The 128,433-nt window shown below is 50.8% G+C and overlaps 4 protein-coding genes and 1 long non-coding RNA gene across 22 annotated transcripts; 3 read left to right on the forward strand and 2 right to left on the reverse strand.

Annotated features, from left to right (window-relative positions):
• Positions 1 to 2,997: 2,997 nt before the first annotated feature.
• LOC106147397 lies at positions 2,998 to 6,328 on the reverse strand. Its single transcript, XR_001232290.1, has 3 exons — positions 6,162 to 6,328; positions 5,800 to 5,856; positions 2,998 to 3,205 (listed from the first exon to the last, which is right to left on the reverse strand). It is a non-coding gene; the product is annotated as an uncharacterized LOC106147397 (long non-coding RNA).
• Positions 6,329 to 10,851: 4,523 nt separating this feature from the next.
• Positions 10,852 to 59,023, forward strand: Kiaa0195 (KIAA0195 ortholog). Of its 11 annotated transcripts, XM_013508622.1 has the most exons (34): positions 10,852 to 10,981; positions 15,287 to 15,382; positions 30,595 to 30,721; positions 35,316 to 35,433; positions 44,808 to 44,927; positions 45,449 to 45,576; positions 45,854 to 45,990; positions 47,393 to 47,595; positions 47,891 to 48,042; positions 48,344 to 48,446; positions 48,631 to 48,717; positions 48,946 to 49,062; positions 49,389 to 49,445; positions 49,757 to 49,861; positions 49,987 to 50,151; positions 50,373 to 50,582; positions 51,491 to 51,806; positions 52,143 to 52,316; positions 52,710 to 52,812; positions 52,906 to 53,123; positions 54,072 to 54,253; positions 54,336 to 54,486; positions 54,715 to 54,830; positions 54,977 to 55,076; positions 55,391 to 55,499; positions 55,717 to 55,906; positions 56,161 to 56,238; positions 56,525 to 56,610; positions 56,852 to 56,933; positions 57,225 to 57,373; positions 57,461 to 57,555; positions 57,653 to 57,746; positions 57,927 to 58,097; positions 58,253 to 59,023. In XM_013508622.1, the coding sequence occupies exons 4-34, from the start codon at positions 35,422 to 35,424 to the stop codon at positions 58,323 to 58,325; spliced, it is 4,083 nt and encodes a 1,360-aa protein (XP_013364076.1). In that variant the 5' UTR covers positions 10,852 to 10,981; positions 15,287 to 15,382; positions 30,595 to 30,721; positions 35,316 to 35,421; the 3' UTR covers positions 58,326 to 59,023. The 11 variants fall into 11 exon arrangements, with proteins under 11 accessions (XP_013364076.1, XP_013364077.1, XP_005412362.1 ...); XM_013508623.1 differs by lacking the exon at positions 15,287 to 15,382; XM_005412305.2 differs by lacking the exons at positions 15,287 to 15,382; positions 30,595 to 30,721.
• Positions 59,024 to 59,193: 170 nt separating this feature from the next.
• Positions 59,194 to 72,784, reverse strand: Caskin2 (CASK interacting protein 2). Of its 3 annotated transcripts, none has more exons than XM_013508626.1 (20): positions 72,686 to 72,784; positions 70,961 to 71,510; positions 67,021 to 67,072; positions 66,395 to 66,492; positions 65,906 to 66,051; positions 65,719 to 65,814; positions 65,497 to 65,627; positions 65,260 to 65,368; positions 64,838 to 64,946; positions 64,589 to 64,683; positions 63,609 to 63,870; positions 63,345 to 63,466; positions 63,197 to 63,257; positions 63,009 to 63,097; positions 62,766 to 62,876; positions 62,590 to 62,691; positions 62,339 to 62,477; positions 60,769 to 62,235; positions 60,464 to 60,686; positions 59,194 to 60,102 (listed from the first exon to the last, which is right to left on the reverse strand). In XM_013508626.1, the coding sequence occupies exons 2-20, from the start codon at positions 71,052 to 71,054 to the stop codon at positions 60,012 to 60,014; spliced, it is 3,597 nt and encodes a 1,198-aa protein (XP_013364080.1). In that variant the 5' UTR covers positions 71,055 to 71,510; positions 72,686 to 72,784; the 3' UTR covers positions 59,194 to 60,011. The 3 variants fall into 3 exon arrangements, with proteins under 3 accessions (XP_013364080.1, XP_005412356.1, XP_005412355.1); XM_005412299.2 differs by having other exon boundaries at positions 63,039 to 63,097; positions 72,601 to 72,782; XM_005412298.2 differs by having other exon boundaries at positions 72,601 to 72,779.
• A 118-nt stretch (positions 72,785 to 72,902) lies between these two features.
• Positions 72,903 to 82,131, forward strand: Tsen54 (TSEN54 tRNA splicing endonuclease subunit). 3 transcript variants are annotated; one of them, XM_013508627.1, is made up of 11 exons: positions 72,905 to 73,837; positions 73,934 to 74,098; positions 74,189 to 74,252; positions 74,335 to 74,418; positions 74,947 to 75,045; positions 76,020 to 76,072; positions 77,724 to 77,822; positions 77,978 to 78,645; positions 80,610 to 80,670; positions 80,990 to 81,106; positions 81,622 to 82,131. In XM_013508627.1, exons 1-11 carry the CDS (start codon positions 73,641 to 73,643, stop codon positions 81,770 to 81,772), a joined length of 1,758 nt encoding a protein of 585 aa, XP_013364081.1. In that variant the 5' UTR covers positions 72,905 to 73,640; the 3' UTR covers positions 81,773 to 82,131. The 3 variants fall into 3 exon arrangements, with proteins under 3 accessions (XP_013364082.1, XP_013364081.1, XP_005412354.1); XM_005412297.2 differs by having other exon boundaries at positions 72,907 to 73,837; positions 78,017 to 78,645; XM_013508628.1 differs by lacking the exon at positions 80,990 to 81,106 and having other exon boundaries at positions 72,903 to 73,837.
• Positions 82,132 to 83,066: 935 nt separating this feature from the next.
• Positions 83,067 to 120,579, forward strand: Llgl2 (lethal giant larvae homolog 2 (Drosophila)). 4 transcript variants are annotated; one of them, XM_005412308.2, is made up of 26 exons: positions 83,069 to 83,210; positions 94,583 to 94,688; positions 104,366 to 104,463; positions 105,749 to 105,830; positions 106,031 to 106,146; positions 106,501 to 106,659; positions 109,506 to 109,668; positions 109,796 to 109,928; positions 110,156 to 110,210; positions 110,739 to 110,893; positions 114,826 to 115,043; positions 115,125 to 115,192; positions 115,329 to 115,482; positions 115,576 to 115,680; positions 116,013 to 116,305; positions 116,396 to 116,546; positions 116,980 to 117,130; positions 117,781 to 117,897; positions 118,005 to 118,171; positions 118,561 to 118,825; positions 119,006 to 119,165; positions 119,401 to 119,429; positions 119,584 to 119,631; positions 119,826 to 119,868; positions 119,956 to 120,017; positions 120,202 to 120,579. In XM_005412308.2, exons 2-26 carry the CDS (start codon positions 94,614 to 94,616, stop codon positions 120,210 to 120,212), a joined length of 3,078 nt encoding a protein of 1,025 aa, XP_005412365.1. In that variant the 5' UTR covers positions 83,069 to 83,210; positions 94,583 to 94,613; the 3' UTR covers positions 120,213 to 120,579. The 4 variants fall into 4 exon arrangements, with proteins under 4 accessions (XP_013364116.1, XP_013364115.1, XP_005412365.1 ...); XM_013508660.1 differs by lacking the exon at positions 83,069 to 83,210 and adding an exon at positions 83,528 to 83,773; XM_013508661.1 differs by lacking the exon at positions 119,584 to 119,631 and having other exon boundaries at positions 83,068 to 83,210.
• Positions 120,580 to 128,433: the final 7,854 nt, after the last annotated feature.

The raw sequence follows: 128,433 nt of genomic DNA on the forward strand, positions 1-128,433 counted from the left end.
GGACAGAGTCAGAGAAGAAGCAGCGGTCTAGGTAGAAACTTCTGCAATAGCATAGTAGGTGTTGATAGTGACCCGGATGGGGGGTTGGGGGGTAGACGGAGAAATAACAGAAGGAGGCAGAATTGGGTTGTAATTTGGAGTTAATGCATGCTGCTATTTGGATATGGAAGGTGAGGAAAGCAAAGGAATCGAAGATGACAGGCTTTGCTGGAGCAGCTGGGTCTTGGGCAGTGCCATTTACCGCAAAGGGGAAAACTGGAAGAAGGAAGCTCTTACAGGGAAGAGACTGTGAGTGTGGTCTGGGCGTAAGGTGCGAGCTGCTTAATTAGACACTTAAGAGAAAGCGGCAAGTAAGCAATTGGCTAAGTGAAAACCTGAGGTTGAGGCGAGGTCAAGATTCATGTGGATACTGCACTCTTCAGGATGTCTATGGCATTTAGAACTGTTATGGTTTAGAACCAAAATGTCCCTCAAAGGGCTCGTGTGTTTGGAAGGTGCTTGGATCGTGGGGCGCTATACTCCTCAGTGGATTATTCCATTCAGGAGTTTCTGGCGGCGGGGCTGTGAGGAGGCGGGGCCTGGCTGCAGGTGGGTCACTGGGGGCGTGGCCTGAAAGGGTGTGTTCTCCTCCCGGGCTCCTTGCCTGTCTGTCTGCTTCCTGTGTGCCCGGGGGGGGGCGCAGTGTTCCTTCACCATACTCTTGAAACATGCCGTTTTGCCCTAGAGCCAAACAACTTCTGATGGAATCCTCTGAAAGCCGCTAGCCAGAATAAACTTCTCTTCCTTTAAGGTATTTTGTTTCCATGATGCTAACGCTGACAAATGCGAAGAACCCAGGACTGGATTAGGCCAACTAGAGAGATAACACCAGAGGAGGAAGAGAGCCTGCCTACTGCCCTGTCTAGGACTGACGGGAGTAAAAATTAACCATGGGGGTTGAGAAGGAATAATCAGAGGTGGGTGCCAGCAAGAGCCAGCAGGAGAAAGTCTTTCTAAGAGGCTAAGAACAATGGTTTATGTTCGAGGGAGCCTGGCTGTCGCCCTACACAGTCCCGGCCAGTCACAGATATGGAGTCCTCCAGTGCATGATGTTCTGCTGTCCCTTTAATGATGGCCATCCAGTTCTGACTGACACGTCTCCCCCTGTGGATGAACCAATGTTCTATTGGACTAGGAAGATACTAGCTGCCTCCTCCAGTGAGCATACTGCCCAAGTTAGACCAACTTGCTTTTACAGGACACCTTATGATAGCCATGAAAATATAGTTTAGATAGGGTAGCGGGCCTCCTTTGCTTTTTTGGTTTGTTTTTATAGATAGAGTAGTCCAGGCTGACCTTGAACTCACTACGTAGCCCAGGCTGGCCTTAAACTTGAGGCAACTGTCTCAGCCTTTTTTTTTTTTTGAAATTGGATTCGAACTCAGGACCTTGCACTTGCCAGGCAGGCACTATGCTGCTGAGCTATATCCCCAGCCCTGTCTCAGTCTTCTGAGAGCTGGGAATATAAGTGGGTACCACCATACCCTGGCTCTTCTTTGGCTTTTTCAGGTGCAGATACAGGTGACTTCAATCCAATTCAAAGGGTTTCAGGCTCTTATGTCTCTTGGTAGTTATTGGTTCCCACCTGAACTGGTTACCTCTGGAACTGTCCCATAATACCACTGGTGCCATTCCTGATCCAACAGCACTAACCAAGTGTAAAGCAAGGCTCTATCCCCTACTTTTCAGTAAACCAATGTCTCGCACAAGGTATCTGTCTATGTAGATATTTCTGTAGAAGGCCTGGGAGATATAGGCATTTACATAGCAGAAATATGAGTAGCTTTAAACTTAGTGCCAGGGTTTTTCCCCTAAAAGTCTGCCACCATTTCTATGGTTGAAGGTCCAATTTTCCCACACATTGCTTAGGCTTCATCTCTGTTCTTTTCTCTCTTTCTCTTCCAACTTTTAGATTTATTTTTTTAGTGGAGAGTATTTGAGTTCATTCTCTTACTTCTTTGATTCATGCAGACCTAGGTCCTGAGTCTCACCTTCCCTGAAAGCATTTCCGTTAGTTCTTAAACAAAGAGAGTTTCTTCCCCAGGGAGATTGTTGGTGCCACTGTTAGGTCACAATTGTACAGGTAAGTAATTGCTCTGGTGAGGCATTTAAAAGAAAGCCAGACCTCATGGTGTACACCCTGGGAGGCTGAGGCAGGAATATTGCAAGTTCAGTCCCAGTCTGGGCAACTTAGCAACTTAGTGAGACCCTGTCTTAAAATTAAAAAATAAAGGCCTGGGGATGTAGCTCAGGGTGAAGGTCCTGGGTTCAATCCCCAGGACCAAACAACCAACCAACCAAAAAGTAGTAGTAGTAAGGTATTATCCATGTTCTGAGCTCACTTAAGATTTAGCTAATATAAAAAAAAAAGATTTAGCTAATATAGTGATATTTAAATCTCAAATACAAGAAATGGTGCAAAAAAAATGAGTCCAGAATGCTAGGCAGAGAAGCCTGGGATTGGGTCTGATATTCTCCGAAGTGCTGGAGAAGGTTCTTGGGGTTGGGGCGAGGAGTAGGGATGGTGGCTGCCCCATCAGCTTGCCTCTGAAGCACCATAGCTAGATCATGCTTTTGTTTTGTTTTTTTTTTCCGGTACCGGGAATCGAACTCACGACCTTGCGCTTGCCAGGCAGGCGCTGTGCCGATGAGCTAAATCCCTAGCCCTAGATCCTGTTTTTACTGGATCCTCTTTCCAGTTCTTCTATGAAACTATCTTTCTTCCTCCCAGGCCTGATTGTCTCATTTCTCTGCTTTATCATTCTGAGGGAGGGCCATTCTCCTCCAACACTTTTTTTTAAATCTTTTTGAGACAGGGTCTCACTGTGCAGTTCAGGCTGGTCTTGAACTTACTTTGTAGCCCAGGTTGGCCTCAAACTCGCAAATGATCCTCCTGCCTCAGCCTCCCAAGGGCTGGGATTACAGATGTGCGCCATCTCCTCCAACACTTACCTTTGGAATATTCAGAGTTTTCCTGACTCCTTAGGAATGGTTGCCAGGTCCTTTGGCATTGCCTTCTGCTGCGCTCCTTCCATCCATACACAAGCCATCCAGACAAGCAGGGAAATATGGCTTCCATTCTGGAAATGTCAAATGGCAGCTTTGGGTCATACTGGAGATCTTGGTGTCTGCTAATGGTACACCACAGTTACTGTTTTCTTTATCTCTGAGGAGGAAACAGAAGAGAGGATCCTGCTGCTTGGAATCCAAAGATCAGTATGATGATAACTGGTGGTGTTTATGGTATGGTAGGCAGGGTTTCTCAACCTCTGCTCCAGTGACATTTTGGATCAGATAACTCTTTGTTGTAGGGGCAGTTCTGCAAGCTGTAGGATGTTTAGCAATGTTTGTAGCCTCTATACATATTCAAGAAGATATCTAAGAGTGGCCCCCACAAAACTCCCCTCAGTTGAGACAACCAGTAATGTTCAGACCTGCCAAATGTCCTTAGGAGGCAACATTACCTTGAGTTGAGAGAAATTGTGCATATACTGAGGTATTAGTTTAAATATACTAAAAAATTTCCAGATCTTAAATAGATAGTGGGATGAGTCTTTTTTTTTTTTTTCTTTTTGAAACAGGGCTTCACTATGCATTTTAGGCTGGACTTGAACTCACTTTGTAGCCAAGGCTGACCTCAAACTCACAGCAATCCTCCTGCCTCAGCCTCCTGAATGCTGGGATTACAGGAGTGAACCACCATGCCTGACATGGGATGAATCTTGATCAATATATAAACCTATACAGCTCTCACCTAGTTAAAATATGGAACCTTTCCCTTACCCTTCCCTGTCAAAGTTCCCCCAAGCCCTTTTGCACTTAATCCTTTCCCAGCCCCAATTCCTTTTAGAAGCTGATATAAATGAAATCATGTGGTACATTATCTTTCATGTTTGGCTTAGCTTTGGAGTAATGTCTATGTAGTTCACTCATTCTGTGATGTGAACTGGTGGGGTTTTTTGTAGGGGGGGCAGTACTGTGGATTAAACTCAGGAAGCACTACAACCTCAGCCCTCTTTATTTTATTTTATTTTATTTTATTTTTATTTTGAGATGGCCTTGGCTAAGTTGCCCAGGCTGGCCTTGCACTCAGAACTCTCCTGCATCAGCCTCCTGAGTAGTACAGATTACAGGTGTATACCACCATGCCCAGCTATTTATTTTTACTGCTGAGTAGTATCCCTTTGTATGGATATACTACCATTTGTTTATTCTTTCTCTTTTTTTTTTCTTTCTCTTCCTCCTTTTGATGGATGTTTGAGTTGTTTCCTATACAGGGCTATTGTGAACAAAGTCTTTGGATGGCTGTTCATTGTACCCAGAGATTTAGACTAGGCAGACTGTGAATGCAGTTTGGAATTGCAGACTGTGGTATGGCCTGATGCTTGTATTGTGTGGTGGAGTTGTGGATCCTGCTTCCAAACCAAGTATCAGAATTGCTTCGTGGGCAGAGTTTACAGTGGGACCCAGTAGAACTGCTAGGCTGAATCACAGGGCCCAAAGGAGGCCCTCATCATAGAGACTTCACTGCTATGTATGTGTTGCAGATGCTAGAGGAGCAGCTTCTCTGCTGACATCACCTGAAACTTAGAGGCAAAAGCTCTTGAAAGCCAGGGTATAGCTCAGTGGTACAGCACTTCCCTAACTTGAGCAAGCCCCGGGTTCAGTTCCCAGTACTGCCCTCCTAAAAAGAATGAGCCGAACACAGGAACTGCCCACTCAGGAACCGGCAGCTCAGATAACTTCAGCAGGCCTCACATTCCGATTCTCCCCGGTCACCATCCCAAACGCCAGCGCCTGTCATCAGCTCCTCTTTCACAGCCCCTGAGCTATTTCCTAGCAACATCTTCATCCACTGTCATCTCCCTCAGAACTTCGCCCAGCCTTATCTGAAGTGCCTGGCTTCTCTGTGGAGAAAATCTTTAACTATCTCCAGATCTGAATTCAGAGGAACCTCTGGCTTCCTCCTCCTGTTTCCTGAGAGATGTCTTTCCTGAAAAGAAGCCATTTCCTGTCTAGTGGAAGGAGCACGTATTCCAAATCCAAATAAATCCAAATAACTTGGGCACTTGTTCCAAGGCCAGTATCTTGTTCTAAACTTAGTACCTTGGGCCTAGGCCTAACGGTAACCTTTTCCTTGTTTTTGTGGCTACTTCTAGACTATTCTGCTTTTTTCTCTTTGTAAAACTTCCACTTTTTTTTCAGCACTGAGGATCAAACCCATGGTCTCTCATACGCTGGGCAAGCGCTCAACCACTGAGCTACGACTCCCAGCCCCAAACTGGTTCTTCTTTTGAGGACCATTCCTTCTGGGATTGCACATCTTCTACCCTATGCAAGTCCTGCCAGGACCCTCTGTGGAGAAGATATCCAAACGGCTCACATACTATGATTTGAGGCAGGGTCTTGCTAAGGCTGGACTTGGAACCCCCCTGCCTCAGCTTCTCAGAGTGCTGGGATTATATCATGCCTGGCTAAGAGTCTTTGCTGGGGTTTGTTTTATTGTTGTTTCAGATAGGGTCTTGCAGTGTTGTTGAGGCTAGTCTCTAATCCCTGTGTTCAAGCAATCTGCCTGCCTCAGCTTCCTGAGTGCTGTGACTACACACATGTACCACTGACAAAATTCTTTACCTTTTTAATGCAAAAGGTCCCAGGTGATCATATTATTTTAGTCTTACACTTCCATGGCCTCACCCTGGACTTTGTCCTCACTTGAATAAATACATACAGTGAATAATATATTTATGAATTGGGACATACCAAGCTCCTGCTCAAATGTATATACTCTGTTGCAGATTCAAGGTATCCACATGGATCCTGCAAGAGGAGAAGCTCTGTTGAAAAGACACTTGGCTCAAAATGACTTCTAATAACGTTCAGAAGGGTTGTAAGAACAGCCCAGAGAATTCACAGGTATTATATTCACAAAACCCAGAGCAAAATCATTCAGAGCCTAATACATACATACATACACACACATTCACTCCTTTAATACTCATACACAGCAGTTGGGGCAGCATGCACTTAATCAGATGTTCTCTCAAATACATATTCCTAGCTCACACTCAACCCTTGGCACCCCCTGTCCCACTCCCCTGCTTTACTTCCTGCATACCACTCACCTTTGTTTTGGTTACTTTTTGTTGTGTGTTAGCAAGTCTTCCCACGCCAACTCAAATGTGAACTCCAGGAAGGGAAGGATTTCTGCTTCTGTTTCTATTTCTATTTACTTATCCTTTTCTGTATTGAACTCTTCTCCCAACACACACAGAGCTTTGGAATTCTTTCCTAAAGTTGTGTCACCGCCAGGCGTGGTGGCAAACACCTGTAATCCCAGCACTTGGGAGACTGAGGCAGGAGGATCGCTGAGAGTTCAAGGCCAGCCTGGACTACATAACAAGACCTTATCTCAAAAAAAGAAAAAAAAAAAGTCATGTCACCACAAAGAAATAACCAAGATGAAAGCTGATCATTTCAGGGTTTTTACTACCTGCTGTCAGATGGTCTAGCAAAGATATTCTAATAGTATGCAATAAGTAATATATAAATGTGCCTGCTTCATCAAGGCCTCCACTGTGTGTGTGTGTGTGTGTGTGTGTAAGGGGGGGGGGAGTTTGTACTGGGGATTGAACCCAGGGCCTTTGCACTGAGTCACATCCCCAACCCTTTAAACTCACTAAGTCTCACTAAATCTCACTAAGTTGGTAAGGCAAAGCTCAAACCTGAGAAACTTCCTGTTTCAGCCTCCTAGAGTGCTGGGATTACAGGCATGTTCCTCTATGCCCAGCTAAGTTTTATTATTTTATCTTACTGAATAGGAGGAAATGGTATCCCTGTGTTCTTTTCATTTTAACATTCTTCGTTTATTATTAAAATCAAATCTCCTCCCCCCCCAAAAAACCCACTAAACTCCTTATGTTTGCTTTCTTCTTGTATCAACTGCTCACATCCCTTGATCCTTTCAAAGAGCCTGGAAGTGTCTGAACTTTGACTGCAACAATAGATAATATGTCAGCCATTGGCAGTGTGTGGATTCTGATCCTGTTATTTCTGGCAAGGGACATTCATTGTGTTTGTGGTATTTAGCTTAATAGAGTTAAAAGAATTTTAGCCCAGAGATCTTAAATTGACAGCATTTTCTCTTGTCACCTACAAGCAAATGATCAGGTAGAAAAGATGGAGCAAGATGGAAGAATGCTCCAGGGGGCAGTAGGAGGAGCTTAGTCTAGCCTGCAGGTGGTTCCAAGAGGCACTGCTTATTCAAAAGCCAGAATCAGGTCTGAATCACTCAGATCTTCATCTAGATGAACTCTTATAAACAAGAATATTCCCTAGATCATATGTTTTCCAGGTTTTTTGAGATTGGGGTTTATGTTACCGAGACTCACCTGAAACTCATGGGCTCAGATGATCTTTCTGCCTCAGCCTCCTGAATAGCTGGGATTATGGTGTGTGCCCTTGGATCCAACTTGTCCAGTACTTTGCTGTAAGTTAGCTTTTTTTTAAGTACCTTGGAGCAGGATAGAGGTAGTTTCTGTTATTATAACTGAGATGATATGATATGATATATGATATGATATTTTTCCTTTTTTCTCCCTAAACTTAGGTCTAGTCATCTGCTAGATTTTGCCTGTTTTACCTACCCATAGCTCTTGGACACATCAACTTTTTTTTTTTTTTTTTTTTTGAGACAGGTCTCCCTGTGTAGTTCAGGCTGGCCTTAAACTCACTATGTAGCCCAGGCTGGCCTCAAACTCATGGCGATCCTCCTGCCTCAACCTCCCAGCACATCAACTTCTTGACACCCATGTTGCTACCACTTTAGCACAGGGTTGCACTCACTAAGTTGCTATATTGCCCAGGCTGGGTTCAAACTTGTGATCCTCCTGCCTCAGCTTCCTAGAGTGCTGAGATTACAGGTGTGTGCCACTACATCTGGCTACAAGAAACTTTCTTATAATTCACTGGGCGTGGTGGTGCGCGCCTGTAATCCCAATACTTGGGAGGCTGAGGCAGGAGGATCATTGCAAGTTCGAGATCAGCCTGGGCTACAAAGTGAGCTCAAGGCCAGCCTGAACTGCATAGTGAGACCCTGTCTCAAAAAGACAAAAAAAAAAAAAATCTATACAGCATTTCTCTTTCCCTCCTCCTGTCTGCTAAGACTACCCTGTCCTTACCTGTTAGCTTCTCAAATTGTTTTATAGCAGCAGAGTAACAGATGAAAGGTATTTCACCTAATCAGCCAAAGCAATGCTCACTCTCCACCCTAAAACTGTCTTTTCCCTCCCTCCAAGCTTCCCCTAACTATTTTCTGCTCCCCACAACCCTGGCTCTTCTCTTCACACTTCCTTTTTCTTATCTACTGGTAAGCAAATCCTCTCCAAGGTAAGTCAAATGACTCAAGGCTTGGTTGTTCTCTGTCTAGACTTGCGCTTCCTGTTCTGATCCTGAGCAGTAGTCTGGGAGCCTCTCAGGGACCTAGAGAATTCTCCTTGGCAGGTGGGAAGAGGGAAAGAGATGGTGCATGCTTGTGCATTATGTATTATTTTCCTGTCAGAGGTGCAAATAAAGTGAAAGCCAAAGCGATACCATTGTCTGTAGGGAATTATGAAAAAAAAAAAAAAAAAAACAAAAAACAAACCAACAAAAAAACAGAACAGGGAAAAGTCCATCTGATCTTAAAAGTTAATAAGGAGCAGACCCGGAAACAAGGAAGGTAAGAGGGCACTTGAGGCCATGGAACACTCCCAGCTAAGATTTCAAGATGGGAAATCACATGTCAGACTAGAGGGAAAGGGGTTGAGAACAGATGGGGGAAAGAAGTAGAGAGCTCTTTCTGCAGAAATGTTGAGAGGGAAAGAGACATCTATGAAAGAGATGAGAAATCACTACTAGAAGGCCTTAATCTCATTAGGGTCATCTTGGAATGGAGAGCCAGGAGGAAAAAAGATTTTACAGCTGTTGGAGTTGCTAGACAACCAACAAGACGTGGTTAAGAGGCCTTCAGAACCTCAGAACGGCAACTTATGGTGCATTTAGAGTGGGTACATGGATACCTTCTGGCCTAAAAATTCTGATTTAGTCTTTCAGCAGAGTTTGGGTTGAGAGGACAGACAGGTCAGGGGTGATAAGAACATTGCACAGTTCCCGAAGGTCGGCACTCAGCTCAAGTGTATTGAATGATATAAAGTACAAAGGAGAAGAAAAGTAAGCGTGGCTAGAGGAGCCTACGTACAATGTGGAGCAGGAGAGGAGCAGAATGACTATTCAATAGTTGTTAATTTCCCAAAGGTATCATGCAGCTCTTGTGGCATGAAATGGAAGGACCTAAGACTAGGTAGGCAATTGACTAGTTCAGTCCAACTAACATTTAATGGGTACAGGACTAAGAAAGGCTCTGTGGAATCTTTCAGAAAAAGTCAGCTGCCTTCAGGGAGCTTAGGGTCTTCCACGAACCATGATACTGTTAAAAGCATACTTTTTTTTTTTTGGTTTTTCTCCGGTACCGGGAACCAAACTCACGACTTTGCGCTTGCCAGGCAGGAGCTTTGCCGCTGAGCTAAACCCCCAGCCCCTAAAAGCATACTTTCATAAAGGAGGTAATGGAGACATAAAGGAGGAGGCACAATACTATATGCGGAAAGTCAATGAGTAAGTCAGGGAAAGTGTTTATAGAGGTAGCATTTAGGGAGCACCTTTTGATAGGCATGTATTTGAATGCTGCCTGTATTGTTTGATAAGAACTTTGAAAGCACAGAGAAATGTTGGGCAAAGAAGCAGAGGTGAGAAGGTATCAGACATATTTAAAGGATGGTCGTTAATTTATGTAGTGGCAGTAGTGTGGCTTGTGGGCAGTTATGCCTAGAAATGTATGTGAGTCAATTTATAAAGAGTTTTGAAGATCAAGTGGAGAGATTTAGATCTGTTTGCAAAGATAAACTGAAGACTTACACGCAGGAAAATGACATGATTCTATGGGGATTTTAGGTAACAGTTGAACTAATTTAAACACATGATTAGGTAGTAAAATTGCTTTTTTCTGGTCAGAAAAGAGGAATTTTAATTACATGATTAAATTCATTAATAGGGGGAAGGGGCTTTTCCTTCCCAGGGCCAGCCATGGCCCTTTTCTGATTTTATAAACAGATTTATTTATTAAAAACAAGTCTTCCAGACTTAGATCTCTGGGAAAACAGAAGTAAATAGAGACACAGGCTTGCTTTGTTTTCCCAAGAGAGGTTTCCCAGGCGATTTCTCTAATTATCTAGAAACCATTTTTTAAAACTTGTTTTTCCTTTTAGTTTTCAGCTGAGGAGGAAACTGCAGTATTGCCTTAGACTCTGCAGCTTTGGTTTGGACGCAATATTAGTCCCTAGAGACTCTTTCTAAAGTCTCTGAGCAATTTGTCTCTAGGCATTTGTTCCCAGCAACAAGGAAATAGCTTAGAAAAAGTAGGAGAGACCTGGTGCTCTGCAAAGGGGTTATTGTAAAAAAAAAAAAAAAGAAAGAAAAAAGGATAGCTCTTCAAGATAATGCCAAAGGAAAACAAATCAGAGCGACAGCCTTGCCCTTGCCTCGGGTCAGGGCCTTGGGAGATGAAAGCGCCTGGCCATTACGCCTAAGGAACAGCGGCTAGGATCCTGCGGGTATCACTTGGCACAAAATTCCGCCAGGCTCCCAGACAGGCGGTTAAAGCTACAACCTCGCGTGCCACACAACCAATAAGAAGCCAGAGATCTCCACTTGTCTCGGACTTCCACCAATAGGCGCTCGGAACTTTAGATTATTGGGCGGAGCCTTGTTGTCCGGGAAGGGAGGCAAACCCCCTTACAATTTTGCCAGTAATGGACATGGCTGCAACCCGTGGAGGAGGGGACGTGAAGTGAGGAGGGGGCTGGGAGGGGAGAGGATGCGGGCGAGGAAGACGCGCCCCGGGGCCTGGGTAAGTACGAGAAGGCCCGTGGCTCGAAAGTGGGGAGCACGGGGGCGTGGGGCTCCTCCTTCCGCGTCCTCTGGATTCTTGGCTAAGGCGAGGGGAGTCTGGCGTCTGCACCCAGAGAATGGCCTCACCGGACCCCTTCTTTAGGGGAGTCAAAGGTCTGGTTGTAACCTTTAGCTCTTGGCCGTTTCCTTCCCTTACATCCGCAGGTTCTCGCCCACAGACCTGGCTTGTCTCCTTTCGGGGTCCCTCATCAGAAATAAAGCGTCTTTCCAACAAAGAATTCCTACCCTAGCTTTGCCGTGGATGGGCCCAGGGCCAGAGGCCCTCGACGCTGATGCCAGGGGCATTTATAGTCGCCTGGGAGTCCCCATCCTCAACCCAGATAAAGACCCTCGTTTTCCCCTCGTGCCTTCCTCTGCTGCCTGGGGCCCTCGTGCTGACCGCGTCCCCTGTCCCCTGTCGATGGAGTTGCGAGAGGCTGGTCACAGCTCTGAGCTGTGATGTTGCAGTTGGAAGCGTGTTTTTTCTTCTTTCCCTTTTTCTTCTTCTCTTTCCCTTTCCAGGCCCGTTTTAAAATTCCTCAGAGGCAGCCATAGGATCACCGTATTTGCCACCCTACAAAGCGATTTCTGTATAAAGTAAGCCTGCGTTCCTGCACCGCACGCCCTAAAGCCCAGCTCTCACAATAGCGTGCTTGCCACGGTGTGAGTGAGCCCGTGCCCGGTGCCCAGTGCCAGCCACGAGCAAAGCCCAGCTCTCCATTCATTGGTGTGTTACCGTGGGCTGCACTTTGGCGTGCTCATTGATTTGGTCACGTGCTGCTCCCTCCCACCCTTTCCTCTGAGTTTTCTATGGTTCTTGAGGAAAAAGAGAAGGGAATTGAATACTGAGTTGGTTTCCTTCTGGTGTGTGGTTTTGTGCATTGGATGGGGTGCTGTTTTCCTGTGCTTTATCCAACATGCTCAGTTTTAGTGACGTAGTTAAATTAGTTCCTAGGAGTATTCTTGAGAGATGAAAGTGTTACCGTGGAATGGACGGGTAGAGTAAAAGTGGGGAGGGGAGAGCCTTAACGTTTTCATTTTACAAAGGTAAAAACTAGCTGGAGAGGCAAAGGGGCAGGGCCACCTGGAGCCAGACTAGCATTGTAAACTCCAGATTCTTGAGTTCCTCACCCACCAAAGCCAATTGTTTCCTTGTGTGATCTGAGGAAATTAAATAGAACCTCCAGGGTTGTTGTGAGCCTTAAATGAGATGGTATGGGATGGTGTGGGGATAGTATGGTTATGGGTAGGATCCCTAGCACAATGTTGAGCACTCACTAGGTTCTTAATGCATTTTTAAAAATTTATTAATTTTAAATAACTACCAGCTGATTTCTTCCTTCCTTCTATCCTTCCTTCCTTCCTTCCTTCACCTCACACATGCTAGGCAAGCTCTGCCATTGAGTCACTTTTCCAGATCTTTTAAAATTTTCTTTTTAGGGGGCTGGGGATTTAGCTCAGTGGCACAGCGCCTGCCTGGCAAATGTGAGGTCGAGAGTTCGATTCCCGGTACCGGGAAAAACAAAAACAAAAACTAACAAACAAACAAAATTTCTTTTTAGACAGGGTGTCACTGAGTTGTCCAGACTGGCCCCAGGACTTGTGATCCTCCTGCCTCAGCCACCTGAGTAGCTGGGATTGGCATCCAGCCCCACACCCAGTTGATTTCTTACATTAATATTTATTGTGGTCTCTCTATATTTTGGGGTATAAATTATTTCAGTGGTTTTGCACTCAGGAGCAAGGTGAGCCTTGTCCTTGGTTTTTGGCAACGATAGTGTCATTAGCTATGTCACTAATGGGAATGTGTTGGGTACAAGAACAGCACTGAGGCAGAAAAAAATTCAGACCCACTGAAGGAAGAAGAAATACCACTGTGGTATTTTTGTTGATACTCTTGGTGAAAGACGAGCTGATCTTAGTATCCTACGGAGGTAATTTAAACTGGGCATGGTGGTGCACACCTATAATACCAGCTACTAATTGCCTTCTCTGTCTCCTGTGGATGGCATTGTCGTAGCAGGAGGATCAAAAGTTTGAGCTTAGTTTGGACAGCTTTGCAACTTAATGAGACCCTATCTCAAACGAAAAGATAAAGGGCTGAGGATGTAGCTTAATGTGAAGGTACTGGATTCAAACTCCACTAGTCAGGGGGGAAGGTAAAAAGAGGTGGGGATGTAGCTGAATGGTAGAGTACTTGCGTAGCATCTTCAATCCCTACTTGCACACACACACACACACACACACACACACACACACACAAAGTAGTTTAAAAAGAAGTTTGAGGGCTGGGGATATAGCAGCACAACAAGCACCTGCCTGACAAGCTCAAGGTCCTGAGTTTGATTCCCGGTACCAAAAAAATAAAATAAAATAAAAAGAAGTTTGAAATGATTGTAAAGATTGGAGCATAGACTCTTGTTACTCCAGAGCAGGAGACAGCGTGTTTAGATAAGGGTCACAAACACTCTGTAGTGTTGTTTCAGCTGCCCTGTGAGCTCTAGCTTCCTTGCTCACTGGTTCTATGTCAGAGGAACTGATGGGTACCCTGGAGTAGCGTATGGACCAGGGAAGTTAAACACAAAGCATCTGCTTGAGAACCAGCCTCCAAATATTTGAGAGTTAACGGCCCTGAACCCTCTCTCCCACTCACCCCTACCATGCCCCTTGGTTTGAACTTCAGGAGATTAGAGCAGGAGAGACTGGGCTGGGCAGTGAGATGGAAGAAAACAGAAAGCACTTCACATTTCTATTTTGAGAAGTTGCTAGGGAGTGCCAGCTCCCAGTGTGGAGAATCAGCCTTTTGGAAATCTTAACTCCTGTAGAATTAATGAGCAATGAAGGTCACAGTCCTTTGGTTCCTTCCTGTAACTTTTTCCCTAAACTGGGCTCCAGAAACAGATTCTATATGGAGAGGAAGGAGCAGTAATAAAACGCTGCCTCTACCCAAGGCTTTATTTAACCCAACCTGGTATGAGCTCTTACCATAGTGGTGCGGGCTGGCAAGACACACGGCCTCGGAGGCCATTCCTGGTGTCCAAGTGTCTGTTTTTCATCTTGTTATTGTGTCAGTGTTGCTTTCAATGTTATTGAAAAGATAGGTTCCTTTAAAAATACTGTTTAAGGTGAATGTAAACATGATGTCCTGCAAACTCATTTTAATAAAATAAAAAGTTAAAAATCTATTGTTTAAACTGTAGTTTCTAGGGCTAGGGATTTAGCTCAGCGGCACAGCGCCTGCCTGGCAAGCACAAGGTCGTGAGTTCGATTCCCGGTACTGGAACCGCCCCCCCCAATAAATAAATAAATGAACTGTAGTTTCCAAGCAGACCTGGGTTTGTTTGCAGCAGCACAGGTGAACTAAAGGTTAGTCTGGCGGCTGAAACAGGAATGTTTTTCTTCCCAAAGGAGCCGCCAGACAGAATGTGTGGTTTGGTGATCAGAGTCTGTATAATAATCAGCTTGGCCTGTGGCTGCTGAGACAGTAGTAAACAGTTTGGTCACATGGCCAGCAAGTAGGGGAAGGGCCAGATTTCAACCCAACCCAGATGGCTGCCTAAGGCTGGCAAATCCCACACTGATTGCTTTGGAATTTGTTAGCTCAGAGGCCAGAAGTAGTGGGATGATGGAGCGAGCCCAAGGGAAGAGAAGCTTCCAGGGCTCAGAATGGCATTTGAGAAACCAGAAATGTTAGTGTAATTGTGCGATCCAGGTTTTCATAATTTCAGGATCCTCTTGAAAAAGATATTTGTGATGCTAGGGGAACGAAAACCCCCCGGGGAACGCTGGAAAGATGGGTACTGGAGAGACTGCAAAGTGGGCTCTGAGTGCATAACCCACCCTTAGGCTGACAGAGTACCCAAGGGGAGACCATTGCTGGGTAACTTAGGCAGAGCTGTTGCAAAAATGAGACCAGTGGTCTGTGCGATAAAGTATGCATACCATAAAATTTACCATTTTAACCAGTTTGGTAGCATTAAGAACTCTTCATCATTATGCAATCTTGCTGCCATCGGTCTCCAGAACTTTCTCTTTTTCTCAAACTGAAACTCTGTACCTGTTAAGCAGTATGTTCCCATTTCCTTGCTTCCCCTCCCTTGGCCCACGACCACTCAACTTTCCATGTCTTTGATTTTGTTTTTTTGTTTGTTTGTTTTATTTTTTGTCTTTTTGAGACAGGGTCTCGCTGTACAGTTCAGGCTGGCCTCGAGCTCACTTTGTCACCCAGGCTGGCCTCGAACTCACAATGATCCTCCTTCCTCAGCCTCCCGAGTGCTGGGACTACAGGCGTGTGGCATCACACTCGGCTTCATGGCTATGACTTTGAATCCCCTGGAAACCTCACAGGAGGCACCGTATAGTATGTGTCCCTTTATGACTGGCTTATTTTGCTTAGCATAATGTCTTCAAGATTAATCCATGTTACAGCACGTGTGAAAATTTCCTTTCTAAAACAAAATTATATTCCATTGTAGAGATGTATTTCGTTTATCCTTTGTATCTATTAGCACTTCAGCTTTTCAGCTATTGTGAATGAGTGAATAATGCCTCTGTGAACATGGCTGAATAAATACGATTTTGAGTCCCTGTTTCATTCTTTTGCGTATATATATCAGGAAGTAAGAAGTTGCCTTTTTTTTTTTTTTTTTTTGATACTGGGGATTTAATGCAGGGCCTTCCCACTGAGCTACATCCCCAACCCTTTTAAAATTTTTTATTTTGAGACAGAGTCTTGTTAATTTATCAAGTTGCTCAGCCTAGGCTTGAATTTGTGATCTTCATTGCCTCAGTCTCCCAAAGTATGGAGATTACAGGCCTGGGTCCCCATGGCCAAGTGAGTCTAAGAAATGTAACCCAAGGTCACAAAGATTTTTATCCTGTGTCTTCTAAAAGTTTTATAGGCCTATGATCCATTTTGAGTACACACACACACACACACACACACACACACACACACATCTGCCAAAAATATATACATCAGGAAAAGAAAAACTGGTATAAATATTTTAATCCTAAATTTATTGAGACATCATGAGATTAATGCAAGTTATCTTTGGCCTTTACAATTACAAGGGGTGCTCAAAGTGGTGGCTGTTAACTTCTAGACATTTATTAGTGTGGCTGACTGCTGAAATGTGTATACTTTTGGTGGACTGTGTGTGTGTATGTGTATATATCTATGTATATCTCTCTATATATATCTATATCTCCAAGATATATTGGAATATATATTCCTATATATATATATATATAGGAGATATATATATATATGAGATATATATATAGAGAGAGAGGTTTGAGATTTATTTCCAAGTTGTTTTTCTTCCTCTCCTTTTTTTTGAAGTGGAGTCTTGCATTGATCCTTCTGCTTCAGCCTCCTGAGTGCTGAGATTATAGGCAAGCACCACCACCCCCAGCTTTTTTTTTTTTTTTTTTTGCATCTAAATATTTAATTGTTCTGGCACCATTTGTTGAAAAGATTTTCCTTTCTCTGCTGAGTTATCTTTGCACTTTTCTCAAAAATCAATTGTCCAAATGTCTGGATCTATTTCTGGACTCTCAGATATCAAGTCAATACCACACTGATTTGATTATTGTAGCTTTATAGGCCTAGAAATCCGGTGGTAAACATCTTCCAGTTTTGTCCTCTTAGGGTAATATAATTTAAGTGTCTTTTATAAGTGAACTTGAGTTTTTTGTTTTTTTGACACAGAGTTTTGCTATGTAGTTCAGGCTGGCCTTGAACTCCCTATGTAACCCAGTCTGGCCTCAAACTCACAATAATTATCCTGCCTCAACTTCCTAAGCACTGAGGTTACAGGTGTGTGCTGCCACACCCACCTCAGGCATTTTTTTTTATATACAGAAGCTACTGTATTGCTTGTTTTTGTAGTCTCATAGGGTTAGAAGACACCATATAAAGTCATGTCTTCCCTGTCGTCTACCTAATGTTTTAATTTTCTTCCTTATTTCTCAGCCTCTGCTTGGTTGCCTGCAGCGGTAGGGAACTTACTGCCTCACAGGCCAGCATGTTCTACTTTTTTCATACAGTTCTAATTATGTAGAAAAATATCACTCATATTTAGTCCTACTCTTATAAGCCTCCACCCCCTGATTCTAGTCCCTTTAGTCCCTGTTTTGGGGAGACTGGCCCTTTTTCTTTTTTTCCTCTTTTTCTCCCTCTCCTTCTTTTCCCCTCCTGTTCTCCCTCTTCTTCTGTTTCTTTTTTGTAGCACTGAATATTGAACCCAGGGCCTTCACAATGAGCAACATCTCTAGACCTTTTATTTTTTAATTTAATTTAATTTTCTTTTTATAAGACAGTCTCACTATGTAGTTTTTTTTTTTTTTTAGGTACTGGGAATCGAACTGAGGACCTTGTGCTTGCCAGGCGGGCACTTGTGACACTGAGCTGTATCCCCAGTCCCAAAAATTTATTTTTTTATTTATTTGGGTACCGAGAATCGAACTCAAGACCTTGTGCTTGCCAGGCAGGCACTTAGGCCACTGAGCTATATCCCCCAGTCCTTAGTTATGTAGTTCTGATGGGCCTTGAATTTAGTATGTAGCCCACGCAGGCCTCGAACTTGTGATCCTTCTGGCTCAATCTCCGGAGTGTTGGGATTACAGACATGCGCCACCATGCCTGTCTTATTTTTGTTTATTTTATTTTTTTAGATGCTAAGTTGCCTAGACTGGGCTTGAATTTGCCATCCTCCTGCCTCAGCTACCACAAGCCTGTCCCTTCTTACCTTTAGTAGCCATTATGCCTCTATAGCCCCCTCGTGTGCTGTTGTGGTAATGGCTAAGCATGTTAAGTTTTTTCAACCATTTCCCATGTCATAGCTTTTTGGTTTTTTTTTATACTGGGAATTGAACTCAGGACCTTGCGCATGCCAAGCAGGCACTTGTGCTGCTGAGCTGTATCCCCCGCCTCCATGTTGTAGTTTCTGTAGCATGGTTGCTGCTCTCTGGAAGCCTTTCAGCTTTGCTTGTGACCTTTAAATGTGTGATGCACAAATGGCCAGAGCATTCCAGGTATATTCTGCTAGGTGTAGAAATCAGACTTACCCCTCTTGTCTGTTAGTTCAGCCTAAGTGCGAATGTACTTTGGATGGCTGTGCTCGCTTATATTGAAATTGCGTTTAACTGAGCCATTTATGGTAATTTTGTGCAGTAGTTCTTGAGTGTGGGCTCAGGGCCCAATATTTTTCCCTGTTAAATCAAACCTATTAGATTTGGCTCCTCATTTCAGCATTTTAGTCTGCTGAGATCAGCTTGAATCTTGGCTTTGATCTCCTTTCCTAGTTTATGCTAGCCAGGACTGTGCTTAGCATTACCATCTGTTTTCTCACCCAAGTCATTGATAAAAATACTGACTAGAATACCCCAAAGGATAGCACCCTGTGGCTTGCTATGGAAAACCTCCCTTCAGTTTAGCAATGATATATCTATTAATTTGCTTTGGGCATAGCCATTCAACTGAATACAAATCCACCAAATTGTGTTTCCAGGGTTTGGGCCAGGTTAGTGTGCAAGTCCTAATGCAGATTCTGTTAGCAGGGCACAGAAGGACAGCCAACTCCCCACCTCACCCTTAGGTGGAGTCTTGGACCCCCACCTAGCTCTTTCTTACTTCATTTCTGGGCTTGGGAGTAGGAAGCATTCATCCTTTGATTTCATAACTATTGTTGCTGCCTTTTCTTTTTTTTTCTTTCTGGTACCAGGAATCGAACTCACGACCTTGCACTTGCCAGGCAGGTGCTGTGCCACTGAGCTAAATCCCCAGCCCCTATTGCTGCCTTTTCCAGCTGGAAACCAGGATTATTGTAATTTTCTTCTATCATTTCTTTCCCTTTTCTCTTTGATCCAGTCTCTGCTCTCTGAAAATCCTGGGACCTAGTCAGAAAACTTGAGGGCATTTTTGTGTCGCTTTCACCTTTGACCTTGCTTAGAGATCTGCTTGCACCAAACAGATCATGATTTTTCAGAAAGGTTACATACCTTTCTTCCTTGGTGCCTTTATTGAGACTTGCAGTTCTTACTTGGATTGCGCTCCCTCATCTCCCGCAGAAGCTCAGTTGTGCCTCACTTCTTCCAGGCCTTCCCTGGCCCGACAGCTCCCAGTGAGCGCTCCTGAAGCACCTGTTGTTTGTCATTCCTGCTTACTGTTACAATGCCAGTTTGAACTGTAGTTATCTTTTTTTCATAACAGTTCTAAACTGGCTATATTAGAAATCCCTCTGGGGAAGAGACTCTATCTTATACTTTGAAAACAGAACCATTCCTTATACTCCTTTATTAAGTTTACACAATTGTCTAGTGTGTTAGATAGCTTTCTGTAGCTATAACAAATTCCTGAGGTAATCAATTTAAAAGGTGGAAAGGTTTATTTTGGCTCACAGTTTTAGAAGTTTCAGTGCATGGTTGCTTAGCTACAAGCTTTAGGCTTGTGGTGGCATAGTACATCAATTGCAGAAGAACATGATGGGTCACTCCCCTCATAGTAGTTGAGAAGCAGAAAGACAGGCCGGGACTAGGGTCCCAATTTCCCCATCAAGGCCACAGTCTCAGTGACCTAACTTCTGCCCTTTAGGCCTCACCTCTTCAAGGTTCCAGCACCTCCCAGTAGTACCACAGGCTGGTGGCCAAGCCTTGAACAGATGGGTGTTTGGGAGACATGTCAAGCCCAAACTATACCTAGCAGTGTTACCAATAGTAGGTACTTGATAAATGTTTTCTTCATCATCCCTTTTCTTTTTATCCACCTCCCCATCTCTGAATTGTTTTTATCTACCCATCTCTACATTTCCTTCCCATTTGTAAAAGATCTACCTCCCTGCTTCTGCTTCTTATTATCTTCCTTTTATTTTTTATTTTTTTATTTTTGGTCTTTTTGAGACAGTGTCTCACTATGCAGTTCAGGCTGGCCTTGAGCTCACTTTGTAGCCCAGGCTGGTCTCAAACTCACAACGATCCTCTTGCCTCAGCCTCCCAAGTGCTGGGATTACAGGCATGCACCACCATTCCCGGCCTGCCTTTTATTTTGTTTTCTTAAAATTACTTATACTTTGAATTTCTCATATAAGAGAAATTATGTGATCTTTAAGCTTGTGTGTCTGTTTTTTTTCACTAAACATTGTGGTATCAAGGTACCTCAATTTTCCTACAGATGACTCAAGTTTATCTTTCTTCACGGTAGAATAGTACTCTGCTATGTATACACAGTTCCATTATGCACTCCATTGTGTATAAATACCACATTTTAAAATCCATTAATCTGTTGGTGGATATATAGGCTGCTTTCAAGATTTAGCTATTATGAGTTAGTTGTACTGCTATAAATATGGGTACGCATGTATATTGTAATATGAAGTCTTTAATTCTTTTTGGCAGATACCTACAAGGTGAATAGCTGGGTCAAATGGAATTTCCAGTTTTAGTTTTTGTTTTTGAGACAGGATCTTGCTGCATGGTTCAGGCTGGCTTTGAATTCACTATGTAGCTGTCTTGGTTACCTTTCTCTTGTTGCTGAGACAGAATACCTGATGCCCAAAATTAAGGAAGGAAAGTTTTATTTCGCTTACAGTTTGTGGAGGTCTCAGTCCATACTTGGCAGATTACAAGGCAGACTGGCATATGGCAGAGAGCTACAGCTCATGGCGACAGAACACAGCAAAGCAACAAGCACCCACACAAGGGAGGAAATGGCCAGAAGCACCCTCTTTCTCTCCCTTACATATGCAAACTATCCACCCCAGGGCGGGTGGAGCTCTCACGCCCATAATCAATCAAACTCTAAAAGCCTGCCCCATGGCCACATGAGGCTTTGGGGGGACACCCAGACACAAACCATAACAGTAGCCCAGGCTGGCCTCAAACTCACAGTGATCCTCCTGCCTCAGCCTCCTGAGTGTGGGCATGTGCCACCAGGCCCAGCTAAGATTTAGTTTTTTGAGAAATCTCCAATACTGATTTCCATAATAGTTGTACTAGTTTTTATTGCCACCCACAAAGTAGAAGGGTTTCTTTTTTCTAGCAGCCTCTCCGGCTTTTGTTAGTTTTTGATCTTTCTTTTTTTTTAATATTTGTTTTTTATTAGTACATGTTTATAGTATATAATGATTATATTCCTTGTGGGAAGTTGAAATGTATATATTATATAATACATTCTAGTTCTTTTTTCATACCCTTTCATTCCTTTCCCTCCCCTTTCCCCCGTCACTTTGTCCCCTACACAGTTGCAAAAAAATCTATCTTCCTATTTCCTTTTATTGATTGATTGATTGATTGATTGATTGTCTTTTTGAGACAAGGTCTCACTCTGCAGTTCAGGCTGGCCTAGAGCTCACTTTGTAGCTCAGGCTGGTCTCGAACTTGCAATGATCCTCCTGCCTCAGCCTCCCAAGTGCTGGGATTACAGGCCTGTGCCACCATGCCTGGCTCCTATTATATATATTTTAAGGGTGCTCTTTATACTTTGAGTTTCTCATATAAGAGAAACTATGGAATATTTGAGCTTGTGTGTCTGATTATTTCCCGTAAGGTTATGCTCTTGAAGTGGATCCATTTTCCTACAAATGACTCAAGTTTATATATTTTTTCTTTTTGTTCTCTGATTCCAAATTTATTTTATTTTTTATTATTAAGTTTATTGGTACAGTTTAGATATACATATTGATTACATTCCTCATAGGGAATTTGTACCTAAATGACTCAATTTTATCGTTATGGGAGGATAGTACTCCATTGTGTATAAATGCCACATTTTCTTTATCCATTCATCTGTTGATGGACATAGAAACCACTTACAAGATTTAGCTATTGTGAACTGTGGTGTTATAAATGCGGGTATGTGTGTATCACTGTGATATGATGTCTTTATCTCTTTTCAGAAGATACCTAGAAGGGGAATAGCTGGATCAAATGGAATTTCTAGCTTTAGTTTTGTTGAGGAATCTCTGTACTGATTTCCATAGTAGTTGTACTAGTTGGCATTCCTACCAACAATGTTCCCTTCTCCCTGAAGTCTTACCGGCATTTGTTATTATTTGATTTCTTCATGAAGGCCATTCTTTCTGGAATAAGGTGGAATCTATGTTGCTTTAATTTGCATTTCTCTAATGGCCAGAGATGTTAAATATTTATTCATGTGTTTATTGGCCACTTGTCTATTTTGTTTATTCTTTCAATAGACTAGCTCTTCAACTCTTTGATTCTTTGTATTTTTTTTTAGTCTCAATTTTATTAATTTCTTCTATGATCTTTATACTTTTTTTCACTGTACTAGCTTTGGATTTAGATTATTCTTTTTTTTTTAGGACTTTGAGATGCATCATTAGGTTACTTATTTGGACTCACTTTTCCTGAGGTAGGGATTCACAGCTATAGGACTGCTTTCATTGTGTCTCATAGGTTCTGGTATGTTGTACTGGCATTGTCATTTGATTTGAGGAACTATTTCTTCTGGGACTCATTGGTTATTCAAGACTGTAGGGCCAGGCATGGTGGCACATCCCTGTAATCCCAACAGTCAGGAGGCTGAGGCAAGAGGATCACTGTGAGGTTGAGGCCGGCCTGGGTTACAAAGTGAGTTCAAGGCCAGCCTGAACTGCATAGTGAGGCCCTGTCTCAAAAAGACAAAAAAAAAAAAAAGACCAAAGAAAAAGACCAAAAGAAAAAGAAAGATTTCTTTTGCCATTGATTTCTAGTTTCATTGCATTGTGATTTGATAATATGCATGGAATAATTCTGATTCTTTTGCACTTACTTAAGAATACTTTATGGGCTAGTATGTGATCTGTTTTGGAGAAAGTTCCACGTACTGCTGAGGAGAATTTATATTCTTTTGTTCTTGGGTGGAACACTGTAGGTATCTATTAAGTCCATTTTGAGGGTTTAGTTCAATTCTTACATGTTGAGTTTTTGTCTAATTGCTCTGTCTAATTGTGATAGTGTAATAATAAGATTTCCTACTATAATTGTGTTGATGTTAATCTGATATTTTATGTCCAGTAATGTTTGTTTTATGGAGTTGGGTGCATTGGGGGTTGGTGCATGTATGTTTATAGTTGTTACTTTTTCCTATTGCATTGTTCCATTGATAATATGTAATGACCTTTGCCTCTTTGGGTCAGTTTTGGCTTGAAGCCCACTCTGTCTGAAAATAAGATAGGTACTTCTGCTTGTTTTGGGGTTCCTAGTGCTTGGAATATTGTTTTCCATCCCTTGATTTTTTTTAGTCTATGAATTTCTTTTTGGATTAAATGTGTTTCTGTATATAGCAGCCCATTCAATTTTGTTTCTTGATCCATTCTGCCAACCTGTATCTGTGATACAGGAAATTGATTGGAAAATTGAGACCATTCACACTGAGAGTGATTATGAAAGGTATTGACTTATTCTTGTGATTGCATTATTTTTCTGTTATTTCCTTTTTTTCCCCTTATGCCTATCTGCTCATACTGCATGGTGCATTTATTCTGTTTGACCTTTTGGTATTATTGGCTTTGTTGTCTCTAGGATATACTTAAGTAATTTTTTTTTTTTTTTGCATTTCTTTTTATTTTAAAGAGAAAAAACAACAAAAGTGATACAGAATTTCAAAACAAGATGATAAGAAATTAACAATGGTTGTTATATTGCATATTACTTCAGTAATTTTTGAATTGCTGATTTGGTGGTCATAAATTTCTTAAAATGGTGTTTTTGTCATGGAATGACTATTTCTCTGTCAGTTTTTAAAGGTAGTTTTGCAGGATATATCAGTCTGTGTTGGAAGTTGTTTTCTTTTAGAGGTTGAAATACTTCAAGCTCTTCTGGCCCTTTAAATTTTGTGTTGAAAAGTGCTGTTATTCTAATGAGCTTACCTTTATCAGTAATTTATTGCTTTTCTCTAATAGCTTTTTTTTTTTTTTTTTTTTTTTTTTTTTCTGGTACTGGGAACTAAACTCACAACCTTGCGCTTGCCAGGCAGGCGCTTTTGCCGCTGAGCTAAGCCCCAGCCCCTCTCTAATAGCTTTTAAGATTCTGTCTTTGCATTGGACTTCTGGGATTTTGCCTATGGTGTGTTGTGGAACAGTTCTTTTCTGATTGTGGCTCTTTGAGGTTCTATATGCTGTCTATTAAATTTTTTCCTCATAACTGGAAAATTTTCTGCTATTATTTCTGTTTTTGTTTGTTTTTTGTTTTTTGAGACAGGGTCTTACTATGCAGTTCAGGCAGTTTTTTGGACTCACTGTGTAACTAGGCTGGGTTTGAACTTGCAACGATCCTCTTGCTTCAGCCTCTTGAGTGCTGCGGTTACAGGTGTGAGTCACCACAATTGACTGTCAACAGGTTTTTTTATGTCATTTGTGCTGTTTTCTGATTTTTCACTAATTTCAATTACAGTGGTACCTCTGTTCACAAACTTAATCTGTTCCCTAGTTCTGGGAAAGATAACCATGTTTGTGTTCATGTGGGAAAGATGGCCATGGTCATTACCTAATGCAGAGTTCACAAACAAAAACAAAATTTTATGAAATGCTTGTTTGCAAACAAAAGCATTCTTGAACTGAGGTGCCACTGTAACTTAGATTAGTCTTTGCACCATCTAGCAGCTGTTGGAACTATTTTTCATATTCTCTTATTGTTTCTAAGGTGTCTCAGAGAAATTGGTTTCTGACATCAGTCCCGTCTTCTAGTTCTGACACTTTGTCTTCACCCTGGTCCCTTCTGCTGCCCATACTTTCTTTTTTTTGTTTTTTTTCCAGTACCAGGAATGGAACTCATGACCTTGTGCTTGCCAGGCAGGCGCTGTGCTGCTGAGCTAAATCCCTAGCCCCTGCCCATACTTTCAATAGAATTTTTAATTTCCTGTATTCCTGTTTGATACCTTTTCATGGACTTGTACTTTGCTAAACTGGTCATTCTTTTTTTTTTTTTTTTTATCACTTTGTGTAGCTTAGCTAGCTTTTTATTAGTGTCTTCTGTAAACTTGCTGATTATTTTGTTTATTAAGTCCACTATCTGTTTAGTTACATCTGTTTGCCAGCACCTTATTGATCTTTTTTTTCTTTTTTTTTTTTAAACAGGATTTCACTGTGCAGTTCAGGTTGGCCTTGAACTCACTTTGTAGCCCAGGCTGGCAGTAGCCCAGGCTGGCAGTAGCCCAGGCTGGCAGTGATACTCCTGCTTCAGCCTCCCAAGTGTTGGGATTACAGGCACGTGCCACCACATCCCTCCTGAGCTGCTTTTTTTTTTTTTTTTTTTTTTGGGGTTTTCTCCGGTACCAGGAACCGAACTCACGACCTTGCGCTTGCCAGGCAGGCGCTTTTGCTGCTGAGCTAAATCCCCAGCCCCCTGATCTGCTTTTAAAATCTCTTTTATCATTTTGAATTATTCCACTGTGTGGCTTTTGACTTTATCACAGTGCCCCATGGATCAACACTGGGAGACTTGAAAATTTTTGGAGATATTTTATTGCCTTATTGTCTCATTTCTACTCTGTGTGTGTGTGTGTGTGTGTGTACATGTGAATGCACTGAGATTTATGGGCTGATTATACTACAAAGGTTTGCTGCTAGTATGGAGACTTCTTTAGTTAGTGTCTACTTTTCGGTGATGCATTCTGGACATGGCTAGCTATAGGCCTTTGCTTTGTCTCATGATCCAGCCACCTCAATTAATTTGGGAGGGGAGAATGCAGTGTAATTGGCCCAGCACCCAGTTTTCTGGGAATGGACCACACAGTATTGTTAATGACACAAAGTCAGTGCAGGTATTGGCGTACAGAGAAAAACCAATTCATAGCAGCAACTATGCCATTCAGGCAACAGCAACAAAGTCAGGAACAATAATAGAGTAAAAAACAAACTAGGTTTTGAAATACTATAAGAACCAATAATGTACCACCTTTAATCATAGAAAACAGATCTGTAATATAAACTGTACGGTAAATATCTACTAAATGTAGCAACTATACCTCCACCAACAATAGGAAAGAATTCAATGGTAATGGCATGGAGTTAACTATCTGAACACTAAGAAGCTTAATTGGTTATACTACTAAAGATAGATGCGGTGGATGAACAGGAGAATTTAAAAAGTAAAATTTGAAAAGTTAAGCAATGGAAGATGAGAAGGAGGAAAAAAAGAGAAATGATCCTATTAAGGAGTAAAAGAAAATTAATAGAATTATATGAAAGTTACAGCAAAGAACAAAGAAGAAAAAGAAAAAAAAAATAAAAAAGAAACAATAAGAAAACTAAATATTTAAAAGGAAAAGAAAGTCCCAAATTTTCAAAAACCAATGGGAGGGGGCTGGGGATTTAGCTCTGCGGCACAGTGCTTTCCTAGCAAGCGCAAGGTCGTGAGTTTGATTCCTGGTACCGGGGAAAAACAAAACAAAACAAAACAAAACAAAACATTAAAAACAATGGGAAAAAAATGAGTTAAAAAAATTCCTCCAGCCAGGCATGATACTACATGCCTGTAATCCCAACACTTGGAAGGATGAGGCAGGAGAATCACTGTGAGTTTGAGGCCAGCCTGTGCTACATAGTGAGTTTGAGGCCAACCTGTACTACATAGTGAGTTTGAAGCCAGTGTGGGCTACATACCAAGACCCTTTTCCAAACAAAGCAAAGCAAAACAAAACAAAACAAAACAAAACAAAAATTCCTCTATATTTTGAATCAATGATTTCTTTCCAGGATCTGCAGTCTTGGAATCCAGCAAGTCATGGTTCTCTCCACCTAGGTTTATGGCCTGTGGGTTGTGAGGTGCAGCCCGCCCCCCGCCCCCCGCCCCCTTGCCGCTGGCCTCAGCTTCTCCAGGCAGTGACAGCCATCCAAGTCAAGGCGAGTCCTTGCTCATGTTGATAGACAAAGAAAGCAATCAGACTGCTGGTCTCTGTCTTGGATGAAGGCAGCAGCGTGGACTTAATGCCAGCTCATTCAGATCCATCCGCTTCTGAAAGCCAAACATGCTGGACTTAGCTTCTCATCACAGAGGGCCGGCCCCCATGTCCTTCCCTGCCTGAGCTTAAATTGCTCCGGGGGTCTGCCCTCCCTGTCTCTATGGTTGTCTTTTAGGGTTGTCTCTCACCCAGTGACTGTAATAGGGTTAATACCGGAAACCCTGAAGTGAAATTGTTCTGTATCTCAGTGTTAAACAATTAACCTCTTCCCAAAAGGGCTCCTAATTAAACTCTCTCAAATATGACAGGTACAGCGCTGGATTTCTTCTCCAGTGCTAGCCTTCTGTATGAAATGAGTCACTTTCAGAGTAAAACCCCATACTGTTTTTGCAATTTACTATAGCCAGGGGCTTTTCTTGGCACTGCTGCCCTGGTCCATTGTTTCGCCCTGGAGCTGCTGACACCCTGGGCTTACATTCTCTCCCTAGGCCTAAAATCATGCCTTGTTAGTCGATTGGTTGGTGCCTCTGCTGCCCCTTGCCAAGGGAAAACAAAATACAGAGTGGGCTTGGTGTTGGCTGGTGGCTGTGGCCAAAGCACAGAATCCTGTGAGTGGACATTTGGACTGTTTGTGGCTATTTTTAATGAAATACCTAGCAATATTTGCATATAATATAAATATTACATGAAAGTAATACCAACAAAGTTCATTGCTGGGTTGCCTGAAGTGTGTACAGCACTTAGCTTTGTAAGAAGCTGTCTAGTTCGCACTAACTCTAGATACTGTATCTTTTTTATTTTAGTCATTCTAATGGATGTATGTTGCTATCTTATTGTTTTTTTTGGTACTGGGGATTGAACCCAGGAAGTGCTGAGCTATAACCCCATTGCTTTTTATTCTTTTGACACAGGTCTTGCTAAATTGCCCAGGCTGGCCTCAAATTTGCATGGCCTCCTTTTGCCTCAGCCTCCTAAACAGCTGGGATTATAGGCAAATGCATAAATCTCTTTTGAATTAAAAGTGTTTTTTCTTCTTCTTCTTTTTTTTTTTTTTTTGTACTGGGAATTGAACTCAGGACATTGTGCTTGCCAGGGAGGCACTTATGCTGCTGACCTAAATCCCCAGCTAAATGTGTTTCTTGAATGCAGCATATTGTTGGATCTTGCTTCTTGATCCATTCTGCCAGCGTGTTTCTTTTAGTTGGTGAATTGGGACCATTAACATTAATGGTTATACCTAATATGTATTGACGTATCTTTGTCATATTATTTTCCTGTTGTTTATCCTCCTCCCACTCCTGTTTAATTGCTTGCCTTACCTGTTGGGTCCTTCCTTTGGGGTTTACAGAGTTATATTTCTTGTTATCTCTTTTTAGAATGCCCTTGAGAACATTTTGGAGTGCTGGCTGGTGGTCATGAATTTCTTCAGGTGTTCTTTGTCATGGAAGTATCTTATTTCCCCATCAATTTTGAAACATAGTTCTGTAGGGTACATCAATATGGGTTGGATGTTGTTTTCCTTTAGGGCTCAAAATACTTCATGCTCTCCTTGACTTGAGGGTTTGTTTTGAGAAGTCTGCTTTGATTCTGATGGGCTGTCCTTTATATGTGATTTGTTGAATTTCTGGACTCTTGACTATTATATGCCTCAGTGTAGATTTTTTTTTATTACGACTAGTTGGAGTTCTATATGCCTCACTTCTTGTATGTCAAATTCTTTTTGCCTGCTTGGGAAGTTTTCTGCCATTACTTCTGTGAACTGGTTTTTTATGTCTTTTGTGCTATCTCCTGCTTTTTCACTGACTCCTGTCAGTCTTATGTTATTCTTCTTTGTATCACCTAGCAGCTGTCAGATTGATTTTTTTTTTTTTTTGTGATCCCTGGCTATTTTTAAGAAATCTTTCTTTTCATGATTGCTAAACACAATCCTGTCTTCTAGATCTGATATTCTGTCCTCAGATTCGTGCATTCTATTTTGTATTTTCAATGAAGTTTTTAATCTCCTGGATATTTGCCTGAACCTGTTTCATGGATTCCATTTCTTTCCTATGCTAGGTGTTCATGGTTTTCATCATTTTCATAAGCTCCTCTACTTTTATATCTGTATCTGCTCTAGTGTCACTAGCCATGCCTTTCATTGTGTTCATCATCTCTGTAGTTATCTGAGAAATTGTTTCTAATTTGATATTTCACTAGATCCTCATTCATCTGCTTTGTTCCTTCTGCTATTACCACTTCAGAGAGTCCTGGTTGGGTGGCTTTCAAATTGTTCCACCTCATTACCCTAGGTTTGCCTTTGGTGAGCTAGAAGTCTGGGGTTTCATCTTGCTTAAATGTCTTCTCATTGTCTGTTTTTTTAGTTTAATTCCTAGGTTGATGGTTGTAAATTGCTTATGGCAGGAAGCTTTATTACTAGTATAAATACTACTTCTCAGAGAAATGACTACTTCTCAGAGATGTCTTCCAGTTGTAACTGGTATTTGGGTTTTGAGTCTATTTCAAGATCCTACCACTCCAGTTTATTGGGGATGAGAAGTTGTTGCCTATTTGGCCTAGTCCCTGGTTCCTTTGCACTGGCCTATAGTATTTTTTATGTCCCTTAGGCAATCTCAGTCTTGGCATAGCAGGAAGAATAACTGACTGGAAGAATTTTGTCCCCTTGGGTAAAGTAGTACAGTCCATAATAACAGTAGCATCAAACACAGCCTAGAAAATGACAAACTGTGGTAGTTATTAATTTGTCATCTTTAACCATATTAACTAGATTTGTAGTTACATAACAAAGAGTAAAACATGCCAGAAAATTGTATACAGTAAATTTGCCCTCAGAGTGGAGATTTACCCTCAGGGGATAAAATTTATTTATTTATTTATTTTTGGTACTGGGAATCGAATTCATGACCTTGCGCTTGCCAGGCAGGCGCTGTGCTGCTGAATTAAATCCTCAGCCCCAGGGGGTAAAGTTTAAAAGGGGCTGGGGGAAAAATAGAGAAATAGAAGGGAAAGAGAGTAGAAGCTAGCCTGAAAGTCAAGGGAAGATTAAGCAAACTTTGGGAAGCTAGTGAAGAAGACAAGAGGGAAAAAGAGAAGGAAGAAATAAAAACAAGAACAGAATAGAGCAGAACAGAACAACAACAAAACTAGAAACAATGTTGACACTCATAATAGCAAGAACAGGACCAGGGATATAGCTCAGTGGCACAAGTGCCTGCCTGGCAAGTGCAAGGTCCTGAGATTGATTCCTGGTACAAAAAAAAAAAAAAAAAAAAAAAAAAAAAAATCATAATAGTAAGAACAAACAAGAAAAAAGAAAGGAGAAAAAAATGTCCACTTCACGGGATGTCTCTTCTGTTCCTGGTAGACAGTGTGGGCAGACAGAGACCAGGTCCATGTTGATTAATCCCAAAAAGCCAGCCCTAGGGGCTGGGGATTTAGCTCAGTGGCAAAAGCGCCTGCCTGGCAAGCGCAAGGTCGTGAGTTCGGTTCCCCGTACCGGAGAAAAGCCCAAAAAAAAAAAACAAACCCAAAAAGCCAGCCCTAGATTTATGGTGGGGTAGTGGATAATCCTAGCAAGCGTGTACCTTTAGTTACACTGAAGTTCACGTTGGTTTCTGGCTGTGAGGCTGGAACCTGATTTGTTCAGTCTGCAGCACTCTGAGTGCCTCCTGCAGGTTTGAATTTGGTTCCCTGCTGTTTGCACTTGACTCCTTGACCTCCAGCGGACTTGAATTTGGCAGCCTCACCCTGAGACTGGGAGCCACTAGATGTAGCCAGCCTGCAGCTGCTCCACCTTACAAGGTCAGTTGACCCCCCTGCAAGATGGGTATTGGCCAAGCTCCCTTCATCATCCATACGGGATGTCTGAACCCAAATAACTCACTGACCACTGCAGTCCAGTGTGTCCACTGTTCTGGTCCATTGGTATGTTTCTTTGTGGATGTCTCTGGGGTTGCCAGTAGTCACCATGCATGCAGGTTTGATTTGCCTCTCCCATGCAGTGAATCAGGGCTCAGGGAGAAAATGTGATTGCCACCTCCTTCTTTGCTGAGGTCTCTCTTCACTCCCTGTGTGGGCTTCAGTTCTTACTTCAGATCCTTCCTATGTCCTGGGGATCTACTTCCCTCCTTGTTCTCTTCCGCACATTGCTGTATTCCAGTGTCTGGATACCAAATCTTGGAGAGGCCGTTTTTCTGCTGTTCACCACTCTACCATCTTCCTCTTTATGACATCTTTTGAAGAGTAGAATTTCTTCCTTTCTTTCTGTTTTTATGGTACTGGGGATTGAACTCAAGTACTTTGAACTGAGCTATACCCTAGCCCTTTTTAAAAATTTATTTTGATTCAGGGTCTAAGTAAGTTGCTAAGTTGCCCAGGCTGGGCTAGAACTTGCAGTCTTCTGCCTTAGCCTCCCAGAATGCTGGAATTAGAGAACTATGCCACTGTATCTAGCTTGGTATTTGTCTTCCTGTGTATTGCTTAACATGATGATTTCCCATTCCACCCATTCCCCTGCAAATGATAAAATTTTCTTCTTTTTTAAAAAAATATTTTAAAATTTTTCATTTGTACATATTTGGAGTACACAATGATTACGTTCATTGGGAGGGTCATTCTTTTTTATGCCTGAACAATATTCTATTGTTTATATATACCATATTTTCTTTATCCACTCATCTGTTGATGGACACCTTTTCTGGTTTTGTATGTTGACTGTTGTGAATCATGCTGCAGTAAACATGGGTATGAAGATATCCCTATAGTATACTGTCCTTAATTCCTGTGGTTTTATACGTAGGGGTGGGATAGCTGGATTAAATGCAACTCTATTTCTAACTTTTTTTGAGAAGTTCCATACTGATTTCCATAATGGCTGTACTAATTCATGTTCCCACCAGCAGTAGAGAAGGGTTCCTTTTCCCTTTTGCATCCTTTCTAGCATTTATTGTTTTCTGCTTTTTTTCTTTTGTACTGGGGATCAGGGCTTTCATAATGAGCTACGTCATGAGCCCTTTATTTTTAAATGTTGAGACAAGTTCTGATTAAGTTGCTTATTTGGCCAAGGTGGGCTTGAATTTGTAATCCTCCTGCCTTAGACTTGTAGAGTGCTGAGACTAGAGTGTACACCTCCATACCCAACTTGTTTTCTGTATTCTTGGTGATAGCCATTCTGCCTGGGGTGGGATGGAATCTCAGTGTAATTTTTATTTGCATTTCCCTAATGGCTACAATTTTTGAAAATGTTTTCCTGTTTTTTTTTTTTGGCCACATGTACTTCTTCTTTGAGAAGGGTCTGTTCACTTCATTTACCCATCTATTTATTGGGCTATTTGAGGTTTTAGTGTTAGGTGTTTTGAGTTTTTTGTATTCTAGATATTAATTGTATGGTGGAAGAGCAACTGGGAAAGATTTTCTCCCATTGTATTGGCTGTCTTTACATTATTTTAGTTGTTTCCCTGGCTGTGCAGAAACTTTTAAATTTGAGTAGTCTCATATGTTTATTCTTGTTATTTTTTCTCTGTACTATTGGAGTCCTATTTCAGGTTATCTTTGTCTGAGCCTGTGACTTCAAGTGTTTTCTCTATTTTTTCTTCTAGCAGTTTCAGAGGGTTGAGTCTTATACCTAGGTCTTTGATCCATATTGAATTGATTTTTATACAGGGTGAGAGATAGGGATCTGGTTTCAATCTGCTACATATGGATATCCAGTTTTCCCAGCAACATTTGTGAAAGAGGCTGTCTTAGTCCCTTTGTTGGTGCTGACACACTTTAACTTACCTGACACACGTAAGTTAAAGAGGAGAGGTTTATCTTGGCTCACAATTTGTAGAGGATTTTTTCCATAGCCAGCTCCAATCCAGAAAGGACATGGGGAAGGGCCTGGGGAAGGAAGCTGCTCACCTAATGGTAATCATGGAGCAGAGAGTGAAGGGAGGAGCTGGGAAGGAGATATACCTTTCCAGGACATCCCCATAGTGACTTGCCTCTTTTGACCAGACCCCACCTCCTAATAGCAAGTCAGCTATAAAACCCCCATAATCCACCCACCTTCCATACACATGCGCTTTAGGGGGCCATTTTAATTTCCTGTATTTGGTTTTTTTTTGTGTGTGTGTTTTTGAGGCAGGGTCTTGCTATGCAGTTCAGGCTGGCCTTAAGCTCACTTTGTAGCTCAGACTGGTCTCGAACTTGTAACAATCCTCCTGCCTCAGCCTCCCATGTGCTGGGATTACAGGAGTGTGCCACCACACCTGGCATATATTTGTTTTTTTGTTTGTTTGTTTTGAGACAGAGCCTCATTGTGTAGTCCAGGATGGCCTTAAACTCATTATGTAGCACAGGCTGGCCTTGAACTCACATTGATCCTCCTGCCTTAGCCTCTTGAGTGCTAGGATTACAGTTGTGTACCACCATGCCCCACTATTTTGTATAATTTTTATAATATCTATATAAAATAGCAGTTGCCGATATAAGGGACCCAGAAGGGACACATGATTTGTGAAGATTGTTTAGTGTTTGGTGTATGTTGGACCTGGGATTTGCAGCCAGGGTTATTTGGCTTTGAATCCTATGCTTTTATCTACAGTGGACGACAGGCAGAACTGGCTCTTTAAGGAGACTCTGCTGGTATCAGGTCAGACTGATGAGAATAGCTCTCTCCCAGAATCCCTTGTATGGAAAGATGGGAAAACAGAGACTGTTAGAAAAATGTCATGTTCCTGGCTGCCCTCTGCACTGCTGCGGTTCCAGCTGGCTGTGGAGTTATTTCACTGCTGTCGTGTTGGCGGAAGAAGTTAACAGGCACAATACCCATCTGGCTCCTGGTGCCTTTCCCTGAGTGGTGACTACCTCATCGAGGCCCTGCTGGGAAGGGGTATCATGGGACCTCAGCTGTAAATGGCCTGGGCAGCCTGAGTCAGTGTGGCCTTGGGGGGATTTGATTTGGCTTCTCAGAATCTTGTTTCAGTTTGCTGCCAAAGACTGACTGTCACTGTCTTGCGAGGTCACTTCTAGCGTCACTGTCTGTCTCTGACCCTGTGGGGCTGGCTCAGCTTTGCAAGCCCTGGCTGAAAGGCAGGGGCAGGAAGAAACTTGGCAGCACAGCCAGTGACATCAGGACTGGTGCTGTCTGGGGGAGTTGGATGGGATTTTGGAGAGGAATTGGTGGCTGCAGATCTCAGCCTCCTGTATGGTCCTCTGGACACAGCTGCTTCGATTATTTCTCGATAGCTCTTTTATGAGTCACTTTTCCAGGGTTTCAGGCTGTCCTCTGGGGCCCAGAAAGAACTGCCCTTGTCAGCAGGTTAGTGCTTTTGCCCAAAGGAGTCACCTGGCACCAGGTCAGATTACTCAGTGGCACTCTTTACCCAAACATGCCCTGATCTGAGACCAGGAAAGTTGTGCTGGGTGTCAGGATGGAAGGGTGAAGGTTGGGGCTTGTGTGGGGTGGGGTGGATGGGAAGGTTGGCAAATCTTTTTTTTTTTTCCGGTGCTGGGAATTGAACCCTGGGCCTTGTGCTTGCTAAGCACAAGCTGTATCCCTGAGCCCCTGGGCTAATTTTCATTTTCCAGGTAACTAGCCAACTTCTGTTAGACTGTTCACTGTCACATTGTTTTGCCCATCCTTGGGGACCTCTGCCCAGGTCCCTCAAGACTACTGCCATCGCATGCACGAAAGGCGTGGGGGCCGTGGGCATGTGTGTGCTGGCAAGTGTGGCACACAGTGCCCAGCAAATGGAGAGAGAGCGCGTGCATCCATTCCCGATGGCAGCCATGCTGAGTGCATGTCTCCTGAAATCTCTATTGTCGTACCTGCTGCTCTGTGGTTCTTCCAGTTGCACCTGGATTCTAGATGATGTTCTTGCAAACCTTACCCCTAATTATATTTATTTTATTTTATTGTTCATTTGTTTATTTTTCGAGACAGGGTCTCACTGTGTAGTGCAGGCTGAACTTTAACTCACTATGTAGCCCAGGTTGGCCTTGAACTCAAGGTGATTCTTCTGCCTCAGCCTCCCGAGTGCTGGGATTATAGACATACACCACCATGCCTGGCCCTTACCCTCAGTTTTAAAAAATGCCAATAAACTAAGGCTTTTCCTGGCTGCCAGAAACCCAAAATGAGCACAGCATGTAGAACCAAACACAATGTGCCTCTAAAAGTTAAGGGTGAAAGACAAAGTGTGCAACTCCAGAATCCCCTCAGGGCCCTGTCCCTCCAGGTCTCAGAGAGCGTAAGTCAGCAAAGCTGGCTGCTTGGTGAGTCCAGTGGTAGAACAGGGTGGCAGGGCACTAAGTCCCTGTCCCACGCTGTGGCTTACGTGAAACTATGGCGTTACACAGTAGTTGCCCAGTCCTGCAGTGTGACTAACATGACTTTCTCTTCTTTTCCTAGGTGCCGTGACTGTGATAGACTTGCTGGGGTTTGTCCATGTTGGGGAGGAACCTTCCTTTTGGGGGTGACCACGTTCATCTGGGCATGCCTGCACTAGCTCGGGCCCATGGACCTGAAGGTAAGGAAGCATCTTGTGGGCCCTGCTTTGGTGCCACATGGCTGTCACTGGGGTGTCTCTGTTGGGCTGTCCTCTTGGGTCTGCTGGGAAGTCCTCATCGGGGTTTTATGTCCAAGATGAGAGTGGATGTGGCTCTGAGGCTTGGGGATCTGACTGTGAGTCCTGTGAAGGTCCCAGTGCTTGTTTGGGAAGGACAAAGGATGAAGGGCAGATCTGTTAACACAACTACATGGCAGTAGGATTTCAGATTAGCGTGGGCCCCAAGCCAGTTTTCCACTTCTTGCCCAGAGGTGTGCAATTTAGTTTGTTTACTCTGTGTTAAGGCTGTGACCCAACTTGCTGAGCCGTGTGGAGGGCTCCTGGGCACCCTGCCTCTGGTTAGGGACGAGCTTGCTGTCAGGCTCCAAAGACAGCTGCCTCCTCAGCTGGAGGGAGCTGTCTGGAGGTCCAGGCTATCTGTGAGATTGGCCTGGCCTCCAGGTGTGCCATCTTTGGGTGGAGGTAGATTTGTCAATCAGAATATTCCTTTGCCTTGACAAAGACTGCCCCAGAGAAAGTCCCTGTGTCTCTAGTCTGGTTTCTGCAACTCCCCGAGACAGGCCTGCTCACCAGCCTCCACCCACAAGGCTGCGGACAATGGGTCAGTGGCTCTGGGATACCTGCTAAAACCTGGAGTGTATATGAGGCCTTATACTGTGCTCCTGCCCAAGGGCCCAGCATCACTGCCTGCCTTGCCTTTTACCTCTGACGATTCTGCATGCTTCTGGGTTGGGTCACATGCACCATATTGAGGTTGTTCCCTCTAAAAATGCCCTATTCTTTTCTTTTTTTTTTTTTATTACTTTAAAGAGTAAAAGAAGGATAAAATAGCAATAGGGGGGCTTACCGAATTACAGACAAAGTGGTAGGAAATTATCAGTGGTTGTTGTTTTGCATATTGTTATCTACAAAAAGTCCTTCTGCCATTTCTTTAAGACCCAGTTTAGGCATTATCTTTGTCAGATAAGTCCTCCGACCTCTAGAGGTCCCTGCTTTCAGTATTATGATACCTCCAACCTTCATGGCTGCTACACTCTGATGAAGCAGTGTGCCTCTTTCATTATATCTCAGTACCTCTGGTGCCCAGCACAATGCCTGGTGTATACCAAGGGCTTAGTAAATACTTATCAGCTTGAACTTCTGGGCAGTGATTTACCTGCCAAAGGGAACTGTGGGCTTCTGATGGTACCTGACTGACTACTGCCTATGCCTCTGAACCAGCTATGCAACAGGCTTGTGGACTTGAACTTGAAATAGGTGTGTTCATCCTCCTGTTCATAACCACCTCTGGCTTCTCTGCAGGTATCTGTCCTAGCCGTGATTGACACCAAGGGAAAGCTATAATTGTCTCTCTCCTAGCCTGGGTGTGAGGCTGTTCTATACAGTGATAAATGCTACGCACTGCACAATTCAGGGAACACCTCCAGAAGCTCTGATGTGCAATGCAGTGGTCTGCCCAGGTGGGGATGACTGCCCTAAACAGAGAACAATGTTATCCTGATTCCAGCCTGTTGCAAAAGCACCAGTGCCTAGTACCGTATATTAGGGAAACAAAGTTCTGTGATTGCGGGGGACGGCTTTGCTCCAGAGCCTGAGGGAGAAGCTGTGGCATCCTGCTAGGTACTTCTCAGGGCCACTTTTCTTGGAGGATTTATCTGTGCCCTCACCTTTTTGGATAGATGAGTCCTGAACCAGAAAGCCTCATCAGCATCAGCCGCAGCCACATTCATGCAATATTGACTTTGAGCTGGTAGAGCCGGGGAGGTGGCCCCTGGCTCAGAGAGGTTTATGATTTAGTTGAGGAATGGATAGCACAAGCAATTCAGGAATAGGCTCTGATGGAATTTCTACCTGTGTGTGTCCCTTTCTAGTTGTATCTGGGGCTTGTACAGATTATCCTGTGGTCCAGGGCAGAGGCCCAGTCACAGGCCTGCCATGGTGACAATTGATGGTCAGGTGGTCTCTGGCTCCCTGGCTTGGCCCAGGATTGATTTTGCTATTGCTTAATGATTTTCAGCACCCAGCTTCCCTCTCTTTCACACCTGCTGGCCCTCAGGCTCCCTTCCAGCACAGGGCGGATGTACTGTAGTGATGGGGCCTTGGGCTCCCGCTCTAGGATGTTCTTCTTTCCCATCACTGCAGTGAGCCCTATGGGAAGGGGCAGGAGAGGGAAAGGAATAGCCTTCCATGCTGTCCGCTCCAAGGCCTGCCACAGGGAAGGGGCGCGGAACAGGAGTCCTCCTGGGCCATAGCCTGTGATCCTCACAGTGGCTGGCACAGAAACAGACCCCGCCCATCTCCCTTTCCTGCTCCCCACAGAAGCTTCCTGCCCTTAACCTCTGGACCGCCCCACCCCTCCTTTCTGTCCCCATTCAGCTCTGTTTGGCAGAGGCCCCACAGGGAGCTGCCAGAGCAGCTGAGGGGGAGGGGAGAGGCAGGCTTGCTCTGTGGAGACTCACTCTTCCGCTGCAGCTAGAGATGTTGTCGAGGAGACTGCGGGCCCTGGAGAAATGCGCTCAGCTTCTGGCCTGCTTTTCAGTGAGGGGATCATTAGGCCATCTCCTGTCCTTGGGGTGTTGTAGCCCCATTCTTCAGATGACCTGGTCGTCACCAGAGAAGTCCTGTCCCCTCCCAGTGCCTTGGCCCTTCCTTGCCCCGGGAAACCTGTTTGGAAAGCTTTCATTAGGTCAGACTGGCCCCAGAGCCACCCCGTTTGGTGCCCTGGGAAGTGTGAGGTAGGAGCCCCATGTACTGGCTGCCCCTTTCTGCCTAGGAAACGAGGGCCCAGGTGTACCTAGGCAGCTCCTGGTCCCAGCAGCTCTTGGGCAGGTATGTCTAGGTGTAGCTGCTCTCTTTGTCCCTCAGCATAGTGGCTGGTGGGATCCCTGGCTGGGAGCCACTAGAATCTTCAAAGACCCCTCCTTTTGGCTCTGCCCACTGTCACTGAATTCTTCCTTCCTCCAGCTTCCTGGCCCTCTGCTTGGCCTCCTAGAAGTCATTGCTGGAGTCTTCTCAATGGCCAGTCCACCCCCTTCATGCAGGATGAGTTACTATTAATAACACACTACTGTAGTCTCCATCCCTCCTTCCTGCAGCTTTAAGTGTGGAAAGAGCTGCTTTTGGCTTGGCTCCATGCTGGGAGCCTCTGAGGGATTTGGGGAGCTCTCACAGATGGCGGGTTCACCCACAGTGCGGCTGCTAACCTTGACCTGGGGGAAATAGACAGGTAGTCTCGGAAGAGAACTGGTATTTGTGTACCCCAGAGGATGCCTGGATACCAGTAGTTGTGCTCAGGGCCCCAGGGTTTTTGCAGCTTCTGCCATCTTTCCATCTGTCTGTGCTCGAGCTGCACATCGTCCGTCTCCTCACCCTACAGTGGCCTCTTCTGAACAGTGAGCCAAGCTCCTGGCAGAGCATTGGGCAAACTTTCTCCTCTCAATCTTCCTTTCTCCTCTCTCCTCCTCCTTCCCCTCCCTCCCTCCCTCTCTCCCTCCCAGGGCTGCTGTTGCAGCCTGCCTCTACTGCCGCTGCTGCCGCTGCCTCCTCCCTCCCTGAATCTGCAGCGTGACTGGAAATAGGCTGAGTTAATCAGCAGATTGAAGCTCTGCTCTGCTGCGCCTTCTCTGCAGCTCCTCCTCGCTCACACGCGTTCCAGCCCGCTTTCCCCTCTTCTCGCGCCCTCTCTCTCTGTTCTGCCTCTCCCCCTCTTATTGAGGGTGACATTGGAAGTTACAGTAGCTGATCGCTCGTGGCTCAGGCTCTGCCCCATGCTCTTTAAGCAGGCAGAGCTATGGATGCCTCACCAGGGCAAGCCCAGCACAGTGAGTATGCCAGTTGGTTTTCCATTTCTCTTCATGCCTCCTTCCCTGCTTCGTGAGGGCGTCTTTGGGTTCATGGTTGCCAAAGGAGTCCTAGCGATGAGCAGAATGGGTGGCAGCTAGAATGAGCGTGATGTTACCAGGATCTTGGAAGGAGATTGGGAATGAGAGCCAGAAAGCATGTCTTGGAGCTGCCAGCTGGGTGCCCGAGTTGCCTAGGAGAGGCACCAAGCCTCCCAGAGAAGCATTCTACCAAGGGATGCTAGGACCCAGGTCCCCAGACACAGGTAACAGGAGCTTGGGGCCTGGAAGCCAACCCTTCTCAGGGCCAGCGAAGGGGTTTTTCCTCTCTAGACCACCTAGATCTTGTGCCCGGAGCCATCAGGGCTGGAATGATTCCATCCTAGGTGTTGGTGGCTGCAGGAGGTGAGGAAGAAGGTGAGTGAGGGTACTAAGATCGCCTTGAGCCTGGAAGTGAGGTAGAAGCAGCAGCAGGTCTGCTTTGCCTTTGATTCACCTGGCTGTGGAGGTGTGCCATGTGCGTGGTCAGACTCCGAAGCATAGACAGTGGCTGAATCTGCCTTAGTGACTTGGGTATTGAGTTCAGCTTTGAGCCCCCACTCTGCTTGCACACCTAAGAGGGTTCTGATGGGGGAACTAGAGGAGGAGCCAGTTCTAACTGGTAGCTGTCTGTTGTTGTCAGGCCTTAGGTCAAGGTCTAAATTTATAACAGCCTAGGAGCCTTGATTCTGTTGTCCCTGATACAAAGAAAACAGTTGCTACGTGAGAGAACCTCAGAGGGGATCTGTAAGGATGGGGTCTGCGGCTGGGGGCTTTTGCTCTGTGTCGCCTGCGAAGCCTGGCTGAGGTGGGTGTAGGAGAGCTCAGGTATCAGCTCTCCAAGGGCTCGTTAGATATTCCGGTGCTCAGCTCTGTACCTTGACAGTGGCTCCTGCAGATTTCTGTGAATGTGACTTGAAGGACAGAGTTCTTTCACTCCCCTGTTGTATCCCCAGATTCCCAACCCTACCAGTACCCCCTCCCTCCAGATGACACAACAGAGAGAACAAGCCCAGCTTGTGCGGTGTCAGTCTCGCCCTAATCAAGACTTCCGCCCAGCCTTCTCTCTCTCGTCTGCTTGAGCCCAAGTGCTTACAACATTAGGTTGGAGCTGGTTCTACCTGGAAAGCTTCAGTATCCTCCCTCCCTGGCCTCTCTGGGATGCAGACCTCATTTCTGGCCCTAGGAATGTCTCTGGAAGTGCCTGGCAGTGGAGTAGGGTGGGAGGTTTTAGAATGTGAGTAGCATCAGCACCTCTTGTTACCTTTAGGTATTTAAGGCCAGCTCCAATCTTTCCTCACCCTTTCCCCAACCTCTAGTAGACATGAAGAGCAGACCTCAGACTGTGTCTCCTCAGGTTCTTATCTCTCAGATAACAGGAACTTGCTATAGTCTCACTGAGGATGCCCAAGCACACAGGGTGCCCCGCCTAGCTCTTTGCTGAGAAGTACTGGCAGAGGCTGCTTCTCACCCACCTACTCTGAGTCTTCTTCAGAAAGTAGACTGTCTTCCACCAAGCTGCTTAGCTCTGGCTCCTCTGTCACACGGGGAAAACTGAGGTAGGGCAACGAAAACTGCATTTTGACTCCTGACTGGGGGTCTTTCTGGTGCAGAGGGGTGAGCTTAATAGGCTTGGCAGTTGGGTCAGCTCTGTTGAAGGCCGAGTCCTCACCACAGGCCAGCCTGTGCGGACAGGCACTTCCTTTGGGCAGCATGTAATTACAGAATGGCTTATTTTCTTTCTGTTGTGCTGTCTTTAATCCCCTGTCTGGATTTGGTGCCCCTGGCCAGACATAACATGCGGGGGCAGATGCATACAGACAGCTCTGCAGGTCCTCTGCCCTGAGAGCATCTGCCACCCCCTGGCCTGTGCCTCACTCATCTGGAGAGGAGCAGGGTACCTGGTGTGGGGAGAGCAAGACAGCGGTGATGACTGGACAGCCAACGAGGTCCTGGGTGTGGTGTTGTCCAAAAGGAGGCAGCAGATGTCAGCAGGACAGCCTCTGTGCAGCGCAAGGGAGTCCCTGAGTGTCCCAGGTCTGCAGGCCTGGCTAGACAAGGAGTATCTCCTTGTCCCTTTTAGCCTTTGCCTTGCTGGAAGCTGTTCTTTCCTAGATGTGGGGAACTCACACCATGCTGAGCAGCTTCCCAGGTAGTCCTGCAGCCCTGTGCAACTTGCCCAACCCTTCCATTCTTTCTCCTGTTCAGACTCCTGTTGTTGGGTGTGCGGCTCTCCAGCTCAGCTGGCCAGCCCTTTCTGCCTCCAGCATGTTTTCTCCCTGGTCATTTCTGGAGGCGTGGCCCAGGAACAGCCATCTATCCATCCCAGGAACTCTTAAGTCCCTCTATGGAAAGGAAGCCAGGCAGGCTGGGATGGAGGGGAGGGGGGCCAGTTGTGGAGGTGCCCATCCCAGACAGCCAGGGAAGAAGCGCTTATGGAAATAGGCAGGGACGAGGAGGTGCAGAACGTCAGCAGGCAAAGCCAGCACAGGCCCCTGCAGAGAGCAGATCTGTGGATCATCTGAGTGAGGAGTGGAGGGGAGGACAGGGAACCAGGTGGCATTTGGCGGCCCAGCTCCAAGGCTGGGGCCTGGAGACCTCAGTAGATAGCCCCAGTTCCTTTCTGGTGCCTCAGGTCTGGGAATTGGCTGCTCTTACTCAGGAACTTTTCCTGTTGGAAGTGCACGTCGAGGCAGAAAGACCGCTTCTTCAGACACTACCTCTTGCGGGGGAAGAGGAGGGAGTTTGTCTTTGCACTTCATGGCCGGGCATTTGTGCATCATTTTCAGCCTGGCTTCGGCCAAATCCAAGGATGTTTTGACTCAGTAGGCCTAGGGTGGAGCCTGGACATGTAGGGTTTTAAAAACTCCAGGTCATTTTATTGCCAATTTGGGGCTGACAGCCCCTGACCAACTTGTTCTTGGGGTTGGTGAAGCTACCTGCAGGTTCATTTATTCCCTCATTCATTCAGCAGGCATTCACTAAGCCCACATGTGCCGGGTGCCGTCTTCCGTGGTTTGGTAGAGAGGGCATGTGAAGATGGAAGAACTCAGTACCTATTTTCAAGGAATTTGCAGTCTAGTGGGAGAGCCAGACATGTAACTCTGTAATTGCAAAGCCCTAAGATGCAGGCTAAGAGCCAGGGTGCTGAGCAGTCATCGGAATACAAGCCTCTCCCTGAAGTGCAGCCCTGGGTTTTCGGAAAATGTCCCAGAAGAGATGACATTTGAGTTGTCTTGAAGGAGCAAGAGTTGTCTGGGATGGCGAGTGTTTCCTGGTCAGGTGTTAGTATGTGAGTTGGAGTAGCAAGGCCTGGGGAAGGAATAGCAGGGGCCTGGGGGGGTCACACGTTTCCAAGGGCCTCACAGAACTGGCAAGTGGATCTGGACTGGACTTTAAAGTAAAGGGTGTCAGCTGATGTGGCACACTTACCCTGGCTGGGGCATTTGCATGGGTGTTACCCTGGGGGAGGTCGAAGCTGGGAGTGGTAAGGGCAGCATAGAATGGGAGAAAGCCAGAGGCTGGGGCATTGCAGAGGCCACTGGCTAGTGGTAGTGTGGGAGGAGCAGTGACTCTGGCAGAGTGTTGGGGCAAATTGGGGTTTTGACATCCTGACTTCCATTTCCTGCAGAAACAGCTGAGAGCCAGGTCAGGAGCCAGGTCTACACATGAGCCGAGGTCAGAGTGGGGGTGAAATGTAAGAGTTGTAAGTGTCTTGGTGGTAGGTGCGCCCACGACTATGGCTGAGATCACTCCGGAAATGCACAACAGTTGGCAGATTGCCTCAGGAGGGGCTGTGGGTACAGAGGGAAATGAAGGGCCAGAGTCCAAGAAGGGGAAGCTAGGAGTGGGAGAGTCTCAACAAGGAGCAGCCTGGCTCTGAGGTCCCCCAAGGCAACATGTCTGGTTCCCATGTCACCTGGGACCAGCCCTGTCCATGCTAGCTGGCTGTGATAACAGGAATAAGGAGGCACTGAGGCACTGTCCTTTCCTGGTGACAACTACCTTTTTGCTGAGATTAAGTCCTTCCTAATGTTTGAGGGTTATGAGACCTCTTATAAAATGGTGGTAGGTTTATTCTTAATGTCTTAGGAGCAATGAAAGGCTAGTATCTCTAAGTTAGTTGTCTCTCTGTTAAATATATAACCCAAGTGTGGTGATGCGTGCCTATAATCTCAGCTATTTTGGAAGCTGAGGCAGAAGGATCACACATTTGAGTCCAATCCTGGGTAACTTAGGGACTTAGGGTGACTCTGTCTCAAAACACAAAATAAATGCCAGGCATGATAGTGAACACCTGTGATCCTAGTAGTCAAGAGGTTGAGGCAAGAGGATCACCCTGAGTTTACGGCCAGCTTGTGCTACATAGTGAGTTCAAGGTCAGCCTGGGCTACACAAAGAGACCCTGTCTCAAAGAAAAAACAAAACCAAACAGAAAATAAAACAAAATAAGAAAAGGACTAGGAAGGTAGTTCAATCCCTGTCCATGGGGTGCAAAGACAAACAGCGGTCCCCCAAGAGGCAGCGCTTGAAGGGGCAGTCAGTCTTTCCACCTCAGTGTACATTTCCATCAGGAAAAGTTGAGCTGAACAAGAGCAGTAAGTCTTTAGACCTGTAGCACAAGAAGGGGACTCAAGCCTGTCTGCTGAGGACTCCTGGCCAAAGCTATGGGTTCAATCCCCTGTACTGCTAGACAGACGGATGGATGGATGGATGGATGGGTGAGTGGGTGGGTGGATGAATGGATGGAAGGATAGATAGATAGATAGATAGATAGATAGATAGATAGATGGATGGATGGATGTTGGATGGGACTGAGAATATAGTTCAGTGGTAGTTCAGCATGTGTGAGGTCCTGGGTTCTATGCCCAGTACTGCAAACAGGAAAGAAAAGAAATAAAAAGAAAAGAACACATATGAGTTCCAAAGGATTGGCACCTTTCAGGTCAACAGAAAGAGAGGTGATGAGAACAGGCTGAGTGGCAGCAGGGTGAGAGGTGAGTGAAAGGCGAGTAAGAAAACACTGAGTAGAGAAAGTGTTCTTTGTTTTTTCAAGTTGGCTTTAAAGAGTACGGGACTAGCCAGGTGTGCTGGTGGATGTCTGCAATCCCAGCACTTGGGAGGCTGAGGCAGGAGGATCGCTGAGAGTTCAAGACCAGGTTAGGTTACATAGTGAGTTCAAGGTCAGTCTGAACTACATAGTGAGGCCCTGTCTCAAAAAACCTCAAAACAACGGCAACAACGCAAAAGAGTGCAGGACTGTACCCTTGCATGTGTTTAAATTTGGTGGCGATTTCACTATACTTATACCCTGAGGGTAAAGAGCTTAGGGAAGGAGGGAGGTGAGGGCAGGAAGGGCCTTGGGTGGAGAGATGGGAGGGATCCAGCCCTCAATGAATGCCCCACCTGGGCAAGGACCCAGGGCTGGCGACTGGCTGATCACCTGTTTCCCTGTAGGGCGAGCCCCCTTTGGCCCTGGGCCTGTCCACTTGGAAGGCTCTGAGTGTCCTGAAGGAGCAGTTGGAGGCCGCATTAGAAGGACACCTCAAAGAGCGGAAGAAACGACTTACGTGGAAGGTGAAGCTTCTTCACAGGCATCCAGAGCCTGGGTGGGACTGTGAAGAAGCTGGGGAGGCCCCTCCTTGGGGCTGCTATGGGCCCTGTCCTCCTGGGCAGTGGGAGACCCAGCCAAGGCACATGAAAAATCAGAAGGAGCTGGGGGAGGTGGTGCATACCTGGACTTGCACAGCTCTGGGAGGCTAAAGTGGAAGGATCACAAGTTCAAGACCAGTCTGGTCAACTAAGTGACTTAGTGAGATGCTATCTCAAAAAAATTGAAAAAAGGGCTGGTGACGTGGCTCAGTGAATGCCCTGGGTTTATTTCCCTATACTGCAAAAAGGGAAAGGGAGCCAAGTTTCCTTCTCAGAGTGATGTCCTGACCCTAGCTGCTGCAGGAGCCCAGCATACTGGACCGCAGCCAAGGTCAGAGGGATTGGATGGAGCAAGATAGCCATGGGGACTGACTGAGGGGTGCCGAGAGGCAGGGGAACCCAGATTAGAGCTGAACAGGCCACCGGCTGCCTTTCTGCCACCCCAGGAGGTGTGGAGAAGCAGCTTCCTGCACCACAGTAACCGCTGCTCCTGTTTCCACTGGCCCGGGGCCTCGCTGATGCTGCTGGTTGTGCTGCTGCTGCTGGGCTGCTGCGGGGGCCAGCCAGCCGGGAGGTAAACAGGGCCCCACAGACTTCTGCAAGTGCCCCGCTCTGTCCCCCTTGGACACTCCAAGGCTCTGAAGAGGCTGCTGCACCTGAGCTGTTGCTGCAGTGGGCTACTGGGTGTGTGAGACTCTCCGTCTCTTCAGTCCCCTGAGTCAGGAACCAGATAAGACACTCTTCTCAGAAGGGACTGGGTGGAAAGGGGGGTGTGTTGGACCTGGGGACCGGCTGGGGGAAGGGTCTTTACCCCCTGGAATTACACCCTACACCCTGCATCCCAACACCAGCCATGGGGTGGAGCTGGTCAATGCTTCCGCGCTCTTCCTGCTGCTGCTGCTCAACCTCATCCTCATTGGGCGGCAAGATCGGCTGAAGCGCCACGAGGTGGAGCGCAGGCTCCGGGGGATCATTGACCAAATCCAAGGTGAGGCAAGAGCCAGGTGTGTCAGTGGGAAAGGTACCCGTGATGTGTCAGAATCCTGAGACTCCCACTGGTGCCCAGCACCTGGGGGTGCCTTACGGCAGCATTCTAGGGGCTGTCTTCTTGACAGAGTTAGAAGGATACTTGGCCCTCTCTTGAGCAGGGCACTGAGGCCTGTGGGACAGCTGTAGGCACCCAGGCTGTGGCCTGGGCAGACAGGAAGCTGATGGTGGCCCTTGTGCATAGGAGCTTGCAAATGTTGAGAGGCGGACAGAAAAGATCCTGTCTCTTGACAGAAGGGCAGTTGAGATGTCCTCTTCCGTGTCTGTCCTGTCTGGTGTTACTGGGCTAGGGAAGAGGTGGGAAGGTAGACCAGGGAAGCTGAGATGCCTGCAGGAATCAGAGTTGGAGCAGGGAGTTGGCAGCTGAAGATTAATGTCCCAGTTCCTAAAGGAGAGAGCCTTTGCTCTACCCTCTGTCTAGCTGGCATTTATTAAACTTCAGCTACAGATCATTAGGTTGGGTCTTTGGAGAGACTGTTGTTCCTACTTTCTGAGAGCACACGGAGGCCTTTCTTTGACAGTGCTAGGCAGTGGATCTTTAAGGGCTAAGTGAGAGTCATTCATTTATCCCAAAATGATTAATTGCAATCATAAGCTAAGGTCTGGGAGTACAATGATAGTGGAGAAAGATGTGCCTTGCTCTCCAGGAGCTTAGTCCCTTGCTCAGGAACCGCCAGTGGCTCCCTCTTGCTTCTCCACGCCATCCCAGATGTCATTGGTGGGTTACAGTACCTCTGCCACAGGCTCTCACCTTATTATTCATCCTCCCACTCTACCTGCTGTCCCCCCAGACCCTCTGTGTACCAGTCTACTCTGTGCCTCTGTCCTACGCTTCTCTCCCTGGTGAGCTTCTCCCTCATTCACCTCTAGTTGACAAAATCTTTGCTAGTCATCCTGGGCATTCCCAGATGCTCCCTTTTCCCAGAAGCCATGGCAGAAAGGTTTGCTCCCCTTTCCATGCCCGCATGGTGCTGAGATCTTTGTTCACACGCTTAGCTCATGTTTGCCTACTTGGCAGTTGTCCGGCCGTGCATCTCCTCTCCCCAGCTATGCTGTAGCTCCTCAAGCTCCTGTTTACCTTGTACCTCTTACAGCCCCTCAGCAAAATTTATCAAGTAAATCTGAATGGAAAGGGGGTACAAAGAGTAAAATGTTCAGAGGACGAGAGCAGGTGGGAGTGCTTGGGCTGGAGTGGTTAGGGACGGCTTTGTGGGAGAGGCATCACTGAAATGGGAAGCATTCGAATGATTGGGGTGGGAAAAAGAAAGATCAGGCTGTGTCCCTTGGTGTGTCCTGGGTTGGCTGGAGGGTGAGAAGGTTGTTTCTATTTTCTTTCTCATCAGATGCCCTCAGGAATGGCAAGGAGATCAGATGGCCGAATGCCATGTATCCAGACCTCCACATGCCCTTTGCTCCATCCTGGTCCCTGCACTGGGCCTACAGAGATGGCCACCTGGTCAACCTGCCAGTTAGCCTGTTGGTAGAAGGGGACATCATAGCCCTGAGACCTGGCCAGGAATCCTTTGCCTCCCTGAGAGGGATCAAGGTAACTGGAGCCTGCTCTCCTTCCTGGAAACTGCTGGGGGAACATCTTTAGGCGGGTGGGGGCTCCCAGGGCTCCATCTTGAAGCTTTCTGGCGAGCTCATGGGCTTTGCCATTCCCTTTTCCTCATGCTGTTCCTTTTGCTCTTGAACCCCAGCTCCACAGGGCCTGCCCTGTTGGGCTCTGTGGTAGTGGTGGTCCCTGACCCCTGGAGCTGTGTCCACTCAGCTGGCACTGTCCAAGATGAGTGGCCTCAACAGCCCTTTCCTTCCCCCTCGCCTCTCTGCACTGCCGACAGGACGATGAGCACATCGTGCTAGAGCCAGGAGACCTGTTTCCCCCTTTCTCTCCACCACCCTCACCCCGTGGAGAGGTGAAGAAAGGGCCACAGAACCCTCAGCAGCACCGGCTCTTCCGAGTCCTGGAGACCCCCGTGATAGACAACATCAGGTAGGGTGCCTCCCGCCTCACCCATCCCAAGGCTGTCTGAGAGCAGGCCCCACTTCTCAGTCTGGTGCAGGAGTTAGGCTGAGTCGCAGCCCCCACCCAGTTTGCTCTGTGACGCTGGCTGTGGAGATGGCTGCAGGCCCCTCCCCAGGGGCCCCTTGAGCAAGGGCCAGGGCAGGCCAGGGAGTTTCAGGACTTCACAGTACTCGGTGAAGCCCTGGCTGGCTGAGGCCCAGAGACTTTCCAAAGCATGGGGATTGTGACCATTTCCTCCGTCGGGGCTGGGGGTCGCCTCTTTCCACAGATGGTGCCTGGACATGTCCCTGTCCCGCCCCGTCACTGCGCTGGACAACGAGAGATTCACAGTGCAGTCTGTGATGCTGCACTATGCTGTGCCTGTGGTCCTGGTGCGTGAGCGGGCCGCGGGGCAGGGGAGAGGGCCAGGCGTGGGGGAGCCTCGGGGCCCGAGCCAGGTGAGCTGAGAGCAAGCAGAGGGCCCAGCGTGAGCCTGCCAGGTTTGAAAGGCGGGAAGCCTAGAGGCCAGTCCCTCCCCAGGGAGGGGGCTAAGGCTGTACCCTGCTGTCCCTGCAGGCTGGCTTCCTCATCACCAACGCCCTGCGCTTCATGCTCCGTGCCCCCGGGGTCACTTCCTGGCAGTACACCCTCCTCCAGCTCCAGGCAAGTCCAGCTCTTTCTTCTCTGTGGTGCTTCTGTCTGACCATGGGCCTCTCACTGCTCCTCTGCACAGCCCAGAGTCTCCCCAGGCTTCAGCTTCAGAATGCCTCCGTCTCCCTCCTTTCTGTCCTGCCCCTGGACAGCTGTCCTTCCCATGCTGGGGAGCCACACAGCAGGGCAGCTCTGCCCTTCCTGCTCCTTGGGAGCCTCCTGTGGTCCTCTTCTTCCCAGGTGAATGGCATGCTGCCCATCCTCCCCCTGCTCTTCCCTGTCCTCTGGGTCCTGGCCACTGCCTGTGGAGAAGCCCGTGTCCTGGCGCAGATGAGCAAGGCCTCGCCCAGCTCCCTGGTAGGTGGTTCCAAGGCGTATGGGGGACAGTGGCAGGAACAAAAAGAGGGAACTAGCTGAGCTGGAGGTGGAGGGGGCAGAAGCTGGGACCCATGTGTTTGAGGGCCTGGTCCCAATCCAAGGCTCTGGCCCTTTCCATTACAGACCTCTAGGCCAGGCCAGGACGAGGGTGGCATCTTCTGGGCTCCCACCAGTGGGGAGTCAGGACTGCCAGATGCCTTTTCCCTAAGGGGCTGGGGGCTTCTCAGTATGCGTCTCCACCCTGCCAGAGTGGAAGCCCTGCGGAGGAAGGCTTTCCTCACCCAGGGCTCTCCCTCTTTGTGCAGCTGGCCAAGTTCTCAGAGGATACTCTCAGCAGCTACACAGAGGCTGTCTCTTCCAAGGTACACTGACGGTGATGGGTCCTACCCCAGGCTTCTACAACCACAGACTCCCATACCCTCAGGCTCTGTCCTGGAACCCTGTGACCCTATTTATGGCCTTGAGTGTCCAGCCAGGCACTTGTGCTCCATTCTCCGCCACCCACTGAATGTGAATATTATCCAGGCCTGATCCCATAACACCTGACAGCATGCCTCAGAACCCCGGCTTTGTGGCAGTCCCCTGAACTTTTCCCAATTTGAGTATCAGAGGCGGTCTCCAGGGAATTGGTTGTGCCCCAGATGGCTTCCCAAGACTTCCTGTCTCCTACCAGGAAATGCTGCGCTGCACTTGGGGCCACTTCCTGAGGGTGATCCAGGGGACATCGCCGACGCTGAGCCACAGTGCCAGCCTGCTGCACAGCTTGGGCTCCGTCACGGTAAGAGTGGCCCTGCAAGGAAGAGGCACCTGTCCCTCCAGGCTGTGGGGCTGAACTGTCCCATCTACCACTTGAGTGGCCCCTGGGTGGATGGGCCACTGCTAAGCCCTTTCCACTCCTTGCAGGTCCTATGCTGTGTAGACAAACAAGGGATCCTGTCATGGCCAAATCCCAGCCCAGAGACTGTGCTGTTCTTCAGCGGGAAGGTGGAGCCCCCTCACAGCAGCCATGAGGACCTCACGGATGATCTGTCCACCCGCTCCTTCTGCCATCCCGAGGTAGAGGAGGAGGTATGGCCGGCTCCCATGGGCCGACTAGGCCAGGCCTCTTAGCCGTGGAGCCTGGCCTATGGCCGTGGGAGGGGGTTCAGCACCTCCGGGAGCTGCCTCTGAGCAGTTGAGGTGAAGCCACAGGACTAGGTGGTGAGGGGCCCCGAACTATCCCCGCCCCCCACTGCACCTTTGGGAGCTCTGGGAACCTGGTCCTAGGTTTGCACTCCTATTCTCTTCAGCCCCATGAAAGAGATGCCCTCCTGACTGGCTCCTTGAGCAATACCCTGCACCTTTCCAACGAGCAGGAGCGTGGTGACTGGCCTGGTGATGGCTCCAAGCCTCCCGATCCCTACTCTCACCACAAAGTGCAAGGCCGCAGCAAACATGCGTCTGGCTCCAACGTGAGCTTCAGCAGGGACACTGAAGGCGGTGAGGAAGAGCCCAGCAAGGTGAGAAGAGGGAGACAGGTTAGAGAGGCCCCTTGTCTACCACAGGCTGTTCTGTCCTGTCCTACTAAAGGGGTGCAACCCACCTAGCCCGAACCAGCCGGATCTAAGAGTGTAGAAATTGCTTGGTGCAATGCTACGTACCTATGATCACAACTACTCAGGAAGCTGAGGCAGGAAGGTTGAAAGTTTGGGGCCAGCCTAGACACCTTAGTAAGACCCTGTTTGGGGGAAAAAAAGGCTGGTGATGTAGTTCAGTAGAAGAGTGCTTGCCTGCATGAAGCCCTGATTTCAATTCCCAGTACTGGTTTTTTTTTTTTTTTGTCTTTTATGAGACAGGGTCTTGCTCGAGTTCAGTCTGGCCTGGACCTCACTTTGTAGCCCAGGCTGGTCTCAAACTTGCAGTGATTCTTCTGCCTCAGCCTCCTGAGTGCTGGGATTACAGACGTGCACTACCATGCCCAGCCCCCCAGTACTGTTTAAAAAAACAAAAAAAAAAAAAGGAAAAGAAAAGAATTCAGAAGTCACATGCAGAGCCCTCTCCCCTCCCCTAGCCTGGCAGCCTCCCGAGCCCATCCTGAGCCTTCTATAAAGTGGGCACCACCCCCCCTCCAGTTCTCACTGATAGCCGCTGGCCTCCTAATTCGACTAAACACACAAAGCAGTGGCTCCCTCTCTGGTGTTGTCCTCTGGCTAAAAAAGACCCCTTATTGTTCTCTCCCTGTGTGCTTGTCTCTCTTTATCAGTATTGCCAGTATTGCCCTTATCATTGGGTGCAGGTCCTCGAGACAGGAGCCTGAGGACACCTCCCAGGGTTGTGCCCCTTATTGTAGGGCCAGCCTTGGGCAGCAGCCAAGGGGGGAGGTGAAAGCAGGGCCTGACTTCTCCCACTGCCCCGCTGTTTCCCCCAGGCCCAGCCTGGGACTGAGGGCGAGCCCTATGAGGCAGAGGACTTCGTGTGTGACTACCACCTGGAGATGCTGAGCCTGTCGCAGGACCAGCAGAACCCCTCCTCCATCCAGTTTGATGATTCCAACTGGCAGCTCCATCTCACCTCCCTCAAGCCCCTGGGCCTCAACGTGCTACTGAACCTGTGCAATGCCAGTGTCACCGAGCGCCTGTGCCGCTTCTCAGACCACCTGTGCAACATCGCGCTGCAGGAGAGCCACAGCGCGGTGCTCCCGGTGCACGTGCCCTGGGGCCTCTGTGAGCTGGCCCGCCTCATCGGTACGGCTGTGGCAGTGGTGGTTGTGGCAGTGGGGCAGGGTTGGCTTGGTGGCAGCTGACCTCTTAGAACTGTGCAGCACTGACTCCAAGCAGACTGGACCCTGGCACTGCACTTGCTTGTCAGGAGCACCAGCATTCTTTCAGTTTGGGGCAGCCTGCAGCTAGCCGGACGCTGGTGTGTGACAGATCTCCCAGGCTGGGAAGAGAACTGAGTGTTGGGATGGAAACATTGGAAGGAGCTGGCCCGATGGAGTGGATTCTGTCTGTGCCAGGGGACGGAGGTGGCCTGTGGTGCAAGCCCTCTCCCAGGGCCCTGAGTCCTGTGTTCATCTGCAGGCTTCACGCCGGGGGCCAAGGAGCTCTTCAAGCAGGAGAACCACCTGGCACTCTACCGCCTACCCAGTGCTGAGACCATGAAGGAGACTTCACTGGGGCGGCCGTCCTGTGTCACCAAGCGGCGGCCTCCCCTCAGCCACATGATCAGCCTCTTCATCAAGGACACTGCCACCAGTGAGCTTTGTGCCCGCTCAGCTGGTCCAGCCAAGCCTGCCAGAGCCTGTTAGGCGGGAGGCTCTGTTCTGCCCCATTCGTTTCAGGGAGGACTGGGCAGATGAACAGTAGACCACTTCTGAGTCCTTCAGTGTAGGGGCTGGGCTTGGGGACAGGGGCCACAGGGGCAGGATTGTCCAAAGGACACGAAATATAGCATCTGCATGACCAGCTCAGTAGAGATCCACAGTAGCTCATTCACTGTCTGGCCTAGGCCTTGCTTACTGTGTGGCCCTCTGTCAGGGCCTTCTTGGCACCTTTCTTAGGGTTGGCGACATGCCACTTATTAGTCAGAGGCAGGGGTGGGGGCTTTTTTAGGGCCCTCATGGTTGGGCTTCTGTATCTCATCCCCAGGCACAGAGCAGATGCTGTCCCATGGCACAGCTGACGTGGTCCTAGAGGCCTGCACAGACTTCTGGGATGGTGCCGACATCTACCCTCTTTCAGGTTCTGACAGGTGGGTGACGAGTTTGCCCTTTTACCTGCCTGTCTCGCAGCCACGGGGCATCGCAGGTCCACTCACCTCACTTCCACCCTGTTTCCCTGGCAGAAAGAAAGTGCTGGATTTCTACCAGCGAGCCTGCCTGTCTGGTTATTGCTCTGCCTTCGCCTACAAGCCTATGAACTGTGCCCTGTCCTCTCAGCTCAATGGCAAGTGTATCGAGCTGGTGCAGATGCCTGGCCAAAGCAGCATCTTCACCATGTGCGAGCTGCCCAGCACTGTCCCTATCAAGCAGAACGCCCGCCGCAACAGCTGGAGCTCTGATGGTATCGTGTGCTTCCCACTGGCTGGGGCTGTGGCTCCCAGGGGCTGGGATCTAGGAATCGGAGGGCTTTCAGACGGCTATCGCATCACTTGCAGCAGGAGGTGCCCCAGGCCCCATGCAGGAGCTGGGATGCCAGCCCGATCCTTCCTAGCTGGTGATGTGGGGAGTCTCTAGGTTTCTCATATATAAATTGGTGTTTACTCTGTCTGCTTTACAGGTTTGTTGTGATGTTCGAAGGGGTTAAAGTACATAAAAATGCTTTCCTTTCCAGTACTCTGGCAGGCTGAGGCAAGAGGATTACAAGTTTGAGTTCAGCCTGGACAACTTAGTGAGACCCTGTCTTAAAAAAATATAAAAAAGGGTTAGGGATATAATTCAGTGTGAATGCCCTGGGTTCAATCTCTAGTACTAGCAAAAAAAAAAAAAAGCTTTCTTGGAAAGTTATAAAATTGCATGTATTTACAGGGTGTTAGCCTTATTAGAATCAGACAAAAGCCTAGGTCACAAGCCCTGCTGGGACTGAGGGACTCAGAGCCTACCCCTCAGACCCCGAAACACACATACATAGTGGGGTGGAGGGCGGCGTGTCTCAGGAACTCCAGAGGCCATGCACTGAAACTGGCTGAGGGTGGGGCTGGTCCTCTAGCTTGGAGCAGGGCTGGGCAGGAGCTGAGCCACGCTCTGCCTGGCTCTCCAGGATGGCCACCTGACTGATGACTACCTTTCATTGTCTTTTTTCCTATGTCTTCTGGCTCTCTTGTGTCTCCTGGCTGTGTGTGTGGGGTGGCTGTGTGTGGTCCCTGGGGCCTGTGTGCTCATTGATTTGGGTGTGGCATCTGTGTGTGTGGCCCTGGACTGCCTCCTGGAATCTGCTGGTTCCTGGGTGTCCTGACGGGGCCATGTCCTGGCATCCTGCGGCACGTTGGCCGGCTGTGTCTTATGCCTGAAGAAGGGATCGGGGAGGTGCTGGAGAAGGAGGAGTGCATGCAGGCCCTGAGCGGCCAGATCTTCATGGGCATGGTGTCCTCCCAGTACCAGGCCCGGCTGGACATTGTGCGCCTCATTGATGGGCTGGTCAATGCCTGCATCCGCTTTGTCTACTTCTCTTTGGAGGATGAGCTCAAAAGCAAGGTAGGGAGAACCCTCCTCCTGTCCCACCCCTGAGCTTTTTCCCTCAGGGCATATGGGGCCCATGGTTGCCTACTTTTTATAGGTGTTTGCAGAAAAGATGGGTCTAGAAACTGGCTGGAACTGCCACATCTCCCTCACGCCCAATGGTGACATGCCCGGCTCCGAGATCCCGCCCTCCAGCCCCAGCCATGCGGGTTCCCTGCATGATGACCTGAACCAGGGTGAGGGCAGAGGTATGGTAGGGATGGCGTGGGCGGGGAGGTTTTCCCTCCTGGGAGCCACAGCTAGGGAGAGCCTCTGAAGATCCCTCCCAATATGTACACTCTCTGGAAAGTGGTCCTGACATCCCTGCGGGGAACAACAGTGGACAGGGGAAGAGTATAAACCTACAGGCAGGACAAGCAAGGAAAGCCCTCCAAGAAGGGTGGCCCCAGATGAGGGACAGGCTTTTGTTCCCACAGTGTCCCGAGATGATGCAGAAGGACTGCTCCTCCTGGAGGAGGAGGGTCACTCGGATCTCATCAGCTTCCAGCCTACAGACAGTGACATCCCCAGCTTCTTGGAGGACTGCAACCGGGTACGATGGTAGAGTCTGTCCCCCATACCCCTTGAAGTGGCCCCATAACTGGTCCACGAGAGGGGGCTGCTGAGGGAAATGCAGGCAGATGAAGCACAGGATCCTGTTCCCCATCTTGAGGCTACTGGCCTCTCTGCTTCCTCCAGGCCAAGCTGCCCCGGGGCATCCATCAGGTGCGGCCCCATCTGCAGAACATTGACAATGTGCCCTTGCTCGTGCCTCTCTTCACGGACTGCACCCCTGAGAGTGAGTGCTGTGGCCCTCTTGCTGAGCTCCGCCAGGCGGGGAACCCTGTGGGCTCCACAGGGGATGTGTGGGTTTCCCGTGCAGTGAGTGGAAGAACCTGAGTCTGGCTAAGAAATCTAGTAGGTTGGCACGTGGGTGTGCCTATTTCAGGGAATCAAAAGTGACAGTGTTCACATGATCATGCTGCTGGGGAGGCAGTGTTCCAAAGAGGAGCCCACTTTCTGTTGCTTCTTGCCCTCGTGGCCCATGGCTGTTTGCTGGTGCCCACAGGGGGCTCCACCTGCCTGACTGTTGTGCTTCCTGCCTGCCCCCAGCCATGTGTGAGATGATAAAGATCATGCAGGAGTACGGGGAAGTGACCTGCTGCCTGGGCAGCTCTGCCAACCTGAGGAACAGCTGCCTCTTCCTCCAGAGCGACGTAAGGTCAGGGCAAGACCCCAGGGCTACCAAGTCAGCCTCTGCTTCTCCTGTCCAGGACAGGCCTGTGCTGTGGGCATATCCTATGGTTGATCTTCCCTAGCGGGGACCCTGGCACCTGGGTGTGGTAGGAGAAGAGGAATAGGATACTTGGTCTGGTGGGAGATGGGGTAGGGTCTTCACAGGGTACAGCTCACATGCGGGCTTTTCGTACACTGAGCAGCATAGCCCTGGATCCCCTGTATCCATCCCGCTGTTCCTGGGAGACTTTTGGCTACGCCACCAGCACCAGCATGGCCCAGGCCACAGATGGCCTTTCTCCCCTGCAGCTGTCAGGGCAGCTGAACAGCCTGCCCTGCTCCTTGACCTTTCGCCAGGAGGAGACCATCAGCATCATCCGGCTCATAGAGCAGGTGAGGGAGCCAGACAGGTGGTGGGGGAAGGGACTGTCTGAGGGTGGAATTGCAGTGCAGGACTCCTCAGGGTCTTATGGACCTCGTACTTAGTCCCTCAAGCAAGTGAAAGCTGCCCCGCACAGTTGAATTTGTCTGTGCTCCTTCCTCAGAGCATCAGGGGCACCTGGGTGTTGGCTGAAGCTTGTCAGCTGTAGGGCCTGAGAGAGATCAGGCAGCCCATGGCCATAATCTGTCCCCCTTTTGGCCCCTAGGCTCGACATGCTACCTATGGCATCCGCAAGTGCTTCCTCTTCCTACTGCAGTGCCAGCTGACCCTCGTGGTCATCCAGGTGAGCTAGAGGCGGCACAGGAATTGCCCTCCTGCCACCCAATCCTTTGTCCACAGACCAGTTGAGAATCTGAGGGAGACTGGGGGTGCAGCACAGCCAGAGGGTCCCCAAAGCCTTTGTAAAACCCATAGGGTCTTGAAGATGTGTCACTGCCAACAGTGTGCCCCATAGCTCCTCTAAGGGCTTGAGTGTGTGTCTGGGCAAGGGCCAGGCAACTCTGGGGCCCTCAGGGTCTTATTAACTTGTCAGAATCTAATTGTGGTTCCTGGGTTCTTTCTTGGTCCAGTTCCTTTCTTGCTTGGTCCAGCTCCCACCACTCCTGAGTACCACAGACATCCTGTGGCTGTCCTGCTTTTGCTACCCTCTGCTGAGGTGAGAGGCCGTGCCCAGGCAGGTGGGGCTGGGATATCAGTGTGTGTCCCCAAAAGCCAGGGTTCTGGAAGGACAGCTCAGGGCTCATGTCCTCTGGTGCAGGAGGCACTGGGGGAAGATTCCTTTGCTGTCTTTCTCCCCTGCAGTCTTGACCTCACTAAGATGCCCTGAAGGATTCCCCTGTGAGAATTAGGGGACAGAGGTGACAGTTACCATCCCTTTACCTACACTTGCTTTGCAGCATCTCTCTCCTGGGGAAACCACCCCATAGCTCCATCATGTCTATGGCAACAGGGAAAAATCTTCAGTCCATTCCTAAGAAGGTAAGTGAGAGACCCCAAGGCTGGAACCTCTTGCAGAAGAATGCAGGCAGTCGTGGAGGGGGCTGAATGTAAGGTCCTGACCTGGAAGGCTGCAGAGATTGGTAGACACAGAGAGCCAGCACCTGCCCAGTAGTTGTTGCTGAGAAAGAGCTTTGCCGGGAGCATGGTCCCTGCTCCTTGCTTCCCCAGGCCTGCCCATTTCCTACGAGCCTGTTACCTGTGAGAAAGCTAACTGGGTACCAGCCAGCAGGGCACAGCCCATGGGAGTGACTGGCCTCTCTTCTCCTGTAGACCCAGCACTACTTCCTGCTCTGCTTCTTGCTCAAGTTCAGCCTCACCATCAGCTCATGCCTCATCTGCTTCGGCTTCACACTGCAGAGCTTCTGTGACAGCGCCCAGGCCCGCAATCTCACCAACTGCTCCTCCATCATGCTGAGCAGGTGGGTGCCCCAGGCTCCCTCCCTCCCCACCCCAGCCTGCTTCCCTGTGGCCCCACAGGAGGCTGAGCCCTCGCCTTGCTTTGGCAGTGATGATGACAGGGCTCCAGCTTGGTTTGAAGACTTTGCCAATGGGCTGCTATCGGCCCAGAAACTCACAGCTGCCCTGATTGTTCTGCATACTGGTGAGGGCTCTGCTCAGGAGGGTTCCTGGGGCATGGGGATAAGGCCCGAGGCTGGAAGAAGTCTGACACCCCCACTGTCCCTCCTCATTTTCTGCAGTTTTCATCTCCATTACCCACGTGCACCGCACCAAACCCCTGTGGAGAAAGAGCCCCCTGACGAACATCTGGTGGGCTGTGACTGTGCCTGTGGTGTGAGTAGTACTGGACAGAGGGGCCTGGGCAGAGAGTGGGCTTCTGCAGGGCTGGGATCCCATCGCCCTGGGCTGTGGCCGGAGGCATGACTGACTTCCTTGAGCCGATCATACTACTGAGACAACAGGGAAGGACTCCAGGTGACTTGAGGTTCACACGGGCTGCTCCTCCTCCTGTAGGCTGCTGGGTCAGGTGGTCCAGACAGCTGTGGACCTGCAGCTGTGGACACACAGGGACAGCCGCATCCACTTCGGCCTGAAGGATGTGCCTCTGCTGACATGGCTTCTGGGCTGCCTGTCCCTGGTCCTCGTGGTGGTCACCAACGAGATTGTCAAACTGCACGAGATTCGGTGAGCTTTAGCCGGGGCACCTCTCTTGGAGCTCAGGAGTGTTCCCAAAATCTGTCACCTCTTTGTCAGCATCCCTCCCTCCGTCCTCTTGTCTCACGTCCTGCCCCATCCCCTGGTCGGGTCTGTATCAACCTGTATTTTAATTTACCCCGTAGGGTCCGTGTCCGCTACCAGAAACGACAGAAGCTGCAGTTTGAAACCAAGCTGGGCATGAACTCTCCTTTCTGAGCCATTGGCCATGGTGGCCACAGTTGCCTGGTCCCTGGGGCTAAAGCCAGACCCATGCCTGCATCTGGGAAGTTGCTATTACGAACGTTTCAGGGTTTGCTCTTGTGCCCGTGGAACTGGGAGCCCAGCTGTGGTCACTGGAGACCCCACTGTCCCCCTGACCCTTGGGCTCATTGTGGAACAGCTGAGGAGCTGTGGCTTCAGCCAGACACGACCATCCTGGCTCCCCCCTGGCCTTACCAGGGACACTCTTGAATGTATGACCTCAGGCACTCGATAGGGGGCCCTCAGCCCCCTCACCCATGGGCTGCCCCCCTTCAGGGTCCCCTCACCCAGGGCCCTCTGGCATTTGTGCACAGCCTGGAAGCCAAGGTGAGGGCCTCAGCCTCTGTGGAAGCGCAAAGGCTGTTACTGGGGAGGTGCTGTATCCTGTCTTCCTGGGCAAGGGCGTGACTGTGGCCCTGATGCCCTGACCTCCCTCTGGGGGGTCTGAAGATAGAGAAGCCCCCCACCTCTTCCTGTGCTGGGCTCAGCAGGCCACGAGTCAGTCTTGGGAGATGTGGCCCAGGTTTCCTGTAACCCTGCCCTCATTCTTCTGGGAGAAGTTTTTATTGGTGTATATTTTTTACCAGAAATGAGCCTTTTAGGAATGAATGTAGATTGGTTTATATTAAAACTTGTTAACTGCTTAAGAAAAATGTGTAGCTGGTCCATGAGATAGCCATGACGGGATGCTGCCCTCTAGGTGGGGGCTCAAAGGACCCCTGAAGGCAAGGAGGGTAGGCCCAAGCCTTCCTCCTTCCACATCAGCAGGGAGCCCCCTGGGTCCGGGTTGGGAGATTGTGGCACAGATCCAAACACAGCCGAGTTGCATGGAATGACACTTTCATTGGTGTTAGTTGCGGAAAGAAGTTAATGGTTACACATCCCGGGCCTGGGCCAACAGGTCAGGCCTCCAGCCCAGAGAACTGTGGGGGTACTGCTGTAACCCAAGGCTCCCCCACTACGTCCTCTCAGGCAGTTAATAGATACAATAAATTCCATTTAAAATATATGCATTTCTCTCTGCTTAAAAAATAACATTTACAGTTGAAAAAGTTTGGACACTGAGGATCTGTTAAGCCCACTGCTTCCAGTGAGGGATGGTGGGAGCAGGGGCAGAAGCTGGCCGGGGCATGGCCACCAGCACGAGGCCTCGTCCCTGTTGCATATTTACATGTCCTATGTACACCTGCAGGGAGGGGTCCATTTGGGCATGCTGCCTCCTCTTGCTTCTCAGGGTGCCAGGGTAGTGTGGGGGTAGCCAGGTGCTTTTCCTTGGCTCAGGGACTGGTACACAGGGTGGAGGGTGCAAGAAAGCACCCCAGAAACCCTGCCCTGCCACCACTTTCTCTCCTTGAGGAGAAAGCTTTTGCCGAGGTCCCTGGCCAGGGGCCAGGGCTGTCCAGTTAGTTACACATGGGAAAGGGCTTGCTGAGATAGAGCGGAGGCCCTTGTACTAGTCAGGTCCTGACAAGTCCCCTTGGCCCTGCCTCTGGGCTATCCCAGTAACACTGCAGGGCTGGTGACCCAGGCAGACCAGCCCACTGCCAGTACCAAGGGTAGCAGCGGCCTCTTCTGTGCTGGGCCAAAGGCAGTGGACACTGCAGGTCACGGGCACTGCCAGGAGCCACAGGTGGGTCTTGCTCAATCCAGCATGGCATCCAACTGGTCAGCCAGGGCATCAAACATGGTGCTGATGTCATCCAGAATGTGCTTGGTGGAGGTCCCAGGGGGCCTATGGCAATGGGAAGGGCCTGATCAGATGGGCCAGTGTCCTGCAGCCCACGGGCCCTGGGGAGGGAGCTGCTATGGAGTTTCCGCTTAGTGCCAAGCACTTAGCGTGCGTCCTCGTAACGCTCCCAACCTCCTCGGCAGCAGGAGTCACCGTCCCTTCTTACAAGTGAGCTCACTGAAATTTGGGGATGAGGGACTTGCCCAAGCTCCCATGCCTGAGGTGTGGGCAACTCTGAAACCTGAGGTCTTGCCTGCCCTGAGGCTCTGCCCGCAAGGTCCCCCTCCATTGTTTTCGGGGCCTATGAGAGGAGCTGTCCTACACCCAGCTTTCCCTTTCTCCACACCCACACCCACACCCTCACCGGTCTCGCTCTTCAGCGCCAATGCTCTTCTCTGCGGCCCTCAGTGCAGCTGCCAGGGACGAGCTGGTCTGCTCCAGTCTCTGCTGGGCCCCACCTGCACCTGTAGCCCCAGTGCTCTCAGGCCTTGGTGGGGGGACAGGGCGGGGGCCAAGCCGGGGAGCCAGTTTTGGCCCGGAAAATGCCAGCTGGGTACAGGCCACAGACACAGGCTTGGGGGATGTTCCTGCAGAGGCAAAAAGGTTGGTTTGTGCCTCCGCTGGGCTGGACATGACCTTGTGCGTCCCCCACAGGCCTCAGCCTCCTACCTGCTCTGGGAACCTTGAGGAGGGCAGCAGGAGCGGCCTGGGGCTCCGACTCCGCATTCTGCCGACTGCCAGCTGAGTTCTCCAGACCCAGCCCAGCACAGGGTGCTGGGGGCCCAGACGGCTGTGTTCCCGGACTGGGAGCAGAAGCTGGAGCTCCCTGAGTTGGCAGGCTGCTGGGCTCAGGCTGTGGAGGGCTGGAGGAAGTGGACTCACTGGGGGCCTGCGAGGTCAGGGGGGCAGAGGGACTAGGGGTGGCACTTGCTAACCCAAAGGCCAGCAGTGCCGTCTGAAGCGGCTCTCTCTCCCTGCATTTGGGCCTCCGCTTGACAGTGTCTGACTCGGTGAGGTTGAAGTCAAGGCCGGGGGGCACAGGTGTTTCCCGAAGTGGGGGGCCAGCTGGCTTTGGCCGTTGCTTGATAGTCAGGTTTCCCTCTTCTGCGAATGGCAGCCCTTCCCCTGAGCTGCCCCGAGATGGGGGTGTTCCCTCAGAGCCAGGCTCCTCCTCTTCTGTATCTGAAGCAGGGCCGGCTGGAGTGGGCAGGCTGGGGGCTTCAGAAGGGCCAGCAGGTTCACTCAGTGTGCGCCTTCGGGGCCCTGCAGAACCCTCCTTGGGCCCTGGGCTCCCATCTAGCGGAGGTGGCTCCGTCGGGCCAGAGACGGAGCTGAGGCGCTTGGGGGGTGGAGGTGGAGGGCCCTTGCGACGGGCCCGGAGAGCAAAGGACTGGCTTCGGGGAGCGCCTCGAGTTGGGGTTGGGCTAGCGCTGGTCCGGGCAAGGGTGCTGCGTCCTGGCCGCCGGGTAAGGGTAGCATAACTGCCCAAGGCACTGCCGGCTGGCCCTTCAGCTTCTCCCTCCGCTTCCCCCTCAGTAGGACCAGGGCGGCTCAGGCTATGGGACCGGCGCTTGGGCCGAGGTGGGTCTGGAGGAGTGGCAGGGGAGCTGGCCAAGTAGGAGAAGGCACGGGGTGCACCAGGAGGTGGCCCTGGAGCTGGGCTGGAGGGCGAGGCCTGGGGGTACATAAAAACGTAAGGGGCGGGTCCTTGGCCAGGAAGTGGGGAGCAAAGCTTAGGGGGCCGCTCTGTGCCCTCTGGAAGGTTCCTCTCCTGTGGGGTGCTGGGGTCTCCGCCACTGGGCTGGGGAGCAGGCTGTTCCTGTGAGTGCCCAGACCCCCGTGAACGTGCTCCGATGCTCTCCTGGCTGGGGGATCGGGCTGGGGGCAGGGGGAGCGGCTCAGGGCCACCCCTTGCCATGGCTGCCTGGAGCTCTGGGCTTAACTCACTGCCCTGAAAGGTCAGAAGGCGCGGGCCGGCCACAGCTGGACCCTCCCCGTTCTCCAGCCCCTCGATAGCCATCAGCTCCGGACCCCTGGCCATCCGGTGCCCGCCTTCACCTAGGGCCTCTCCCTGTAGCAGGCCCCGCCGAAGCTCTGCTAGCCGCTTCACACCCAGCATAAGCTTCTTCTGATGCCCTGAGGGATGGACAGAGCAGCCTGGTTAGCTGGGTCTGGAAAAAGTCATCCTGGACCTTGGAGGCAATGGGGGTCCACTTGGGAGGCCCACAGCAGTCCTTACCTAGCTTGTTGACACCAATCTCTTGTAGCTCCTCCCAGGTGAGATCGGCCACCAGCCCCATGGAGTCATAGCCACTGCTCACCAGCTGCTTGTGGTACTGCGGCAGCCCCAGCGCACATAGCCACTCCAGCAAGTCCGTCTGGAAGAGGGGTGCCATCAGATCTGGATTTCCCCAACCCAGAAAGAAAGGGGCAGCATGAAGCCACAGCCCCAGTGGGAGCCAGAACCCCCTGCTATGGCTGCCTGCTTACTGGGATGTAGCTGGGCAGCCACTCGGCAATGCTGAGCTGAGCGATCTCTGAGGCAATCTTCTTCCTATGCCCAGGCTTGGTCACCCCGATGGCTGTCAGATCCTGCCACATAGGGCATGGGCGTCAGGCTCCTCCTCTGCCTTCTGGGCCCTCCCTTTCCCAGCTGCAGCACCTACCTCAGGCGTCATGCGACTGATGGTTGGCACATCATAGCCAGCCTGCAGGAAGTGGGTAGTGTAGCCCTCCAGCTGGAACTCGCTTAGCCAGTTGTGAATGGCCTGTGCATCCTGTGGGTGTTGGGGAGATGAAATCAGCAGGAGCCTGGCCTGGGAGGGATTTACGTCCACACTAAGGCCTCCTCAGGCCTTCAGCACACTCTATGCTGAGGCCCACAGTGTATGCCCCAGTGGAGGTCTCACCTTCCCCTCCAGCAGCTGTTCCGGCCTCACCTCCTGGGTGAAGATCTCCCCAGAGTGGTAGCTGGCCAGAGGATGGTGGCTCAGGTTGTCTTTAGGAGGTAAGAAATGGCATCAGAGGTGGCTGAGTCCTCACCCTCCTCACCCACCTGCACCTCCTGGCCAACCCTGGTCCCATCTACCCTTCCTACCTGCCAGGGATGGGGTGTGCAGTCCTGGCAGCACCTGGTCCTCCCCAGCAGAAGGCAGGGGCTAGAGACAGGGAAGAAACCCCTCAGTGTATGGGGAACTGGCAGCAGGTGGTAGACCCTGCCCTGGTCCCACGTTCCTCCCTCCTACCTGGGCATTCTCAATAAGGAGTCCAGTGCTGTGCCCATTGGTGCCCTCGGAACTCTGCCCACTGCCAGCACTACGGATGCTGCCCACACTGCCCTCACTGCCCACGCTATTCCTGTCACCTGCTGTAGGGGACAGAAGCATAGGGTCAAAGCCTCAGTTGGTGCTAACAGCTGATTGGCAACTTCAGCCGTGATGACACCCCCTGCCCGGACACAGGGCAGACACCCACACCAGTGCCCAGCACCGCCCCCTGGGAGGATGTACCTGGGCTGTCTGGGCTGAGGCCCACCCGAGGGAGCTGGCCATAGGTAAGAGGCTGCAGTGGCTCATCAGCAGGAGGCTGCGGCATCCGGGAGAAGCCTGGGCGTAGCGGGGTGGGCACCGAGGGGAGACGGGGCATGGGGATGCCCACCCGCTTGCTGACCACCTCAACAATGCCAGGGGGGAAGTAGCCTACACGGTCTGTGCCCCTTTGGCTCTCATGGATGTGGCCCTTCCAGCGGCCATCGGGATGCTGCTCAAGGACCTGTGACAGGTTGTAGCGGGGAGGAAATGGTCACTCCCTGTACCAACCAAGAGGCCGTGGCCGTTCCTGTAGCCACAGTCCAGCAACTCAGTCAAGCTCTTCCCTTATCCCATGAAGCTGGCCTCTGATGCCCAAGTTCAGCCTTTGCTCCCAGCAGCCATACCATAGAACACACAAACAGCCTGTGCTCTAGTCCCATTTCTGCTACTTGCTAGCTGTGTAATCTTGGCCAAGTCTTTTTAATTTCTCTAAGCTGCAATTTTGTCATTTGTATAAAGAAATGATAATGGTACCCACCTTCCCTAGACTTGGAGAGAATTAAAATGAGTGCATATAAAGACTTAGCGCATGTAATCCCAGCACTCTGGGAGGCTGAGGCAGGAAAATCACCAGGTCACACTCAGTCTGGAGAACCTGGTGACTTAGTAAGACCCTGTCTCAAAGTAAAAAAGTTGGGGCTGGGGATATAGCTCAGCAGCATAGTGCCTGCCTAGCAAGTGCAAGGTCCTCAGTTCGATTCCCGGTACCACCCCCTCAAAAAAAGAAAACAAATTAAAAAGGGTGGGGATGCAGCTCAGTGCAAAGGCCTTGGGTTCAGCCCACAGTACCACAACAAGAAAGAAAAAGAAAAAGGAAGAGCACAACTTGATACAAAGCAGGCACCCAAGGAAATGAGCAACCATTTTGTTCCGAAAGGATTGCATGCGCAGGCCCTCACCGTGATGACATCCCCTGCCCGGACACTGAGAGCAGTGGGGTCGTGGAGGTTCCAGAAATCCTTGAGTGCTCGGACCTTCAGGATCCCTGAGGCCTCTAAGACAAGGGGGAGCGCAGGCATCATCTAAGTGTCCCGAGGGCATCTCCCTCCCCACCCCGACCCCACCCTTCCCCAGGGACACCTGCTCCTCTTTCACTTCGGTACCCACTGGGCTGGCTCCAGCCCCTGCCTGGGTCTTGCTCCACATACCCCGCAGTAGCTGCTTGATTTCCCGGCTGGCCTGGGACGTGGTAAACTGATTCACAATGTCCAGCGCTGTCTGGTTGTATGTGTTCCGAATGTTCACATCTACACCTCCCTGGGTGCACAGCGTCACATGAGCATGGACTACCTATCATTGCTCCCCTAATCCTTGTAACCATCTGGGGGGGTGGGTACTATGACCAGGCTCAGATCTTACAGACGAGGAAATGGAATTTGGGAGAGTGGGTCAAGGATGAGCTCATAAGAGGCAGGTGTGAGGTTCAAGCAGCTGGGGCTGCTCCCGAGCCTTTGCACCCCTTACAGGAAGTGAGGCCTGTTCCCCGCTGCCCAAACAAAATGCCACAGCCTCTCCAGCCAGTCTCAGCACATGGCAGAGATGCTGTGAAGTAACCAGGTCCTGTACCCACCTCCAGGAGCAGCCGCACCACCTCGGTCTTGCCATACAGCGCGGCCTCGTGGAGCGCTGTCCCAGTCTTGGTCTGGCGGTTGATCTCAATCCCAGCTCTCAAGAGCTGCCTGCAGGGGCACAGAGTGCCATGGAAGTCATGGGGTAGGGGAGGAAGCCAACTGCTGGGGACAGAGAGATCGAGGATACCAGCAGTCCCACAGGAAGGGGATGAGAAAGTGGGGGGCTCCCTGGGTACCGGATAACTTCTCTGTGGCCATTCTTAGCAGCCAGGTGCAGAGGCGTGGTGTAGTTGGGGTCGCACGGGTCCTTGGCCTCACCTTCCAGCAGTGCTACACATAAGTGGCTGTTCAGGAGCAGCTGGGCCACCTGCAGCACAGTACCAAGTCAGTGCCTTTTTCCAAGACCCTACAAAGGTCTAGCACCCAGCACTCAGCTCTCCAAGGACCGCAGGTCTTACCTTGAGCCGCCCAAACTCACAGGCCAGGTCCAGGGGTGTCTTCTTGGCCTTGTTAACTAGGCATGGGTTGGACTGATGTTGGAGGAGCATTTCTGACTGGGGTGGAGGGAGCTGAGTGAAGAGGCCTGGCCTGCTGACCTCGCCCCACCCCACCCCACCCCAGCACCCCTTTGGGCAGCTCACGTACCACCTCGTAGTGTCCATACTGTGCAGCCAGGTGCAGCGGGATCTGCCCATCCAGCGATGCAGCATTGACGGCCGCAGAGGCCCGGAGCAGCAGCCGCACGGGCTCTAGCCGGCCCTGCCAGGCTGCATAGTGCAGTGGACGCATGCCTGGCAGGAGGACGCATGCCTGAGAGAGGTTCTGGGAGGGCACTGGGTGCCTGGGGATGCTGGCTGGGAGGGGAGGCAGCCCAAGAGCATTCTGCGACACTGGTTTCACCAGGGGTTTGGTCTGGCTGTGTGGGGCCGAAGCCGTAGGCCCCCTGTGCCTACCACAGGTCATCTGGCAACCCAGGGCAGTGCTCTAACCTCTCTTGAGCCTCAGCCTCTCTATCTGAATAACAGGACATCAGCATCACAAAAGGGAAAGGCATGAGCAGGGCTAGGGAAGCTCTGCAAACACCTAGCGTTGCTGTGTGCTGACCATCAGCAGGCTCTGGTCCCAGGGCCTCACCATTGCTGTCCTTGATGTCCACAGTGGCCTGAGCCTCCAGCAACAAGGCTATGAGCTCCAAGCTGCCCCCCAAGGCGGCATGGTGGAGAGCAGAGAATCTGGGGGGGAACCACAAAAGTGGGGTGTCAATGAGCCCCCAAATCCTGTCTTCCACCCCTAAACTCATTCTGGGGGTTGGCAGGGACGGGTTACTTCCCTCCTCCCATCAGCCCTGCCGTGGGAGCGCACAGCAGCCTGGCCACAGCATGAAAGGGCTCAGTGTCTGCACTGAGAGGCCTGTTTGTCTGGTGCGCCCCCCCTAAGCCAGCCCAGGGGAGGGGGCCGTGGGAGCAAGAGCCCTTAGGCTCTACCCTCCAGGGAAAAAAAGGGGGCCCAGGAGCATTCTAACTCAAGGAGGCACACTGGAGTGGCCCCAGGGCTCCTCCCTTCCATCTGGGTTAACGCCACAGCAGGTTGGGTAGGCAGGACCCCCCTCCCCAAGCCCAGGACCCACAGCTCCCAGTGAAGGCAATTTGAGGGTGAAGTTTGAGGGGCATGGACCCTGGGCTCCAGGGCCTTTCCCTTCCACCCCTCCCAACAACTCTAATTCCCCACCCCCACCCCACCCCATAGCAGCCCTCACTCACCCATCAGCATCCTGGTAGTTGACATTGAGCCTCTTCGTGGAGCCGAGAAGCTCTGGGGGGCAGGACAGGGTATCAGGGACTAGGCAATCATCTGCCATCGCCCATATCCTCACCTAGCATTCCTGCCACCTCCCGGGGCCCAGCTGACCTCTCGGTGTGCAGAACACCTGCCCCATGGCCCTTTACTGGTCTTGTCCATATGGTTCCCACTCTGGCCCAAAGCACGGAGTGCAGGGAACCTCTGTAGCAGTGGCCTGGCTTCCTGAGGCCCCAGCCCAGCTTGTTTATAGAGCCACAGGGGGTTGGGGGGGAGTGCTGGCATGGTGTGCCCTAACCAACAGGCCCACGGGACACATGGTTAGCATTCCTGCTCGAATGGGCTAGGGAGCGAGTCACATTGTCCCACTGGGCCAAGCGGGTGGGCAGGGAGAGCAAGGAGAGGGCGTTAGGTATTCCAGGGTTGAGATGCCAGGGCTGTGCTTGAGGGCCACAGCCCGGGGGGAGCGGAATCAGACACACCTGCCCTGGCCGCGTCTCTGCCATGTGCTGGCTGGAAGAGTATGGGCAGATCATTGAGCCCGTTGGGCTCCGTGTCCTTTCTGCACAGGTATTGTAAATACAGCAGCTGATCCTTGTCAGCATGCAACAGACGGTACATGTAGCACCCTTGACCATGTTGACCACTACTAGCACCATATTATCCATCAAAAAGAGTGGGTATCAATTCCCCACCATCCCCCTGGATCTCAGTGGGTTCTCAGCCACCCCAGCACCCACAGGCTCTTGGCTGAGCTGTGCAGGCCCCAGGCAGAGGGGCTGGGGCACCGCCTCCCCACAGCAGGTGCACACAGGTAAGCTCCCTATGGCAGCTAGGGCAGGGGCAGGCGGTCCTTGAGGTGCTAGGGAGGGAAAGAAGGCCTGTCACAAACAGACCCTGCCTTCTGCTGGAACCCACCCCTGCCGGGAGGGGGCCTGGCTCAACCCAGGCTGGGCAGGGTGCCAAGCATGCTGGTCCAGACCTGCCCCCGAGGCCCTGGCGGGCCCCTGAATACCCCAGCAGCCTGGACAAGGCAGGGCCTCATTCCAACAGGGAGGGACTAAACTTGCAGTGGGATGGGGAGGAGGGGACAGCTACACACGGGGCTGAGATGAAGGACTCTACTCCAAAAAGGTAAACACAGGGCCAAGGCGGGCAGGGAAGCGAAGTGGTGGGGGCCACTGGGAGGACATGCAGACCCCCCAGCTTTGCTTTTGTCCCTTTGCAAAGTACTTGTCATGCAGGGGAAAAGAACAGAGGCTTGGGAAGCAGAAAGTGCGTAGCTCAAATGCTCTCTCTGCCTCTCACTGCTGTGTGACTTTCACAAACCACGGTGTCTCAGAAGATGAGTGGGGACAGAGTTCCTCCAGGAAGAGACACAGGGTCCTTTCCCTTCCACCAGCCTAGATACTGGAATGGGGCAGCTGGCTGGCGGGATGTGGCCCCTCCAAGGGTGGGACAGGACAATGTGACAGGAGGGACACAGGAACAGGGGTAGGGCCAGGCTGGGTGGCGCTGTTCTTTCCAGAACAATAGCCGGAAAGGTGGTGGGTAGAGGCTCCGAATGACTGGGCTGAGGACTATGGAGGGAGGGCGGAGGGTCCCGCTTCCAGGCAGTGGCTCCAGGCTCTTCCGCTGCAGCACAGCCTCTTTCTCTGGCCTGTCTCTGACTTAGGTTCAGGCAGAGGATGTGAGCTCAGCCGGCCACCCCAGCCCACTCCATTTCCTCTGGCCAGAGGAGACCTCAGAAAAAGGAGGTGGGAAAGCTATGGGGTACGGCAAGGTCAGGCCACCTGCTCTCTGAAGAGGATCTGTCGAGAAGGGGTACAGGCTGGCCGTTGGCTGGAGAAGCTTGAGGAGCACCTCATTCTGCTTTCTGGGGAGCCAGAGAGCCATAGCCACCCACAGGAAGAAACAGGGGAGCCCTGCCACCTCGGCAGTTTCCAGAGATCACCTGGAAAACTAATTTGCAGAGCCCTAGGCCCTTCCTGATGATTTTAATTTGGCAGCAGGGTGTCTAAGAAATCCAGACTTTTAGAACAGTCCCTTAGGTAATTCTCCCTACCCCCACTCCAGTACTAGGGATTGGACTCAGGACTTTCACAAATCCCCGCTCCCTTTATTTTTCTTTTGAAACAGGGTTTCATTAAGTTGCCCAGATTGGGCTGGAATTCTCAATCCTCCTGCCTTAGCCTCTCCGAGTGCTGGGTTCCGGGGTGACACGGATGTGGACAGAACTGGGTAGGGATCAGCATGGGAGCACAGGGGAGGAGGCGCGGGTTTGTCTCGGACACACTCCACCACGGCTGTGGGACCTTGGCCAAGTTACTAAGCTCCCAGTGCCACTTTACCTGTACCATGGACGTAGAAATACGCATCTCACAGAGAAGTGAGGTTACATTTCATAAACTGTCAAGTTTGCAAAGGTCACCTTGTGATCTCACTCTGTCACCAGCCTCTCCCAGGTACGGTGCCAAAGCCTCACAAGGAGAGCCAGGCCTGTCACTCTGCTCCTTTACAGGTGAATTCTCCTCTTCAGTGGAGGGGCCCTCTTCCTCCACAGATGTTTGCCCCCCGGGTACAGGGGACCTGTTCAGAGCCTCCGGGCCTGGTCGTCAGCTTCCCGCCATCAGCCTCCAGGGCGGGGAGGCCAGCAGCGGTGTGACCAAGGCCTCACTAGGAAGGTGGCCAAGAACAACACAGAGGTAGGAAGGAGGGGGAGTGGCTCCCAGTCTTGGTCGCCAGGGACCTCCTATCAGGCCCATGCTGTATCTACTTGGGGGGGGGGAGGACACATCGCCCTACTGCCTGGTGTGCAGGTAGATGCATGCCATTATGACCTGTCCTTCTGGCACCCACACCTGAGGCGTGGGTGGGGATAATAAGGTGCTCCAGGTAGCCTGGGGACTCCTTCCTGTGCACAAGGCTCAGGTGTGTCTTGGGGCTACAGCCCCAGCACTCAGAGAAGACCTTCCCCTCCAGGGAACGCCCCTTCCAGCCCCAGTTTGAACCAGTGGCTGTCCTTGCCAGTTTAGAATCTCAAGGTGACAAATCTAGTGGCACTTACTCTCTCTCCCCCAGAGAGCCTGCCTTGACACCTAGGGGCCTATTCTCCCTGGGAAAGGGAGTTGCCCACCCGAGAGGCGGGGGCTCAGGAGTGGCCACGGTGCATGCCTTGAGTTGAGTCCAGAAACCCTATCAGGACCGGAGCCCCAGGCTGGGAAAACCTCTAGAAAACCAGCTTTGGCCATACACCTCAGGAAACAAAGGTAGATTTAATCAGAGAGAAGAAGCTTTAGGAAGTGGTCAGAGTGTTGAAATTAAAACAAACAAACCAACCAAAAATAACATCTCTCTTATTAAAAGATACAGACATCCTCGTTAAGTTCAGCAAAAACCACAAGGGATGCGCTGATTGAAATGTGTATATGGGACTGGGCGTGGGCATGGAGCCTCTAGTAGTCAGTCTTTCCCAACCCACTGCCAGAATCCTCGTGGCACGGAAGGACACACCTATAAAGCCACTTGCAGGAGGCAACTTCTTGAGGGTTGGAAATTTGGTCTGTTTTGTTCACTGTTCTGGCTCAGGACTTAGAACAGAGCCTAGTATACAATACACATTCAGTAAAAATTTGAATAAATCTACTTCAATCCTCTCACCTTGCAGTCAAAAAACCTGTGGCCCAGAGAAGATAAGTGACTTGCCTGGGGACACACAGCAAGTGGGACACAACTTCCTTCCTGGCTCTCCCACACAGATACACTTCTTATCTTGAGCAGGACCAGCTTCCCTCCTCAAATCTGCAGATCACAGTGGCCCCTTCCCCACGCTCCAAACTTCCCTTGGTAGCCTCAGTACTAAGGGGAGGGCCTCTGAGGATGGTCACCCCAGCAAATACTCACTTGTCTTTGTGGCTTTGACCTTGGCCACCAGTTTCTGCACACCAGTCACATCTCCATTCTTGACGGCAAGAATCAGATCCTGTTCTCTACCCATGCTGGCTCCTGGGCCAAGGTCTAGGCTCAGGAGTCCAAGGCCGAGACAAGGACACCGGTCCAAGCAGAGGGTCAGCGTGTCATGCCTCAGCCCCTTGGAGGTCTCCCTGTCCTAGGGCAGTCCTGGGAGAATGCGTCTGGGGTCCTAGGCAGTGGGCTCCTTGTCAGGTACTGATGGATATTCCCCCAAGGAGCTCCGTGAGCTGCCACCACAAACAGAAAAGCGTCTCTGAGGAGGTGGCAGCTGTGTGGCAATCTGGAAGGATATCAGCCTGCAGCTTCTGACAGCCCCGGGATGGGCCAGGACTGGAAACACCAATCTTCCAGGCTCGGCTCAGGAGCACCAGTGCCTACTCCAAGAGCAGCCAGCATTCCCTCGGGCCTTGGGTAGCATCAGTGGGCAGGTCCTGGGGGTCCGGAAGAGTCGCAGTGCCTCAGTCGAAGGCTGGGCTTCAGCCTGCAAGGATCCCAGAAGGCGGGCACAGAGGGTGAGCAGGTCAGGACTTCCAGGGAGCCCCCAGCCACGCTGGCTGCCCCACGCAGTCAGGACGGGATCAGCTCTGTGACGCGGGGAGGGCTGCCAAGCCTGAGAGGAGTATCTGCAGGGAGGGGGAGGCTGAGTCACTGGGGCCCCGGGACACCAGGCAGCACCTCAACCTTGTGCAGGAGGGGCCCTGGCAGTACAACACACTGGGGCAGGCCAGGCCAGCAGCCTGTTCTCCACAGCCCCAGGCTCCAACACCCACAGACAACCGGCGGGCTAGGAGGTGGGGCCTGGAAGGCGGCACAGGCAGAGGAGCAGGGGTCACTCCGTGTCCCAGGCGCCTGCCCTCAGACTCCTCCCTACGTAGCCTTTACTTTAATGGCTGGATGCTTAGCCCTGCGGCCCTTTGTAAACTGGGGGCGGCGTGGGAAGTTTATGGGGCCCTGATTCTGGGGGAATCTGCCTGCTGGGCAGGGAGGCCCTACAGCACCTGTTGCTGACCCTCCTCACCACTCTGTGGGCAGAGAACAGTGACTGCCGGTCATTGGCCCCTCTAGCCTGAATCTGAAGCCTGAACCTGAAGCCCAGACCCGAGCTCGACCTTACTGCCGGAACCAGCTTATGTCAGTTCTTCTGTGGCGGCGAATTTGTTGCCAGTCTTACGGCAGGAGACCCGTGCAGGCCTGGGGCCCTGACCGGGAACCCCTCACTCCCCAAGGTCCCAAACCCAACCCAAAGGGCACTCCCCCTCAAGGCCCGCCGCCCGCACAGGGGGAGGGCGCCCCAGGCACTGCCTGGGGTCGGCTGGCTCCCCCGCCCCTCGGAATGCCCCTCCAGCGCCGCGCACCCCCAGCCGAGCCCAGTCCAGGCCGACCCGCGAACAAAGCGGCGGGAGGGACCGAGAGGGCCAAGCGCCGGAGGGATAGATGCGGGAGGACGAAAAGGGGGGCGCGAGGAGGTCGGAAGAAGCAGAGAGATGGAGGCACCCACCGATCCCGCAAGAAAAGTTAGTTTGCGCCCGCCCCAAGGGTGCTGACCCCCAGGTACGGCCCCAAAGTCTCACCTCTCCCGGCTTCTCCGCCGGGGGTCCGGCTGGCCCCGCTCAGTCCCTGGCACTTTGCACGCTGGCTCCCACTACCCCCCCATACCTTTCTCCTCCTGCTGCTTTTCCAAGGCCGACTCTGCGCCTCCCGCAGGAAATCCCGCCCCTCCCCCCTCCCTCCTGCCGGATCGGGAGAGAGGGACCGTCCCGGCCGCGCAGTCGGGCTGTCAATCAGCGCCTTCGGCCCCGCCCCCAGCCGCGCCAGTCCCCGCCCCCAACCGCTCCAGTCCGGACCAAAGCTCTGGCCCCGTCAGAGCATGCGTACAGGTAAAAACGAGTGGGGTGCACGGTGGGTGGGGAGAGCTCGCGCAGCTGCGTCCTGAGGATGAGTCCTGGACTAACTGGGCTCTAGAGTCTGGATCGAAGGATGGGAGAGATAGACGTGATGTAGAAGGGTTTGGCAACTGAAACCCAGGGACCCTTTTCTTGGGCAGCCCCCTTTCCTCTTTGCCCGCACTCCTCCCAAGACTCCCCCCAGCGACCTCCGCCTACGGCCAGAGTGCCAACCCATAACTACTAGCCGGATCAATGGTGCCACCTAGTGGATAGTATCGGAGCGGCCCACGGTGACTGCGGCGGGGACCCCAGCCTCGAGGAGGTGCTATTTGGAGGGTTGGGGTGGGGCTTCAGCACCATCGTGGGCCGGACAGCGCCTCCCACCCTCGAAAGCGGGCTTCGGAACCCCTCGGACAGGACCCAGGGCCTGGCCCGGAAGAGACTCCGAATTTCTCTGGACCGCTGTAGTTTACAAAGCTGGAATTCGGGAACTGCCGCTTTCCATTCTCTAAGCACTCTTCTTGGTCGGACGGTGGTGTGGATTATGCAGCCCAGGGCTACAGAGAGAAGTGTCACACATTTGACTGTTCATGCCACACTCCCAGATGCCGGTTTGAGGTTTCACTAGATAGGGGTCCCGAAGCGGGCTTGGGACAGGACAGAGGAGCTCCTCTACATACAAGAACCTGCAAGCTAAACTCAGTTCCCGGAATCGGGGCACACGTATGTGGGCAGGCATTAGGACCCAAGAGAGCCAGGCAGGCGGAAAGCCAGTGGGGGAGGAGCCGGCGCTAAGGCCCCGCAGAGTTCCGGCGGGGGGCGGGGCACACGAGGCGCGCGCAGGCGCAGACTGCGGGCAGATGGAGCCGGAGCCTGAGCCGGAGCCTGCGGCCGTGGAGGTCCCCCCCGGGCGCGTGCTCAGGTGCGGCACGGTCTGGGAGGCGGGAAACTGGGGTCCGGAACCGCGCAGGGCTTCGTCGAGGCACGGCGCCGATTTCGTGTCCCCCTTCTCCCCCAGCGCCCCGGAGCTCCTCGCCGCCCGCTCGCGGTCCCAGAAGCTGCCCCAGCGGTCGCACGGCCCCAAGGACTTCCTCCCCGATGGCTCGGCGGCCCAGGCCGAGCGGCTGCGCCAGTGCCGCGAGGAGCTCTGGCAGCTGCTGGCCGAGGAGCGCGTGGAGCGCCTGTGAGGGGGCGGGGCGGGGCGGGGCCGGGAGGGCGGGGCCGGCGCGCGGGGCTGTCTGAGCGAGCCGGACCCCTCCCCGCTCCTCGCCAGGGGCAGCTTGGTGGCCGCGGAGTGGAGACCGGAGGAGGGCTTCGTGGAGCTGAAGTCTCCTGCGGTGAGCGGCGGGGCTCAGGGACGGGGGACCCGCCTGCTGTGCTCTCCGGGAAACTTTGTGACACTTTCTCTGGGTCTTGCAGGGTAAATTCTGGCACACCATGGGCTTCTCGGAGCAGGGCCGGCAGCTGCTTCACCCTGAAGAGGCCTTGTATCTGCTGGAGTGTGTGAGTGGAGCCCCTGGAGAATGGGGAGGGGGTCTGGACCAAGAAACTGGAAGGACGCATGGTCGGTGGAGAAAAAACGTACACAACTACGTTTCCAGTGAACGTATAATTGGCTTCCGGAACAGGACCCAAGAGTACCATGCGGGTGGTTTCTCTGTGCGAGAAACCCAAAGTGTAAATAATTTAAAGAGCAAGTAAATGACGATAGGAAACAGAGGGAGACAATTTGTAGATGGGAAGGGGACCTAGGGATGAAGAAGGGAAGGAGGGAAAAGGAATACAAAGGATTAAGATGCCGTGTATATATATGTACCAGCTGCCCACGTTGAGCGAATTAGTTACATATCACAGACCTACTAACAAAAGTTACTTTGAAAAATACTACACAGGGATCAGGGATTTCAGCCCACATCAGGGTGCTGCCCCTCTTTCCTGGTTGGCAGTATTACTTAGCGGTGGGGAGCTTGCCCCATTTGGCTGTGGCACTGCAGGAAGAATGCACAGCTGATCTGTTGACCCCACTTCCAGGGCTCTATTCAGCTTTTTTACCAAGACCTGCCGCTGTCTATCCAAGAGGCTTACCAGCTGCTGCTCACCGGGGACACTGTGAATTTCCTACAGTACCAGGTACCTCTCCCTGATCCCTCATTTGCTGAGTCAGTATACAGCCAGAATACCCAAGAGGTGCTAGCACAGTGCCACATGCTGGAGCTACAAGGGCCTTACTGTCACAAGGCTTCCATTTTCTTTCTTTTTTTTTCCAGTACCGGGAATCGAACTCACGACCTCCCGCTTGCCAGGCAGGCGCTGTGCTGCTGAGCTAAACCCCCAGGCCCTAAGGCTTCCATTTTCATGGTGGCAGTTGAATAATAAAAAACAAGCAAGTAGGTCAGGGATATAGCTTAGTGGCATAGCACCTGCCTGGCACAAGCAAGTTCCTGAGTTCAATTCCCAGTATCAGAAAAAAAAAAAAAAACTATGGGCTTTATAGTGAAGTAGGTGCTGTGTTGGGCAGAAGATAAAGTGAAGGAGGAGAAGTGATAAGAGTCTGAGATACTCTTTCAGGTGAGAGAAGATAGAGGCTTAGCTCAACTTGGGGTTGTGACAGGTGTCCGTGAGTGAAAATAAATGGATGAATCTTAGAAAACAAAGACAGAACTTTGCCAGTGGATTGGGTTTCAGGTTAAGAAGAGAAAAGATTGTGCCCGTGGGGGCTGAGGGTATGACTCAGTGGTAGAAGGTTTGCTTTGCATGGGCAAGGCCTTGAGTCCAATCCCCAGCACTTCAGAGAGGGGAAGGATATGTCCACAGTTTGGGCATGAGCCAGTATTCATTTTCTGGCTGGAAATACTGAGGGAAGGGTAAGTTGGGGAGGATGGAACCAGTCAAAAGAACTCCATTTTGAGCTAGGTGTGGTGGTGCGTTCCTGTAATCCCGGCATCCTGGAAGGCTAAGGCAGGAGTACAAATTTGAGCCCAGTTTGGCCAGCTTAGCAACTTAGTGAGCCCTTGTCTCAAAATAAATAAATTTAAAAGAGGAATAGAGATTAAAAAAATAATGAAAGAGTGGACGTTTGAGCTTTACTTTTTTCTTCACTTGAGGTCTTCAGCCACCTGAAGAGGCTGGGCTATGTGGTTCGACGATTCCAACCAAGGTAAGTCCCTATTCCTTTCCCTCCCTCCCATTCACTCTAGTCCAGGAACCTGGCTGCCAGTTTCAGGTGGGAAGTATCCCTTGCTTAGCTGGAGCCTTTCACTGCAGTGCAGCTCTATGGACATTGACGCAGGCCTCCCCAGAAGTGCTCTTAGGCATCAGGGAAGAATCCCATTACACTTCCTACTGCTTTAGCAAATCGAGGCTCATCTTCAGATGCAGCTCATTGTGAGCACGGACATAGTGCCTCGAACTTGGTAGGTGTGAAGGCAGATTTGTGAAGTATGTGTATGAAGGAAGGGTCAAGTGAGGAATTTATACTTCAATTGGGTTTTACATTTCTTATACTAGGTTAGATGTTCTTTCCTCATCACTTAGCAATCCAGCATTGCTGAGAGCCACAGAAACCTTCAGGCTTTGGGTGGAAACTGCTGTAGTATTTGCACCTATATCATATGTCCCCAAGGCTCTAAAACAGACACATCACTTATTTCCAGAAAAAGGGGTCTATTTTAGAGAAATAATCATGCCCGCATGCAGAGGTGTTCTCATGAGAATCTTCATTCAGCAATATTATTGAGCGGTTACTAGTGCCCTATACTTGTTACTAAGGAATAGTGGAGCCAAAGCACTGCTTTAGTGCTGCTTGCCTTCAGCAAGGTGCATCTACAAAATACCTTCACTTTGCAAAATTAGTGTACTTAGAAGTAGTCTAAGAGCTCAACAGTGGAGGTGTGCTCACACCAACTAGAATCTTAGAGCCATGCTATGCATAGAACTTTCTCTAGGGATGAAATGTCCTGTGCCTAGGCTAATATTGTGGTTTGTGCAACTATGGGAGTGAATTTGTCATTTTATTTCATTTCATTTCATTTAATATAATAGCCAGGTGTATCAAACAGTGCCACATCAGGAGCCATCATAAACTTATGGCCAGGAAGAATGCTATAATGATAAGGGGCTGAGTCTGCAATATGTTATTGAGGGCAAAAAAAAATTACAAAGTAACATGTTGATGCAGTGACAGTTTTGTCAGAAAAAAATATATGGGCATCATTAGTGTGTATGCATAGTAAACACAGTGTTTATTATATAGTAAACACAGTGTTACAATGATTAGGCAAGGTTTTTATTTTCTTCATCTTTGTTTTTTTCTCCCTTTGATAGTACTGCCTTTTCTGCACATGTACCACCATGCTTGGTGTTCTTTTCATCTTTGTTTTTCTGTATTTTCAAAGTTTTTAAAATTCCTCTTTGTTTTTCTTGCTGGGGATTGATTATTTATTTATTATGGTCGTGGAGACCGAGCCCAGGGCCTCAGCTGAACATGCCAAGGCAAATGCTCTGCCACTGAGCTGTACCCCCCGACTGATGATTTATGTATTGCTGGCCCTTCAGGAGCCCCTAATTCTAAAGAGCCTTTGTTCAGAGGTGCCATTGTTGACACCCAGAGGCCTGGGCAGAGAGCCTGACGGGGCCCCTATGACCCCACCTTGTACCCTCATGCAGATCTGCTTAGAGCCTTAGCCTCTGGGTGTGGCTCTGACCCTGGCTCCTGACCTGTCCTTTTGGCCAGTCCCTTACAAACCCCCAGCAGGAACACCAACCTGAGGAGGTGGATCTGTTGCCCGCCTGCTGTTCTCACCCTACAGCTCTGTCCTGTCCCCTTATGAGAGGCAGCTCAACTTAGATGGCTATGCCCAGCACCTAGAGGATGGGACTGGCAAGAGGAAGAGGAGCACCAGCTCTCGGTAATGCCCTTCCCACCCCCCAGGGAGGACTGATGCCTGGGGCCTCAGGGAGTGTGTGGGGTATAGCGCTGCACTTGGGCAGCTCTCATCTCTGCTCATGGGGTAGCTAGCGACCTGCCTTCCTCAGCTCATGTGAAACGTGTGCACCTTAGCAGTCAGGAACAGACTGCTGCTTTCCCTCCCATGTCTCTCAGCCCTGTTAATAAGAAGGCCAAGGGCCTGGAGGATTCCCTGCTACCCATGAACCTGGCAGCCTCCAGCCCACCTGCCAGCATCCAGAACAGCCAGTGCCCAGAGGAGAAGCCCCAGGAGTCAAGCTACGTGAAGGACCTGGAGGTCCCGTTTCAGCTTCTGGGATCCCTGGAGCCCTGCTCTGGTTTGGCCAGGGAGGGCCGGGGGTGTGGCCAGGAGAGTGTCAAAGCAGAGAATGGAGTCAAGGGGGCTGGTAAGCTACGCTGGAACTTCGAGCAGATCTCCTTCCCCAACATGGCTTCAGATAGCCGCCACACCCTCCTGGCTGCACCAGCCCCAGAGCTGCTCCCCGCCAACGTTGCTGGGCGGGAGACAGACGCTGAGTCCTGGTGCCAGAAGCTGAACCAGCGAAAAGAGAAGCTTTCCCGACGGGAGCAAGAACAGCAAGCAGAGGCCCGGCAATTCCGCGGGGACGTAAATGCAGATCCTGAGGTGCAGCACTGCTCTAACTGGCGGGAATACAAGGAGCTGCTGCATAGGCGACACCTGCAGAAGAACCACAGCTGTCTCCTACACCTGTGGGGTCAGCCCGTCACCCCCTTGCTGAGCCCTGGCCAGGCAGACTCCCCAGGTACCACTTTATGTCGCTGTAGCCCTGCAGGCCACTGGCAGCTGAGGGTTCACGGGCTTTGAAAAGGAGCTGGATTGCTTAGGACTAATTGAGGTTTAGGATGTGGGACAAGAGAGAGCTGTCCGCTGCAATGGAACCCACAAGGACAGTCAGTTCTGTGGTCAGCAAGCCTACAGACAGGGCAGGGTACAGTGTGGTGAGTCAGTGCCCAGGGAGAGGCAAGGAGGGGAGAAAACTGTGTCCTTAAAACCATAGCCAAAGCCAGGAATGGTGGCATATGCCTGTAATCCCAGCACTCTGGAAGGCTGAGGCAGGAGGATTGCAAGGTCACAGCTAGTCTGGGCAGTTTAACAACTTAGACCCTGTCTCAGAAAGGGAGTTGGGGGATGGGGATATAGTTCGGTGCAAAGGCCATGGGTTCAGTCTCCAATACTGGGTTGGGGTGGCACAAACCATAACCAGCTAGGATCACTTGGATGCCTTTGCCACACCTAGCTGTGACCCTCTCCCCTCCCAAACCACTTGGCTGGAACATGGGGTGGTATCCTGATTAAAGTCAGAGGCTTACTGTTTGCTCCAGGTGTTAAGCACTGGAAACTAATGGGGCAGGAATGCCCTCAGCTAAATGTGCTGACAGATTCAGAGCTACTTAAAATCATGGGGACATACGTAGATCATAGAAGCTAGATTAGTGTCACCAAATCAGGTAGATTTGAATTTTAGGTAAACAATAGCTAAATTCTTGGCATAAGCATGTTCCAAATACTACATTGGACATACTTATTCTAAAAAAAATTAGGGCCGGTTGTGTTGGCACATGCCTGTAATCCCAGCTGCTCTGGAGGCTGAGGTAGGAGAATTGCAAGTTCTAGCCTATCTTGGACAATTTAGTGACGATCCTGTCTCAAAAGAAATAAGTGCTGCAGACGACGCACCTCACTGATGGTGCGGCTGGGTAAGTTTCCAAGCAGTGCCCTTCTCCATAACACTTGGCAGCCAGGTAGTATGACAGTGGGGATTAGGCTGCTATAGTTGGGCGCAAGCTAGAGGACCCCACCCATGTGCTTAGCAATTACTAATGTTCGTGTTCATGTGTGTCTCGGGGACAGACACTCTAGGACAGGGATGGCAAACCTTTTAGAGCTTCCTTTTTTTTTTTTTTTTTTTTTTCTGTGTGTGTGTGTGTGTATCTTTTTGAGACAGGGTCTTGCTATGCAGTTGAGCCTGGCCTTGAGCTCACTTTGTAGCTGAGGCTGGCCTCCGAACTCACAATGATCCTCCTGCCTCAGCCTCTTGAGTGCTGGGATTACAGGTGAGCGCCACCAGAGCTTTCAATGATACAAACAGCCTGCTACAGCACACGTACCACAGGTTCACCACCATTGCTGTAGGAGACTGAGGGTGAAGGACTGTAAAGTATGAACCTTGCCTGGGCAATTTAGTGACTTAGTGAGATCCTGGTTCAAAATAAAAGGGAAAAATGGGCTGGGGGTGTAGGAATGTAGCTCAGTCATGGCACATGCCTGTGCTCACCCACCAGCAAGGCAAACTAAGTAAATAATTAATTAAATAAATTTTAATAGGGCTGGGGGTGTAGCTCAGTGGTACAGTGCTCCTGGGTTCAACCCCTTCTACTACACACAAAATACAAAAACTTAAAAAAAAGAATTTGGTAACGATGGGCGTGGTGGCACATACGCCTGTAATCCCAGCATTTGGGAGGCTTAGGCAGGAGGATCGTGAGTTCGAGAGCAGCCTGGGCTACAAAGTGAGCTCAAGGCCAGCCTGAACTGATAAGAGACCCTGTCTCAAAAAAGACAAAAAAAAAAAAAAAAGAAAGAAAGAAAGAAAGAAAAAAAATTTTGGTAAATCTGGCAACCTCAACCAAGGTAACAGATTCAGCAATGTCAAGAGAGTATAGAGCAGGCTGATTCCTCCAACAGCTCATTTTCATTGTCCTGTAGCTGCAGTCCTTCAGCATATCTCCGTGCTGCAGACGACGCACCTTGCTGATGGTGCGGCTGGGTAAGTTTCCAAGCAGTGCCCTTCTCCATAACACTTGGCAGCCAGGTAGTATGACAGTGGGGATTAGGCTGCTATAGTTGGGCGCAAGCTAGAGGACCCCACCCATGTGCTTAGCAATTACTAATGTTCATGTTCATGTGTGTCTCGGGGAGAGGGAGGAATGGCAGGCTGGTGGCTTTATCCCAAGTGTCGGGAGCCCCGCCCCCTCATATGGCACCTCACAGCCTCAGTTCCCCTGGATGAGGCTGCTTACTAGAAATACGGAAGGGAAGGTGGGAGAGGAGAGTCCTTGTCCTAAAGTTTTTCACTCTGTCCTTAGGCTGCTGGAGAAGCCTGGAGGCTTGGAGATCAGCTTTGATGTTTACCAGGCTGACTCTGTGGCCATGTTCCGAAAGAATAGCCCCGGCAAGCCCCACGCCCGGATGTGCATTAGTGGGTACGAGATGAGGGAGTACTACCCCTGAGCTGCGGCTGGTTCTCCTGTGAACCACGTGGACCTTCTCTCCATCCCACCCTCACCCCCAAGCCTCTTTGCGAACCGTAGGTCCAGATACGTTAATTGACCTACACAAGGCCACACAGCCAGTTAGTGCCATAGGCTTCCCAGGCTTCATAGTTCTTGGTTCTTCATTGCCTGCATTTTTGAGTACTCTCTCTTCTATGCCACATTAGACCTGGGCTCACCCAGCAGAAGGGATGTGGACAGGAAGGGTCAAAGGCTCAGACTGGTGAGAACGTTGCTATTCCCAACTTCTTACCCAGCTGGGACACTGGGGCTTTCTTGAAGTCATTAGTCAGTAGTCTGTAGATAGGAGAACCCAGGGACCTGAATTCTTGCACCCCCAGCCTGTTTTATAATCTCCCTTCCATGGGAACCTGAGAGGGGTGGGGTCTTGGTGTTTATTGGTGAGGGGCTGTGACCAGGTCTCAGTCCAACCCTTATCCCTACAGATTTGATGAGCCTGTCCCAGACCTCTGCAGCCTCAAGCGGTTGACCTTCCAGAGTGGGGATGTCCCTCTGATCTTTGCCCTGATGGATCACGGCGACATCTCCTTCTACAGTTTCAGGGACTTCACGCTGCCCAAGGATCTGGAGCACTGACAACAGGGGGTGGGGCTGGAGCCTGTTGTGGGGGACATAGGCTGTCTGTTCTCAGGGACTGTCCCAGCTGCCCTTGTGCCCCAACTCTGACTGAGGCAGTAGGGGCCAGTTTGGGCCTTGGCCCTGATGTCTGATTCTTGGAAGAGTGTGACGCCATGCCCCGCCCCCTTGCCTTGCCTGCAGGGCTTTCTAGCCTCAAGCTTCAGAGTGCTGCCTTGCATTGATGCCCTTGGAGCTCAGGACTGGTTTTCAGAGGCCCAGGAAATGGGGCAGAGGAGGACTCTGTGCCTTTAATAAGAGGGTGCCTGCTTCATTCCATAAAGCCAAAGCCATTAAAAATCGATTTCTTTTCTACCATGGCTGGATGTACTGGACCTCTCACTTTCTGCCCACTCTGGGAGAGCCATCTTCTGTGCCTGGGATCTAAGATCCAAACCCTGGGTGGGGGGTAGGACGGGGACACAGGGAAGCATTCGCACTTGCTTGTGCTGCCTGAGGGGATGGGAAGTAACAGTCGCTGGGCTCTTGATGAGAATCTGGAGAGTGAAGCCAACGCAGCGTTGGTCATCCCTGAACACAGCCAGGTTGGCATGGAAGGGTGGCCGTGAAACCCACGTCGATGTGGGCCACATCCGTCTCTAGCAGCTGTATGGTCCTTGTGTCGGTCTTCGCTCCCCTTCCACTCCGGCCACTCATCACTTCAGTCCCTTCCCTTGCTTGAACTAAAAGCTCCAGTCCCTCTTGGGACTTCGGGCGCCTGCCCGTCTCCAGAGTAGACACGGGTGGGGGCGGTTGTCCGTCCCAAGGGAAGGCGCTGTGACGCCCTTGGCCCCTATGATCTTACTTGTGGGTACTGAAACCTGGTCCTGGGTCCACTGCCACCCTTTCCCGGCCGATTGCTCTCAGGAGGAGGTCTCCGCTAAGTCCTTTCCTGGACAGCTCCGGGCAAGTCGTGGGAGCAGGGTACGGCTCCCGCCAGGAGAGTCTGAAAGAGGGCTGGGGGCCGCCGTCCGTGGCAGGAACTATTTCCTCCTCCAGCAGGCGGCGGGACACTGGGCGCGGTGCGCCGTCCTGCGGCCAGGTGTGCTCAGGTGAGGCTGGGGCGGGTCGCGGCTCCGCCCCTGAGCTCCGGGAGCCGCCGATTGGTCCGGGCGCGGCCCCTGCCCCAGAGGGCGCCCTCGCTCTGTCCCCGCCCAGTGGGCGCTGGGCTGCTGGGGCCGGGCGGGCCCGGGGGCGGGGTCTCAGAGTTCAGCGGACCCGGCTGGCTCGCCCTCTGTGTAAATAGCGGCAGCTCCGCCCCCCGCTCGCCTCGCCGGAGGTGAGCAGGAAGGAGGCGGCCGCTCAGCAGCCCGTGGGCCGGCGCAGCGGAGCGATCGGAACGGGCGGCGGGCACGGAGGGACGCGGAGGCCCTGGGCGGGGGGCCGGCCCAGATTCCAGGTGAGTGTGGGGTGCTACCGACCTAGCCCCGTTCTCTGTTGGGGCGTCCAACGCGGGAGAGGACCGAGACCCCCAGGCTTCCCCGGCATGGAGGGCTGCGCCCAGTTCCTCCGCCTCGCCCTTGTGCCGTCGTTTGGCTCGTCTGGGAGAAAGGCACCTGTGGAAAGTGCCGCTGGGAACTTTTCTGTGCTTGGTCCGTACCCGATTACCAAACCTGGGGGTTGGGCTTGCACTATAGTGTTGGCTCTCGGGAGCAGAGGAACAGGTGTCCAGCCAGGCTGCGTTTGGGAGACGGAGGCGGAGTCCCGGGGCTCACTTGCTAGGCGCCCGGGCCGGGAGCGGGCGACGCGGGGCTCCCGTGACCCGGCCTTTGCTGGCGGCGTTACCTTGGCGGCTTAGCCCCTGTCCCGGCCATCTGGGGCTCTCTCTGCCGGCCCTTTGTGCCTCCTAATCCCCGGACGCAGGAAGCCAGCGGGAGGGACTTCACTGTCGGGGCCTTTCTCCTCCTGGACGCCTTCGGACACCATTAGTACTGAAAGCCAGTCTCTCTTCTACTCTGACAGGTGGGGGTTGCACTATGGGAACTGGCGAGTAGTGGAAAATTCTTGCCAAAGAAAGTGTAACTTGATTTGCTGCGGGTGGACAATTGGTGGACACATTGGGCCTTGGTCGTGGGGAGAAATGAGCGTAACCAGGACAGCGGCTTTGTAATCCTTAGAGACGCTCACCCGAGGCAGGTGAACTTCGGGTGAGGAGGGCGGAGCTTAGATCAGGGCCCCTTCCCAAGGGGATCCTTACTGTCTGTTGGTGCAAGCTGCCTTAACCTGGGCGCTGGGCACTCTGCAAGAGTCTAGGTCCGGTGGAGGGGTTCTGAGCAGGAAGGGAGGAAGGGAGGGAAAGGGTGTGTCAGCCTACAAGGAAATGCAGGTGGAAGAGCAGGGCTGCCGCCGAAGAGATGGGGCCCGCCCAGGGGCAGCCAAGGTCAGAAGTGGCTTTTGAGGAAGATCTGGGTCTGTGTGATCTGGGGCACGAGCAGGCATGGGAAGGGATGGATCACAGAAGAGGTGGTTCTTTATTTTATGAACAGGGAATTTAGGGTTAGTTTTCTTAAGTCATCTGCCCAGTGAACTCATTTGCGACAGTCAGTACTCAAACCTAGCTCTTCCTCTCCCCATGAGATTGCATCGCAGCATCCAGAGTCATTCTGTGTCCCTACTCTTCTTTGAGGCAATGGAGTGTCTCCTTTGATGGCAGAGTAGTATAATTTTAATTATATTAAAATGATACTTGGTAACTTTTTAATAGACAACAGCATTAAAAAAAGAAAGACCCTGTAGTCCCAGGTGACCCATGTTCATTTAAAAAACACACACACACACACACACACACACACAGAAAAAAGGAAAAGTCCATGGAGGGAAAAATGAAAAAATTTATAAAATGTAAGGCAGAAAAGATTCTCCATGCCTGACAGAGTTTTCCCAAAACATAATGTTTGTTAAGAATTTTGAACCAGGCATGGTGGTACAAGCCTTTGATCTCAGCACTCAGGAGGCTGAATTGGGAGGATTGCAAGTTTGAGCTACATAACATATCTATGCTACATAGCAAGACTCTCAAAAAATTTTTTTGCGGGGGAGGTAATGTCTTCCTAGATATCAGGTGATTTTAAATCATGCCTTGCTGAGTTCTTGCTGTGTATCCTTAGCTGAATCAGTTGACCATGCTAAGCCTTGTTTTTACAGAAGTTGCCAAGAAAGTGAAAACATGATGAACATGTGTGGTCTGGTACCTAGCAGAAACGCAAGGACAGGGAACTTGTTAGCATCCCTGAAAGCATAAAAAGCATCATGCACTTACAGGCCTTTAGGTAGGCTCCTGGGCCTTTTGGAAACACCTGCTGGGTTGAGGGAATTTGCTTCTCCGTCCAGAGATCAGCTGAAGTTGCATAATTTAGTAATCTTTCGAAGTCTCTTGCCCAGGCATGGTGGTGCACGCCTGTAATCCTAGAACTCCGGGGCTGAGGTAGGAGGATTGCCACGAGTTCGAGGCCAACCTAGTTCGGGCTACATAGGGAGTTCGAGACCAGCTTCAACTACATAGTGAGAGCCTGTCTCAAAAAGAAAGTCTGTAGAGGTCAGTGAAGATACTCCTCAGTAATAGGGGACAGCGGTCCATCCTCACCTGACATCCTGTTCCAGTGGCCCCTGATACATCCCTTGCTCCTTGGGAGAGCCAGGAATGAGGACTGATCACAGACTAAGCAGTGTCTTTCCTGAGCACAGAATCTTCTCGGGGCTGCTCTTGTCCAGCCTAGGAGTGCTTACCCTGTCCATTCTGGACACCCTGTTGGGGGATGGGGCAGGGGAGCACCTTCCTCTTGTCTTTAAGGGAATGTCTGAGAATTCCATGGAGTTCCCTTTCAACCTCACTAGGGGCTGGCATGTCCTCTTCTAGGGCTTACTGGCTTTCTGAGAAAGTGGTACACGGGGCTGAAAAGTTTGGAGCCTCTGCCATCAGTCTGTGACCGCCCTGCTATCCTATGGAAGACCGCGAGCATCACTGACAGGAGCCTCTAGAGACAATGTGGCAAGGCTTAGTTTCCTGGGCTTTTTAGACCAACCAGGAGCAGCTGTGGAGACACCTGAGTTGGGGAGCAGGGTAGAGGCCTGTGAGGCCGATGTCTGTCCTGGTTGGCGGCTTGGAGCAAGACCGGTAACCTAGACTCACTTATCCGCAGCACTCGGTTCTGAGAGGCCCTCTTATCTCACTCGGTGATATCATTATCTCAGCTCCTTCTGGCTGGAACATGCCAGGTCTGCTTAGCAACTGTATCCCTGTGCCTGGGCACAGTTTGCAGGGAGAAACAGGGTATGGGGCAGGACATGGGCGTTCCCTACTGGGGCCACTGGCACCGCTTGTTATCCCCAACCCTGGCTCCCTAGGGATCCCAGGGAGACCTTCCCTTGCTGTATACTGTGGCCATACCCAGGTCCTTCTGGAGTAGCCTTCTCTCCCTGCCCTGCCTCAGAAGAAATTGATCCTTTGAAGAGTCACAGTGCTCCTTCCCGTTCCAAGGAACTGCGATGAATTCTTGAGTTAGGAGAGGCTGCTCTGGGTGTGGGGACTGGGAAACTGTAAGATACCTGATTCTACCCTTCAGGAATTCAGTAGAAACTAGAGCCTTCTCTCCAGGCATCTGACTCAGTGCTGCCAGGGTTTGACATAAGGGACATCTGCACATGATCTATTTGACTCTAGTAAATAATATTTAATAATATCATTCTGGGGTTCTCCTTTCCCAAGAGCTGGGTGTTCTGGACGCTTGGTCTGGGGCAGGGCCCTCAGTGACATCCTGAGCAGGGCGCCACATGCAAGATCCATATGGCCCTGCCCATGGTTTGTGCCTTGAGAACAGGGTAGGGAGGTCCTCTGAGGACCCTGTGGCCGTCCCTCAGCATTCTTTGCCTAATTAATCTCTATGTTGTCCTACTTTTCATTCATTGATTTAGCAGGTATTTATCAGTGCTAATTATCGCTTCTGGGCCTTTTGGCTAAGATCAAGTGTTATCAGCACTTCTGTGTAGTATCATCCGAAGATACTGGACGTTATCCTTAAACAAAGCAAGGTTTCTGTCACTGTGACACTTTCTTCTTAAGGGATAGGGAGCATAAGTGACAGAAAATAAGTTTAAAGTTTAAGCAATAAACAGTGGACTAACAGGTGATATGAGTTGTACAGAAAAAATAACTAGAGCAGGAGTTGGGATTCCCCCATGCCACTACAGCTTGCTTGCTTGCTTCCTTGCTGAGACAGGGTTTCCCTGTGTAGTTCAGACTGGCTTGTACTCACTGTGTAGCCCAGGCTGGTCTCAAATCATAGCAGTCCTCGTGCCTCAGCTCCTGAGCATGCAGCACCATGCCCAGCTAGGACTACAGCTTTAAAAGGTGGTCACAATGGGCCTCAGCAAGAAGGGAACGTTTGAACAAAGACTTGCAGAAAGCAAGGGAGTTCTCCAAGTAAAATTTGAAAGCCTCTCATGTGTCACTGGGGATACAATGTGGACAATACTAGTATGGTCTCTTCCTTCTGTACTTGGTGTTTTCCGGGAGCTTGTGAGGTCAGCCGTTCAGGTGTCAGGACAGGTGGAAGGCCCTGGCTGGGGCCCGGTTGGGTGTAGGCTAGGCAGTCTACCTACCCCAACCCCAGGCAAGTTGTCCATCTTCTCCCCAGGATGGCCCTGCTTCTCCTTTTCCTTGGCCATGTCCTACCATTCACTTCCTTGGAGAATCTGGTGCTGGATGCCAGGGCAGCACTGAGACCCCCACAGCGGGGTGCAGGAAGGTGTTTACATACCCGCTTCTTACCTTCCTCCTAGTCCTGGGAGGGGTAGCAGAGGAAATGCTTTGGAAGGATCCTGACCTGGGCTGGGGAGGACTCTCAGGGTTGTGGGATGAACAGCGGTTGGGTGGAGGCTGACCCCATACAGCCTACAGTTCACCGGCCCTGTGTCCAGTGAGAGTAGCTTGAAATGAGCCAGAAGATTCTGGAGTCAGTCAGATCACAGTTGAAATAGGAACTTGGACTCTTACTGTTTGGGGCTTGATACTAGCCTGGATTAATTATAATAATTCAATGAGATGATGTGTGGTGCTAGAGTAGCATCTGTCATAGCCCTCAGTCCTTTTATTACTGAACTCCCATCAGTGCTGACAACTCTCCACTATCTCCCGAACACACACCGGCTCCATAGTGGTGCCCTCCAGCCAAGGTTCACTTGCTGAGCTGCTGGCCAGGGCTCTGCCTGGTGACTGGGTTTCCCAGGACAGTTTAGGCCCTGATGAAGCAACCTCGGGCATCTTGAGTAGGCACAAGCGAAGCAGGAGGGGTCAGAGCTGCCCCAGAGGCTCAGAGCCCCGCCCTGCCACTCCCATCAGTAGGAGGTGCAGGGGCGGCTCACATCCGCCAAGCCGGAGGCTGAAGCCACAACCAGTCTCACACAGGATGTCAGGGAAGGGAGGACAGTTTCTTGCTCGGCGGCGGCAGGGTATGGGGAGCCTGAGCGAAGGGGAGAGGAGAGGAGAACCCCACGTGGTGTGCTGCTGGAGAGGAGAGACCTGGGGTGGATGCTGTGTGAGACTCCACTAGTCTCCTTGGCCATGGGCCAACCCAGGAGTCTTGAGTCCTGCCCTGGATATGGCCCCTCCCAGGAGATCAGTGGAAATGCCCAGGCTATTGAGGGACCTTCTTGGGGGCTGGCCCATCCCACGTGCCCAGGACAGATGGGCTGGGCTTGGTTTGGCCGAGCTGTGGCTCTCAACAGTGCCAGCAGGGGATGAGCAGTGTGGCCTGGCAATACCCTTTTTCCTCTGAGGGGTACGATCAGATCTGCCACCCAGCACAGGAGGCCCAGAACAAGCCGCCTCTGTGCAGTTACTCTATCTGCTTCCCCTGGAGTCTGTGCTGAGCTTCTAAGATGGAAGGGTGAGGAGGTCAGCCTGTGTCCCGGAGGTGGGGTGGGGCCCAGGCAAAGAACGGGAAGGGAGGACAGGACGTGAAGTTTCTAGCTTATCCCTGAGTGGAGGGCTCACCTGTTTTTTTCCAGGTAGCTGTCAGGACGTGGGAAGACCTGTCCTAGATCCAGGAATTTTCTGCTGGTCAGTGGCAGTGAGGGGAGATGGGAACAGGGAGAAGAGAGAGAAATTGCTAGGTCAGCTGCCCACAGGAAACGCTCAGGCTCGTTCCACACACCAGGCACAGACTTGTGAAGAAAGGAGACAGGGATCAGCCCAGGTCAGCAAGCCTCACGTGTGGCAGCCCTGAGCCCTGGGGGTCCCTGCAGGAACAGCAGGAAGGTGGCTCACAGGTTGTTCTGGTCACTGACACAAGGCACAACAGGCAGGCATGGGGGAGACCAGGGCTGGGTAGGCAGTCTTTAGGAATTGGGGTGGAGAAGGTGTTCCTTCCTAGGAAGCCCTGTCTCACCATGGCACCGTAGCCAGGTGGCAGGGACTTCCCAGACTCCTCCCTGGTGTTGGATTTGCGGAGCTGTGGCCTGTGCAACTTGTGAACTTGCTTCTTTTCCCATGTTCCTCTCAGTAGCTGGTTTCACCCACCCAACTACCCAGCTTTCCCTGCTTTTGCACCTATGTGGTGTCTGGGGCGTGCCCCTCCCCATGTAGGTTAACAAGGCTGGAGAGGATCCCGCACCTTCAGTGCTCAGCAGTGATTCCACCCAGCAGGGTGGAGCTAGGCCCACCACTAGGGCCTCATCCCTTCTCCATTTGATCCCCTTATCTACCCTGCATAGAAGGCAGATAAAACAAAACAAGAAAAAAAAAATCACCACTAATCCCTAGCCCTTCCAGGGTGTTGTCTGAATTTGTACTTTTTTTCCCTCCCAGTAAAGTGGGTGGAACTCAGGGCTGTGTCTCCAGCCCCTTTTTTATACTTTATTTTAAGACAGGTTTCACAAAGTTTCTGAGGCTGACCATGGACTTAGAATCCCCCTGCCTCAGCCTCCGGGAGTGCTGGGGTTACAGGCATGCACCACTGTATTTGGCAGATATTTTTAATAGGGCTTACTGGGCTCTTGGAAACCTTAGACATAGGCTTCCTTCTCACTTAGTAGTTTTCTGCCTTCTGTTGAGGGGCTGAGTGTACTTCATTTACCAACCCCCGCATCACTGGCCATTCATGTGGCTTCTCATTTTTCCTTCATAGCTTATTGTTATTCCAACACTCGGGAGGCTGAGGCAGGAGGATGAATTCAAGTTCGAGGCCAGCCTGTGCTACATGGTGAGTTCAAGCCTAGCTTGAACTACATAGCAAGACCCTTCTCAAAAAATAGTAATAATAATAGTAATAGTAATAATAATGTTAGGGTGAAAGTTCTGGAGCTGGCTGGGTGTCCCTGTCCCTGGCAGTTTTAAGGGACCATTTTAGTGCAAGGTACAGTCAAGCACTGTGGCAGCAAGGTAGCAGTGGGCAGGAGTGGGTCAGACCAGGAAGGCTTTTTGGAAGGTACACTGATGTGCTGAGGGAGTTGGCATTTCAGACAGATAAACTCAGAGATGTAGTGACCCAGGCCTGTGGGTGGGAGCTGAGTAGATGGAGCAGCCGGTGTGAGGCCAAGGAGAGGGGACCTGGTATTGGGGGAGGGGGCTGCATAGGCCTCTGCTCAGGACTGTCAGTGGTTCCCAGCGGGGTCAGACTAGAGCCGCCTCCCTATGACTTGTGAGGCCCTGGCTGTAACCCTCATCGTCTATCCCGGGTCATCTGCTCGGCGTTCTCTGGGCAATGGCTCTGACTTGTCTTCATGCTCCGGGAACATACATGCTTGCTCCAGCTCGAGCCTCACACCTGTTGTTCTTCCTGCCTGACCCACGCTGTCCCCAAATCTCACTATAGCCGACGCTTCCTGTAGTTCATTCAGGTCACTAAGACAGGTGTCACCTCTGTTACCTCCACCGTTCAGTCACGTAGCAGATAACAGTGATCACTCATTGTATACACTTGGAATGTAGCACCGGAAAGAAGGACAAAAGTCACTGAATAAGAACAAGAAGACAAGGGCCAGGGATATAGCTCAGCAGCACAAGCACCTGCCTGGCAAGTGCAAGGTCCTGAGTTCGATTGCCGGTACCTAAAAAAAAAAATAAATAAAAGAACAAGAAGACAGCAGGCTTGTAATCCCAACATTCTGGGAGGCTGAGGCAAGAGGATCACAAGTTTGAGTCCAGCTTGGCAACTTAGTGACTTAGTGAGACCCTGTCTTAAAGTAAAAAATAAAAAGAGCTGGGGATGTAGCTCGGTGCAAGGATCCTGTGTTCAATCCACACAGCTGCTGTAAAAACAAAAACAAAAACAAAACAACAGAAAGTGGCTTCCTGTGGAAGATTCCCCACGTAGTCATCGGGATTAATAAGTAAATTCCTCAGGGTGCTCACGTGGGGCAAGGTCAGAGAAGAGCAAGGAGGGGAGGAGGAGAAAATATCGGGAGGTACAGTTTCAGACCGTGGTGGGAGAGGGACCTCCCGGCAGAGTAGAGGGCCGAGGAGCACACAGGTTGGAGGGCGCGTTCCAGGCCATGCGTGAGCAGCACAGGCCTAGGCCCTGGCCGCCAGAGCTCAGCATCATCCTTATTTCCTCAAAAGCCCTACTTTGTGGGAAGTCCCCCCATTGGCTGGTTTGTGTTCTGTGACCTCAGGCTCCTCGTTACAGGACAGGGCCTGCTCTGTGCCAAGCGGTCAGCATTTGGCCTTGCTTCTTCACCTTCACAGACAGCTGTCTCCAAAGGCCACCAGGCCTGGGTGAGAGTGCTGTGCGGCTCGCCCCATTCGGGGATCTTTCCCTTTGTCCCCTGGCTCCCGAGAGTGGGCCAAGCAGGCAGGATTTGTTCTATATGCCCTCTCTGCAGACACCTTGCATATCTGGGGTGGGTGGAGCTGAGGAGCTGCTGGTTTGCCCCAAACCTGGCCCCTTCCACCAAGAAGGGGTGATGCCTGCATTTCCCTGCCTTGCCTTGGGGTGTTCTTTCTGTATGGGGGGTGGGTGCTACACTGAGGAGCAGATGCTGGACTCACCGCACTTGGTCCTAGCTCCAGCGGGCCAGGCCCCTGTGTAATGTGCTCCAGATCCTTGCACCAATGGCCAGATCCTCTAGGCCTACCCAGCCAGCTGTCATCTGCGTCTGCACGAGTGGCCAGCTCCTGGCCCCAAATTGCTTGGTTGGCTCTGAGCTGGTGGCCTAGGGAGTATGTCCACATGTGTCCTTGCCTTTAATGACAGGGGTATAATTGGGCATCCTCTCCTATAATAGCCATCTTTCACTGCCTCCCAAAGCCTGAGATCTGAGTTAGGCCTGGGGTCAGATCGGCATCCTGCTGCTTCCTGCTTGGTGATCTGGGACAAGTTACTTAGCGTCTGTGGTCCTGGCTTCCTCATCTAACTGGGGAGGTTCCACTTACCTTTCTGGTGACTTCCAACTGAGATGATGTTGGTGTCACATTCACAAACTCACACATGGAGTGCACAGGTGATCAGGCTGTATACCAACTCTTTTCCCTGGCTGTCTCTGTCCGTGAGGTTCAAGGAGGATTTTCTGCTCTGTGTTGTTTGCATTTTCTCCAATGAGCACAGATTACTTGAGCAAAAATTTTAAAATATAATTACAGTAACACACAGAGTGTTTGGTACAATGGCTGGTGTACAGCAGGCGCTCGGAGAGGCCTTTAGGTGGGTGGCTGGCACTGAGTGTCCTTGCCCTCCTGGCTGAGTTGTGTGTCTCATCTGTCCCACTCCTTTCTCCCATCCTCTACCTTTGCATCTATGGTGTCCTTGGCACAGATGGTCCTGTGTCCTCTTGTTTCTTCCCCTGAGTCTATGGGCCCCTCTCCTTCCCAAGGGAATCACTCTCAGGTTCCTCTGGCTTCTGACCCAGAGATCTCAGCCCAGGGAGGCGAGAGCTGGCACCCTGGGAGCCCAGTGAGTGCTGATTTACACTGACTTACTGCGCTTCCCTCCCCCACAGCATTCTAGCAGACTCAGCTGTTTATCCAGAGGCCTGGATCCCCGGGGGTCACCAGGACTCTGTTTTCACTTCCAGGCTCAGAAGCCCCCAGGGCTTTCGTGCTTGCTGTCTGACCCTTGGGCCCTCTGATCAGGGACTTTCCCAACTACCTGCCACTCCCCCAGGGTACACTGATCTGACTCTCCCAAAATGTGAAGGGGTACCTCCCCGCAAGGTAATGGCCTTCTGGCTGTCCCCAGGGGGTGACAGTGCTCAGAAGGTAGGTGACCAAACTGCCAGTCCTTTCATTACAGGGATGTGGGTCTCTCTTACAGCACGAATGCAGAGTGAGATGACCCCCTCCCCGCAGGCAAGCCCTAATTACTCTGCTGGAAGTCCCAACTTTGTCAGGCACATTGCATGTAGTAGGCGGTCACTCCCAATTTCAAGGAAGCCCAGTCTTAGATCCTCCGGGGTCATTTCATATACAAACCCCTGCCCTAGCGATTGTTTGTTTGTTTGTTTTCAGTCCTGGGGTTAAACCCAGGGCCTTGTGCATATCAGACAGGTGCTCTGTCACTAAGATGTTCTTCCAGCCCTGTGATTAATTTTTCCTGCCTCCCAAGGAGTGAAATCTTCAGGGCATCCTTTGGGCCTCAGCTTTGATAGGACCCCCCCGTGCCCCAGTTCAGGCCAGGCGTCCCCTTTCCATGCCCCAGTCCAGCACTTAGTACACTGAGGACTACCTGTCCTACCCAGAGTAAGCTTGTCCCTGGTGAGGACTGGATCTGCTTGCCTTCCATTTGTAATTGTGTGGACTGAGTGGAGCCATTTCTGGGGTCAGCTTTGGCCCCTGTGTTTCCCAAGGGCAGGCCTTGGTGTCCTGTGGTCCGTGGGAGGCCTTGCTACTAGAAACCGGAAGCAAAGTGCAGATGACCCTTCCCTCCTCCCCCAAGGATAATCCAGAAATAGTTTCCCTTTGGACTGGGAATGCATTTTATGTGGGTGGATGTGTTGGGGGCCTTGAGCTGCTTTCTTTATTGGGCATAGATTTCTTTGGGTTATACTATACTTGGGCCCCTGGAGAGGGGGCTTTCTGAGCACTCCCCCTCAGACCCCAGGGTGCTGGAAGCAGGGGCATGAGCTGGAGTTGGGGTGGGGATCGGGAGGGAAGCTGGGGCTGGGCCTGCTGCAGAGAGCCCAGCAGCCCTATGGGATGGGCCCTGGTTCCAAGCACCAGTGGATGAGCCAGCGCCCTTAAGTGCTCTGTGCCTCCCTCACTCGAGTTTCTGTGGCTAGGGCTGGCTGCGGAGACCTGAGTGAGAATCTCCCTCAAGTGAGAAGAGGCTGCTGACCCCAGATGGTCCCGCTGTGCCCTGGCCTCTCCCTAGCCCCATTTAGACGCAAATGGGGAGTTCCCAGGACAGTTTTTGCATTTCTACCTTCCCATTGGCTCTGTAGCGAGGCTCATGAAATTTCTCTTTCTGGTTAGCTGGACTTTTATGGTTTTTAAAGAAAACAGGTTAACCATTAAGCTAATTAACCACAGGGCTTATTGGCCCTCCTTGTTCCTATAAAGCCAGGCTAAGTGGCTTCCTTCCCTAGCTTCTTCTGCTCCCATATGAGGCTAAGGGTGGCATTAGAGCATTAACCAGCCAGGGACAAGCCTGGCCAGGGACAGGCCTGGACTCCAGGTTCTGAGGTCTCTCCAACTTCTTGGGGACCATACTGCATTTGGTACACAGGAAGCCACTGGTGGCTCTGGACTTGGGGAGAGAGCCCACAGGCTGCTGTGGGCCAGGGCACTGGGACCAGCATAGCTCAGAGGGAGGCCTCAAAGGCTCCTTCCCCTTTCTGCAGGTCTCTAGTGGGCAGCTGCAAACGAAGCAAGATGAGGCGGTTCCTGAGACCAGGGCACGATCCTGCACGGGAGAGGCTCAAGCGGGACCTGTTCCAGTTTAACAAGGTAAGTAAGGGAAGCAGAGCCATACCCAGGCTGGGGTTCAGTCACCATACCCTGGGGCTAGGGGATCAGCTTTCCTTCACTTGGGTTAAGGTGCTTACTTGGTACTGCCTGAAAGGCCTCATGGCGAGTGTGGTCAGAGGGCATTCCTTGGAAAAGGCAGCGGTATACTTAGGAGGTGGGACTCCTTGTTCCAGGTCTCTTGCTGGCTAGCTGTTTGACCTCTGTAAATCATTCTATGAAGTCTTAGTCTTTCCCCCTATAAAGTGGGTATAAAAGAATCTGTTCAGCCTGCCTCATCACAGGGCTGCCCTGGAGCTTTAGGGACAGAACAGATGAAAGAATATTGAGTCCCGCATCCAGGTATAATGATGTTCCAGTGATGCCAGCGCCCTCGGGATCAGGAGGCTTTAGACATGGCTGTTCCCTCTTTCCTCAGATTACCCACAAAAGAAAACACAGCTTTCCCGGCAGGCTGGATGCCTGGTTTCTCCTTGCAGGCTGCCGGCCTCGGGTGAGAAGAGAGGCACTCTGGAGGAGTCAGAGTTGGCAGTTGGCTATCGCAGTCCTGCTCCTAAGGCCCTGGCAGAAGCTCTGCAGGGGCTGCTGGAGGGAGCCGGAACCTAACAAGGCCGGTGCAGGCCTGTAAACAGGAGCACTGCGAGGCTCATTAGCTCCTGGCCACTGCCACTTAACAATCTGGAGCTGCTTGGGGATAATTAGCCTTCTCCTCTCTGCTTTGATCTCTGTTCCAAGTGGGCTTCAGGACGGGGGACATCATGATATTCTCTCTCTGGGGGCCTAACCTTCCAGTGTAAGTTCACAGGTAGGAGTTTGACTTCTTTTTTTTTTTTTTTCCAGTTTTTTTTTTGAGACAGGGTCTCCTATGTAGGTCAGGCTGGCTTCAGACTTATGGTGATCCTCCTCTCTCAGCTTTCTCAGTGCTACCTTGCTGTGGGAAAGGGTGTCACATAGAGCTTTTCTGAAAGGCATCTGCCTCTAACATTCAGGTTTCCTACATGAATGCTCCTCTGGTGGCTTGCTGTAGGGCCATGGGGGATGGGGGTACAGATGGTGGAACGGGGGGATCTCAGGACACCTAGAGTCTACCAACTTTGTTCTTGAGGGAAAATACCATGGGTACTGGGGGCACCTGGGTAATCCCCAAGTGCCTCCAACCCCCTAGGTGAAGCGTGGATCTCTCTCTCTCACTGTCTGCAAAGGTGGCCAATTCCAGCAGAAACCGGACAGACAGGCTCAGCAAAGGGATGGACACCCCCGCCACCCCAGTTCCCTAGGTGTAGTGGGTGAGGCTGGGGTGGGGCTGGAATGAAGGAATCTAGTGGTCCCCAAATTTGCCAACCCCACTGCAGACCTGGCGAGGGAGGGGGGAAGCTTCTTGAATTCTTTCTCTGCCTTCTTCCTCCATTTGCGAGCAAGAAGCTGCGTGAGCACCTACTGTGTACACAGCCCAAAGCTGAGGCCCGTGGGAATCTCAGATGCAAAGGCCTTGGCCTTCAGGATTTAGGGAGGCTGGGGCTGAGGGCTGTTTTGGGAGTAGAGAGAAGGGGGTAGGGCGAGGGGAGCAGGGAGCTGTGGATAGTCTCCAGCTCTCCTCAGGCTCCGGGAGTGAAGTGAAGCCAGAAGGGTGGGGTTGAAGGCTGAGGAGGGTTTGGTACCCTTGGTTGGTATAACTTTTGGTGGCCCCTAAACCTGCAGGGCAGGAGGGAGATTGCAGCCTGGGAGTCTGGCCTGACCTGACACCTGAGCCCAGGTGGATTTCAAGCAAGGGGTGAGCAGTTGCGCTGACTGTTTTGAAAAGCTGCCTCTGGGGAATTTTTTCCTCACTGACTGAAGCACGTAAACTTAGGAGACACTGACGTGTCTGGAGATGGAGCCTGACAGGCGGCGAGGGGCAGGGCTTCTTAGCCCTGGCCCTGGAGACCACTGCGGCCGGTTGTGACGTGGGGTGTGTACCCGGCACTGTGGGATATTTAGCAGCAGCCCTTCTTCCTACCTACAAGATTCTATTCATACCGCTGGTCATGCCTCCCGACCACGTGACAACCCCAAATGTCTCCAGACTTTGCCAAATATCTCTGGGGGGCGGGGGAGGGGGCATAAAATTGCTCCTGGTCGAGAATTGCTGGAATGGGGAACCAGTTAAGGCGTAAGACTGAGGAAAGCCTGTTCTAGGTGCAGGTAGAAGTGAGGAGGCAGGGGATAGGGGAGGGAGGTGGCTGTCCAGGATGACCATGAGGTCTCTGCCCTGGGTGGGTAGTGGTGCCAAGCACGGGGAAGGGGAGCCCAGAAGCAAGTTTCAGGGAAAGCGATATGTTCTGATCATTTTGATTTGGACAGAATGGAAACAACAATGATCTCTATTCACGGAAGGGCAGTTTTCCCAGTGGTTAGTGCCCAGCCCTGACACCCGGCTGATACCCGTGCTGTGTGACCTCAGGCAGGTCCCTCATCTCGAATGGCAGTGATGTTAGAAGCTAGTCCGTAGGACTGATGTGAGGACCAGGTGGGTCCATACATAAATAGAGGGCTATACATGATCCTGGCGAGTTTTTCTCTTTCTTTTTTTTTTTTTTTCCTTGCTTTTGTTTCTTGAGGTGGGATCTTGCTATCCAGTTCAGGCTGACCTTGAACTCACTATGTAGCCCAAGGCTGGCCTCAAACTTTCAGTGATCCTTCTGTCTCAGCCTCCTGAGTGCTGAGATTATAGATGGACACCACCACGCCTGACTTCTGGCTACAGTTTTGCACGGCCCAGTTGTACAGGTGTGCCTGGGAATCCTCAAGTGAGGGAGGGTCCCGCAAACAGTGTGTGCACTGAGCTGGCTGCTGAGCAGCAGATGAGTCGCTAGTGCAGATCCGATGCAGGTGGGTGTCAGACCCCCGGAGAGGGTCTAGGCCTGGGGACTCCAGTCACCCCTTCCGAGATTGCTGTCCTGTGGGCCAGTCTGCAAGGCCTTGTCCTCGGCGGTAGGACCACGGAACAGTGCCACTAGCACAGGCTTGACCACAGTGGTCTACAGGTACCTGCTTCTAAACCAGTTCTGGGCCTCTCCTAGCACCTTCTAGCCAAACTCCTTTATACCCATTGCCAGCAAACCGCCTGAGAGAGAGTGGGAACATTGCCCCAGGGGCCAGGGCAGCTGCATGTACCTGGGTAGAATTTGTGATCGTGACCAGTCTCCAAACTCTCTGCCAAGGGCTGGCCGCCTTGGGACAACTCTAGTTTAGCAGCAGCCATCTGAGTGCCAGGCATCAGGAGACTGGGTGGGAGAATGGTTAGGGGCAGGGACTTAGCGTCAGACAACCTGGGTCTGGATGTGGGCTCTGCTACCTTCATACTGTGTGGCTGCGGAAACATCACATAGCTTCTCTGTGTTTCCATTTCCTTATCTGTAAGACAGGAGTCATGGCCATCCCTATATCCCGTGCTGAATGAGTTTAATTCCTTCAAATAGTGGCTCCCACAGCTGCCTTATCTTCAGGGTGACATGCGGATGGGTGTTGTCCCCACTTCACGGGTGAGGAAACTGAGACCCCCAGGGCTTGTGCAGCGTGAGCACATGCCTGAGGGCAATGGTTGGGGAGAAGGACAATCCTGTCCTCTGCTGACTGGCTGTGTGGCCTTAAGATGGCGACTTCACCTCTCTGAGCCTCAGTTTCTTCACCTGTGAAGCAATTGTTATCACATGCAGTGGTCCTGAGCCCAGTGGGAAGATAGGGAAGTCAGCCAGCAGGGCCTGTTCACTCCCGAGTGCACCTGAACTGCCACGCCCATGAGGAGACCCTGGTGTCTGTCCCCACAAGCTGCAGAGGCACTTGCCCAACCCTTCCTGGCCTGGCCTAGCCCAGCCTCCCCACCCCCACCCCCAGGCCCTGGATGGACAAACAGCCTGTTCCTGGCCAGCTGCCACTTCCCAGGGCCAGGTGGCTTGTGTTGGCTTCTGCAAGGCTGGGTCCCTGGTGTCAGGTGACAGCCACACAGGGAGGGCCAGGTTGCTGCCACCGCCAGGAATCTGAGGTGGCCACACCCAGTATCGGGCAGAGCCACCCAGCCAGCCTGGTGGGTGTGCCCTCTGTGGCCCTGGGCTGCCTCCTGGGGCTCTGGTCTCTTGTCGTTCTTCCTTTCTACCCCCTGACAAGTACCAGGGGCTCCTCAGGTCCTTTTTCCTGAACAGGGTCTTCCTAGGTGGAGGGCGGGAAGAAGGTCCCCCACGGTCTCTGACAAACAGCCCTTGCTCACTCCCTTTCCTTCCGGGGATCTGAACCCTAGTTCTGGAGCCAAGGTGAGACAGACCGCCTTTCTCTCCCATACCGGCTAGCGGCTACCGTTGCAGTTTGGCGACCCTGCAAATCTGTGCTCCCCCCCGCCCCCCTCAAAAGAGATCATTGTTCTCGTCCCTTGGCAGAGGTCACCTGAGCCAGGTAGCAGGATGGGGGAAGGGCCGGAGAGGCAGGATGCCTGGTTCTCACAGGCTTCTCCTTTGATCCAGAGCTAGAATGAGCTAGGGTCTCAGTCCCAGGGGTGGTCTGGGAATTCCATGCCACTGAGGAGCTGTGCCAGCTGTCCCAGACTGAGCCCCTCCTCCCCTTGCCCCTGATTCTGGGATCCCTCAGGCTTGCCAGTGCCCTGAAAACTGCACAGCAGGACAGCCCTGGGGCTGAGACCACCCCCCAGGCCCTGTAGGTGCCGCTTTTGAGGGTGGCCATCTGTACTCTCATGCTGGGGACCTGAACTGTTCCTAAGCCCTAGACAAGGTCACCACCCCATGGTTCTTTTTTTTGTAGATAGGGTCTCGCTATGTGGTTCAGGCTGGCTTTTGAACTATGTAGCCCAGGCTGGCCTTGACCCATAGGTGATCCTCCTGCCTCAGCCTCCTAAATGCTGGGATTACAGGCTTGTGCCACCATGCCCAGCTACCTCATGGTTCTTACGAGGGTGCTGAGGCTTAAAAGAGTTAAGCACTGGGCCGGGGGCGGGGGGTGCGGGGAACAGCAAGGATGTGAGCTGGGCACTGAGGTTCCAGGTTCAGGGACCTCTGGGCCAGGGCTGGGACTGGTGGAGTCTGCATTCCTTCCTTTCCCTGGTTTCCCTTAGACACACCCGCCTGCCCTAGGGTTGGTTTCTAGCTCTTTCTTTCACTTTGAACAATGGGCCACTTCTTTCCAAATTCAAATCCCTCTTTCCCCAGCCCCAGCAAGACTTCCTGGGCTTTTTAGACCTCTCTGCCCAGCTGGCTTACACTCATGCCCGCTCTACTGCTCACCTAGTCACCTTCTTGGGGAATCTGTAGGTCTTATTTGCATGCCTGGCCTGGGGAATCCACACTATTTACATTTGAACCCACTCACTCAGACTCTATCCAAGGAGTTACTATGGAGTTCATTGCCCTTATTTCACACTCATAGGGCCTTGGTCTCTCAGGAGCTGGAAGGGATCTGAAAGAAAAGTGAAAACCTTGGCCAGGTGTGGCGGTGCATGCCTGCAATCCCAGCACTTGGGAGGCTGAGGCAGGAGGATTGCTGCCAGTTCAAGGCTAGTCTAGGCTACAAAAGTGAGTTCACAGCCAGCCTAAACTGCATGGTGAAACCCTGTCTCAAAAAGAAAAAAGCAAGCAAACAAAAACCCCAAAGATGAGAAACTTGGTGGGAAGGCTGAGGCTCCTGGGCTGTCAGGTGGCCCTCCTGAGGCTCTTGGTGTTCAGCTCCAGAGCATCCCTGCTCAGGGCAGGCATGGGTATCAGCTCAGAGTGCAAAGTAGCTTGAAGTACTTGCTAAGCACAGAGACTGTCTGGAGGCAGGAGAGGACTGGAATCTCAGTGGGTCTGACGCAGTGCCTGTTCCGGACCATAGCAGGAAGGAGGGGATGGGAGGAAGGGGTGGCCACAGGGGCCCCAAGACCCTGCAGAAAATGAAGAATCAGTATGGGTGATTGAAGGGTGGGCCGAACTCTCTGTCTTCTGACCTGCAGCAGGGGGGACTTCGATGAGATGTTAGAATGGCCGGGGGTTGATGGGATAATGTGTGGCCTGAGAGCCCAACAAAAAGCTGCAGACTTGTTTTTTTGTTTTTTTTGTTTTTTTTTTTTTTTTGGCTTTACTTTCCTGCCCATGACCTGAGATGTTGGTCCAATAGGAATATAATATGAGCCATATATATATTTGTCTTTGTTTTGTTTTGTTTTTGGAGACAGGGTCTCACTATGTAGTTCAGGTTGGCCTTGAACTCACTGTGTAGCCCAGGTTGGCCTCAGATTCATGGCAATCCTCCTACTTCAGCCTCCTGTGTGCTGGGATTATGGGTGTGCACCATGACACCCAGACTTTTTTGTTTTTTGAGACAGGGTCCGGCCACGTAGTTCAGGCTGGTCTTAAACTCACTTTGTAGCCCAGGCTAACCCTGAACTTGAATATGAGGAAGTGATCCTCATATTCTAGCCTCCTGAGTGTTGGGATTATAGGTGTGTACCACCATACCTGAGCTAAGCCGTGTATATAATTTTATATTTTCTAGAAGCTGCATCATAAAATCTCTTAAACAATTGAAATTAACTTTAATAATAAATTGTCTGAATCCAGTATATACTTCTTTGTGTGTATGTGTGTAGGGTACTAGGGACTGAAACCAGGGACTCAGGCACATGCTAGGCAAACTCTTCCACTAATCTGTATCCCAGTTCTTTTTTAAATTTTATTTTGAGACAGAGTCACTTTAAGTTGCCCTTGCTGGCCTCAAACTTGCAATCCTCCTGCCTTAGCCTCCCAAGCAGTGGGAATGATAGGTTTCCCCCGCAACACACTCAGTTCAAAATATTATTGTTTTGACATACAGGCAATACAAAATACAAAGTCTTTGAAATATGTGTATACTTTAGATTGCTAGCACATCTCAATTCTGACGCTCTGTATTTAGAGTTTAGAAGATTTACAGTCGAAAAAGGGGATTTGAGGTTAGTCTGCCTGAGTCCAGCCCCTGTTCTTTTGGAACTCAAGTTGTACTAGACATACTTGGAAGTTGTCCAGTAACTGAATGGAACGTCCCTGCTTAAATGTAAATTAATTGAAATGAGGAAAAATGTGAAAACCAGCTCTTTGGTGGGACTAGCCACACTGCAAATGCTTTGTCTTGGCGTAGCTGTTCTGGTCAGCGCAAGGTGTGGGGCCTGCTACTGACCACTGAGCTTCTGAGGGTATGTTCCCAAGGTTCCCCCAGATTCCAGATTCCAAATTCCAGAGGCTTTTGCCCTGAGCTGCTGCTGCAGGTGGTGATGGGAAAATGGTACTTGTCTGGGGAACCTCCTGGGCTCCCATAACCTGGGGCTGGTGGAGGCCTAGCAGGGCCCCCAGGGAGCGTGTGTCACGTAGCTGATCCATTCCTTGCCCTCCTTTTCCTGGGAAATGTTTACATTCCAGACACTCAGCTATCTACCCAGGGCTTGTCCAGGCTCTGCATTTTTGACATAGCTGGACAGGGACCTGGGCAGCCTTGGGGGCTTTTGCCCCCATGGGTCCCTCCTGGCTATCCCACCCAGGTAGTCAGCCAGTTGCAGGGAAGATTGTATTCCTGACCCTACCTCCCCAATTCCATTCAGCCCAGAAGTCCCCCAGACAGGCAGTTGTTGGAACTTTCCTCCCAGGTTCAACCCTGCATGGGCCTCCTCCTGTGAACCACTGGACTGGACTGGGCTGGCAGGAGGCGGGCAGCTGTGGAGTTTCCTAAGCTATTGCGGCTGCTATCGCCAGGGGCTTATCTCTCTGCTGCTTGGAGGCCTGACAAGATGGCTAAATACAGCTGGAAGGAGAACTCTAGGCCTACAGAAGCCACCTCACTGCAGCAAGGCAGTCTCCACGTTTGAAAAAAGGAAAAGAAAGTCTCTAAAACAACTGCTTATCCCTGCTGTGCCCTCCTCTAACCTAGTTTGGCAGTATCACTGTCCCCTGGGGTGTGTGGGGGGTAGCTGATTAAGAAGCCGAACCTCTCAGCCAGGTGTGCTGGCACTTGCCTGTAATGCCTGTCTGAGAGGCTGAGGCAGGAGGATACTAAATTAGAGCCCAGCTTGGGAAGTTCAGCAGCTTAATGAGACCCTATCTCAAAATTTAAAAAAAAAAATTTTTTTTAAATGATTGGAGATGTAGCTCAGTCCAAAGGCTTTAGATTCAATCCTAGTTTTATCAGAAGAAAAAAGAAAGAGGTAAAACCTTCCCAAAGATGGTTTGCCCATCTGAATCAGGGGTGTTTACATTCATACCTTTTAACCTTTCAGCCTAAAGTTCCTGCCCTGGGACATGTGCCGCATATAATACCCAGGGTTGCAGGCAAGGATAGGCATCCAGGGGAGATTGTCAGTGTAGCTGGCAATTACAAAGGCTATGGAACCAGACTAAATGTTCAGTAACAGAGGCCCAGTGAGCCGAGGCAGTGCCACCTCTGGCTGTTTAAAAGTTGTTTGAGAACTTTTAACAACCAACCAGGTAGCTCTGAGTAGGAAACAGGTTAAAAACTACAGGTGCACAGGAACTGCAGATGTGTGTCTGTGTGGTGCGGTCTCTGTTTTTAAATGTACACACACAGGCTGAGGTGGCTCAGTGGTGGAGCGTTTTCCTAGTGTGCATGAGGCCCTGTTTAATCCCCAGCACAGGGGAAAAAATAAAAAGCCCAAGGGAAAACAATAAAATGCCACTAATTAAAAAATAAATAAGTCCAGTGTGGTGGTGCATGGCTGTAATCCCAGCTCCTCAGGAGGCTGAGGCAGGAGGATTGTAAATTTCAGCCCAGCCTAGGTAATTTAGCAATTTAACAAGTCCCTATATCAAAAAAGGGGGGTGGTGCTACTGGTGTAGCTCAGTGGTAGAGCATTTTCTTAACATGTAGAAGGGCCCTAGGTTTTATTCCCAGAACTACAAATTTAAAAAAAATTGGGGTTGGGGATTTAGCTCAGCAGCACAGTGCCTGCCTGGCAAGTGCAAGGTCGTGAGTTCAATTCCTGGTACCGAAAGAAAAACAAACCCCGCCCCCCAAAAAAATTAAAAATAAAAAAATTAATACACACACACACACACACACACGCACACACACACACGCACACACACGCATTCACAAGCACAGAAAAGACTCGAAGGATATACACTCCAAGATGTTAGCAAGACCTACTTCCCGTTGGGTTTTCTACACATTCCAGGCTTTGTACAGTGTGTACTACTTCTTTAATAAGAAATGAACCGATTCATGTGCCTGCAGCAGTGCTCCAGAAATTTCCTCTCTGGGAAGATGATTAGGACTCGGTGACAAGGGCCTTTGGGACAGAGCAGACTGGAGGTGCGGACGTCGAGATGCCCTCAGGCTATGGGGGCAGCCTGGCGGTATAATGCCACCAGGCTTCTTTCCTAAGGGACCAGTGTCTCCCACAGCAGCCCAGGGCCTCTTTGGCTATGGGGGAGTTTCCCAGCTGCCCAAGGGAGTTTCTGGAGGATGAGCTCATGGGGATGGCCGTGTGGCCTGGCTGGGCTCAGAAAAGGGCTGCGGAGTGGAGAATGAGGTGCCTTCCTGTGGACTGGCTCCTCCATCCGTCGCTGGTCCGTCCAGCACTGGGCTCAGCCATAGGGAAGCAGAGAGGACACAGGTCCTCAGGATGTGTCTGACCCACGCGGCTCTCGTTGCAGACGGTGGAGCATGGCTTCCCGCACCAGCCCAGCGCCCTGGGCTACAGCCCTTCCCTGCGCATCCTGGCCATCGGCACGCGCTCCGGAGCTGTCAAGCTGTATCCTTTCCATCTTGTCTGTCCTGGGGGCCTACGCTGTTGGAATGACAGCAGGACTAACCTGACTTCTGGCAGTGAAAATGGTTCGTTTAGGCTGGGGATGGTATAGCTGGAGGGGCTGTTTATCCCTCTTCTCTGAGGAGGAGAGGGTGGGCTTGAGACTGAGGAGTAGGGGCCTCCTTCTCACTCATAGCTGAGAGTTTCCAGATCCAGCTGTGGCAGGCAGAACAAGGGATTTCTTGTGGCCACTTTTCCTAGAGGAGAGTCGCCTGGCCTCAGTGCTGCCCTGACAGGGTGTGGGGTCCACACACCTGTTGTTTTATTTTGTTTGTTTTGCTGTATTGAGCATTTAACCCAGGACCTTCCCACTGACCTATATTCCGAGCCCTAATTAATTTTAAGGTTTTATTTTGGTTTTTATTTTTGAGCAGAGTCTTACTCTGCGGTTCAGGGTGGGCTTGAACTCACTATGGAGCCCAGGCTGGCCGTGAACTTGCAGCAATCCTCCTGCTTCAGCCTCTTGAGTGCTGGGATTACAGGTGTGCGCTACCATACCCAGTTTAGTTTGGTCTTTTGCCAGGGTATGAGACTTGGAGTCAGGTCTGTCTGGCCTATACCCCTAGGTGAGCTACAGTGAGTCCCAGCGGAGTTGGGAGCTAGGGGCCACCTTGGATCCCTCAGCAGCACCTCCTGCAGCAAAGCCCCAGTTCTGTCTTGCTGCTCTGTCACCAGAGATGGGGGAGCAGCAGGAGAGCCCAGGTTGCTGGGCTTCTGTGTACCCAGCAGGGCAGAGGCCCAGGTCCTGTTGCTGGCTCAACCTTCCCCCAGCTGGTTAATCATTGCCAGATCTCAACCATATCCTGGTTACCAGTCCCACATGCCAAGCCTCATAGGTCATGCTGGGGGAGGGCCCACCTCAGTAGCCTGTGTCTTCTCATAGGTCCCCCCGGGCTAGCTGATGGGCTGCTGCAGCTCAGACTGGGGGAAGGGGAGACGGGAGGGAACTGAGGGGGGCAGCCTAAGAGCTGCTGTAGGAGTGCTTCACTGTCTGAGGAGCTGTGCTGGGACAACTCTCCCGGGGGTTGGTTCTCTGGCTGAGCACACCTGGCCAGGGCCACCGCTGTCTCCTCCGCACCCCAGGCTCCAGAGCTGGTGTCCTGTGTCTGCGGGAGGCTGAGCCCTTCTGTGCACTTGCGCTCCTGGCCACCTAGGGCGGAAGGCCTGCTGCTCAGGGTGGTGAGGGCTGGTGTCCAGCCTTCAGATGTGTTCCTGAGCCTCCTCCTAGCTATGGTGCCCCCGGGGTTGAGTTCATGGGACTCCACCGGGAGAACAATGCTGTGCTGCAGATCGCCTTCCTGCCTGGCCAGGTGAGGGCCTGGCTTGGGGAGGGAGGCTGGAAGGGTGGCGTGGGGAGGGAGGGGTGGTCCTGGGACTGGCTGGAGGCCCACTGCCCGCCAGAGCAGCAGGGCACTTTCAGTCCTGGGGCTTTTTAATACAGTTGTCCCGGGCTGAGCCACCCCAGTAATAAGCCAGTGCATTCCTGTCCCTTGCCCCATTTCCTCCCTAGTGCAAGCTGGTCACCCTGCTGGATGACAACAGTCTGCACTTATGGAGCCTGAAGGTCAAGGGCGGAGCGTCAGAGCTGCAGGAGGATGAGAGCTTCACCCTGCGTGGCCCTCCAGGGTAAGATGAGGTCCCGCCTCTGTCTGGCACTCAGCTCTCCGGTGGGCTCATCCTCGGACGTTCCCTTGCGTCTTTGGCAGTGCTCCGTGTGTCTCTAAGCCACCGAGTCCGTGCTCAGGTACTGAGGGCGCGGGGTGCAGGACTGCACCTTCCCGCTGCCCATACCCTGTTGTGTGGAAGGATTTCGGGGACTTGTTCTAGCCTGAGATGGTCTGTACCCCCACTGAAGGCCTGCATTTCCTCGGCTGGGCCTCCTCTGGGATGGCAAGGACAGCCAGGAGTGAGGGATCCTGTCCCTGGGGCCCCTCCTGCCCAGGCAGCACCCAGCTCATGAGCAGTTGTCCTCATTGGCAGGGCTGCCCCCAGCGCCACGCGGATCACCGTGATCCTGCCTCACTCCTCGCAAGAGCTCCTCTATTTGGGCACTGAAAGCGGCAATGTGTTTGTGGTGCAGCTGCCCAGATTCCAAGTGCTGGAGGACCGGACCATCAGCTCAGATGCTGTGCTGCAAGGGTGAGCCTGCTCCTGCTAATGCCTGTGTCTGGGGCACTGTGCTGAGCTTTCGTTTGTGTGTGACCCATGTGGCTGAAAGCCTGGGCAGTCACTAGCATGGCGATTTGCTGAGGTCAGTCCTGAGGGTTTGCTTCTTGATGGTGGCAGCTGCAGTAAGTAAGGAGTCAGACTGGGTCTGGACGGGGCTTCGGGTGGCAGTGGTGGAATGCTCTGCAGTTCCGCAGGGCAGGGAGGATGCCAGGGTCTGGGTCCTGGCAAGCCAGGCTGTCCACATCTCTGAGTGACCACAAAGGCGGGCTCGCCTATGCAGGCCAGGATGTTGCTGTCTTGGGAGCATTCCTGTGTAGAGCTGGGTCCCCCAAGCACAAACCTCTGTGCCGTACCACTCGACGGGGTAGGGCAGGGGCAGCAAGCCCAAAGTCAGAGCAGAGCAGCTTGCAGGATGACCAGTGGATACAAGTGGTGCCCAGCATGGCCATGGTCTGAGGGCAGGATGGCCGGGGACCCTGCCCCTGCGCATATGGGCCACACTGGGGCTTAGCTGCACCCTGCCTATGGTTAGATGCTGGAGCTGAGTCACAGAGGGGCCTGAGTGCCTGAGAACACCCCTAGCAATCCAGCCCTTGCTCAGCTTTCCCTCTGACAGTGCCCACCTAGGTTCCTCATGACTCACTCTCTGAGAAGGTCTTGTCCTACGGGGAACATGCACATAAAGACACAGGTGTAAGGACAGTTACTATAGAGTTGTGTTAACAGCAAAAGGCTGGAAAACATGTAACTGCCTAACCTCTATATAGATATTATTTGTTCTCATTAAGAGTATCTTCTTTTTTTCTCATCCTGGGAATTGAATCTGGAGGTGATCTACTACTGAGCTATATCCCCAGCCCTTTTTATTTTTTAATTTTTAATTATGAGACAGGGTCTTGCTGAATTGCCTAGGCAGGACTCAAACTTCAGATCCTCCTGCCTCAGCCCTGTTAAGGGCTGAGATGACAGGCATATGTCACTCCTCCCAGCCCATTAATAATGTCTTGAAGAATGCCAGGCATGGTGGTACGTGCCTGTAATCTCAGCACTTGGGAGACTGAGGCAGGAGGATCGACTTGAATTTGAGGCTAGTCTAGGCTATAGAGTAAGTTCAAGGCCAACCTGGACTACACAGTGAGACCTTGTTTCAAAAAACCAAAAACCAAAACAAAACATCTTGAAGAATATTTAAACACATGAGGAAACGTCCAGTGTCTATTTGGATGGGAAAAAATAGGAGATAAGCTGGGTATGGGGGTGCATACCTGTAATACCTGCACTCAGAAGACTGAGATAGGAGGATCACTATGAGTTTGAGGCTAGTTTGTGTTATACAGCAAGAGACAGAGAAAAAAATTGTGTATACAGTTTAACTGCAGTGTTTAAATGAATGGGAAAAAAATGAGTAGAGTTGGCTGTGCAGTCTCATGCAAACAAGGCACAGTCACCACGGTCCTGCTTGCTACATAGCTTCCGTCTCCTGTTCTTCCAGATGTTCCTGTGTGTTTTTCAAAATGGCATGATTCTTGCATTACTTCTATGTAATTTAAGAGATTTAGTTTTGCCGGGTGTGGTGGTGCATGCCTGTAATACCAGCACTTGGGAGGCTGAGGCAGGGGAAGATCATTGCAAGTTCAAGACCAGCCTAGACTACAAAGTGAGCTCAAGGCCAGCCTAAACTACATAGTGAGACCCTGTCTCAAAAAGACCGGGGGAAAAAAAAAAAAAGAGAAAGAGAGATAGAGATTTAGTTTTAGCTATATAAGCAATACATTGGATTGAAATCCTCTTCAAAGTTTAACACTTTATAAGCCGGGCATGGTGGTGCTCACCTGTAATCCAAGCACTTGGGAAGCCGAGGCAGGAAGATTGGGTGTTCAAACCAACCTCAGCTACGTAGCAAGACCCTGTCTCAAAGTACCAAAGGGGAAAAAAAAAAAAACAAACTTTACAGAAGAAGCTACAGACCCCTTTGATTCCCACTGCCAAAGCTAATTCTGACTCCAGAGAGGTCAGTGCTTCTGCATCTGGTATCTGGGGTGGAGAGATTTGGCTTAGTTGGATTTGGGGCATAGAGGGTCCTCAGACTCCATGCTGTTTCCGTTTCTCATTCATCCATGGTGTTGAATGGTCCTGTGCCTTGTGTCTCAGGGTTTTCTGTGGGTTGCAGCACCAGCAGACTTCACATTAACATTCCAGGCTCAGAGAAGAAGTAAGACTCAGGGGCCAGGCTGAGTAATACAGAGTTTGTTTTGTGGGTCTTGATATTTCTTTATTATAAAGTTCCACATGGTTACAGAAATGCACTAACGATGAATGTATAATTCAGATTCTGATAGAGTGAACCTCACTGTAGGTATCCCCAGGAGACCCCACATACCCTTCCTGCTTGCACCTCCCTCAGATTCCCTCCCCACAGGGACTTTTCTGGACTTCTCCTTTCCTTTTGTTATTGTTCCCCCCCTGCAGTTATATCCTTGGTTTTGTTTTTGTTGTTCTTTGTTTGGTTGGTTGATTTGGTTTGGTTTAGCTTTGAGACAGGGTCTCACTATGTAGTTCAGGTTGACCTTGAATTTACTTTGTAGCGCAGGCTGGCCTCAAACTCACAGTGATCTTCCTGCCTCAGCTTCCCGAGTGCTGGGATTATAGGCATGCACCTGCATGCCTGGCTCATCTTGGGGATTTTTATGTACCACTGTCCTGTTCTACTTGCCACCTTTCCAGTCTGGCACGTTGAGTGCCATGTGCTGCTGTGCCCTGCCATGGCCATGCCCCCAGGGGATGGTGGCCTGGGCTCACGCCTCTCCTGTCCCCAGGCTGCCTGAGGAGGCCCGCCAGCGGCGAGTGTTTGAGATGGTAGAGGCTGTACAGGAGCACCCTCAAGACCCCAACCAGATCCTGATTGGCTACAGTCGGGGCCTGGTCATCATCTGGGACCTGCAGGGCAGCCGTGTGCTGTGCCATTTCCTCAGCAACCAGGTAGGTGGTGGCTGATGGTGGCTCTGCCAGGCCCCTCTTAGGGTATGAGAGCTTGTGCTGCAACGCAGGGGTGCAAGTGCTGGAAGCGCTGCCCAGGCTGATGTTCTTTCCTCCCTCTTTTCTGAAGCAATTGGAGAATGTCAGCTGGCAGCGGGATGGCCGCCTGATTGTCACCTGCCACTCCGATGGCAGTCATTGCCAGTGGCCCGTGTCCCATGACACCCAGCAACCAGAGCCCCTGCGCAGCTCCATGCCTTATGGTCAGTACTTCACCTGCCTGGGGGCCCAGCCCACCCTCCCCCCAGAGGCGGGCCTTCGGAATGACCAGCTCATAGCAGCCGAACTGGGCCGAGAGAGGGCCAGGGCTTAGTCTGAAATGCCACAGCAGGTTTTCTGGCTGTGAAGGAGCTGTGCCCATAGGAACTGATGTATAGCTAGGAGTGAGGGCAGCATTCAAGCTCACTTTTGTTTTTGTTTTTTTTTTAAGGTCCATTTCCTTGCAAAGCTATTACCAAAATCTTCTGGCTAACCACCAAACAGGGGTAGGTACTGGTGCTGTGTCCCCCGCTCTTTGCAGAGCTTCCAGGGAGGGTTAGAGAGACCTCTCAGGCCTCTGCTCAGGGAGACTGTGCCTCGTAAATGCTTTCAACAGGGTCTTAGATCCAGGAAGGGAGAGAAGGGCAGACGTCTCAGCAGTTCAGTTCCTCAAAATCTCTTTCCACTCTTTCCTCCCCTGCCAATCAGTGGGTTTCACAGTATTTTAGCTGCAGTCGTATTTCTTTCAACAGAATCATGCAGGGAGGCCTGATGTCAAAGCAGAAATGGCCGTAGGGACTCAGGACCCCAGGGTGGATGTGCCCCTCCCCGCAAATTCTCCTGGGCTGCTGCGGTCAGGAAGAGGTGGTGGGGTCCAGTCACTGGCTTCCTTTCCAGTGCTAGGAGGCCCAGACCCAAGGCCTTGCCACAAAGTCTGGCCACTGCCCTGTGCTCCAGGAAGTCCAGCTGCCATCCCAGCCAGTGGCTGTTCAGGTTGTGTGGAGCCCCTGCCCACCCCACTCCTGTGCCTGCAGGTTGCCCTTCACCATCTTCCAGGGTGGCATGCCACGGGCCAGCTACGGGGACCGTCACTGCATCTCCGTGGTCCACAACAGTCAGCAGACAGCCTTCGACTTCACTTCGCGTGTCATCGATTTCACTGTCCTCGCTGAGGCGGACCCTGCGGCAGGTAGGGAGCCTTGGGAGTGGGTGTGCACAGTGGGCGTGGGAGGTGAGGGGTGCTGGGTGGGTGCAGAAATAGAGGAGGCCCCTGTGTAAGCTTTTCCGAACTTGCTACTCTGGGTCCCTGGACCTCACAGTGCCTTTCCTCCTTCCTTCCTTGCTTGCTTTCTTCCTTCCTTTTCTCTCTTTTTTTTCCAGTACTAGGGGTTCTTTTTTTTTTAATGCCCAGGAACAGGGCCTTCACACTGAGCTACATCCCCAGCCCTCTTTTATTTATTTTATTTTGGTTCAAGTTCTTGCTATGTTACTTGAACTTAGCTAGACTTGAACTTGCAGTCCTCCTGCCTCAGCCTTCTAGAGTACTAGGATTACAGACGTGCAGCTCTGTCCCAGGTTCTTAGTGCCACCAAGGCCAGTGGCACCAGTCACCCCCATCTCTTCCCCCTCACCATCCAGAGCTTCATCCTGCCAGGCTGCTTCTCCTGTCTGCCCCAAGCTGTCTTTGAGGATCTCAGCCTAGTGGGGCCCATCAGTGTGCGCTGTGTGGGTGTCACCCACGTAACGCAGGCAAGAGAGTCCTGGTGTAGACAAGATGAAGCCACCTTCTGGCTAGGGTGACCATGTGGGTGACAGGCAAGACCAGCAAGGTCTGTTAAGCCAGGGAAGAGGCATCTGGGAAGAGTGATTCTCTGAAAATGTCTCTGGCCTGCCTAGGCCACGACAACCAGAGGCAGGAGGCAGGGCTGCTCAGGACAGCTTGGTCTGAGACTTCCTGGGCAAATCTGCTTTTTATTTTGTTTTGTTTTGTTTTGATTTATTTTATTTTATTTTTTTTTCATTTCATTTTATTATTTGCAGTACTGGGAATTCATTCATACATTCCCATCCCTTTTTATTTTTTTACTTTGTGACAGAGTCTCACTTCAGTTGCCCAGGCAGGACTCAAACTTTTAATTCTCCTGCCTCAGCTTCTCTCGGAGTGCTGGGAATACAGATGTGCACCACTGACTAGCTGTGTGTTCCCTTTTTTCTCAGCCTGCCTTTCCTCCTTGTACTCTGGATGTTGAAAGCAGGGCTACAGTGCTGCCTTCTTCTAACCAGTTAGAGCATGGTGGGCACAGAGCCTGGGTTCCCTGTGCTGAGTGGGTGGAAGAGGCAGGAGAAAAACTCACTGGGGGAAAAAAAGCAAAAAACAATAAACGGAGGCAGGCATGGTGGTGGATGCCTGTGACCCCAGCATTCTGGGAGGCTGAGGCAGGAGAATTAAAAGCTCAGGCCCCGCCTGAGTGATTCCACAATTTAGCAAAACTCTGGCTCAAAAAAAAAAGTCTGGGATGTAGCTCAGTGTAAAGGCTCTAGGTTTAATCCCCAGTATTAAAATTGTAAATATAAATAAAACCAATGGCATTTGCTGTGGCAGGCCACCCTCTTGTGATCCTGTTTTGTGTCCTCAACTCTCATAGTTCCAGCAGGTCAGGATACAGGTGTGTAATGAGGGATGCTCCCCTTAGGCAAGGTGTGGGCACCCAGAGTTTCCTATGTTGTTCTCCCACCTTCCATCGGGGCTGAGCGGGCTTTCCTGCGTAGTAAGTAACTACTACATGCCAGGTCCTGCCCTGGAGCAGACAAAGCCCCTGCTCTGGTGAGACTTACTCAACTGCAGAGAGATAGAGTGAACAGTTTGACAGATAGTGTCAGAGGCAAGAAAAAAGTAAGGCCAGGTGAGGAGACTAAAGTGGGGCCAGGGGACAGTGCTGATTTAGACAAGGAGGTCATCAAGCCCCTTAGATCTGTAATTAACTGAGAGGGCAGGGATGGCCCCATAAGGGACCAGTGCAGAGACTATTCATTGAAAGAGCGCTTGGCAAGAGAGCTGTGAGCAGAGGGAGGGATGGAGGGCAGAGTGACCATGGAAATGATACCAGGCACTCCAGACCATATAGTTCCATGGAGGTATAGTAGACGTGCCATGGTCTGGCCTCTGTCTATTGTTTTTTTTTTTGGTTTTTCTCTGGTACCGGGAACCGAACTCATGACCTTGTGCTTGCCAGGCAGGTGCTTTGCTGCTGAGCTAAATCCCCAGCCCCTGGCCTCTGTCTAAAGAGGGTCTAAACCAGGCGTGGTGGTGCATGCCTAGATCCCAGCACTCAGGAGGCTGAAGCAGGAAGGTTCCCTTGAATTCAAGGCCAGCCTAAAACCATCCAGTTGGAGTCTATCTCAAAAAATAAAGAGGATCTAAATAAAGAGGATCCCTGCCACGGGGGAGAGGGGAGTCTTGCACAGTGGTGGAGAAGAGAGCCCCCAAGAGCCAGGCGGGAAGTGGTGTGGCTTAGGCTGGAACGGAAGCATGGGTCTGTAAGAAGTGGCTGGGTTTGGATCATTCTTTCTGACCTTCAGCCTTGACTGGTGGTAGGTAGATCGGTAAAGGCAGGCTGGATAGCAGATGTTTTTCCCACCGTGACAAAGTGCAAATTATAGAGGCAAGGCAGCCACAGGCAGTATGTCAACACATGGGCTCATCTTTGTCCCACTGCAACCTTAGGATGAAAACAGACAGTGGGCCAGATGTGGTCCTTTGTTGACTCCTTTTCTGGGTAGAAGTTCCTGGACGGAAGAGAGGGGAACCAAGAATGGCTGAGGTATTTGGCTAGAGCTTCAGGAAGCTAGCAGAAGGCGTTCAGGTGGGTGGGGACTGAGCTTGAGGTACTGAGTGGATACCTGGGATTGTGAGCCTGGGTTCAAAGGAGAGATTTGGAGTCATCCAGGTAGCTGAAAGGCCTTGGGCCTGGATGAGGCTGCCCAGCAGTAAAGGAGACAGCACAGAAGAGCACCCTTGAAGTAACCCAGCCCCAATACACTTTGAAGCCGTGCAGGCGCGGAGGTTGATGGGGGCTGACAGGGGAAACTGAGCAGCGGGCAGGGAGGCAGGAGACCTGACAGAGGTGGGGCGAGAAGTGCTGCAAAGGGGACACCGTGGGCTGTGTGAGGCCCAGGCAGATGGAGGCACACGTGCAGCAGCAGGACTGTGGGTGACCTAGAGGAGTGCTTACTCCTGAGGACAAAAGCCTGATGGAGAGGATTCAAGAGGGAGAGGAAGTGGGCGTGGTACACACACCTCTAATTCCAGCCCCGCTAGGAAGGCTGATGCAGGAGGATGACAGTTTTGAGCCTAGCCTGGGCAGCTCAACTTAGCAAGAACCTGTCTCAGTCAATCAGGCTGGGGATGTAGTGGGCTTTTGGTTCAAGCTCTTGTGCTGGACAGAGCCTGCATGCGCTAGGAGCAGAACATGCCTGTGTGTGAGGGGCGTGCAGCCTGCTGTGGCTTTGGGAACGTACAGAAGTGTCAGCTGGGTCTCTTCTCTGGGGAGTGGTTGAAGGCCTGGGCACCGGGCTAGGTGGGGCTTGTGAGGTGGCCTGGTCTGCAGAAAAGGGCCCTGGAAGCCAGGTTCCAGCTTATCTCTGTTGATGCTGACCGTGGCCAGGCCTGAGCCAGGCAATTGCGTGTGGTGGGAACACAATGCCCCTTGGGTGGGGCGCTGAGGACCCTGCTTGCTGTTGCCTGCAGGGATACCACCAGTAGGCACATCCCGGCCAGGGCTGGGCACAGAGAATAGGAGCGAGGGAAGAGGGTCAGGCAGACATGGGTGGCCATTTCCTGGTAAGGACTGCCTTTTTTTTTTTTGGTACCGGAAATTGAACTCAGGACCTTGTGCTAGCCAGGCAGGCACTTATGCCACTGAGCTGTATCCCCAGCCCAGGACTCTGCCTTTAAGCCCTGGGTGGAGCCCAGGGTCCAGGTGGAGAATTCTGCTTAAGCAGCCAAGAATGGGTTTTCTGAGTGGGCCGATTGCCAGGCTCCCACCCTGGAGCTCTGATTCTGCAGGGCTGGACTAGGGCAAACTGCCTCCTCCTGGGCCTGAGCCTTGGCCTGTGCCCTAGCTTTCGATGACCCCTACGCCCTGGTGGTGCTGGCTGAGGAGGAACTAGTGGTGATTGACCTGAAGACAGTAGGCTGGCCCTCAGTCCAGCCACCCTACCTGGCCTCCCTGCACTGCTCGGCCATCACCTGCTCCCACCACGTGTCCAACATCCCCCTGAAGCTGTGGGAGCGCATCATCGCTGCAGGCAGCCGGCAGAATGCACACTTCTCCACCATGGTAGGTCCAGCCCCAGTGCTAGCCCTAGCCCCAGTCCACCTTGAAGCCAGGCTCTCCCACACTTTCTGTCCTTTTCTCCAGAAGTGGCCCATTGATGGTGGCACCAGCCTAGCCCCACCCCCACCCCAGAGGGACCTGCTGCTTACAGGGTAGGTGACTTTGATGCTCTTCTTCCTCATCCCGGATGGACGTGGGGGTGGGAGCAGAGCCCCGAGGTGTGTGTGTCAGTGCCCTGGGTACCCAGCTGGCGCTGCTCTGATGGGGGTAGATGGGCTGTGCCCACAGGCATGAGGACGGGACGGTACGGTTCTGGGATGCCTCTGGTGTGTGCTTGCGGCTGCTGTACAGACTCAGCACGGTGCACGTGTTCCTCACTGACACGGACGCCAGTGAGAGCCTCAACGCCCAGGGCGAGGAGGAGTGGCCCCCCCTGCGCAAGGTGAGGCCAGGGAACGGGTGGGGGGTAGGGTGTGGGGTGTGGACCGGCTGGAGCTGGCTCAGGACCACTCACAGGGCCCCTCTCCCTCTTCAGGTGGGCTCCTTTGACCCCTACAGTGATGATCCCCGGCTGGGCATCCAGAAGATCTTCCTGTGCAAGTACAGTGGCTACCTGGCTGTGGCAGGCACAGCAGGACAGGTAGCAGGCTGGGGAGGACAGTGGTTAGGTGATTTGGGGTAGCATCCGGGCCCAGGAGCTTCCTTCTCAGGACTGGGGACAGCAGGGACAGGAACCAGTCCCTGAGCACCTGCTGGAAGTATAACCCCGAGCACATTCTGTCACTCTGCTCTTCCCCATGGATGGAGGCCACTTGGTTCCAGGAGAGGGCGGCCCTAAGATGGTTCTTTGTCCTCCAGAAATGAGAACAAATTCCCTGCTTGGGCTCTGGGCCTTGGACTGGGCCCCAGGTCTTTTGTTGTCCCCTGGTGCCGGGGATTGCCTGACTTCCCTGATTCTCCCACAACCCCCAGGTGCTGGTGCTGGAGCTGAATGACGAGGCGGCAGAGCACGCTGTGCAGCAGGTAGAGGTCGACCTGCTGCAGGACCAAGAGGGTTACCGCTGGAAGGGGCATGAGCGCCTCACTGCCCGCTCAGGGCCTGTGCGCTTTGAGCCTGGCTTCCAGCCCTTCGTGTTGGTGCAGTGCCAGCCCCCGGCTGTGGTCACCTCCTTGGCTCTGCACTCTGAGTGGAGGCTTGTGGCCTTTGGCACCAGCCATGGCTTTGGGCTCTTTGATCACCAGCAGAGGCGGCAGGTCTTTGTTAAGTGAGCAAGATGATTGGGGCTAGGGTGTGAGGTTGGGGCCTTGTGAGGCCCCTCAGCACTGGCAGCACTAACAGCCTGCTATCCCTCCAGGTGCACACTGCACCCCAGTGACCAGCTAGCCTTAGAGGGTCCGCTGTCCCGTGTGAAGTCCCTCAAGAAGTCCCTGCGTCAGTCCTTCCGCCGGATGCGCCGCAGCAGAGTGTCTAACCGGAAACGCCGGCCAGCCGGTGCTCCAGGAGAGGTGAGGCCCAAGGCTGCGTTGAGCCCAGGCCAGGCCTAGGGCAGCCCCCGCCGGGACCATACAACTCTGTCCCTGGGCTCACTGGCCTACAAGTATAGGCTCTGACTATTGCACTACCCTCTGTGTAACCTTTGATATATCACTGCCTTTTGTCTCCAATTACCTAAGTGCAAAAGATAATGGTTGTAATATTTACCTTAGAGGTAAGTCCCTGGGAAATGCTGGAAGAAAAATGATTTTCTTATTTTTCTGCTGCTTTCTGTGGGAGGGCAGGCAGTCTTCCAATCAGGCACTTTCCACTTGGACATGGCCCCCTTGGACCCAGGTCAGCCTTCCCTGGAAGGATGGGCACTGAACCAGCCAGTAGTACCCTTGGGAAGGGGTGGCCTGAACCTACCTACCCTTAGGCCCAGCCCAACTCAACTCACTGCAGATGCAGGCAGCAGGCACCAAGGCAGAGCGGACAGGCCTGCAGAACATTGAGCTGGCGCCCGTACAGCGCAAGATTGAAGCCCGCTCAGCTGAGGACTCCTTCACGGGCTTTGTCCGGACACTCTACTTCGCCGATACCTACCTGAGGGACAGTGAGTGGCCAGTCTGAGATTTGGGACATAATGGACACCTCTGGCATGTGGCATTCCTGGCATGAGGGCATGTAGGAGCTGCTGGTGTCCCAGAATTCTAAGAGGGTTTGGCCCGTGTGAGCAGGGGGCAGATCAGAGCCCCCACCTGCCTGGCTCTGCCCTTCTCCAGTCTGGTTTCATATCCAGGCTCTGCCACTGTCTGGACACATGGCCTTGGACACATCACCTTATCTTGTTGGGCCTCAGCTTCCCCTCTGTGAAATGGGGGAACGATGTCTTCCTCCTAGAGTGGCCGTGAGGGTTGGGGATGACACGGTACCTGATGGACATGTAGAAGTGTCCTTTCCCTGGCCATTTCTCCCCTGTCAGGTGGGTGTGTCCATTGCTGTATGGAAGCTAGTACTGAGCTGTCCTAGATTGAGAATCATTTGTTTGTGGGACCCTGTGTAGCTGTCAGAGAGTTTACCCACCCTCCCCAGAAAGTAGTCAGGGCCCACAGCATGTCCACTTCACAGGGGCAGAAACTGAGGCTTACAGGGGTTTGTTGACTTGACTTTGGCATGGCAAGGTTGGAATGGGAACCCAGATTGCCCAGCCCCTTGGCTCTCAGAGCCAAGGGGTGCAATAGCCACACCTCTGCCTCTTGGCAGGTTCCCGCCACTGCCCCTCTCTGTGGGCTGGTACCAATGGGGGCACCGTCTATGCCTTCTCCTTGCGTGTGCCCCCTGCTGAACGGAGAATGGATGAGCTGGTGTGGGCAGAGCAGGGTAAGTGCTGGACTGGGTGAGTAGAGGGCGCTGGATCTGTCTAGGCTGAAGCAGGCTGGTGTCTCAGCCAGACCACCTGCCACAGCCACCCTCCTGCTTTTCTGTAGCCAAGGAGATCCAGCTGATGCACAGAGCACCTGTGGTGGGCATCCTGGTGCTTGATGGACACAGCATACCCCTTCCTGAGCCCCTGGAAGTGGCCCATGACCTGTCGAAGAGCCCAGACATGCAGGGAAACCACCAGCTGCTTGTGGTGTCAGAGGAGCAATTCAAGGTGTCACATGGATGGTAGCAGGGTTTCGGGGATACTCGCTGAGTTTGGCCCCTGGGCACAAAGGATGATGGCTGAGACTTGGTGTCCGAAGGGCTACAGAGGCACAAGGAGGAAGTGGAGTAGTTTTGTGTTGGGTCCCTGAGCCCCTGGCTTGGAGGGAGGAACACTGAGGCAGGACCTGAGTTTGTAGCAGGGACAGAATATCCAAACATGGAAGTTGGTGGCCTCAAGTCCTCCCAGCCCCAGTGCAGTGTCTGAGCATCCGAGAGCTGAGGGGCACTGAGACCCAGCAGGGCTCCAGCGGGCAGGGGCCTGGCGGAAGTGATGGTAACAGCAGGCAAAAGAACCACTGTCTGGCCATGGCATCACTGGCCACCCTGTGCCCCCAGGTGTTCACACTTCCCAAGGTGAGTGCCAAGCTGAAGCTGAAGCTGACGGCTCTGGAGGGCTCACGGGTGCGGCGGGTCGGTGTGGCCCACTTCGGCAGCTGTCGGGCCGAAGACTATGGGGAGCACCACCTGGCGGTTCTCACCAACCTGGGCGACATTCAGGTGGTCTCGCTGCCCCTGCTGAAGCCCCAGGTTCGGTACAGCTGCATTCGCCAGGAAGATGTCAGTGGCATTGCTTCCTGTGTCTTCACCAAATATGGCCAAGGTATGCAGGCTTATGCTTGGGCCTGTTGTGAGCAGGTCCGGATGGGTGAGGGGCTCCACACATGGCAGCCACTGGCAGGCTGGCTGGCTTTGGGGTGGGAGCTGTATCTTTAATTCCCCTAGGAGAGAAGCCCTCTCCCCAGCCATAGCCTTACCTGCTGGGCTTCTCCTCTGCCCCCAGGTTTCTACCTGATTTCACCCTCAGAGTTCGAGCGATTTTCTCTTTCCACCAAATGGCTGGTAGAGCCACGGTGTCTGGTGGATTCAGCCAAAACCAGGAACCACAGTCGCCCGAGCAATGGCAACAGCATGGGCCCTGAGAATGCTGTGGGCAGAACCAGGTAGGCAGAGCACCGCAGGCCTTTCCACAGCCTCTCCCTCCTCTGCCCTTGGTGACACACCCTGAGTGCTGCTGCTGGCTGGCCGAGGCCCGCCCCCCTGTGACGTCAGGCTCCACCCCGCACATACCCATGAGTCCTTGGCAGACTTGAGGGCACCCCTGACTCCCTGCTCGGGATGGGCCTGGACACTTGACTTGCCTCACTCTCCAGACTCTCACCATCTCTTCTCCCACAGGAACTCAGGGAGCCAGAGTGACGGAGAGGGTAAGACAGGCCTCCTGGGGCCACTGCTTGGGGCACACCGGGGCCACACTTGGAAGGGAGGGAAGGGGTCCTGGGTGAGCGGGGACAGTTTGGGTTGGGAGGAGAAACATTCTGCATAGCTGAGGGCCCGGCTGACCTGGCCTCTGCCTTCCAGAGAAGAAGCCTGGCCCTGTGATGGAGCATGCGCTGCTCAGTGACGAGCGTGAGTTGGGAGGGTGTTGAGGAGGCTGGCATCAGGGTGGGGAGGGATGTTCCTTGGGGAAGGTGGGGCTTACAAGGCCAGGGTAGAACCCAGAGACAGGAGACAGGCTGCGCAGTGCCCACGGGTAAAAGGGAGAGAAGGGCTGGTGGCTGGCCTGGTCCCTGCTCGCCTCACTGGGCCTCTTCTGCCCGCAGGAGTCCTGAAGGAGATCCAGAGCACACTGGAGGGGGACCGAGGGTAAGTCACTCAGGGGCTGACGGGGGTCTGGAGAGCACAGAGAGTGAGCGTCCTTGTAGACGGTGACTCCCTGTCTTTGCAACCCAGGAGCTATAGCAACTGGCGTTCTCACCAGGTGGCCGTGGGATGCAACCTCAGCAATGGGGGAGGTAGGACTGTGGGCACAGCTGGGGCGGGCTGGTTTCCCTGGGAGGGCAGGCGGTAGAGCCCTAGCACCCTCTTCCCCAGGGCCCTACAGGCCTTGGGGCCCACCCCAGCCCTGACACATGCCCCACGTGTCCCAGACCGTGTCTGGGCTCAGGGTGGGTGACTGAGGTGTTCCATCCTACACAGGACGGTCCTGAGTTGCTGTCTCCTTTTGACCTCACGTAGCGAAGTGAGCAGGACAGGCATCCACACACACTACTGAGGGCCCTTCCTCCGGGCTTGCCCCAGCTGGAGAGGCCCACGCACTCGGTCAGGCCAGTGGCTGGGAGTCCAGGGCCGCCCTCTGCTGCTGCACCCAGTCTCCAGCCTCCAGACTCCGGAGAGGACAGACCTGCGCTGGGGCTGCGCCTCCTGGGCCTGGTCTGTCTCAGTCCTTTGTCAATGTTGCACAGTTTTTATCCCCTCCTCCTCCCCATTTTTGTAGTGGGCTGGGTTTTAAATTATAAATTTTAATTGCCTCTGGGTGAAACAGAGTTTTTAATAAACACCTTATTACCTCTTCACTGGACTGGTCCAAGGAATTTTAATTTTTCACCCGTGCAGGAATTGTGCATATAAATAGAAAGTCATAGTAAGGCCTTACCTTCCTCTATGTCTGTCCCCATGGCCAGGGTGGTGCCCAGAATTAGCTTTTTTAAGTATTCGAAGTGGGGCAGACTGCTTATTTGTGCCTGGACATAAGTGCACCTTCTGCCTTTGAGACTGAGGGGCAAGTGTGAACCATCCTGAGTCTGACGTGTCTACCCAGAGAGCTGGATAACCCCTGGCCCCAGCATGTAGAGACATGTGGCGTTTGACTGAATTTAAAGGGGTGGACAGCTCATTTTATCCAGTGAGTAAACTAACAAACACAAACAGACAAGTGACATGAACTTTCCGGCCAAGAGACCAAGAACTGAAGATACTGGTGATAAAGCAGGCACCGTGAATCTGAAGACTATGGTAGAGCCAGCGTTCAGGGCCCACAGGTGCTTTATAGCTACCACAATGGTCTGGCTGATCAGATTGAACAAGAATTTAAAAACAAGTAGGCACAGTGGTCCACATCTATAGTCCCAGCTACTCAGGAGATGAAGGCAGGAGGAGTGTTTGAGCCCAGGAGTTTGAGACCAGCCTGGGCAACATAGCAAGACCTCTTTCAAAAAAAAAAAGTTGAAAACATGAAAGCACTTTTTTTTTTTAAGTACAGGTTTGCAGTATATGCATTTTGCAGTCATCTTTGGGAGCTGCCACATGTACATAATACAACTTGTTTCTTCTTTTAAACCATGAAGCCTCTTTAAATAGATCTCCTTCCATGCTCACTAATGACAAGCTTTGCCTAAGTACTCTTTGCTGTAGCCTGTGGAGCATAAGACTATTTTTGTCATCAAGGTGCATAAATGTGGGTCTATCAGACCATGTTTATTCTTTAGAATGTTTCTATTGATGAATTATTAATTTTAATAATTTTAGAGTTAATTATTAGTTTTATTAAACAATGAGTACCTAAAAGAAAAAAAACCCCACAAAAATAAAGTACTGCATTTTTAATATTTATTGAATGTATAAAATATCAGAATTTTCAACATCAACTGGCTTTTGGTGTACAAAGTTTTAAAAAGGACATCAAAAATAATTTCCTATAGGAACTACAATAAAAATACCAATGGCACTGTATGAAAAAAAGTCCTGAATTATCACACCTAAGGCAGTCTGCACACATGACAACAGCATACATACGCATTCCTTACAGTGACAGCATGTGTCTTTTGCTTTCCTGGCCTTTTTGTAGGACGTACTTGACATCTTCAGTGGTCTTGCTGTTTTGTCAGGAGGTTCTTATTATATTAGACAGTGTGTAGTTAACAGGAACATAAAATATCAAGATAAATTACTGAATTCTTAATATAGCGTGTTTAGAATAAACATTTTCACATCAGCTGTGTACTTGCTTACAAAACCTAAAAGATAACATCAAAAATAAATTCCTATATGAACTACAATGAAAACACCAATAGAACTCTACCACAGAAATAAGCTCTGCTTCAATTGTCACACCGAAGGGAGTCTGTACACATGACAACTGCATGTTCCATACATAAGTATTGCTTATACTGATAGTATGTATGTTTTTTTTGTTTTTTTTTTTTGTACTGGGAGTCAAACTTAGGACCTTGCGCTTGCCAGGCAGGTGCTTGTGCTGTTGAGCTATATCCCCAGCCCCTCCTCTATCTTCTTGTAGGGCACAGTGCCATCTTTTTTGTTTTGCTGTTGCAGTAGGTCTTCGTGATGCTTCACCTGCCTGTTTGCCTGTCAGTTCACCAATGTACTCCATAATATATATATATATAAATATATATGTATATATATTTTGCATAGTTTCCTGGGAAGAAACATCTGGTTTTCCCACTGCTGTAAATGGTCTCTTATGAGCTCCAGCCCCAGTCCTCTAAGAAAATTTCTCCGTGATAGTTTGCACTTGTTATTTTCTTTGTAAACTATCAAAATATGCCACACATGTTTAGGATCCAGAAAAACACAACCATTAGCCAATGCTTTGTGTTTCAATGACATCATAGTTGCTGCATAACTCATCAACAACATCTACTCCACGTTTGGGTTTGTTGTTGAAAGTTTCTGTCTCAGGCTTCTATTTTGTCAAGATTCCCTATCAGTATTTCCATCATGGTGAAATGTTGAGATCAGCAGTACCAGTTTGCTTTTCTTTGGCATATATGAAGCCAATGTTATATCTTTCTGAAATTCAAAGATTGTCTCTGTTTTGAGATTTTAACATATCACTTGGAATTTCTGCTTTGTTCCTGCATACAGTTCCTTTGCTGGTCAACTTGTGCTCTGTTAGCAAATGTAACATCAACTGGAAATTGTCGAACGTCACATTCCAGCTAGTTTGGGAGATGGGAGCAACAAGTCTATTCACAACATCGTTCAACCAAAAAAAAAAAAAAAAAACAACAACAGAAAAACACATCAGGGCTGGGGATTTAGCTCAGTGGCACAGCGCCTGCTTGGCAGGCGCAAGGTTGTGAGTTCGATTCCTGGTATTGGGAAAACAAAACAAAACAAAACAAAACAAAAAACCAACCAACCAAACAAAAAAACATCATTCAGTTTATTACTATAAGAATAAGGACCTGAAGGCTGAGGATAAATGTCTACAATGGAAGAATAATAAGTCTTCACATCTACAAGGGCATAAATTTTTATGCCATATTTTGACCCATTGCTTTTCCATAAGTCTTTTATATTCCTGCAATCACCATGAGAAATCTGTGCTAAGTATAGCAGACATATGAATGCTTTCAGCACAGCTAGTGAGGTGTTATAATAAATACATTTTTAATATGGCTATTAGTGCATACAGAACATTTTACTTGCATTTCAGCCTGTGTGTATTCACATCATCTCATAGAATTTTATCTATAACAATTTCTAACATTGAATGGCAGTGCTGCCATTCTGTCCAATGCATTTCACACCTACCAAGACCTTCACTATATTTTCAGACCTAGTTCTAGCATTGGATTGTTCCATTTGGTTGCGTGGCCATTTCACATTTTGACTAGTCAAATATGTACTCACATGGCTGTTTTTTTTTTTTTTTCTTCATCTGAATCAAGGAGTTCTGCATTCCCCGTGTTTATGTCAGTCAATTTTTGCTCCATTTCACTGTCACAGGAACTTCGGCTCACAGGGCCAACGTCAAAATCATCATCATCATCATACACCCACACGACTCTTATGTTATAAAAGCATGTATTTTAGCATAATGGATCATCTTCATGCATGTATGAGTAATTGGATGATTCACTTTTTTTTTTGGTACCAGGAATCGAACTCAGTGTCTGCTGTTTGCCAGGCAGGCACTGTGCCACTGAGCTACATCCCCAGACTGATGATTCACTTTTAATCTCCAAAACTTGAAAATCTGGCCTTTCATGTGCCATTGTACTAAACTGGACTACTTCTACCCAAAAAATCAAAAGAATCCTTTTTTGTTTTTAACAAATCCTGGAGTGGTGTGGGTCTATTGGACCCTCTGTGATGCTTGGTTAAACATGTGTGAAACCAGTTAGATGGCGCATAAAGGTAGATTCAAATCCCATTTTAACACTTTTGCACATGTGCACACTCCATCCTGTTTGTCATATCAAGTGGGTAAACACATAGATTCCTTCTGTATCCCTCAGGGAAAGATACAGAGACACACACCCAACTACTATTACACTAAAGTACAAATTTACAGTACAAAAGTAAGGGATGGGCCCACTGAACATAGTCTTATGTTCTAAGGGTTAAAGTATCAGCTGATATCAGTATTTGCTTATTTTATTTTGAAGAAAGCATCCTTGTACTGAGAATGTGAGGTGAACTTTTTTTTTTTTTCAGAACTGGGGATTGAACCCAGGGCCTTTTAAAATTTTGAGACAAGGCCTTGCTAAGTCACTACATTTCCCAGGCTGGCCTTGAACTTGTGACCACAGCCTCCCAGAATTTTAGGATTTCAGATGTGCACCACCAGGCCTACCTAAATGAGTGCTTTTTATTGATGCATATGCACAAAGGGAGGGTTGGTTGCTTTTTTTTTTTGCTAGCAAGTGAGCCTGAGGAAGCTGGGCAGGCACAAGGAGAGGAACTAGGGTTCCTCATAGCAGTCCATGTGAGAGGTGATGGTAATAGCAAAGTAGCAGCTTTGGGAGGTTGGAATAACAAGAAGGGCTGCCAGATGGGAAAAGGCGAGTGAATAAGAGAGACCCCTGCTGGCTCCAGGGGCCATAGAGATATACAGTAGGCAACTAAATTCTCAGTGTGATGCACATCTGAGGGTCTCAGGCATCCAAAGAGGTGGGAGACTTATTGTTCACTTAGACTTGATGTCAGGCAGGTCTTGCCTTGAACACAGGCTTTGCTTGTGACTGGGCATGTGACCTCAGGTAAATGACCTTGTTCCTGGTTTATCTGTCCATAAACTGAGGGATAACAGTAGGACCTTCCTCAAAGGGCTATAGGGATTAAATGAGAGCCTGTAAAATCACTGGCTCTTAGTAAACACCCAAGCAAAGGAGGTGAGAGTTGTTGTGGATGGTGGACAAGGCCAGGAGAGAGAGAGGAAGGGTAGGATGGAGTCAGAAGAGGGTTCTACACAGAGCAAGGGAGAGTTTATAGAACCTGAGAGCAAAGAAGATAGAGGAAGTGAGATGGGTGTGTAGCTCAGTGGGAGAGCACATGCCAAGTGTGCAAGACACCCTGGGTTCCACTGCCAGCACTGTAAAAGATGAAAAAAAGACCACCCAGATTTTACCTATAGCATATAGCTGGATCAGGCTCAGAATCGAAGAGCCCAGGCTTAGCTGGGTGCAGTGATGTACGCCTATAATCCCAGCATTCAGGAGGCCAAGGCAGGAGGTTCCCTGCAAGTTTGAGGCCAGGCTGGGCTATATAGTAAGTTCAAAGGTATCCTGAACTGCACAGCAAGATTCTGTCTCAAAAAAAAAGTTTCATTTTGCAAGTTAGTGTTTATTAAGGGCCTGCTAAATACACAGCATTACATTAGAGTGATGAGAAACAAAGTAATCCTGAGAAATTATTCCTGGCCTAAAAATATATGCTACAACATACTGGGAATTAAACATAGGGCTTTCACACAGAGCTATATCCTAGCCCTTTAAAAAAAAAAGTTTTTTAATGGTTTGAAACAGAGTCTTGCTAAATCATTGAACTCAAATTTGCTATCCTCCTGCCTCAACCTCCTAGAGGATTACAGTTGTGTTCAACTAATAAAAATTATCAAAAACTCACACAAGCTGGGCATGGCGGCGCATGCCTGTAATCCCAGCACTTGGGAGGCTGAGGCAGGAGGATCGCTGCAAGTTCGAGGCCAGCCTGGGCTACAAAGTGAGTTCAAGGACTGTCTGAACTGCATAGTGAGAACCTATCTCAAAAAGACAAAAAACCCAAAACTCATATAACATATTTTAGTGTGTCTTATAGTAAGTACACTGAATTTTTGAATTGTTAATCATTGTGACTTGACTATTTACTCTGTCACAAAAACTATGTAGGCATATGCTGATACACCCAGAAATTTCTATTGCAATGCACGATTGGTGCAACGGGAGTTAAACATTTGCAAAATAATGTGAATTCTGATGACAAGTTTAAGAAAGCTGACGTCGCTTAGTGCTGGGCATAGCGGCTCATGACTATAATCTCAGCACTCACACACAAGAGACGGAGGCAAAAGGACTGATGCAAGTTTGAGGCCAACCTGGGCTACACAGTGAGTTCAAGGCGAGCCTAAACTGCACAGTGAGACCTTGTCTCAAAAACAACAACAACAACAACAAAAAAGTTGAGACCTCTTTAATAAACCCTTCAGTAAGAAAACAAAATCTGAAAACCTTCAAACCACTACATTTGGTAAAACATTTTATGCAGAACACAGAAAAAGGCCAGTATATTCTCCTACAGTCATGTTCAAAGGCAAGAACAATGGGGTATACAAATACCAGACCATCTAAAGATAGACTCAAGTTCAGCAAGCCATCCAACAGTAAACATGTTAACAAATCCTGCCAGATTGCTGCTCAGACCAGAGGCAAAAACCTGTTAATGCATCTGACACTGGAGCCACGCACACTCATGGTGCAATGGCAAATGCTCAGAGGCAGCTTGGAAAATCTGCTCTCTCTACAAATGATTTAAATTCTAAGCATCAGTCTTTATGTGATCACAAAATATTTCCACCATGTGAACTTCCACTTTTTTGCATCAGACAGTACAGCCAGGCTCTTGTCACCCTTTCCTTCAATGTAACTGCTTCCTGTTCAGATTTTTGCAAGGGAAAGAGAAACTGTCTAAGTCTAGTCTCAGTGGCAATGCACAAAGTCCCCTGTCATTTCCAGGAGGTCTCATCAATCTGCCACACACCTCTAAGAAGATGAAAGTCAGCAACCTGAGCTCAGCCTGACACACTGTCAAGTGCCTGCCAACCCCGTTGTACCTGGCTTACATTCGTGGTGAAGGTACAAGACGAAAGGCCCTCTTGTTGTTTTTCCTGCTGCTCCCCGGCAGGGTGCGGATGCTGGAAGTTTCCGAGAGCAGTCTACAGATGTCAGATAACCATAGTTTGACGGGTCCACAAGACAGCAGTTGATGGAGAGAGAGATTAAATTCCAGGAACCTAGGGAGACACAATTTGAGAGAGACAGCCAGGCTTTGTATTAAAGACAGGAAATATTTCCTTACTCTGCCCACATAGTTCTCCAAAATCTGATGTGGATCAGAGAAGGTGAAAGTAAAGAAGTAGCTTGTGGTTAAAGTGGGTGCTAGTACATACGATTCTAGTGATAGGAAGCGGGTCTGATGACCCCTTCCGGACTGTCTATGGATTACATCCCTCTCCTAGAGGAGGTGGGAGTGTACTTCAGTAGCAGAGCACTGGGATGCAGTCCTGTGTTGGACCCACAGCATCTCAGTGCCCTCCCCAATAATCAATGAAATATTATGGAGCATGCTTGCAAATAAGTATGAAGCAAGTTAAACTTATTTTCCATTACACAAGAAATACATGATTACATTGACGAATAATCCTACTTCTAAAAATAAACAGTATAAAACTCCTGTTACAAGAAAACATTCATTTCCTACTAGGTTTGCCTTCAAGGGAGACTCACTTCACATTGTCTATGACAAGGGTCAGCTAACCCTGGCGGAGAGGCCGGATCTGGCTACCACTGATGGCTGGAAATAAAGTTTTATTGTCGCACAGCTGGGCTCATTCATTTATGCATTGTCTGGCTGCTCTTGTGCCATAATGACCAAATTAAACAGTTGTGGCAGAGACCTTTTGGCGTGTAAAGGCTAAAATATATAGAAATTTACCAAATTCCTTCCAAATTACCAAACCTAGCCTTTGCAGAACAAGGTCCTACTTCTTGTTTTATAATAATATAAAAATTGGAATAAACCTCAATTCCCTAAAAGAAAATTGATCCAGTTACCATGTCTCCCTGCAGCAAATGGCATGTGAGTCCTTGTGGGAAAATGCTGCTATAGCAGCTAGCTGTCAAGCCGTCAAGTTCAGCTGCACAATGCAAAACTGCCTGGGAACTTTCTTCAAAATCCCCGACCACAGCCCCAGCCAAGATCAATTAAATTTGACTCTGGGGTGGACTCGGGCATTAATATTTTTAAATCTTCCCTGGGGGATTCCCAGGCAGAGACACTGATGTAGATGAATGTTCAGTGGCACTGACAGATGGCCACTGATACAATAAAGTGAAGAAAAGCAGATTATCTAAGAGCGTGCACTATGACTCCTTTTTGGTAAATTTCTACATACACACACAGGTA

Source organism: Chinchilla lanigera, unplaced genomic scaffold (genome assembly GCF_000276665.1).
Source record: "Chinchilla lanigera isolate Chin_1 unplaced genomic scaffold, ChiLan1.0 scaffold00152, whole genome shotgun sequence".
NCBI classification, from domain to species: Eukaryota; Metazoa; Chordata; class Mammalia; order Rodentia; family Chinchillidae; genus Chinchilla; species Chinchilla lanigera.

Bases quoted from the DNA above. Each gene is read 5' to 3' on its own strand.
- Kiaa0195 (XM_005412301.2), top strand. From the start codon at position 39,240: ATGCTCTTTAAGCAGGCAGAGCTATGGATGCCTCACCAGGGCAAGCCC. The intron at 54,487-54,714 runs GTATGGTAGGGA...TTGTTCCCACAG, and splicing joins GAACCAGGGTGAGGGCAGAG to TGTCCCGAGATGATGCAGAA. The intron at 57,747-57,926 runs GTGAGTAGTACT...CTCCTCCTGTAG, and splicing joins GCTGTGACTGTGCCTGTGGT to GCTGCTGGGTCAGGTGGTCC.
- Caskin2 (XM_013508626.1), bottom strand. From the start codon at position 71,054: ATGGGTAGAGAACAGGATCTGATTCTTGCCGTCAAGAATGGAGATGTG. The intron at 67,073-70,960 runs GTGAGTATTTGC...CCTGCCCCCCAG, and splicing joins GGTCAAAGCCACAAAGACAA to AGCTTCTCGGCTCCACGAAG. The intron at 65,815-65,905 runs GTACGTGAGCTG...CCTCCACCCCAG, and splicing joins AGTATGGACACTACGAGGTG to TCAGAAATGCTCCTCCAACA.
- Tsen54 (XM_013508627.1), top strand. From the start codon at position 73,641: ATGTGGGCAGGCATTAGGACCCAAGAGAGCCAGGCAGGCGGAAAGCCA. The intron at 74,253-74,334 runs GTGAGCGGCGGG...TGGGTCTTGCAG, and splicing joins TGGAGCTGAAGTCTCCTGCG to GGTAAATTCTGGCACACCAT. The intron at 78,646-80,609 runs GTACCACTTTAT...ATTGTCCTGTAG, and splicing joins TGGCCAGGCAGACTCCCCAG to CTGCAGTCCTTCAGCATATC.
- Llgl2 (XM_005412308.2), top strand. From the start codon at position 94,614: ATGAGGCGGTTCCTGAGACCAGGGCACGATCCTGCACGGGAGAGGCTC. The intron at 115,044-115,124 runs GTAGGTCCAGCC...CCTTTTCTCCAG, and splicing joins ATGCACACTTCTCCACCATG to AAGTGGCCCATTGATGGTGG. The intron at 118,826-119,005 runs GTATGCAGGCTT...CTCTGCCCCCAG, and splicing joins CTTCACCAAATATGGCCAAG to GTTTCTACCTGATTTCACCC.